Raw genomic sequence first — 144,179 nt, forward strand, 5'->3', positions numbered from 1 at the left:
GTTGGATTTTTATGATGAGGATTATATTAAATATGCATGTCTTTCCGAATTTTCTGCCCGAGAGATCTACAGTTCTACAGATGAATTCGGACAGACATACCAGAGTATGATACGTCTTTCCACATTTACATATGAATTCAGACAGACATACAACAATATGATACGTCTATCTACATTTACAGATGAATTCGGACAGACATACCAGAGTATGATAGGTCTACAGTTCTACAGCATACAAACCAGAGTATGATGTATGTCTATCCACAATTACAGATGAATTCAGACAGACACACCAGAGTATGATACGTCTACAGGGTGTGCATGTTTCACGCCGAGGTGCCTCATTGAATCGCCTTTTCGCAAGGGCATACACTTAATAGATCTTGACCATTTTTTGAATACACATAACGGACGTATTCCTTAACTTGAAAAGTGCTGCTGCTTTCTTGAAATCGATAGCATGATTTAATAAATACATAAAATACTTGGTAAAGGTCACACATATTTCAACATTAGCCAGATAACTTGAAATTTAAACTAATAAAATGCGAATTCTATTTAAAGCAGCAGTACTTTCCATAAACCACAAGTTATGTAGAAACAAACTACCGGTATTACTTTAATTTTTAATTTTAACTAGGGTATGCCCTTGCGATATTGAAATTTGTTTGTGACCTATATACAGTACACATTACATGCATTTATCACGTGACTATCAAATAACGTAATCAAACCAAATTCAGTACAGAGCGGGGTATACAATGTTATTTCAAAGAATGTTAAAGTCATAAGATAATATAGTACCTTTACAAAAATAAATTCAGTCTAAAAAGGTATGTATTTATGCACGTTTATATTCTGTTGATTTCTTTGAAGTACGCCTTAACAGTGTTGCGAACTTTGCCAAGATGAGCGCCTTACTAAACCGTTCTATAAGTATTATAATGATACTACTGTATTTAGTTTATTTATTGGTCTGATGTTAATTAGATTATATACGGTATTAAGGTCGATCTTAAACAGTTCTGTAAGTATTATAGTGATACTTCTGTATTTAGTTTATTTATTGGTCTGATGTTTTAAGATTATGTACTTGGTATCAAGGTCGATCTTAAACCGTTCTATAAGTATTATAACGATACTTCTGTATTTAGTTTATTTATTGGTCTGATGTTAATTAGATTATGTACGGTATCAAGGTCGATCTTTACTGACAATGATGAGTGAAACAAAATGGAGTAAGTTATGTACATCAAAATTCGTGAAAGCTGTCATAGAACATGATTAACTTCCTAGAAAAAAAGAATCTGATATGATAAATTAATCTGCCTTCTATAACGAAATCTCTTTATCTCTATCTTTGTTTTTTTTTTTTGTGGTTTTTGTGGTTTTTTTTTTTTTTTGGTGGGGGAGAGGGGTGTTAGTTTTTGTAAACATACCCCTAAAATCAATATTTTAGAATGTGATTTAGATATTTATAATTGTTTTTTATTTTGTAGAAGAGATTATATTAGAGATATTTCCAATATATTTTTCAGATTGAAATGCTCTTACAGGCTGTAAATGACGTCAGAAATGAAGCTATTTTTGCAATCTATTCAAAATAAGACAAAAATGTGTCTTTTTCTTGACCTTTTTCTTATGGGAAACATAGAGCGCAGCTTCGAACATGCAAGATTTTTCTGTCAGTAATTAGTCTTGGATAGATACGTCTTTGGTAAAAATATAAAGTTTGTTCAAGTCTGCTCTCAATATTTTCTGGAAGAAAAACTGCTTGAAAATAAGCAGTTTTATACAAAATATGCTAAAATGGCCCAAAAAGGCGATCTTTATGATGTCATTTTTCTAAATTAATGGTATTTTGATCAAATTAAAAATTACGAACAAAGGCCACATGTATAGCTGTGCAAAGTAAAGCTATATATAAAGTAAAATAAGAAATTTATATTAAGGGGCCATTTGAGACACTTATCATATATTGCTCTTAAGTATGTAATTTCAAGCGCTACGTTTAACATTCTACATAAATATTTCTGAACACCATTACCATTTTTTTCATGCTCATCTTCACGAAAACATTTTTTGATTTGATTTTGATTTGCAATATTTATCGGGATATACATGACTTCTTATAATCTTATAAATTAGATTACAAGTAGCTTGAATGCTAGCCTAACCATTTAATTGCCCTCTATACACGACACACTAAAGAGCTTAATTTCATGTATTTTTATGCAATTTTAGAGGCTCTAATTTGCCTTTTTGTTAAAATTGAATAAACTGATATCTACAGTTCTTGGATATTCTGAATATTTGTATATTAAACTAAAATAAAGTAATTATAAGTAAACATAATACAATCAGATATCCACAGAAAATGCTGAATGTTCTAAAATGTTCTACATATATACTTGATTGGTTCATATTCTTTAATTATTATTGAGTGATGGCTGACTGTAAACAACTGTTTATTAGGTTTAACTTTCTCATTCTATTAATCTTCTCAGGTGCAAGTAAGAGTTACCTTTCCTGCATTTGTGCTGATGGAGCACAAGGATTTCTTGATTTAACATAATTTAGCAAAGGAGAGTAACTCTCATTTGCTTCACTTATTACAAATTTTGTACTTTGCTTGCCTTCTAGATACCCTGGAGCAGAGAAAAGGCACATTTATGTATATTGTATTATACATTTACATTTATATTATTGCATTTAGTCTGTTTGCCTAATAGTCAGGGGCAGGGGAGAAGATTTTCAAAGTATTCATGTATTTTTGCTATGTGATCAATAGAACCCAACCCAAACACCACAAATCCTAGACCCAGGGGCCATGAAAATGATAATTTTGGAAGAGGCACCCTTGCTTATCATAACTATGCATTCAGTTTGTTTGCTTAATACCAAGGGGCAGAAGAGAAGATTTTCAAAGCATTAATTCATTTTCAGTACATAATCAGAAAGCCCCCTCCACCGGACCCAGGGGCCATGAAATTCACAGTTTTAGAAGAGGCACCCTTCTTCATCATCGGCTTAATACCCAAGAGCAGAGGAGAAGGATTTTCAAAGAATTAATGCATATCAACTACATTATCATTAGAGCCCCACCCTTGCACTAGAACCCCTAGCCCTGGGGTCACATCTTTGACAATTTTGGAAGAGGCACCCTTCTTCATCATAAATATGTACTCAGTTCAACGGCTCAATACCCAGGAGCAGGGGAGAAAATTTTCAAAAAATTAATACATTTTCACTTTATAATCATTAGAGTCATTCCCTATCACCAGAACCCCTGACCCAAGGGCCATGAAATTCTTAATTTTGGAAGAGGCATCCTTCTGCATCGTAACTTTGTACTTAATAATTGGCTCCAGTCTTTGGCACTTTTTTCAGCTCTTCATTTTTTTCTTAAATTATTTTGGATTTCCAACGTTTCAGAATGAGCATCACTGAAGAGACATCATTTGTCGAAATGCATATCTGATGCATCAAAATTGGTACCGTACATGATTTACATTCTTCAGCTTAATACCCAGGAAGAGAAGAGATTTTCAAGGATTTAAAGCATTTTCACTATATTATCATTAGAGTCCCTTCCTTACACCAGAACCCCTGACCCAGGGGCCATGAAATTTACAATTTTGGAAGAGGCACCCTTCCTCATCATAACTATGAACTTAGTTTATCAGCTTAATACCCAGGAGCAGAGTAGAAGCTTTTCAAAGAATTAATGCATTTTCACTTAATAATCATTAGAGCCCCTCCCCAACACCAGAACCACGAACCAAGGGCCATGAAATTCACAATTTTGGAAGAGGCACTCTTCCTAATTTTAACTATATGCATTTTTGTTTGCTTAAAACCCAGGAGCAGGGGAGAAGATTTTGGAAGAAATAATGCATTTCCACTATATATTCAACAGAGCCCCGCCTTAGCACCAGAACCTCTGGCCCTGTAACCATGAAATTCACAATTTGGGTAGAGGGCTCAATGTTTTTAACAATCATGCCAACAGTTTGACTGCTTGATGTCCAGGAGTAAAGAAGAAGAATTTTAAAGATTGCATTTTTTTGTGGTTTTAGTCCCATTCCTCAGGCCCCAGTGGGGCAAGGACCATGAAATTCACAAATTTTGTTCCCCTTCACCCATAGATGCTATGTGGCAAAATTGGTTGAAATTAATTGAGCGGTTTCAGAGAAGAGGCTGAAAATGTTCAAATGTTAACGCACATCGCACGTCGCACGACGTACGACTACGGACGAAAACAGCAATAGGTCACCTGAGTAAACCCAGGTGACCTAAAAAATACAGTTGTCAATTCAAGGCGGAGTAACCTTCAACCTGATTAAAATCTTAGCGGTTTACAGGAGCAGACCAAAGTATATGATTGGCTTGACCCTATAAGAAAGATAACTCTGAATAAGTATTTAAACAGCTCTAAGCACTAAGAATATGTGATATTTGTTCCTCTAACAATTTAGGAGATGAATTCCACTATCTTTTAGAATGTGCTTTTTTCGAAAGAGAACGAAAAAAACTTGTTCCAAATATTTTTATGCTAACCCTAATGTTATTAAATATCATGACCTGTTAAATTGTAAGGATGGTAAAATCATTTTTGGACTTGCCAAATTTTGCAAAATTTTATTGTCAGTAATAAATTGATAATAACAAAACAACTGTTTAAATTATGTTGTACTACATATAGACTAATACTAGCAGAGGCCTTCCATACTTTGATGTTTTGAACTATACATGTATATAGTAATTAACATTAGTGCCACTCATTTCATGCTTGTACGAGGGGCATTTCAAAAGTTCTGGTAACTGGTATGTTATTTTGTTGTATCATTTGTATTCATATACTCAGTACCCCAGTTGGGGTCTTTGTCTTAAATAAAACTTGAAACTTGAAAAATATTTTTTTGGACTCTGCATGAAAAAAAAAATCGGATTAAGGCGTACGGATGGAGCTTATTTAGTATAGGTTCATTTTCATTGTACAGAGTATTCACTCGATGTTTCTCCAGAGAAAATATTCAAAAACAATAAAATATTAACAAAAATCCCCGTTGTTTAAATTCCTTAGAGAATAAATTCAAATAATGTTTTACTTTAATATTTTACAAATCGCAAATCAATCTATAGCTGCATAAAATTACATGCACGCGCTATAAGAACTCTTTAGTAAACTTGTGTTTAGAACCTCCTTAAACTTGTGTTTAGAACCTCCTTAAACTGCTTATCTTTGAACAGCATGATTTTATTTAAATTTGGAATTGCAGAGTAAGCTTAAGTTTCATGATTATTTCCATATTCTTTTTTAAAAGTAGTTTTTTTTAAAAATGCATTTAATTCAGCAGAGATTTTTTCTCCCTTTATAAAGTTTATTACTTTTATACATTGTTTTGACTGATGTACATAAAAATGCAATGGTTATACACATTGAATAAAACACCGGAAGGGAAAAATGAAAGAAATGTTAAATTTTTGTAATACCCGGAATTAACCCTTCTATCATCTTTATTTTGTCTTCATACAAATTGCTAGGCCTAAAAATCTTCCTGCATGTTTCATTTCTCTATAGCCCATGTACACGGTGACAAACATATATAATAAGTTTTTTTTAATGAAAATTCAGTACTTATTCTAATTCATGCAATAAATTTAAAAATACAAAAGGTTCATCTTTATATTAAGGTTATTACTTGGGGTTATCTCCCTCTATTTTCTTAAATTTTAATTTTCCATTTGATTAAAACTCACCCCTTCTGTTAACAGTGATGAGTTACTTAATTCAATTATTAGTTCAAACATAATTTAAAATTATTATTAAAATGCCATTACATAATTTAATGTATTATGATATTTTTTTTAAATATTAGACATGCGTAGATCAAGACTCAGAAATCTTTGAAAAAGTAAAATTAAATTTAAAAAGTAATAATAATGAAAATAAAAAAAAAGGCAAACAACCTGTTTAAAGCCCATATACTTTGGTAATAAATCATTTGTATTCTAGCGTTGTATTGTATTAATGTTTTCAGGAGTCCATATTTTCTAGTAGGGGGAGGGGGGGGGGGGTCCATGGTCTTTTTTTTTGGTTACTTATTACATATTAGATTAATAAATTTGAAAATTATAGGAGGGTGAAAATTTGTCGATTTCAATTACATTTGTTGTACCCAAAACAATGAGAGTAGCGAGCCTTTTCTAAAATTACATTGTAACACCCTCAGAAAATGGTCATCCCTTAGAAATGTGCATTTTTAGAGTCAGCTTAACATGTTTATCGTGATTTGGTAAAATATGAGATCTTTTCAGATGAGGAAAAAATGAGTCCATATATTGCTGAAATTGAAAGGAAAATTAATATGCTGAATTGCAAAAATTATATTGATTATAGACATACATGATTGTTACTGAAACAGAAAAAAATATTTATTCATAATACACAATTCATATAGTGTCTGTATTGTGTTTAACAGGGCGAAAATTTTACATTTAAACGAGTTGACCTGGAGAAAAGCCAAAGTGTCCCCAATGCTGGGGGGGGGGGGTGTCCTTTGGGGAGATTCCATGATTATGTAAATGTAGACCAGTGTGCCATCTAGCGTTTATTCAGATAACGTTCATTCTTTGCACAACATCCAGCACCAATTCTGTTAATGACTGTCGGTGACCGTTCCTTTTTCATTTTATTTCTTTTGATTTTTAAAAACTATTTAAATTTTAATTTGTTTTGTACTTTAGTGCGTTTATGGAAATTTGTATTTGGTTCGGCATTAATGTTATTTTTTAACACTTTCTGTCGCTTATAAACCTGTAAATTGATAATATTTTCAATGAAACTTCGCACGAACATATGTAAGAAAAATAGGGGTATACACCCAGCGTCCAAACAGGTTCCATACACCGCGAACACAACATTGATTTTTCGTCAATATCTTTAAATACGAACTGTTTTATTTACAGACAATTTATACGTACGTTTATATAGATAATATGTATTTAACAATAATATGAAATTGGTGATAAAGCGAAGCTGATCATAAACACAATGTCGCGTCAATCTTGCTCTGATCCTCGGATTTGTGTTGAGGTGTTTGATAAAACTAGAAAGTGTACAGTGGATTCATTGCTATCCATATACTTCTTAGATAATGCTTTCTTCCGTAGGCATATGCTTTCCGGCGAAATATATCCATAAATTGAGAAATTGAACAAACGACATACATGTACCTTGACCCCCTTTCTATCGCTTCGACAGCATACACCCCATGCACAACATAGTATACTCCCCTATATATATATGAGAGAAAGAAACCGGTCTGTAGGAAACATTTTTTGTTTAAAAGGGAGTAGGGTGAAAGAATCTAACAGACAAGATTTTCCTTGTTAAGCTGAAAAAACAAACAAACGTTTTCTACTGTATAGTTATAGTATTATATTGGTAAAATTATTTACCCCACCCACCCCCATTTCAGATTCCTACAGACCTGAGAGAAGACTGTCTTAGTGTAGACTTCGGGGCATCGTTGTTTTTTTTTTCTATTAGAATATTCAATCATATAGTTATGATCGAGGATATATATGGATGATATGATTAAAAAATCATAATCAATATAAATGTAGAAAGCATCAAGTAGCTCTTCCAGCTTTAGAGACGATATTCTGTTTTATCATTTTATTATGGCCTATTTACCTGTCAGACATTAAAGCTGTCTGTCTGTTTATCTGTAATAAAAATTGTTGTCTGCGGGCGCGGATCCTAGGAATTTTTTCGGGGGGGGGGGGATCAACTCTAACACATGACAAGCAAAAGTATGAAAAAAATAATTAAAAATACTAATAATAAGATAAATAAAAAATAAATGGGTGGGGAAATGTAGATCTTCACCAATCTTCTTCAGATACATGACTCTATGACCCCTTTCTATCTGTCCATTTTATAATTCAGAGGGGTCCGTTTTTCCTATGGAGGGGGTCCAAGATTATTTTTCGGCATTTTTACTTTTTACATGGAAATTTATTAACTCTTAAATTCCAATTTAAGGGGGTCCGGGCACCCCCTGTTCCGCCGATTAGCGCATGATCCAACAAGAAGAATGAATTAAAATTATTATAGTAGAAGGGTGTGAAAGAGGTTGTGGTGGGAAAAGACCTGATATACCGTCATTTATTAGTCTTTGCAATTATTTTTAACTGTACTTTCATAGGCACTATAGTAGCAGCTAGAGTCAAATATCAATGTACTCCTTATAACATGCTAGAAATTAAATTCGTTATATTTCATGATAATTCAAAAATCTGTTGACCCCCCTCCTGGATAAATTGTCTAAACACTGCCTGTTCTCTGTGCCAAAGAGCTGAGATTGGCAAAAAACAAAATTTAATGAAACTCAAGATTTCCTCCCGCAAAATCAAATTAAATACTTTCCTAGCTCCCTCTTCTCCCCTGCCATATCATTAATTAACCATGGTGTCAGAAATTGAATTAGTCCAAAATAGCTGAAATTTTCCATTTTTTTTTTTTACATTTCAGAACGTACTATCGGACTGAAATAGAATGTGCATCATTTGACATCAAACATGCGTGGATCTAGAGGAGGGGTCGGGGGGGGGGTCAGCCCCCCCCCCCTGGAATTTGCAGAGTTATAAAAAGTATATACTGAAGCAAATAAAAAATGACTTTGGAACCCTCCCTTAGAAAACGTGGACCCCACCATCACCACCACGAAATAGGTGTTTTCACGTTTGGAAAGTGGATTTTCCCTTTTGTCAAGAATTTTTTTGGTAAGAATTTTTTTTTTTGACTGGGATGGACCCCTCTGGAAAAAATTCCTGGATCCGCGCCTGTCAAAGATTAAATTTTTTAAAACTTTTCTAACTTTTCCAATATTAATTAATTCCAATACAGCTAGAGCTTACAGCTAGCAGCCTGAAGCAGGCTCTTGTGTAATTGAGCAGTGTATGAGATAAGAAGAGTGCAGCACTCTTGGGGATCGCTGACAAGACTGGCCCAAGACAGGCCGAGGTGAAAAGACTTAAATTGTTGCTGCCCTAGACACCTGATAGCCTGATAATGATGATCAAGCAGTGTTGAGCGCATTTATTTTTAATTATCAAATTATCTGGCAAAATTAGTAAAATAATAAATTACTGGACTTAATCTTAAATTTTATCTTTTTCCAAAAAGAAAAATATGATTTTCCGTACTTGACGATAATGATATCTATTTTCTTTTTACATGTTTTTTCACAAACGAATGATTTTGTTTTCGAGTTGTCTTGACCCCGTCGAGTGCCCCAACGGAAGTTGATTTCGGAAACGAGGCTGTGTATATTGTAAATATGTATCTCGTACAAATGTAAAGTGGAATATTTATAAGAACGAATACTCTATTATTGTCTGTGGATTTACTTTTGTGGGGATTCATTTGATACTTTTTTACGTACATATTTTTTTCAGTGAATCCTAAAATGTTTAATTTTTGGTAAGTGATCAGGTTTCTGAAAGTTGTAACACCTTTGGGAGGTCTAGGGGGTAGTTTTGAATGGACAGGTGTTTTCTGTTTTCTGAATACCGGTCTCCTAAGTATAATGAAGCCATTTTTATATGACTTTACACGAGAGATGAAGTAAAAAATCCTTCAGTCTTCATTGAACAAATTCGCTGCAATTTGAGATGATGAAGTGAAAGTTCCGTCTCGATCCTTCAGTCCAGTCAGTGTTGTGTACAGTAGATCATGTAGATCAAAGATGGATTGATAAAATTTCAGTGTGCAGTAGTGTTTGCACCCGGGGGCATAAATTGTAAAAGGTTAAGAAAAGACGATTTATCATAAATGAATAAACTTAGGAAAAAAAGATGTTTTGATTGATAACATCTTTTGGACATGAAAAATAAGCATGATAATTGATATAGAATAAAGAATTTGGTACATTTATAAATAGATACCTATCCTTTTATTAAACAACCGTATTATAACTGAAGACTTAATCAGAGAAATTGTTCAAAAAATAAATATGATAAAGATATGCAAACTGTTTTTAACAATTGGCACAATTTTCATATATATGTTTTGCTTTTAAAAGTGTAAGGACCCTACGTCACTTTCATGAAAGGCTGTGCCATTGTACTTATTTATTTTTGATCACAAAATTATTGGGATTATATTTTTCTTTTAATTATTATACTAATTTTAATTGAAGTACTTGAAAAAATATTTATTTTGTTGCAGATAAGCATGAGGAGACATGTAGTGAGTGAAAATGTGAAGTCATGCCGATGAAAGTAACCGTGTGTTTTGATCGAGTTCGAGTCATTGTTCCCTGCGGAGATGGTGATCTGTTAGTGAAGGAACTCACAGAGAAGGCAATCGTACGCTACAAAAAAGCCACAGGAAAGGTAAGCTTTTGAGGCCCCCAGTACAGTTAGTTCATGTACACTTTTGATGACATGTTCATTTACAATTCAAAAAAAGGTAGTTCTCTATGTAGATCAGTTTTTAATATTTGATGATTTCACAGTTTTTTTTTTTTAAGAAATCTTCAAAAAGTTTGATTACATGAGGAAGTATTAGAAAGGAAATTCATTAATAAGAATTAATCAGACCCGTGAAACCTGAAAAAAAAATGTCTACAAATCTTTAATTTCCAAGAGATTCTGATTTATAATAGAAAGATTTAGTCAAATCTGATCTGTGAAGTACCAACCTCTGTACTCACCCTCCACACTTCCTGCACTTCAAAAAAAAAAAAAAAGAACAAATCACTAAAACGGGGTAAAAATCCTTTTTTTTTAAATAATGAAACAAAGATTTTGTCTTATCCATATATGCATTGGGTGTTACTAAGCAGAATTATTGAAGAATTAATGAAAAAAAGATAATATACTTATGTTATTTGAATATATAATCATGATAATGTTAAGGGGGATGGGGGAATCATTTTAAAATCTGCATTTTGAAAATGGTTGTCACATATTTTGCAGCTATAAGAATTTCCTGACGTTTTTCCTGACATGGAGTCATTTTGACTAACAGGTTTAATTAAAATTGGCAAAATTATGTAAATTTGAAATTATTTTTAACTTCAGGCATAGACAAGAACTTTAATATTCATACTGTGCAGAGTTGTAGCTTTATGTGCATGATCCTTTTATTTCATAAATGATAATGATAATTATCCTGTACAGTGTGTGCAGAACAAAATGATTTTGAAATGACTACAGTATTAATGCATGTGTTTGTAATTGATGAGATCAGCAGCATTTTAATGGAATGTCATAATATCCCAATCTATTATCTATGAACCTTGAAAAAAAACCTCTCAGAATATCACTGGTCATAAATGCCATATTAGATGTCTAAAGTCAAATGTTGCTATTGAGCTTATGAAATATGCAGTGCCAAAGTAGGCATTAAAGGACTTATCGCATGATCTTTCAAAAATCGTAATTTTATGAAAAATATTAGCTATAACCTTATTTATTAAAATACTGAATACAATAAACGTTGTTTAAAGCATATTTTAAGAGATAATGAGAGTTGAAATTCAAATACGGCAATATGCATATTTCAGCCGGATTTCGGCGAAATACTGCTCTGACGTCATAGGCGACAATTCGGTGATAGAGAGAAGAGAATATGCACACTATTAACGGAGTTATCAATGACAAATGCAACTAACTTACGAAAAATTCTGAAAAAAATAATTCCTTATATGCTTCTTAATTACTATAGAAACATTAATTAGTTCTAAGGTATAAGGCTTTTAAGATATTTTCGTTTTTTATTAAAAACATTTAGAACCTGTAGCTCTAATTACGGCAATGTTTCGTGATCGGGAAATTATTTTTCAAGATCGCCATCGTTTAAAAAACATATGAAGACTTGCATAAATTAATATTATATATAAAACGAAGAATAACAAAGTTATATAATCTTTAATTTGTGAATCAATTAAGTTAACACATGTGATAAGATGATAAATTAAATTGCATTGTTATGGCGAGTTTCTTCGTCTTCGCTGCGTCTCCCTTGCTATCGTCGCTGTTATTTTTATGTTAACAGATTTTTTTCTTGCTGACAATTCTAACATATAAGGTTGAATATTCAATTTTATATCGATAAAATAAGTGATCTGGTCATCCACAACGCAGAAAATTCAGGTTGTATCGCGTATATTTTAGTAAGATTAAGGCCAGGTAAAATTAATCTTTAGATTCTCATCCCCGCCCGCCCCTCTCAAAGTGCCCCGCCCCGTTGTTTTTTATTTTGTTTTTTGGATGCCAAGCGTATTATTTTCATGTATTTTTATGCAGCAAGAATCTGGGTCAAAATTTAAGAGTTATCTCCCGTCTGTATTAAAAGTCGCGTGGCGCTATTTATAGCAAAAAAAACTATGTGAAGAATGGAGAAATATCGGCAATAAAAGCAGTTTAAATACGTAAGGAAAAGATAATTTGTCAGTAAAGAGAAGGCAGAAAAGCAAAAATAACATATAAACACATCTAGATACCATCACTGGCATGGGCAAGTTTTTAAAGAGATTTTAACCAAGTAAAAACAGACGAAGAAAATACACATGGTCAAGTTTTAAATAACGATCTCCAGTTGTATGTGATTTTGCATTAAAAAAAATAATAAAACATCGTCCAAAGACTTTAGAGAATAATAGTGCTAAGGAAATGTTAAATCTTAAAACTGTTAAGGCCTAGGCTTTTCAGTAGAATATTTTACAGATTTACACAATCCTGTTTTTGTAAATATGATATATTTTAATGTCGAACATGTCAAGTCTCAAGAACGATTGAATGTATGAGGACAGTAGAAGTCTGTGATATCTGTATATCACACAGAATAGAAGGAGTTGTTGGTAAAACTATAAGGTATTTGAGGAAAGGTCGCTGAGAAAACATGCATATGCAATTTATTAGGATCAGCACCTCATTTTGTTTGGCGTGTGCCGTATCTGTGTACTTGATTATTTGTTAATAAAACTATAAATATTTTAATTTTCTATAACAAGAATCTTCTGTAGATATTTAAAAGAATATGAAAACAATAAAATTTATTCATATTGGCATTAACATAATGTAAAAATTATGTGTACGAATGTTTTGTTGATACATTCATTTATAAAAAATAAAAAATAAAACCCGCCCACCCGCCCCATTTTTTTTAGCAAATTAGGATGAGAATCTAAATTTTAAATTTATGTGGCCTAATGAAGAGATGATCAGCCATTGTCGCCTTTGACGTCACAGGGTCACGTGATCGCTATCTAATTAACTTAGATTTTTAATTCAAGGGTTAACATTTGAGTCAATAATTGGTTAATAACCGCAATTTATCCATAGTAAAAACACAGAATTTATAAATTGTGGTCATAAGGAACGTAATACGCTTTTAATTTCAAATAAATTAGAAACATGCGATAAGTCCTTTAATAAATTTTCTGGTAGTGTGTTAAGAATCCACCATTTTTGGAGGGGGTGTCAAACTTTAAAAAAATCAGCTTTCAGGCCAGTGGTTCACCTGTTAATATAGCTTTCTTGTATATAATTTTAAAAAAGTACTGAAATAGTTTTCAGATCTGGTAGAAAAATATTAAACGTACAGTTTCAGTGGGGTGATAAATAACCCTCCCCCTCTCCCAACACATACACACATACTCTGTGGTAAATACTGGGATACTAAAACTGTTTCCGAGGGATAAGTAATAATTAATCCAACACTTTAAGTACTGAGGAAAGTATTAGTAAGTAACTATAAGATGTTGCCATGCATATCAACATGATCGATGGGAGTAAATATATACAGAGTGTTTTCAAAATGTAATGTATGTCATTTACTGGATCATACAGGTAACATTAAACTGAGGGTGTCATTTTGTGTGTGGGTATAGGTGAATTGAGAAACATTCAAATGCTATACAACAAGAGATGGGATCTGCTTTCATCAATCAAGTGATTAATTCACATTCACACATGGCTATTATACATGTTGAAACTCTGGGCTGTCTTTGTGTAGTGAGGGAAATGTCATGGGAACCAAATTCCCCCAGTCTTTAATTAAACAGAAATGAGGTTTCAGGTGCATTAACTCTTTCTAAGTTTGCCTACAAGCATGAAATTAACAACGGGTCTCTCAAGCCATGTGTTTTTGGGATGGATTGCAAATTGCATAATTAGAGAAATATGAAGAAAGCTAGAGAACTGAAATCTTTTAATCTTTCAAAACAAACAGTGTTCTTATCTTGTATTTTCCCTAACAGAGTTCAGTTTAATTATACATGCTTCTTTCTTCTCCTTTTGTTAATTTTTTATGAATATTTACAAAGTTCACATTTGCTTGTGCTGTACATCACATGCAAAATCTTACATGACACATATCTGGCAAGTATAATATAAATTTCTTTGAATGTTGTGTGACTTACAATATTGTAGTGTTTTTCCCCCCTTTTTTTGGAGGGGAGGGGGAAGGGCAGTATACAAGAGAAAATATTTTTTTTGATTTTAGAGTTTAGAGGAGATGCAGGAGAATTATAAATAGTAAAAGAAGGGATGTTGAATGTTCTCTATTGAATGAAGGGGTCTAAAAGAATTACTATGCTTTGAATAATAGAATAAAGTAAGGGACTGGTAGAACTAAAAGGAAGGATACTCTGTTAGATTAAACAAGTTAAAAGAGGAGGATACTGCTGTTTGTCAACTGTGAGTGAAGCAGCCTGAATAAGAGGAACTGGAAGGGGGTCCTTTCTAATTTAGGGAAGGAGGGATGTGCTAATAGAGTTAAAAGGGGGATGAGTCCCTGAATCCCTGATAGCTTGAAGGGAGATAACTCTGACTGAGTGATGAGCTACAGTGCACACTGTTGGAAAAAAAAATGTGAATTAACATTAAAATAACAACTATTAAATGTAACTTTCAATCCTGTGTGAATTACTGGGGATCATAGATCACAAGTTGTACAGAGTATATACAGTGGCGCCGCGTTTATCCGGACGCCATTTATCCGGACGCTTCACCATCCGGACGATATTTTTGGGGAACCGATTTTTTCCACGTTATTTTGTCTCATTAATCCGGAAATTCGCATTCCGTATCCGGACGATCAATTTCTACTACAAAACATAATAGTTCATTGAAAAATGACTCGTTTATCCGGACAGTAATTTTCGAAGAAACGACATTTTCCCACTTATCTTGCATTCGTGTTAATTGTTGTAAAAACATTGGCCATGCAGTCAGTTTGAAGGCGGTTACCTGTGACCTACAAACAATAGCGTCTATAATTAGCGTGTTTACCCCAATTCAATCACACGTTTATCTTTATTATGAAGCTCAAAGAATTTAGCTGACACTGTGCATTAATTAAATAATAATCCGTTCAAAATCATATTGCTAACCGTATATACATCGGAAAATTCAGGAGAATTTTGGAGAGTTGTAAATAAAATGAACAATAAATAACGAGCAATTTCGTAATGCCCTTTATCATGTAGATTGCATTAGTTTAAAATACGATGTTCCATTTCTAAAAAACGTAAATGTATTTGAAACGCTTTTTTTTCCCACAAGACAGTATAGAAAGCTACATAATTGAAGAAATATCTCTATTTAATGTACTACCGTTTACAATCGTCCATTACATATAAAACTGGCGTTACGTACAGAAGTTGATTACGTTTTTCAAGGTATTTTTTAATGATCGAAATTCAAACTTAGCGTCAGTAGAAAAAACATAATATTGATAATCATAAAGATGGCTTGTGTTTACGAATGTTTTTAATACTTTGAGTTAGTTTGCAGTGTTCAGTTAATTTTATAGTAACCCTGTTTAATGAATATACGGGGAATATACAGGGTTAGTTTATATTTGAACATTTTCAATGATGATGCTGAACAGTTCTATCATATCATATGAGCTTCAATAGCTATAATATATGGCAAAATAAAACAACAGTAGATCAAAATTTGCTCAACTCATGAAGTCACATGCCAAAGAGAAGGCGAATTAAAAAAGGTCTCGGCATAAAATTGGTCATCCATTTTTTTTATTGTGTAAATTACATTTTAATATATTTTTTCATTAATCAATTACTGCTTTTAAAACAACCAAAATATAATTTAAAAGTTTTTTTTTCCTTTGCTGTCACATTTGAAACAATAATGTGCATATATACATGCTTAGAGAGTGCTTTTTGAGATGTACGTGATTCAACTATCCGGACGATTCATTTATCCGGACGATTTGGCTGGGGACAGAGGCGTCCGGATAAACGAGGCGCCACTGTATTTGTAATGTTTAATTTTTTATCAGCTGACTGAACAAATTTTTAATCTAAATTCATCCATGCATGCACGTATGTATCAAAGATATAGTTTATTTGCTTTATTAGTTGACTATAAAAAAAATTAACTTTTGCCTTGGTCAGTTAGGAATAGAGATGCATGTTGGATTAATGCTCACTAGCTAGTGTATTGATGTATGTCGAAACTGAAAGTTTAATTCTGTGATGGACTTGTTAATAAAATAAAGTGACACCAGGGATGAATAAGGGACTTTGATGTAGGAGGCCATTGAGAATATTGGGTTGTGTGATGATTTTGTTTGGTGTAATTAAATGGACTGCTTAATGTAATCATAGGCATACACTGTTATAGTTAAAAATGGAGAGGGGGGGGGGGTTATTTATTAAAATGTGCAGGGTTTTAAGCATAACAACATTTTTTTTCAATACATTTGCCAATGGGATTCTGATGCATTGTAGAAATATAAACATGATAAGTGTGGTTCTTTTGAATTAAGTCATTACAGTTGTAAAACCCTGGTGTTTCAAACTCGGTCATATTCACAATAAGTATTGAGTCATACTCACAATGAGTATTGAGTCATACTCACAATGAGTATTGAGATGTCAAGTTATATCAAGATTACAGAACTATAATTTCTAATGTACCCATGAGGATTTATATATATTAATATGAATTTTGATATATAGGCTTGTGTATTTAGTATAGCCTTCAGAGCACATAAGCATCCAGTTTAGATATTCTGATAAAAAAAAGTTGGTAAATCTTGAGGAGTTCCAAGTAAATCTTGAGGAGTTCCAAAGATGACTGTCATTTTAATGTACCTGGAATGAATTCTGTTATTATAATGTTGATGTTTTTACCCCTCTTTAATATTTGATTCTTGTCTCCTGTCAGAAATGTTTAAATTAAGGAGAGCCTGCTTCTGCACCGGCCCTTTCTGAAGTTTTCTTTGTTAGGACTGTGCATGTGTATTTGGACTGTAAATAAGTGACCCATTCAGAAGTGACTCCATGTTCGTATACACTTATATATACATGCTTTTTCACCTTGTTTTTAATCTTTAAGTTCATAGAAGAAACATTCCATCATTTGGTTTGACATGTTAAATAATAACAAACATTTGTTTATTATTTTGAAAAATTGAAAAGCTTGTCTGTTACTATACATGCTATATAAAGAGTTTACCATATTTTTAACATATTTTATACAATTGTATGTTTTAATGAAAAAAAAGAAGAAAAAAACCCTTCAAATTCATAAAAACTTGACTCTCTCCATCTAAACTAAGTGTAGTATGACATTGTGTAAAATCGACCAGTCCACCAATCCATGTCCACTGTCCATATTGATTTGAGAAGTTTATTCAGGACAATAAATACACTCCTTTATTGAGGTCCCATTGACCAGTTCATAAAGTAAATAGTACACCAACATTGACTCAAGGGAATATACCCTGTCAGTATGTATTTACCATCTACTGCAGTCCACTGCAGAGTAGAAGTATAGCTAGGAGATATATTGAAAAGCTAACCTGTTGAATAGGGGTAAACTGTTCTTTGTGTAGTTGACCAGTGAAACTGACCCATGCAGTTTTCATTTCAGTGAATAGCTCAGCACAGTTTCACACAAAGGGCTATAAATTTGTCTTGTTTGTGTAGAACATGTTCATTCTGATAAGTGGCCTTTTCTGTCCTGAATAAGCATTGAAGGACAAAGCTAACATGACCTTTTGACCTTTAATAGGACATGAGTGACCCCACCTTCATGCAGGTTTCACAATTTTTTTTTTTAGAGAAGCTAGGTTTTTCTTGTTTTCTTTGGTGTATTCTCAGGTTGGTAATATCTGGGAAGGGACTTGCATTAATTGTTGAAAAAAATATTATAGATTATCCGTGTACCTTGAAATTTTGTTTTCTTAATTAAGGGCATAAAATTAACTTCAACAAACTTGCCAGAGGAAGAAGAATCTGACAATTTTTAATTTGAATGGCTTATTACACATGATCACTTCACCCACATCTACAGATTGTCACAGACAGGTGTGGACAATGATTCTACTTATTTGGATAAGAACCAGCTTGATAAATTTAGTTTTCAAAGAAATATTGTAAATATACTTTTTTCCACGGGGTCATAATTTCACGGAATCACAATTTCTGCTTAATCTGCAGGTAGAAGTACACAGATTTCTTAGATTGACACTTTATATCTTAAGTGTACCAAAGTACACTGGGGAAAAATTTCTGCAGAAACTGTGACTGCGTACGTAGCATAAATTAATACATTTGGGAAAAAAGTACATGTACATATATTAAGTATGTGAAAATGAAATCTTCTCAGTGTTTCATTTTAATGTCCCTTCTCAGAAATAATATTTAAAATCTTTTTCTTTTTTCTTTCTTTTTTTTTTTTTAATTTAGATGTAAATATCAGAGTAAATTGATCTCTTCCAAAATAGAAAAGGGAGATAAAACCAGCCTTTTGGGGAGTGATTTCCCTTTGTAAATAGGATTTATGTGAGAATCAATAGGTGATTGGTTTAGTTTAAACACCAAGTAATGGGATTAGAAAGGATAATCCCATGGAAATCCACTGGGATTAATGCCCATGTATTACAATTACTTTGTCAGTTATTGGATTAAACCTATTGTTGATGTTTTGTGGTTAATAAGCAGACTGGAATTTTTTTATCTCAAAGAATGCATGATTATGTTTGACATAGATTTACCTCTGTACAAGTTAATAAAAAAAGATTTCCTGTTTATATAGTTTATGATAATAATCATGATAATGAGTGTTAAACAACAAAAAATAGGTGGGATGCCACTTCCCCCTAGAACTTGATCTCCTGAGGTTTTTGTTAGAATTTCCCAGGGCAGAGAAGTCAATTACATATAGATAACAACGACCTAGTAGATATTCATGATATTTGACATTTGATTTCTTGATAATAGGACTTTATACATGTTATAGGAGTTAACCAGAGTTAACACATTTACACCAAGTAAAAGTCCTATGTATGCTTTTGTGATCATGTTTCATTTTGTACTAATTTTCATTTTTTCATACCTTTCCAGTGAAGTTTTATATGACAGCTATTATTTGAAGCTAATGCTTATCATGTGTCCATCTTTGGATGGGCTGTATTATAATATGGTGTTTTCCATCCATTTGTCCATCTGTTTTATAGCTTTTCCATATTCCAGTCATATAATATTTTCTGATTTGAATTCATGAAAAGTTCTTTAAAATTAAAAAAAAAAATTAAAAGGAAAATAAGTAAATAATTACCAGCTGAGGACATTTCACGAGAAAGAATTTTCATAATTAAAAAAAAAATTAAGTTTGATCCATCAATCATCATTTCTGATTGTTAATTTGGGCTTGAACCATCTTTCACCCAATTAACTAATGAGATAAATAATTTTGTACAGTTATTGTTATATTAAATCAATAGAAGTTTCAATAGACACATGGTAGAATGATAATGGTTAAATTTGAAAATCCGTAAGTTAAATTTTGTTAAGGAACCTGTTTTACAAATTATTTATTGAAGATGAATGTGAAAGAGGTGTGAAGAAATCACCAACAAGATTGCCCCTCCCCCATTAATAACACACACTCAACAAAACTACAGTTTTGCATCAATATGTTTATGTAGGGGCATACAGCGTAGTCCTGTCCTGCTCACATCATTAGTTAATGCGCAATGTGTACAGTTTGTATTGATTTTGTAGATTTAGGCTTCAGATGACTATGGATTAGAATGTATACACGTTTGTCCGTCAGTCTGTTTTAGATTACAAGGCCAGAGTTACATCTATCTCCATTGATCTCTTTGTTTGACAGTTTGTATATCAAATATAGTTGATCAACTTGAGAAATGATGATTTATTATGATGGCTTTTTTACAAAAAGCTTATGCCATTTTAATTAACAGTACCGGTAAGTTAAGCTTGTTTATTGGGAACTAGAAAGAATTCTTGCTAAGAAACATATGATAAAGAGTAATTATGAATTCATCTATTTCCTAAATATATATATATATATATATATATATATATAATTATTTATATATATATATTTTTATATATATATATATATATATATATATATATATATATATATATATATATATATATATATATATATATATATATATATTATATACATGTAATGCTTCTCATAGAGGTAAATTTTTTTTAAGCTTACCTTTTATTTAGGGGAAAAAAAGCTGACATTTGCTCCAGATTGTTACCTATGTATTAGTACTATTATACAAAACAGAATTAAAGACCGTCTCATTTTTCACACTTATCTACACTTCTTCAAGCTGCTATCATTTTCCTCTGCCAGATATATTTTTCATATCTCGGTGGGTAAAAGTTTTTGTCCTATGCAGGATATTAAGTACAGTGTGTACCTTGATATGGTGTAGTCTGTAAGAACCATTCAGGGCCATTATTCTTGGGGGATGTTTGTACACAAAACCATGGCAACTGAGGTTTGTTACATTTCTAAAATATTCAAGCAGGGTTCGCATGATTTTTTTTTTTTCGTTAAGTATCAGGAAATGGAGTCAAGAATATAACATGGATAGTCACACCCTTAGTGACCCAACTTAGTGAAGTATCATTTGTAAATTCAGAGTCATGCATTCAACAGAAGGTCTACATCTGACCTGATTTGTCAGGTTATACATTAATTTATGTTGTTAAATTTTAAAGATATATCATCTCTGCTTTGGACAGGTAATTTGAGTGCAGGTATATTACAGGTGTACAGTTAACATCAGATTATAATGTACACACAGAAGTGAGGGCTATGTGTGTAGTTTTATCTATATCACACTGAATGCAATCTTTAAAAGCAAATACCAGACTCCAAGGCATTACTTATGTTTGACATTTTAGTTTTAATCAGGGGAATGTCACATGTCTTAACACTTAATGCCATCTCATTTAAAATTCATACAGGACTGTAGCATATGGAGAGTAAGAGTTTCTCCCCTTGCCTTGTGCTTGTAAAACATTTTCTTTAAAACACTTACACTAAATGACTAATGCATAAAAGGTTTGCTGGGGAAAAACTGTGCAAGAGTTGTAATTATGTAAGGAGTAATGTACTGAGTACTTCCCTATATTTGAAAAGTATTGACCCAAAAGCCCCATTGGATTAAGGGACCATTTTAAGGCACTTATTGTTGTGAAGGAATGAAGAGGTCTGAGTGCATTTTCTCTTAAATCCACCTTCAGTTTCTCATTATTTTTGTGTGGATGATGTATATTTATTTTATTAGTGTTACAGTAAATTAATGGAGAGGTGTACCTGTGATCAGTCATTTTAATTCAATGCATGTAAATTGTTACTATTTGAAGGCACAACACTATAAAACTCTTAGTCTTAAAACTAGACTGTTTTACTATATTCTACCATTCTAATACTTTTTTTTTTACAATTTGAGTTGGGATCATGAATCAGCTTCTGATGTTTACCCAATGGCATGTTAAACAAGCAATAATCTAAGAAAACAAGTATAATTCCTTCTGATGTATTTAGAATGATCAAATTTAGCATAATTCACTGAGTATATTTACTCCTTAATTCTCAACATTTTTACATAATAGGTCATGAATGCATTAAGATTCATTTTTGTCTAAGAGTGATGAACATTTAAGAATTAGTTTTTGCTGAAATGAATTCACATCTTATGAAATAGGCATCTTTCACTTTAAAATCTGAGGGAAAAAAAAAAAAAAGAGGACATCCTGTTACATATTTCAGAAAATAAATGAAACGAAACATTTCAGACATGTATGCAAACAATATGCAAAATACATGTATAAGCAATTAATATGAAGAAGTCTTTTGTGCTGTGTGCATGCCAGTGGATGTACATTTGCTGTCTGGGTTCCTTTTATGGAATTAACTCTGATCTTCAAAGGTCAAAAAAATAAATTGATGAATAAAGATGAATATTGATTTGTAAATTTTTAAAAATGACTTAATATATACTCAAGAAACAGTTTTTGAAGAACAACAGAGCACTTAAACAACAGAGTTTTATGTCAAATGGATTGTATTTTATAGTTAAAACTGGTACATTTTTTCCCATTTATTTTGGCCATATATATATTTTGAAGGAAATAAAAACAAAATTATATTTCTAAAAATGATCTAAAAAATTCCCCCAAAGTGGTATATTTTGTTGATAATTGTTCACAACAGGTTAATTTTTTAATTAGCAGAAATATTTGTAGCTTATTTATGAAAATCCATCAGGAGAAATAAATCATTAATTCTGTCAAATTTCCTAGATCAACAAAGACTGCTGGCAGTGTTGTCTTTGAATAATAAGTCCTGTTTGTATCCTTTGTAGTCTTTGGACCACTGGGTATCTGTTCACAATCTACGTACAATTAACGACGGCGGAATCTTAGACCCAGATGACCAACTGAATGATGTCGTCGATGATCGAGAACAGGTATGTTAGCAGCATGGTAAATTTATATATGCTTCATCTTTTCTGTTCATGAACTTCTACGATATATTATACAGTCTACTGGTAGGCCAAAATAGAATAATTTATTTGTTTGGAATTGCTGCCTGCCTCATTGAAATAAACCCTGCTGAATTTTTTTTTTTAAAGATTTCCGTTTTTTCACTAGGTAGATAATTGTCAATATGCTAACTTTTCTTCCTACAAGCAATGTCATGTCTAGATGTTAGTTAACTTTTCTGTCTTTGTCTTCAGTTGATAGCTGATTATGAGGAACAAGGGGGTCAAACGTACCAGCCACATAATGGGGACGGGGCAAGTCAGAGCTCAGCCGGAACAGCCAGCCCGGACATTTTCCAGGGAGGGGAGACAACTGGTCAGTTTCCATCATCCAAGACTATCTCTGTATTCCAGCCCAGCAACGAACATGATGTAGTGGTCACCTCACAGGACATAGAGACACATGGTCAGTTTTTATATTAATGTGAATAATTTTGTATCCTTGCTAAGAGAACACACTGATTCAGAAGCTATAGTCTGTCAGTTTAGGATTAAAAACAGCATCCATATTAAGCAGCTTGTTTTAAAAATTAAAGAAATGAATAAAGTTAAACCCCTCTTGATTTTCAGTTTGACTTGTGTAATTAAGTGTGTATTTTCATTTATAGGGTCATCATTGACAGTACGACATGGAAGCGAGCCGGCCCTTAATGTGCTGGATGGAGATAAACCAATTGGCTATAAAAAGGACAATAAGGCAGTAAGTTCAGGAAAAAAAGAAGCAGTTTTTAGAAAAGTGAAAGTAAAAGAAATCAAGGAAAAGTGAAAGTTAACTAATCCAAATCTGCAATCTCTACCAGAGGGTGCTATGCAAGCTTCCCTAACACCCATTGTGTTGTCTCTAAAGTAGACCCTGCAGGCTTAGAAACTATAGTTCCACACACTTTATACAGCGATTTTTTTCTACCCTTTGGGAAAGGGTCCGGTGCCGGTTCAATTGGGAAAAATAGCATTGAAGTAGAACAAAGGAGAATTTTCTGTCTTTTAAACAAATGAAACATATTTTGCGTTTATTTCAACCTCATTACCTATTACTCAATGTTTTAAAGAATAAACAAGTATTTATTATTTTTCATATCAATGTCCCTTGTTTTCACATTTTCATGCTTTCAATTTGTCAAAATGTATGACCCTACGCTGTCTACACAACAGGTCCCGCCATATTACGACTAGTCTCTACTTTCGATTTAAGCGGAAGTAAAACAATTAGTCAACTTGGACATTGTTTCATATAAAAAAAAATACGATGTCATCGTAGTCTGTTGCTTGGCAGCGGAATTGGGAATTTGTAGTCTCAAAATTGGGAAAAATTAACATTTTTTGGCATTGGGAATGGTACCGTTTATAGGTACCAGTTATATAAGGAAAAAAAATGCTGGTATACCATATAAGTGGAAATTTTAGCGAGACACAAATTTAGCCATTTATCAAAAAAAAAAAAAAAAAAAAAAAAAAAGTATATATATTTTTAGCGAGGACTAATTTTAGCGATTTAATAATCTCAAGAAAGATAGTTATAACAACCTATATGAGGTAAATTGTTAGCGATATTCAATTTTAGCAATCCCAAAACCCTTGCTAATAATGCCAAAATTGAATCCTTGCTTAAAAATTCTGCTTATACGGTATTGGTATTTTTAGTGTATATTTTGAAGATGAACAAAAGTATCAAGTTGATTAGGAAAAGAATCATTATTGTTCATTCTGGTAAATTTTTTAAAAATAAAACGTTACCATTTTCTGATTTTACAACATTTTTGTTATTAAGATGATAATAGGTGTAAGTGAAGCTTGCGTAGTGTGCCCTTTAGTGAGAGAATGCCAAATTATAGGAAAGTGAAAGTAAGATAAACCAAGTTTATAATAAGCTAATTAGTTTACAGAAAAGTGAAAGTACAAGATAAAGTTTATGTTGTGTTCAAGATTGTAGGATATAGAAAGTAATTAGGCTAACAACTGAAAGTAATGAAGACAATGATCTTGTAGATCTATGCAAGTTGGGTAGATCAGAAGTTTTTGGAAAATGAAAGTAAATGAAATTAATAAGCAGTTTTACAAAAAAATAGAATTGAAAAAAATGAATAAATAAGCAAGACAAATTTTATTTGTACTATGATAGAGAACAAAGATTATCCTCAGCAGTAAACTCGAGTCTGAGAGAAATTCTATAACCAGGGTTTACTGTAAAAGATTCAAAAACAAAATAGTTTTACTGTGAGGGTACGGCTAGCTACACTTTATAATGCTTTTCCAGCTATCCATGATGACCTTATTATCAGTGGTAATGTAGAATTTGTTTATAATGATAATTACTACACATTTTATAATCAGTCTCAGTAGGAGCATATTAAATTATAATAAAAGGCAGTATTGGTTCTATATTCTGGAAACTGGATTACTTTTCATTTCTTAACTAATTTTTATTCTTCAGTGTTTGTTTTAAACAGAATTATTTGTATTAAAAAATATATCTATCCTGGTACATGATATATATGTATATATGCAATGATATATACTTACAGAGTATGTACATGTCTAATGTATACTTCATACGGTGAAATTTTTTCTTTTTTTATTTAATTGAATGGATTAGTCAGAATTCTATCTTGTTTTAACATGACTGTGATGGATATTTATTAATATTCCTTAAGCAGAAGTTCATGTATTTTAAAAATGTAAGCCAACATCAGACTTTAAACAGTAACACCACTTGTCTGTCAGTAAAGGTCAGACTGTAAACAATATTACCACTTGTCTGTCAGTAAAGATCAGAATGTAAACAATATCACCACTTGTCTGTCAGTAAAGGTCAGACTGTAAACAATATCACCATTTGTCTGTCTGTAAAGATCAGACTGTAAACAATATCACCACTTGTCTGTCAGAGAAGGTCAGACTGTTAGTACAAACAACCTGTAAACATGCACACTTATGATTTATGGCACACTGCATCACAATGATAATTGCTTTTATTATATACCCAAGTGTGTATCACTCAATTTTACTGTAGATTTCGTACAATCACGTGACGGTGTGATCCGGCTTTCCGGATCACCACACTGTGGTTTTCTGAATCCATATCGCCCCTCTCTGGAATTGATGACGTAGTACACAGAAACATGACGTTATTTTTCATGCGCATCAAAAAGTTCCTTGACAATATGCTTTGTTCAATGGAAAAATCTTATATCATTGATCTCAAAAGTTTTTTTAAAACTATATTTTGCTAGTTGTAAGGGGGGTATATAATAAATTTATCATTATAACAGTAACTTGATCTGAAGAGCCGTATCACGTCTCGTTGACAGGCGCGGATCATCAGATTAAACTCGACGCTTCGCGTCTCGTTTGATCTGATGATCCGCGCCTGTCAACTCGACGTGATACGACTCTTCGGATCAAGTTACTGTTATAATAATGTATATTTATTTACATTTCATCCATTTATCATTTAACTTTTTTTTCAGTTTTCATTCACATGTGACATAAGTTTTTTTTCATTGAGGAATTTGTAGAAGAAAAACAAATATGGAATGTAAATAAACATACATGTACTGGTAACTCCAACAGGTAAATGTCGTAAGGTCATATGCAGGTAGAACCCAGGTAACAGGCCTTATTAATCATCATACATAGGTCAAGCATCTTTTCACAAAAAGTAGCTTTCAATACAATTTTGGCTACCCAAATTTTTTTAGTAATTCTTTGAGAAAGTGGAAACATTTATCATAGTGCAATTCTTTGCAATGTAGCATCTTTAATGAACTGCAATCAGCCTTACAGATATAGCTAACTAGCATGGAGAATTTTTGAGCTCTTCAAAATCAGGGATTATCAGAGTTTCTGGGAAATGATGCCTAGAAGTTGTGGATTGTCTTAATTTCTTTGATTGATTCTGTTAGCTTTATCTTATTAGACTGGTGCACCTGATAAACTCCTTGTTAACTGATTGAAGAAGATACATAGCTTGTTTTTAATTCCCTAATTAATGAATTTGAGGAGATGACTTTTACAAGATACACATTCATCTAGAATGATTAGAAAAAGAAGTGCAAAATTACATGTAGAGCTTTGTAAGACAGGAGAAATTTTGGGCTGATTTGATTTCACAGAGGAAAAAACTTTTGAAGTTGATTCAATTTTTTTTTTGTCCAAATTTCTTGTGTGAGATATTTTCTTTATCTTGAGAAGGAAATTGCAGTAGGCAATTGGCTGACTTATAAAACATTAACATATTTTAATTCCTCCATTATGAATGTAGTGAATTCAGTGATCAGGAACTGATTTCAGGCACTTACTATGTTTTAAATCGTCTTTTATTACCTAGTTTTGTTTTACACACTGAAGTGCACGGACATTGTATAAAACAGTGAAGTTTCAGGAACTTTGCCAGATTTTTCTATGTGTACCTCACGTCATGGTTAAAGGAAGATTGTGGACATTTAAAAATTACACCTTATTTGTAGACACAGAGTGTAATCATAATTCAGGAGAAGCGGGATTGTTTTCTTTTTTCAGATTTTTTTAAGGGCGTAGTAAGAGGACGGCTACAGAATGCGAGTAATATTTGTGAAGATTCAGCCCAGACATTTAAATATCACAACAATGAAACTGTGACATGTGGCCAATAAGACTGGGTGAATGTACACTTATTTTATGAATCCCATTCATGCAATATTTTCTTGCCTCATTAAATTTATCATTGTTTAGATTTAGACATGATGAATTTTAGACCTAAGGATGTACTTTTTTTCATGGAGTCGTAAAATTTGACTAGGTTGATCAGGTTTATCTGGTCATGATTTGTTTCAGTGGAAGCATAAAGTTCATTGAAATTTATCATGATTTTGGTTTTAAGTTGACAAGTAACTTGTCAAATGTTAGGAATGAGACTGGGAGTATTACATTGAGATAGGACCCAGCAAGAGACAATCACGGAGTATAAAAGTTACGTTCTGTGCACTTTGATACCTGCAGCCAAATCAAATGTCATTATGGATTTTGATTGGGAAAAAAAATGAAAAAAAATTGTGCATTAAAACCAGTGATGACAACCCATTCCAACCATATTGATGGCTCAATGGCTGGCAGTGATAATTGAGGATGTGGAAAAGGGGGATAAAATAAGTTAATTTTGCTGTGTTAAACTTCATTCTTTGGGATTGATTTGGATTATTGAGTGATAAAAGACAGAAAAATTAACATCTCAGATTGATCCACCACTAAGATGGAATGTGAAGGTTATTACTTGGTAGTCAAATTCCAACATGGTATGCATTCAGTTATTAGCCGGACAGCTTTCATTATTTTTTTCATTTTTCAGGTAATTACATATCTATAAATAGATTGGGTCTGCCTGTATTAAACATGAAAGATTAACTTGGTGAGATTGCTGTTTATGAGTTGGATCAATCTCAGACATTCCATACTAAGGCACTACACATTGTTCACTAGACTTCATTTCAACTGAACATACACCCCAATAGGTCTTTCTTTCTTTTTTTTGTTTTTTTGTTTTTAAGATATAATTTAATTTACTTGATAATCGGAACAACTGATACATGTATTTACTATTATAGTGCATGTAGTCGCATATTATTCTCAATTTCCCTGTTTGTGTTATTTGAAGTGTAACGTAAACAAACACTACTATATATGTAGCTATTTAGTACATTATTGCTTATCTATGACAACGTAAGTCTACCTAATGGACTTTGAATATGTTTTAAGTTTCTCATGGTGTATGAATTTTGCTAAAGATAAAAATTAATCAGCAAAGGTAGACTAACAAGAAAGAAACATCGATATAAGGTATTGAAGACTCTATTAGAAAGTTATGTTACATACTGATGTTATATATTAAGTCTTTCATATAGAGTCAAACCTCGTTATCTCAAACTTGAAGGACAGAGAAAAAATTGATATCTTCAAGAATTCAAGATATATTGAGGTTAAAATACATAAAGAACATAAAAAAAAGTGGTTGGGATCACAGCACCAAACTCGCTTGAATTTTTGCCCCCCCCCCCCTTAGTATGTAATTGAAGTGAGTTTGCTCCCTGTCATTGGGATTTCCAGCTGACTTCTATGTATCTATGGTATTCAAGACATTTAAGTACCGAGGTCCCCATTTTACAAAAGAACTTATTACCAAGACCAAAATGTACTTTAAAAATTTGTGAATAATTTGGTTTTAATGTTTTGTAATGTTACAGGTATCAGAATGTCAGAATTTTTCCTCACTCATTTTGATCCTTGTAGGCTGAGGAACCTTCTGATTTGGAGGACTTTGAGGTGGAGAAGGAAATGGCACCCTCTGGTGATAAGGGGAAATCTTCCATCAGTCGATTTTCTCGGGACAACTGGAGACAGTCGCTTGGTAACCGTCCAGACATGTACAAATGGTTAGAGGCTCAAGAGAGGCAGCAAGAGAGGCTTCACAGCCCTATACATCAGGTAAGATAATGGAGGGGTGGATCAAAACAGATAATCTTCAGATCCCCATACACCAGGTATGATAATGGAGGGGTGGATCAAAACAGGTGGTTATCTTCAGAGCCCCATACACCAGGTATGACAAGGGAGGGGTAGATCAAAGCAGTTGGTAATCTTCAGAGCCCCATACACCAGGTATGACAAGGGGGGGTAGATCAAAATGGGTGGTAACCTTCAGAGCCCCATACACTGGGTATGATAAGGGAGGGGTGGATCAAAGCAGGTGGAAACCTTCAGATCTCCACACACCAGGTATGTCAAGAAAGGGGTGATCAAAATGGGTGGTAATCTTCAGAGCCTCATACACCAGGAATGACATGGGAGGGGTGGATCAGAACAGGTGTTAACATATGACAGGAGAGTATGATCAAACAGGGTGGTGATAAACAATTATACACCAGATATTGATAGGTTTGTATGTTTGTTGTTTAAAGTCCCTCTTGAGAATTTTTCACTCATATTGAGACGCCACCACTTGCCGGTGGAGGGCTACAAATTTTGACCTATATTTGGCACTCAGGGCCATTGAGCAGTGAGGGATCTTTTTCGTGCCAGCACCTACTGTGACACGGGACCTCGATTTATACGGTCTCATCCAAAGGACCGGTGTCCACGTCCCGCAGTGGGATTCAAACCCGTGACCTAAGGATCAACTCTTTACTCCGCAACTCTAGAGCAGACGCTCTGACCACTGCACCACGCGGGCAACCGATATTGATATGAGTGGGGTGGATCAAAGGTCAAGCAGTATAAAATTACTGTAAATCATATTTTCATCCTTCATGAGCACTTTATTTTCACGTAATTACACGAGACTGTCTGCTCATGAAAATTTCATTCTCATATTCTATTATTAAAGTTTTAATGCAACAATAACTGTTACACATGAAAATTTTGTCTTGCTTATAAATACCAAACAATAAGATGTCGCAGAAATATATAGTGATCTACAGTATAGTGCAGTTCATAATGTTAAGGAGGGTTATAAATAGGAGTTGTTAACAGGGGGGCTAATAGACTTGGGATTGCTATAGGAGTGAGGTATACTGTAAACCAACTATTATTCATTTCATCTTTTGTTCACGATTCGTCAGTTTGAAATCAATCTGCGACAATTAATTTTCGTAAATTAGGAAACATTCTCTACAAATACAAAGCAAAATGAATGGTTCGCGACAATTATTCGTGAGTTAATGTAGGCGGATACTGGCGGATATTATTTGCAAGGGAATAAAAGTTGGTTTACAGTAACTTGCGGTGGTGGATGATATAGAGGTCAATATGAGTAGAACTAGAACAGATATGTGTCTCAGATTTTATACATCAGAAATAATGAGGAAAAGTAGATGTAAAGGGTAGGTTTGTTATAATCTTCCATGGAGCTACTTCAATAACTTAATATTGGTCTGATTCATTTTATGGAGATTTTAATTTGAATGAACACCATTTCATTACATTGTGCATTGAAGTACGTGAAGTAATAAGGGGAAATTCAGTCAAAGTGTAACACCTCTGTATAATATGGATATAGATAAAACAGTTTCCTTTTGTATCATTCAATGATTATTTTACTTGTCTATATGGAAGAAAAAAAGATTTTCAAATGTATTGTATGTATCAATTGTGTGAATGAAATGCTATTAACATACATGTACATTATCACTCTTGTTTGAGTTTGAGTATGATGATCATGTAAACATATTTGTACAGATGAAGTGTCACTCTTGTTTAAGTATGATGATCATGTATACAAATTAAAATTTGTTCAGATGGAGAGAAGAGAACCAGTTGGGGGAGCCAGTACAGAACCAGGGAATGACTCAAAAGTTGAAAACCACACACACAGGTTTGTATTTTTACATGTAAAAACAATGCTTCTGAAATTAAATTTAAACAAATTCTCTTTTGTAGTGGGCACAAAAATCATGAATTCTTTCTTATTCCTAAATAGGCAGATTTTTATCAGCTGGATAGTACAAGTTTAGATAAATCAGTTGTGAACCTAGGCTTAGAAAGCTTATTAAAAATGTCATTTTAGCTGCAAGGGGATCAATTTTTTTGCGTCTCCTGGCACAGGGATCATGAAACATCTTAAACTTAGGTCAAAATCTTAAGGTTGTGCTAAAATGTTGTAAGAGTCAAGCAGTCCAAAATTAAAATGTTTTTTTAAAATATTATTATGATTATGTCACAAAAGTTTTGATATCTGCAAATTTAGAGATGCAATTCAAAAATGAATTGGCAATTTACAGGTGATTGAAAATTTGACTTGGTCTAAGTCTGTTTCATGATCCTGGGGCCTGCTGTTTAACTGTGAATTTTTTCCCCATAGCTTTCTTTCTGTCATTAGCACATGGAGTTTTAAAGAAAGAATGTTTATAATAAACTAGTAGACTAATTGTTCTCGAACAATTAGAGGTCTTTCCACCTTTAAATTTCATATATTCTTCATATTTAACTCTCTACTCTTTATTTTTATACAAAAGAAACCAGAAATGGCTTGAGAGATGGAAAAAATGAAAATTTTAAAATTTTGAAATGACCTTGACCTTTGACCTTGAACAAATATTCAAGGTCAAAGGCCAAGGGTCACATTACAATTAACCCCATGCTTCTACGACTTTTAGCTTTAAAGTTATAAGGCTTACTAGTAAGCGCAAAGACATTAAAGGGCGATAACTCATATAAGGGGTCATCGGATACTTTCGCACTGAATAGATTGAAGTTGTGTCTAAAGACACTGAATACATTAGTGAAGGTTTCGTGTCTCTGCGGTTTACGGTTTCAGAGGAGTAGCGATAACAAGGTTTTTCGCACAAGGGGCAATAACTTTTAAAAGGGTTAAGCTAAGGGGACAAGATTGAAATCTTTGAAATAGTTTTAAAAGTACATATTAAAGATGCAAAGATATACTGTATATGTTGAAAGACAAAAGAGCTATAAAAAGAGCTTTATTTCTCTTATTTGGAATGACCTTGACCTTTGACCTTGACATAAACTTCAAGGTCTAGGGTTAAGGAATCTAATGCAGTTAGTTTCATGTCTCTACGACTTATCGTTTTGAAAATTTTTCATTATTTGTAAACTTCAAAAACTTTCAGGGGCAATAACTCATAAAAGGGCTCAACGAATCCTTTCGTAATGAATAGATTGAAGAGTCTCCTCAATTAGTCGAAGACATTGGTGAAGGTTTCGTACCTCTATAGTTTACGGTTTCAGAGGAGTAGCAATAACAAGGTTTCTAGCAAAAGGGGCAATAACTGCGAAAGAGGTCATAGGTTATATGCGTTGGGTCAAAGAACAAGGTACGGTTTCAATACAATTCTTGCCCTGTGTTTTTCTTAAAAATGAAAGTGATGTGAAAAATTGAAACTCGTGCTTTCTGAATCTTTGAAATTCCATGCAGAAAGATCATAGAAATCATTTTTCTCTCATGACCTTCTAAATGCTAATTGTGACGTCATAAACTTGTGCAATTTCCCGTATTTTCTTAAAAAGTTGCAGAAGACACCAATTTTCAATGGAATTTTCTTTCAGAAAATATTGTCCACAGCCATCGCCCACAAAGATTTTGAGATATGTGATTTTTTAAAGAATTTTACACAACATATCCAAAAATTAAAGTGGGCGACGGCTGTGGACACTATTTTCTTAAAGAAAATAAACCTTGAAATGAGTCATTTTGAGGCATTTTCTGTTTAAAATAGAGAAATGAATCAAATTCATGATATCGTATATCCAGAATGGTACTCCTTCATGCCATATTCTTTCCTGATTTATCACAGTCATATACTCAACTAATATTTAAGCCAGTTTCAAAACTTTTTGAAAACATTACGTTTTTAGGGCACAATAAAGCTAAAACCGTACCTTCTTCTTTGTTCATAACTTTTAATGACCTTTACGATGAACAAAAAATCTTTTCGATAAATGTCGAAACAAAAAATCAGCGGAAGAAAAATAATAATAACTAGTAGACTAATTGTTCTCGAACAATTAGAGGTCTTTCCACCTTCTTTAAATTTCATATATTTTTCATATTTTACTCTCTAAAGTTAATTTTTATACAAAAAGAATCCATAAATGGCTTGAAAGATAGAAAAAATGAAAATTTTCAAAATTTGAAATGACCTTGACCTTTGATCCTTACCACAAATTGAAGGTCAAAGGTCAAGGGTCACATTGCACTTGACCCCATGCTTCTACGACTTTTAGTTTTAAAGTTATAAGGTTTAATAGTAAGCGCAAAGATGTTAAAGGGCGATAACTCATATAAGGGGTCATCGGATACTTTTGCACCGAATAGATTGAAGTTGTATCTAAAGATCCTGAAGACATTAGTGAAGGTTTTGTGCCTCTGCAGTTTACGGTTTTGGAGGAGTAGCGATAACAAGGTTTTCAGTAAAAGGGGCAATAACTTTTAAAGGAGTAAATCTTAGGGGACAAGTATGAAATCTTTGAAATAGTTTTAAGAGGACATATTAATGATGCAAAGATGTTTAGTATATGTTGAAAGATAAAAGAGATATAAAAACAGCTTAATTTCTCATATTTTGAATGACCTTGACCTTTGACCTTTGCATATATTTTAAGGTCAAAGGTCAATGAATCTTATGCAGTTGGTCCCATGTCTCTACGACTTATCGTTTTGAAAATTTTTAATTATTCGTAAATATCAAAAACTTTCAGGGGCAATAACTCATAAAAGGGGTTGACGAATACTTTCGCAATGAAAAGATTGAAGAGTCCTCACAATTAGTCGAAGACATTTGTGAAGATTCCATACCTCTACGGTTTACGGTTTCAAAGGAGTAGCGATAACAAGCTATTCTTGCGAAAGGGGCAATAACTTTGTAAGAGGTCATAGGTCAAACATGGGGGGTCGTTTTTCAGAATAACTTTTGATATCCAGTATCATGAACTATAAAGTTTTTTGATAAGTCTTGCGGTTTCAAAAGTCCGGGAAGAAAAAGAATAATAATAATAATAATAACTAGTAGACTAATTGTTCTCGAACAATTAGAGGTCTTTCCACCTTCTTTAAATTTCATATATTCTTCACATTTAACTCTCTACTGCTTATTTTTATACAAAAGAAACCAGAAATGGCTTGAGAGATGGAAAAAATGAAAATTTTAACATTTTTTGAAATGACCTTGACCTTTGACCTTGAACAAATATTCAAGGTCAAAGGTCAAGGGTCACATTGCAATTAACCCCATGCTTCTACGACTTTAAGTTTTAAAGTTATAAGGTTTACTAGTAAGCGCAAAGACATTAAAGGGCGATAACTCATATAAGGGGTCACCGGATACTTTCGCACTGAATAGATTTAAGTATTGCCTAAAGACCCTGAATACATTAATGAAGGTTTCGTGTCTCTGCGGTTTACGGTTTCGGAGGAGTGGCGATAACAAGGTTTTTTGCACAAGGGGCAATAACTTTTAAAAGGTTTAAGCTTAGGGGACAAGATTGAAATCTTTGAAATAGTTTTAAAAGTACATATAAAAGATGCAAAGATATACTGTATATGTTGAAAGACAAAAAAGCTCTAAAAAGAGCTTTATTTCTCATATTTGGAGTGACCTTGACCTTTGACCTTGACATAATCTTCAAGGTCTAGGGTTAAAGAATCTAATGCAGTTGGTTTCATGTCTCTACGACTTATCTTTTTGAAAAATTTTCATTATTTGTAAACTTCAAAAACTTTCAGGGGCAATAACTCATAAAAGGGCTCAACAAATCCTTTTGTAATGAATAGATTGAAGAGTCTTCTCAATTAGTCGAAGACATTGGTGAAGGTTTCGTAACTCTACAGTTTACGGTTTCAGAGGAGTAGCGATAACAAGGTTTCTAGTGAAAGGGGCAATAACTGCGAAAGGGGTCATAGGTTATACGCGTTGGGTCAAATTTGTACATAACTTTTTATGACCTTTACCATGAACAAAAAGTCTTTTCGATAAATGTCGAAACAAAAAATCAGCGGAAGAAAAATAATAATAAGAAGAATAAGAAGAAGAAGAAGAATAATAATAAACAGAAGAAAATCAATAGGTCTTTCCACAGAAAGGTGGAAAGACCTAATAAACATAAGCATTTCAAGAGGTCTTTCCACAGAAAGGTGGAAAGACCTAATAATAATAAACAGAAGAAAAGCAATAGGTCTTTCCACAGAAAGGTGGAAAGACCTAATAAACAGAAGAAAATCAATAGGTCTTTCCACAGAAAGGTGGAAAGACCTAATAATAACGAGAGAGAGCTATAAATATCTCATAGTTTCAATGACATTGACCTTTGACCTTGACATAAATTTCAAGGTCAAAGGTCAAAGAATTTAATGCAGTTGGTTTCATGTCTCTACAACTTATGGTTTTGAAAATTTTTAATTTTTCATGAACATCAAAAACTTTCAGGGGCAATAACTCATTGAAGTGGTCAACAAATTCTTTTGCAATGAATAGATTGAAGAGTCCCCTCAATTAGTCAAAGACATTGGTGAAGGTTTCGTACCTCTACGGTTTACGGTTTCGAAGGAGTAGTGATAACAAGCTATTCTTGCGAAAGGGGCAATAACTTCGTAAGAGGTCAAAGTTCAAACATGGGGGGTCGTTTTTTGGAATAACTTTTAATATCCAGTATCATGAACTATAAAGTTTTTCGATAAGTCTTACGGTTTCAAAAGTCCGGGAAGAAAAATAATAATAACTAGTAGACTAATTGTTCTCGAACAATTAGAGGTCTTTCCACCTTCTTTAAATTTCATATATTCTTCACATTTAACTCTCTACTGTTTATTTTTATACAAAAGAAACCAGAAATGGATTGAGAGATGGAAAAAATGAAAGTTTTAAAAATTTTGAAATGACCTTGACCTTTGACCTTGAACAAATATTCAAGGTCAAAGGTCAAGGGTCACATTGCAATTAACCCCATGCTTCTACGACTTTTAGTTTTAAAGTTATAATGCTTACTAGTAAGCACAAAGACATTAAAGGGCAATAACTCATATAAGGGGTCACCGGATACTTTCGCACTGAATAGATTGAAGTTGTGTCTAAAGACCCTGAGTACATTAGTGAAGGTTTCGTGTCTCTGCAGTTTACGGTTTCGGAGGAGTAGCGATAACAAGGTTTTTCGCACAAGGGGCAATAACTTTTAAAAGGGTTAAGCTTAGGGGACAAGATTGAAATCTTTGAAATAGTTTTTAAAGTACATATAAAAGATGCAAAGATATACTGTATATGCTGAAAGACAAAAGAGCTATAAAAAGAGCTTTATTTCTCATATTTGGAATGACCTTGACCTTTGACCTTGACATAATCTTCAAGGTCTAGGGTTAAAGAATCTAATGCAGTTGGTTTCATGTCTCTACGACTTATCGTTTTGAAAATTTTTCATTATTTGTAAACTTCAAAAACTTTCAGGGGCAATAACTCATAAAAGGGCTCAACGAATCCTTTCGTAATGAATAGATTGAAGAGTCTTCTCAATTAATCGAAGACATTGGTGAAGGTTTCGTAACTCTACGGTTTACGGTTTCGGAGGAGTAGCGATAACAAGGTTTCAAGTGAAAGGGGCAATAACTGCGAAAGGGGTCATAGGTTATATGCATTGGGTCAAATTTGTTCATAACTTTTTATGACCTTTACGATGAACAAAAAATCTTTTCGATAAATATCGAAACAAAAAATCAGCGGAAGAAAAATAATAATAATAAGAAGAAGAATAATAATAACTAGTAAACTAATTGTTCTCGAACAATTAGAGGTCTTTCCACCTTCTTTAAATTTCATATATTTTTCACATTTTACTCTATAAAGTTAATTTTTATACCAAAAGAATCCATAAATGGCTTGAAAGATAGAAAAAATGAAAAATTTAACAAATTTGAAATGACCTTGACCTTTGACCTTGAACAAATTTTCAAGGTCAAAGGTCAAGGGTCACATTGCACTTGACCCCATGCTTCTATGCCTTTTAGTTTTGAAGTTATAAGGTTTAATAGTAAGCGCAAATACATTAAAGGGCAATAACTCATATAAGGGGTCAATGGCTACTTTCGCACTGAATAGATTGAAGTTGTGTCTAAAGACCCTGAAGACATTAGTGAAGGTTTTGTGTCTCTACGGTTTACGGTTTCGGAGGAGTAGCGATAACAAGGTTTTCAGTAAAAGGGGCAATAACTTTTAAAGGGGTAAATCTAAGGGGACAAGTACGAAATCTTTGAAATAGTTTTAAGAGGACATATTAATGATGCAAAGATATTTAGTATATGTTGAAAGACAAAAGAGATATAAAAAGAGCTTAATTTCTTATATTTTGAATGACCTTGACCTTTGACCTTTGCATATATTATATGGTCAAAGGTCATTGAATCTTATTCAGTTGGTCCCATGTCTCTTTAACTTATTGTTTTGAAAATTTTTAATTATTTGTAAACATCAAAATCTTTCAGGGGCAATAACTCATAAAAGGGGTTGACGAATACTTTCGCAATGAAAAGATTGAAGAGTCCCCTCAATTAGTCGAAGTCATTTGTGAAGGTTCCGTACCTCTACGGTTTATGGTTTCGGAGGAGTAGCGATAACAAGGTTTCTATCAAAAGGGGCAATAACTGCGAAAGGGGTCATAGGTTATACGCGTTGGGTCAAATTTGTTCCTAACTTTTTATGACCTTTACGGTCAACGAATAATCTTTTCGATAAACATCGAAACAAAAAATCAGCGGAATAATAATAATAATAATAACTAGGAGACTAATTGTTCAGAGAACAATTAGAGGCCTTTCCACCTTTTTAAGTGTTTCCGTGTCATTTGGGTTGAGAAAAAGTAGAAAAATGCAAAAAATGAAAAAAAAAAAAAAAAAAAAAAGAAAATTTGCTCCTCCAGCAGGGTTCGAACCCAAAACCCTTGGATTGAAAGGCAGGTGCGCTAACCATTCGGCCACGCATTCTGATATCCTTCGTAAGTTAATTGTTTAAGACTACAGAAGAAATGCAAGCATATTTTTAGAATCGGTAGGGGAAGAAAGAAGTTCCGTAAAAGGAAATAGTTCCTGAATTTGCAAGCAGTATATTAAATAATAAGGGACGGGATGCGTAAGAAAACATTAACACTGTTCCCTAATGAAAATGTATTAATGGACTGTAGCCCGATTCATCGATATTGTGAGCATGCTGAATTTTTTTTATAAATAGCTTTGTTGTAAGCTTAAAAGATCGGGTTCGGATTTTAACATTTCTGACTGAATATCCTGAAATAACTATGAAACATTTAAATAAGCATTTCTTTGGGTTAAATTAAATATGTGTATCACAAATTAAACTCCCAACATGCATATTTAGAAGGGAAAGACGACAATGAAAGCGAGAATTGTTTTTAATCTACCGAAAATCGCTATTTCTGGAAACTGATTAATTCTAAATAAAAATCAAATAAATTCCAAATGTAAAAGAAAGAGAGAATGCTTGGCATTAAAATGTCGTCTCATATCAGGAGAATCGAATGTTGCTAACGACATCTGAAGAAATAGCCGATAAAAGGTTTAGATCATTTCTTCGTTCACCTGCACTTTAATTACAAACACAACAGAACTTGTAATTTTTGCTGTGAAACTTCAAGACTTCTATAAACTTATAGGACTCACCGTAAAACTCTCCAGAAACTTTCTCTGAGGTCTATACTACAATTGTACCAAATATGGTGTCGATCCGAGGTCTGGTTTGAATTTGACAGAAATATTCTACGTTGTTGTTGATGTGATTTTTTTTTTTTTTTTTAGAAAGGGGGGGGGAGGTTAATTATTTATTTTATGCCTCTTTTAAACTAAGAATTGTAACTACTTCCACATCCTTAAGCCTGATTGTGACCTTGGGTCAAGGTCAAAGGTCAAGGTCATTACAAAAAAAAAAAAAAAAAAAAAAAAAAAAAAAGAAATCTTTACTTTTCTATGTTTTTACCTGATACTGGAGCTGAATGCATGTCCTTACTTTTCCATTTGACCCAAGGTCAAGGTGAAAGGTCAAGGTCAAAGTTCAAGGTCATTTGGTAAATTGCCTTATATAACACATATATAAGGAATTTCTAATGTTTTTAAATGACCTTGACCTTTGACCTTGACCTATATTTCAAGGTCAAAGGTCGAACATGCTCATGCAGTTGATCCCATGTCTCTAGGATACACCGTTTTAAAAAAAAGTTCATTAAATGTAAGCAGCGTAAACTTTCAGGGGCAGGAACTCATACAAGGGACCAAAGAATGCTTTCGCAATGATAGAATGAAGAGAGTACTAAATGAGTCGAAGACACTGATGAAGGTTTGGAATCTCTACGGTTTACGGTTTCGGAGGAGTAGCGATAACAAGGTTTTGTTGCACAAGGGGTGACGACTTTTGAATGGGTCAAGCTCGGGGGACAAGAATGAAATCTTTGAAATAGTTTTAGAAGGACATATTAAATATGCAAGATATATAGTATATGTTGAAAGACAAAAGAGCTATAAAAAGAGCTAATTTTCTCATATTGTGAATGACCTTGACCTTTGACCTTGACCTTAAGTTCAAGGTCTAAGGTCAAAGAATCTTATGCAGTTGGTCCCATGTCTTTACGACTTGTCGTTTAGAAAAGTTTTTCATTATTCGTAAACATGAGAAACGTCCAGGGGCAATAACTCATAAAAGGGGTCGACGAATTCTTTCGCAGTGAAACCTTGAAGCGAGTACTCAGTTAGTTGAAGACATTGGTTAAGGTTTCGTACCTCTGCGGTTTATGATTTCGAAGGAGTAGCGATAACAAGGTTTTTCGTTTAAAGGGCAAGAACTCCGAAAGGGGTCATAGGTCATACTCGTTGGGTAGTTTTTTGAAATAACTTTTGATGTCGAGTATCATGAACTATAAAGTTTTTCGAAAAGTCTTTCGGTTCAAAAGGCGGTAACGGAAAAATAATAATAATAATAAACATAAGCATTTCAATAGGTCTTTCCACAGAAAGGTGGAAAGACCTAATAATAATAATAATAAACAGAAGAAAATCAATAGGTCTTTCCACAGAAAGGTGGAAAGACCTAATAATAAACAGAAGAAAATCAATAGGTCTTTCCACAGAAAGGTGGAAAGACCTAATAATAATAAACATAAGCATTTCAAGAGGTCTTTCCACAGAAAGGTGGAAAGACCTAATAAGAATAATAAGAATAATAATAAACAGAAGAAAATCAATAGGTCTTTCCACAGAAAGGTGGAAAGACCTAATTAGTTGGTGTTAATCTCTAGTATAAGAATTTTTCCATGATTCTGTATGATCTAGACAGACTTCACTATATATTACAGTGGTATTCTTATACATCTACCAAATGACGGAGGTCCGCTAGGAATCCATGTTGTGCCGGATTATGATGACTCGGGGAGGTAAGTAATGATGGTTTTAAAATGTATTTCCTACTTTCTGTGTAATATTTGTGTTATAAACTGTAGAATCATTTTGATTCTTGGGTTTCATCAAAATTCCATTGCCTTTTGGAGGTGAACTTTTGGGAGTAACACATATTTACAGAAGATTCAGTGAATCAATATTAATACATTGACAAAGTTGTTTGTAGGAATGTAAATCATGGGTAAAGATGACCTACAAAAAATCCACCTTACATTGCTTCCTCACAAACAATGATGAATTCACAGTATGTTATGTAAAAGTACTTTGCCCTTTTTCATTGATGATTTTTATAAATGACACATTTTATCCTTGAAGTCCTACTGAGTCATGATGTCAAAGCTATTTTTACTGAATTGATCGTTCAGTATATGTAGATACGTTGACATGAGATGCAAATGATTTATTATAGAGAACCAGGATTGTTACTATTTGTAGTAAAGAAGGGTTGTTACAATTTATAGAGAACTAGGTTAGTTGTCACTATTTATAGAGAACTAGGGTTGTTGTTACTATTGATAGAGGACTAGGGTTGTTGTTACCATTTATAGAGGACTAGGGTTGTTACTATTGATAGAGAACTAGGGTTGTTGTTACTATTGATAGAGAACTAGGGTTGTTGTTACTATTTATAGAGGACTAGGGTTGTTACTATTGATAGAGGACTAGGGTTGTTGTTACTATTTATAGAGGACTAGGGTTGTTACTATTGATAGAGAACTAGGGTTGTTGTTACTATTGATAGAGAACTAGGGTTGTTACTATTTATCATGTTTATAGAGAACTAGGGTTGTTGTTACTATTTATTGTTATTATTTATAGAGAACTAGAGTTGTTGTAACTATTTATAATGAGGGTAGTTGTTACTTTTTATAGAGAAATAGGGTTGCTGTTACTATTTATTCTTGTTTCTATTTATAGATAACTAGAGTTGTTACTATTTATAGGTAACTAGAGTTGTTGTTACTATTTATTGTTGTAACTATTTATAGAGAACTAGGGTTGCTGTTACTATTTATTGTTGTTACTATTTATAGAGAACTATAGTTGTTGTTACTATTTTTTGCTGTAACTATTTATAGAGAACTAGGGTTGTTGGTACAAGGTGTGGAGGAAGGAGGGAGAGTGTCAAAAGACGGAAGACTCCGAGAAAATGACCGCATTATTGAGATCAATGGACAAACACTTGTAGGAGTTACATTTTCCAAGTAAGGAGTGACTTCTGTACTAGAAATGATCATATTAAAAAATTGTTTTTCCTACTTCCTGTGTAATATTTGTGTTATAAACTGTAGAATCAATTTAAGACTTGTAAACATATTGACAAGAATTGCAGTGCACATCAATTGTTAACAAAATGACAGAAGTAAATCAATATGTTTGAGTATCTGAAATAAAAGAATCACAAAGTGTTCTTGATCTTAAGACTGTAAAGTTTCATGTTTATCTCCCTTGAATTTTGTTTGATGCTTGAAATTATAATGTACACAGAAAGTTTTTGAAATTGATCATAGGTATTCAAGTAACAGATTAAGAACATTTATTAATTAGTCTGCTATTTTTAGGCCTTGAATTGCCAACAATTTGAAAAGAAAGCGAGAGAGAGCATTGTAATTAAATGGTAGAAGTAGTGATTTAGTTCACCACATTGTTTATTGTAGAGCTCAGGACATTTTTCGCTCTGCCATGAGGGATAATGACATCAGATTGCGCATCATCAAAAAACAAGTTCCTCCACCCCTCCCCAAACAACCTCCACCCCCAGTCATGCCAAAACCCAAAAACCACACCCCTGCCAAACCTTCTCCCCTAACACTGCCCCCACCCCGACTCAATGAATCGGACCTCTCCAGCCCAACAGGACCAGAGCAGACTAGCACCCCTATAGTATCTGTACAGAATAGTAGGTAGGTATAACATGATAATAGCTCAACATGGAACATCTTATACTGTAGATTCCTTATTTTACGCGAGTACTTAATATCGCGAAATGGCCCTTAGACGACAAATTGCGAGAAGTATAATTCGCGAGTGGACGCTTGATTAAGATACTTTATATGGATTTCAGTACCACAAAAATTGAAGCGAGTAATTTTATTTCACGAGTGGTTCTTCTCGCGTAATTATGTGATAATTAATTCCTCGCATATATTTAGGAATCTACAGTACATGGAGGGTCTAGATAGTGAGGAATTTTATATGCATATGGATTTAGAATTGTATGTGTAACAGAGACATTTTGTGCCTCTACTGGGGATTGAACCCGGGGCCTCTGGCTTGCCAGTTCAGTGCTCTACCAATTGAGCTAAAGGGTTAACTCACTAGCCCAAGCTAGTAGGAAGCCATGTATCTGACACTACCATATTGTCCCCCTCCAGAGAATGAGATGTCCTCATCTCTTTTGGAGTGCCAACGCCTGTGGGGCGAAGTTCTGGCAAACCAGAGGCCCTGGGTTCAATCCCCAGCAGAGGCACAAAATGTCTCTGTTACATATGCTTTGTATGTTGGGGATGTATAAAGCCTATCCTGTCTGTTTTGTCTTTCCATCCATTTCATAGTTTCAGAGAAATTGTTCAAGATTACAATGAAAGTTCTTCTTTCCTTTCTTCATAAGAACAGACCAAGGAGACAAGGTTTCAGTTCTTGTTTATCTAGCAATACAAATTTACCTTTGGACAAAGCATTCATTAAATCAATTACCATGAACATTATTTCTGTTGAGTATATTAGGCAATGGTACCATTGCTTAATAGTAGTTGAGTGACTGACAAAATGCAGATCTTTACATAAGTATTTAGCAGTGAACCATATGATTTTTGACCTGCTTTCGATATCATTATGAATGATATCTTTTTTGGGTTTTTTTAAAATCTGATTTTGATTAAGAATGATCTCTGTTTTTGACCTGATTTTGATTAAGAATAATCTCTGTTTTTTGACCTGATTTTGATTAAGAATGATCTCTGATTTTTAACCTGATTTTGATTAAGAATGATCTCTGATTTTGACCTGATTTTGATTAAGAATAATCTCTGTTTTTGACCTGATTTTGATAAAGAATGATCTCTGATTTGACCCGATTTTAATACAGAATGATCTCTGTTTTTGACCTGATTTTGATTAAGAATGATCTCTGATTTTTAGCTCTACTGGTCAGAGACCAGAAGAGCTTATGCGATAGTAAGGTGTCCGTCGTCCGTCCGTCTGTCTGTCTGTCTGTCTGTCCGTCTGTCTGTAAACAATTTTTCAAAACGCTACTCCTCCTACAGTTTTGGTCCGATTTCAATATAACTTGGCACACAAGTAGACTGCACTAAGATACATAATTTATTGCATCGGTTTTTGATTTCGATGGACGGTGTTGCCATGGTAACTAAAAATAGAAATTTCTGTGAAATTCCTTTAAAACGCTACTCCTCCTACAGTTTTGGTCTGATTTTAATATAACTTGGCACACAAGTAGACTACACTAAGATACATAATTTAGTGCATCGGTTTTTGATTTCGATGGACGGTGTTGCCATGGTTACTAAAAATAGAAATTTCTGTGAAATTCCTTTAAAACGCTACTCCTCCTACAGTTTTGGTCCGATTTCAATATATTTTGGCACACAAGTAGACTACACTAAGATACATAATTTAGTGCATCGGTTTTTGATTTCGATGGACGGTGTTGCCATGGTTACTAAAAATAGAAATTTCTGTGAAATTCCTTTAAAACACTACTCCTGCTACAGTTTTAGTCTGCTTCTAATATAATTAGGCATACAAGAAGACTATACTAAGATACATAATTTATTGCATTGGTTTTTGAATTCGATGAACAGTGTTGCCATGGTAACTAAAAATAGAAATTTCTGTGAAATTCCTTTAAAACGCTACTCCTCCTACAGTTTTGGTCTGATTTTAATATAACTTGGCACACAAGTAGACTACACTAAGATACATAATTTTGTGCATCGGTTTTTGATTTCGATGGACGGTGTTGCCATGGTTACTAAAAATAGAAATTTCTGTGAAATTCCTTTAAAACGCTACTCCTCCTACAGTTTTGGTCTGATTTTAATATAACTTGGCACACAAGTAGACTACACTAAGATACATAATTTAGTGCATCGGTTTTTGATTTCGATGGACGGTGTTGCCATGGTTACTAAAAATAGAAATTTCTGTGAAATTCCTTTAAAACACTACTCCTGCTACAGTTTTAGTCTGCTTCTAATATAATTAGGCATACAAGAAGACTATACTAAGATACATAATTTATTGCATTGGTTTTTGAATTCGATGAACAGTGTTGCCATGGTTACTTAAAATAGAAATTTCTGTGAAATTCCTTTAAAACGTTACTCCTCCTACAATTTTGGTCTGATTTCAATCTAATTTGGCACACAGTTAGAATACACTACGATACATAATATGTATTTCTGTTTTTTTTTATTTGGGTGAGTGGTGTTGTCATGGTTACTGGTACTAAAAATAGAAATATCCGTGAAATACTTTCAAAACGCTACTACTCCTAGTTTTCATTTGTCATTATGATTTCAATATAACTTGTCACAAAAGTAGACTACATTAAGATACATAATTCTATTTATTGTTGCATGTTGCAATGTTTCAAATCCAAGTGCTACTTTTCTTTTGTTATACAAACAGACCAGTAGAGCTACAGTCTCATCAGAGACTTCTGGTTAACCTGATTTTGATTAAGAATGATCTCTGTTTTTGACCTGATTTTGATAAAGAATGATCTCTGATTTGACCCAATTTTAATACAGAATGATCTCTGTTTTTGACCTGATTTTGATTAAGAATTATCTCTGTTTTTTGACCTGATTTTGATTAAGAATGATCTCTGTTTTTGACCTGATTTTGATAAAGAATGATCTCTGATTTTTGACCTGATTTTGATTAAGAATGTTCTCTGATTTTGACCTGATTTTGATTAAGAATGATCTTTGTTTTTGACCTGATTTTGATTAAGAATGATCTCTGGTTTTTGACCTGAATTTGATTAAGAATGATCTCTGTTTTTTTTCCTCCCAGTAACAGTAGTATGGAGGGGTATGCCCCCTCTCCCATTAAGCCAGCTATCCCTGCCAAACCTGTCTCCCCCACAAAGAAGGTGCCCCCCGCGGTACCCACAAGAAATCCAGGCACAACTCTGTCTACCAATGTGTCTAAGGAACGCAGCAAATTAGTGGCTCCAACAAACACCAAGAAAATAGGCAAAAAGATGGAGATTACTCTTATCAAAGGTAAAAAAAAAAATCACAAAAAAGTCACTTAAATAAACAAAAATGAAATCACAGTTTACAAAGATGAAAATTTGAATAATACTAAAGGTAAAAATATTGTGAGAAGCAAGAAACGAAAATTATATTGAAAATAAAAATTGTGAAAAGTTTGATTGTTGATTGACTTTATTGTGTATATTTCATTACTGATATTAAGGTGGCATTTGCTAAAAATATACTTTGATATTAATATGAACAGATAAGTATTTTTTAAAATTGTTTATTTAATAAGTTTTGTATTCTGCATAAATATCATTTCTAAATCATTTTAATTTTTCTTCACTGACCTTAAGGTTAACTATTGGTTACTCCTTTCTCATTTTAATATCCTATACACTACAGGTCCTGTTAGCCTCGGTTTCAGTGTGACCACCAGAGATAACCCAGCAGGAGGGGATTCCCCAATCTATATTAAGAACATCCTACCCAGAGGAGCGGCCATTACTGATGGAAGGTTAAAAGCAGGAGATAGACTGCTAGAGGTACTGATAAAGAAGGGAGATTACTCTTTCATGTAACAAACTGCGGAAAAATCACATGGAGCATTCTTTTAGCATAAAATGAGCTACCAATCACTGGATCAAACTGTGTATACAGGGTTATTTTCACCCATGTTAATTTTACTCCATCATGCAGACAATTTTGCAAATTTGCCCAGATACAGTTCTGATAAAAGAGAGATAAGTCTTTTACTATTGACAGTTGAGTGCCCCCCCCCCCCCCACCCACTTGTAAATTAGCCCATTGGTGATGAGGGCAAAAGGGGTAAAAATTCTTTTTTATGCAGTAAACAGTCAATAAGCATGGCAATAAGTAGATTTTTTAAGCCACACTTGCATTCTATTTAATCTCAAATTTGATTTAATCCTACAGAAAAAAAATGATCAAATATTTTTTCAATTTGAGGTCTTTATTTCTGTTCAGTTAATTTGATGCCCATTGCACACGATTAATGTAGGTGAATGGAGAGGACCTGACAGGAAAAACCCAGGCTGACGTAGTCTCGATGCTGCGGAATGCCCCCATGGGAAGTTCTGTACAGCTGGTAATATCACGACAGGAAGTAGTGGACGAAAAGTTTCAAGTGCCTCGAGAGCTGGTAAGTCAAAGGGAAGGGAAATGTCTGCCCGTACAGTAGACTGAATCTAATTTCATATCTAGTCTTATAGTAATGCTGAAATCTTATTAATAAGAAATGTACACACTGTCAAGTATAACGAAGTAAATTATGTTGCTTGTTTTCAAGTGTAATGGCTTTATATTATTAGATAATAAATTTTCTTAGCAGTTTATTATAGAAGAACTAAAGATAGACTTAGAAAAGATTTCAAAAGTTTCATTCATGCAACAGGCATAAAATAATGGTCTAGAGTTATATAATTAGATTTTATATTTTCAATTTAGTGTAATTAAATTAACATATAAAGATAGATGACTACAATCTCTGTTTTCTGTCAGATCTAGAGATCTAATCTAAGATTACTGTTGTAAATATTTCTACTTCCTGTTTAGCTGTAACCTTTATTCTGATTGGTCAGTTTAAGATTTTTGTGGACTGGTCCTCTTTCCTGGTCTCCCAGTGATGTGTGCTTCTGTCTGATAATATTTTACTGACTTCAGCTAGACTCATGAGTGGCTATTATCTCACTTTAAACAAGGCTTTTGATTGGCTAACATATTTTCTTAACAACCTATATTGTGTGGATTTTATTCATTATAGCCTTATCTGCAATATACTATACACATAATTAATTAATTTTATTTATCATGTGTATGGAGCTGTTAACTGACTCTAACTATTATTTATTCCATCTGAATTTATTCTTTTTTTTATAGATACATGTAGTTCTAATGAGATATGAAGATAGTTATAGTTCTTTTTTTTGGGGGGGGGGGGGGGGGGTCATTTTGTAATACTGATAGACAGTATTTTATTGCCTTGCCTTTTTACCCTGTGCTTCATATCTCATTATCAATATCTTCCTCTCACTTTTTTTTTTAATCTCCATAGAACTCTATTTCATCTCAAAGGCTGCTGAATGAAAACATACTTCTAGTGAATATACATGTATATTTCCATATAATATTGTAGTCAAAATATTCTGTGTATGTTTTGTGTTTGAATGAAAGACTGTTATTCATATATAGTATATATTGTAATGCTAGCTGTCCCAGGATTAGTAAATCGGTGTAAATATCTACCGTAGATCATGTAACTAGTTCATTTAGTTACCTAGTAGAATTTTATTTTATTATTTTAATTATTGCAAGTATAGACAAGAACCATGCATGAATAGAAATCTAATTACTGCAGTAAATGAATAAATAATGAATTATGGGACCTTTTTATCAAAGTACATTCATTTGGTGCATTTTGGGGTTGTTTGGGGTGTAAGATTGATGTGTTAATTAAGTTAAAAATATTACTGAGATGCTGTCTGAACATTTTTTGAGTTATTCAGACAATCCAGATCAGGCATGGTTCTTAAATAAATATTCAGATCAGTGTGTGCTTCCTGATGTCATAATGTAACAATGAGTTTTCAATCACAGTGTAACATTGTCCCCGGCCCCCTGCTTCCTGATTTCAAGACTAAATTTTCAATTTATTTTCACCCACTCATTAAAAAAGATGGTTTGAGGAAATAAATGTAAATGTAATGTTTTGCTTGTTCATATTAACATTTAAAGACTGAAAAGTATTCTAGAATGAAAAACACACTTCTCTGATTGAGTTGGCACATTTACTTACATATGTAATCATGTCATGTTAGAAATGGTTCCTATTGTTAATTATCCAGGATGCTATGAAACCTAGGGTTTATGATAGAAATGTCAGTATCATTTTATTATTCATTTGCCTATTGATTCAAAGTAAAAAAAAAAAAAAGAGAGAGACTTAAAAATCCATTTCATAGTCAAATAAATTCTAACATGTCTAATTTGCAACATCATTCTTGAGAGAAAAAGTATAAACCTTAAGAGTTCAATTAAGGTGGTACTTCAAAAAACTGGCATTCTGGATCTGACAATTTGAATCCATCTAGATCTTTGTTTGGCGTGTGTATTAATGTTGTGCACTCACTGGGCCCCTCCCGATTTCAGCGAGACCCTCCCGTCTCTGAACCCCCTCCTGTCTTGCAGCCACCAGAGAAATCGGGGGATACAGATGGTTCCCTAACTGCAGGACGGAACAAGGAGATTCTACGCTTGGACATTCCATTGTCGGATTCAGGGTCGGCGGGACTCGGGGTCAGTGTCAAGGGTAAAACCATGACGACGGACCGGGGCACTAGAGATCTGGGTATATTTGTTAAGTCTGTGATACATGGAGGGGCAGCATCTAAGGTACGGGAAAATTTAAGGGTTAGCTAATTAACTATATCACTGATTGAAATATCCTCAATAAGTCCTACAAATAAGACAATATTTTACGAAGAATTACTAACAACTCATGCTGTAAATGTCAGAACAGGAATTCAAAATGTCTGCAATAAGAACTGAAGTAACAAATAAGTACCACACCTCAAAATACAAATTTTTTGATGCAAATAAACTGCACTTTTAAGTCTTTGTTTAAAAATTAAGTTTTGTTTACCTGAGGTATTTTTTGCGTGAAGAGAAGAAGCAATGAACAAATTGATTGAGATAAATGTTCTTCCTATAACTATTGTACAGACCCTGAAACGTGCTACTACCCCAAAAAAGCGTGTGACTTTCGTGCGCTTTTCGTTTCGTGCAAACCGTGTAGCGTTTCGTGTAAACCGTGCAGCGTTTCGTGCAAACCGTGTAGCGTTTCGTGTAAATCGTGCAGCGTTTCGTGTAAGTTCCAAAGCGTTTCGTGCAGACCGTGTAGCGAGCGTGCGAGAAGCGTGTGAGAAACGTGCGACTTTCGTGTAAGAACCGTGTGAGAAACGTGTACGATTCATTCGGAAGTCCTTTTATTTTAAATATGGCTATCGATGGATCAACATGTCATTCTGTGTTGTTTGTAACCAATATTACCCGGATATATAATGGTGGCATTTTAAGGGTGAAAAAAAAATTCGGAAACAACAAAATAAAATTAATCGGTAATGTATATTTGTTTGATTTTCTTTCTTTTTTATTTCAATAAAGATGGACAGAAAATGTGTTAAAAGTAATTGATTATATGCACATAAATTTTAAGGTATATGATTCAATACATTTTTTAAAGGGAGCAATACTGAACATTTTTTAAAGAAAATTCATTTGGAATCCGGTCTTGTCTTTTTCATTCATTTATTTGAATCTCTTCACCATTTTACAATTATGGGATATAGAGATTACAAGAACATACCGGTGATCAATACAAAATAATAGATAGATATTGCAGGAGTGAAAAATAAAATGCAAAATTTAGTGCGTTGCTATAAATGTGAAGTATTGGAATTCTAGGCCGGGAGCACAGTTAATTGATTTTCTTTATAAACGAACATAATTTTCTTATATTACTAGATTGTGATACAAATAATTTTGAAACGATGAGTCATTTATAGTCTTTTTTATGCATAAAATTGGTTGATTTATAATAGGCATATAAATGAATTATAACTCACATGCATCGGCAAATACAGGGTTAAATATTTCCGGGAAAGGGGGGGGGGGGATCAAATGAAAACACAAATTGAGTTTCTGTTTTAAACAAGTGTTTTATTGATCATTTTCTTTTTTAAAAAAAATTATTGTTTCTTTCGGGATGCGCCCGATGCACCCCTTAAAAATATATTGGAATCTTCTTTATGCTTTCAACACTCTTCTTACGACAGTGATCAATGTCATTTACAACAGTGATCACGGACTCCGCGTGCTGGGACTTAAACTTGTTCTGCTATTATCTCTTGTCAATCATAGCTAAGATGACACCCGACAATAACGATTGATTTTTAATTCGTGAAATTGAACGTTTTACTAGTATTTAATGGGTATAAATAAATACCCGTGGATCTTATTTCTTAAATTTATCCTATTGTCTGTAAACAGTGAATTAATTTGCCAGTGTATTCGTGAATAAAATTTTAAAGAAAAAAATTCTGAATAATTATATATTAGTTGTTTTATTAATCACGCAGTTCTAGAGCATTTTTTTTTTAGTTTTTAGGACTGGACATGTATACATATATATTGAAGGTATTGTTAAGAGCCGCGACTATTGATTACATTATTACGCATATTGATTTTTTTTTTTTTTTTTTTGGTCTAGACGGGGTTTGAAATGGTGATGGGTATATTGTTTTTATTTGATAAACACAATGCCTCAACAGAGAACTAAATAATTACAAAACCTATCCCCCGGCTTTTCTACCATATAAAATTTTAATGATAAATTAAGGTTTAACTCTGTAATGAAACGATATACTTACAATTCTGAATAATGTGCATTTAATGAATTGCATGTATCGGGTCCCGCTGGATATGGATATCCTTTTATTTTCTTAGAACGGGCATTTGTTTCTATGATAATTTTTCCCCGATGGTATACTTACTGAAACAAGTGCCTGTTGTATTTAACCATGTACAGATTTGAAGATACAACAGTAAGGTCTCGGTAATCTATACCCCCCTTCCTGCACAATGTTCCTGTTTGATACAGTTTACTTATTAGCTTTGCAAATTCTAAACAGAACCTTATTTAATCAAATGAAATTATTTTTTTTTACTAAATAAAAAAAATGTATAAATCAATCAGTAATTAAAAAAAGGAAAAGAAAATAAATCCGTTTACAGAAATCATACGCAATCTAATAAAATTTTTTTTTTCAAATCAATAACTGAGTTTATTTGTCAGTAATAAAACGACATTTTAAATATCAAACTATAATTGTAAAAACAATAAATGTTGTAAAAGATTATGAATTACAAATATTATTATTTTTTTCAGTGCGTAATTTAGAGTCTAGTGAGAAAAGGTTTGTACACAGACGATGATAAGCATTTCACCGCGCGGGTTACATACATGTACTCAGTGACAACTATTAATTAATTACAACTGAACATTGAGTATTTTATCTGTAAATATAGTACTGGTGTAGCGAGTTCTAATCTAAATCTGAATGATTGCAATTCTTAACTAATCTTTGATTAATCCGTAATAATTGAAATAAAGTCCGAGAGATTCCGAATAGAATATCCAGATCGAGGCCAAAGCGTGCGAGAATCGTGTACAAAGCGTGTGAGAAACGTGTACAAAGCGTTTCGTGCAGGCTTTCGTGTAAACCGTGCAGCCTTTCGTGCAAAGCGTTTCGTGTAAACCGTGTAGCATTTTGTGCAAACCGTGTAGCGTTTCGTGTAAACCGTGCAGCGTTTCGTGCAAACCGTGTAGCGAGCGTGTACCGTTCGTGCAGCGTGCGTGTGGGGTAGTAGCACGTTTCAGGGTCTGTATTTTATGCTCTTGGCATTGCAATGTCTCTAATTCTGATCGTTAATTCTTAGGATGGCCGACTAGCAGTGAATGACCAATTAATTGAAGTAAACAATGAGAAACTAATGGGACTATCAAACACTGAGGCCATGGAAATGTTAAGGAAAGCAATGCAGATGGAGGGACCAATCCCCGGATACATTCATCTTGTTGTTGCTCATAAAATCGGAGCCCCTTCTCCCTCTCCATTCACACAGGAGGCCTCCCCAGATGCTTTCGTTTTCGGTGCTAATAATAAAATGGTCCGGGAGACAGACCATGTGGAAGACTTAAGAACAAAGGAAAACCTGTTAGATTCTTACAAACAAACAAGTGACACCCCATTGGAGCCTCACAGAGGCCTTGATTATTTAGATGGGGGAAGTAAAGCGAGGAACTTTTTAATTGAACGTCTCACCAATGGAGGACTTAGGAATGAATCCTACACGAAGGCCACCAGAGATGAAATGGACAATAGTGCTTTGTCACATGATCAGGATGAAGGATTGCGGAATCAGTCGTATAATTTTGCTTTACGAGGTAGTGGGAATATATTGTCACCTGGAACTTCTCCGTTTAAACCCATGCAGAAAAGTTCACCCTTAGTGGGCCCCAATGTCATGATAGAGAATGACGAGGAAGAGGCGGTAAGTACAACAAGCCAAATTATTTAATTTTCACTGAAAATCTATTACTGTAAATCACATTTTATTCACGAGAACATTATTTTTGCGTAGTTACACGAGAAAGTGTGCTCGTGAAAATTTAATTCTTGCATAAAATAATATTCCTTTAGATTATATAGAGCAATAACTGCAATTCATGAAAATTTTGTCTCACTAATAAAGAGTCAATGAAAGAATGGTCTGGTTTTTAATTTATTTCATTTCTGATTTACATTTCTTAGTGACCAAATGAGGATGACTTTCCCCTCCATTAAGATCAGTCACCACTCGTAACATTTATTGCTTTTTATGATTCTTTACAGGAGAACAGACAGCAGTGCAGTTGCTTCCCCAAATTCGCAACCAATTTCCATTCCCACCATTCCTATATATTTTACTGTTTAACAATCATATGATATATTTCTTCTCATAACTGTTTTCTTTCCCCCACTCCACAATCACTTTCCATTCCCACCACTCCTATAACTGTTTTACAGTTGATTGCCATGTTTTCTTTACAGGAGAACAGGCAGAGGATGCGACGACATTCTACTATTGGTTTCCTCCAACACCACTCCTATAACTGTTTTATAGTCGTTTGCCATGTTTTCTTTACAGGAGAACAGGCAGAGGATGCGACCACATTCTACTATTGGTTTCCTCCAACACCACTCCTATAACTGTTTTATAGTCGTTTGCCATGTTTTCTTTACAGAAGAACAGGCAGAGGATGCGACCACATTCTACTATTGGTTTCCTCCAACACCACTCCTATAACTGTTTTATAGTCGTTTGCCATGTTTTCTTTACAGGAGAACAGGCAGAGGATGCGACCACATTCTACTATTGGTTTCCTCCAACACCACTCCTATAACTGTTTTATAGTCGTTTGCCATGTTTTCTTTACAGGAGAACAGGCAGAGGATGCGACCACATTCTACTATTGGTTTCCTCCAACACCACTCCTATAACTGTTTTATAGTCGTTTGCCATGTTTTCTTTACAGGAGAGCAGACAGAGGATGCGACCACATTCTACTATTGGTTTCCTCCACCACCACTCCAACAGTTCTAGTTCAGAAGAACATGACCAGCAGCCTGTGTGGCTCCAGGGTGGGGACTGGGGGCCACCTGTAAGCCCCGGAGGGGAGGAGATGTAAGTAGAAGATGTAACTGTACATAAAGGATTTTGAGAAATATTGAGTTTAGGATATATGCAGTTAAACCTTGTTATCTAGAACTCAATGGGATCAAGATATCTGAGGATTTGAGCTATATGGGTTAAAATACTTAGTATTTAAGATATCAGTGTTTGAGATACTAAAGTCAGCTATAGATAAGCAATTTTGAAATACATGTTGAATTGTTCTCAGGTGCATACTTTTTTATATGATGAGAATTCAGGGAAGAAGTGGATCTTCACAAGCCGAGATTTAAATGTAGTGCTATACTCCCTACAAGCTATTGGTTGATTGTAACCTTTATTTCATTTGTTTGAATGAGCCTGTGAATCAGTGAACCAAATTCTGATTTCTCACATTGCATTATGTGAATCATGATCTCTTCAATATTCAGGTCCCCCACCAGTCCCTTGGGAGAGTTCAAACGTGAAGGTTTTGGACGACAAAGTATGTCCGAGAAACGGAAAGGTCATATTGACCCGAGTCGAAGTGAAGTTTACCAACGTGTCAAATCCAGCCGACAAAAAGGTCAGTTTTAGTGTCAACTATTGGCATATGTAAACCAGTCATTTTATGAATCTCAATTACATTCTTTTATCAGAAAACATTTTCAATAGGAAGATTTCATTTCTTCTCTTAAGGATTTGAGACTTTGAAAGGCTTATTTTTCATAGGAAAAAAATTGCTCTGCAAATTCTTTATGAAGTATCTGGTTCACTTTAAATTTTTACTTTGATTAGAACCAAACTTGATACTTGCAAAATCCAAATTAGGAGCCAAAAGGAAGTGAAAGATAAAACCAGTGTTGTTGTATGGTGTGTTCATAACAATCCTGATTGATTTACAGGTCATGATAGACGTGCTGCATCATTTCACGTCACGGGTAAAACATTCTGTCTCAAGCATAAGAATCTTGTTAATCTACTGGGATCTATGAGCATTTCCATTTTTCCACAATAATTTAGACTGAATTTTTTTTTGGTAAAATAAAGGGCCATCTTCTGCTTTCAAAACTGTTCAAATAACAAAAGGGCTATTGCATTTATTTTGCCAAGCAAAATAGATGACACTGGAAGAGACTGTAACACTCCTGAAATTTATGATTAATTTTTAACAAAAATCTTTATCCTCTTTCAAACAATTTAGAAATTTATTTTTTTAACATATCTGTCTCTGCAATTTAATGAAAGGATCATTATTAGCTCACCAAAGGCTGGAGTGAGTTTTTTGATCAACATTTTGTCCATCTGTTGTCTGTTAACTTTTCTTCACATCTGAGACATCTTGATGTCTCAAGAACCGAGGGACCAATTTCAACCAAACTTGGCACAAAGCATTAATGGGTAATGGAGATTCATTTGTTCAAGTGAAGTCAAAGACCCGTCTAAGGGAAGATTATTAGGAAATAGTGATCTTTTGAAAATCTTCAAGAAAAAAGATGCCAGAAGAGATCAAATTTACATGAAAATTTCTTAAGTTTACATAGTGTACTAGGTTCAAATTTGTTCAAATCATAGCCCTTCAGGCCTTGAATGGACTACAAAAAGGGGTCAGAAGCTTATGTATGGGAAAAATTTTTAAAGATCTTTGCCACAAGTACCACAGGACCATATATAGTCATATACTGATATGTACAATAAATATTCCTTACAAAGTAAAGATTCTGAGAAATCAGCCCCCCCCCCCTCCCTCCCCGAACTACGGTAAGGTCACAGTAGTAGGTTATAGGAAAAAAGTGAGGACCATATGTACATGTAATTAAGTAAGGAGTATTTATCCCATATTATGTAGATCTTTTTTTCAAGTAATAGGGTTAACCACAATGGAAAACAATGTTGTTCTAGATATCAAAGAGAAAATCACTGTAAGTTGTTGAAAGCATGTACTTTAAATTAATGATTGCCATAAGGGGTGTAATAGAAAAGCCTGGGTTGATGACCCTTAAGAAAAATGTGGTGGTCAGGCAGGGTTGAGGTATCTCAAACAAATGGTGCCTCAGGTGAGCATTGTGACCCATGGGCATTTTTTATAACTCATTTTTATCATCAAAATTAAACAAAATCTTAAATTCTTTTTTATCTTTAGCTTTAAATGCTACTTTTAAACATCAAGTTTCTATGATGAGCAGCAATATTAAATTAAGAACCTCTTTAAAACAAGATTCTGCTTTGAAACAGCTATTGGGCACTACAGCATACAGCACAGAATATTTTGTACGTTGGAAATCATATTTATTAGTCAAGTGCTTGGAAAAGTGGCATTTCATGTGGTGTACCTGGATTTATAATGCCCCCATTCCCCCAAGTAAAATTTGGAAGTTATACTGGTATTAATAGTATATATCTGTCTTTTTTAATTTTTTTATGCTTAGATTATCTCTAAAACCTGTCAATATTTTTTTTTCAAATTGTGTACAATCTGAACTTGTGCTCTTGGTATTTTAAGATTGTATTGTCAAAATTTTGAAAAAAGTATTGGCTTTCTTATGGTTTCAATATCCATAACTTCTGTGAAAGGAATGAGAAGAATAATGTTCTTCTCTTGAGATAATTTTGAAGCTGAGAAGCTTTGAAAGCTTATACCTGATCCAATGTTAAATTGTGACCATGTGCAGAGGTGTGTCTTTATCTCATATCAAGGTCATTTGGAAAAATTAAAGTCAAGGTCACAGAGTACAAAAACATTAAAGTATTGTAAGAACCACAACTTTAAAATGAAAAAAACTTTAGAAAATTCAATTTGAGGATGTCAAATGTTGCATGTGACCTAAGGGTATATCCTGACCTTATTTTGATAAGGAGACTCCGAGAGTGAAATAAGATAATGAACAGTAATCAAGCTCAAAAGTCCATTGGAACAATACAAATACTAATTGGGAGCAGAGAAAACAGGACCTCTAAAAACATCAGAGGTGGGATCAGGTGCCAAGGAAGAGTAAGCATCCCCTGTGTACTGGACACACCCATTGTGTGCTCCTTGTTATGATCAAACAGAAATGAGTGTGAAAATAATGGACTAAGAATGTATGGAAAAACCTAAGTCAGCATGATAATTTCATGTGTGACTTTTTGGAAAGAAAGAAAAAAAAACATCATTATCCTCATAAAGAAAGACAACTCAATGAACTCATAGAATAACAAGAATTAGAAGTAAATCAGTATTTACTTATGGATATATTTAGTACTAATATTTCACTGATTTACAAGAGGGTGGTTACACTATGTAAGCTTTTGAAACCAGGGATATTACTAACAAAGACTTTCAGGTGAACAAGCTAGGCTAAATCTGGTTTTATGTGAATTCAGAAATTCCTCATAATTGATTACATTCAGATGCACTATTCCCATGCAGTGTTGACGAGATTTTCGTTTATAAAGATATTGTATTATTAAACAAGTGATACAGCATTGCATATAATTATAATAACTTGCTGCACAGTTGATATACCAGATGCAGTTTGTAGAATACCATTTACTTACATGACATTGTATATTACAAAGTATATCAATTTAAATTATTTAATCTTGCACAAACGCACAATGGAACTTTTACTACATTCACAATTTTATAAATTTGTAAGTGAGTTTTTATTTAAGAGATAAAGAAAAAATGGTGGTTGATAAAAATGAAAGCTTATTTATAAGATAAGGTTTGTTATTCAGTTGTGTTACTGGCTTTATTTGTCTGTATGTAGCAAGTGACTGCATTCACATTCAGCATGGTCCAAGTTAATGGTTTCCTGAAATGGAACATTATCCCCCTAAAGCCCTGTAAATGTTGTCTTCCTAAAGGTCATAATTCAGCTACTTTTGGTAGGGTTCATTTTCTATATACTACACAATAAAGTGTAGCATAGAACCTAGGAAATAAAAGCTTAACAAACACCTCATTTGAATCAGATTGATCACTCAACAGTGATATAGAAGGTACAAATTGAAGGATCCTACCTGAAAAGATTTTTTTTAGGAAAAGTCTCAGACTAAAATGTGTTTGCATCCTCCAGTATAATTTAGAACTATAACTGTAGGTGGTGCATCAGGTACAGGAAGTCTGAAGCGGGTCGGGTCAGCTGAGTCTCTATTGAGCCGAAATTCCCGAAGTCGACCTCGAGCCTCACGCTTACCTCCCTTACCAAAGCATGGCCAGCGTATTAGTATGTATCCTCTCCTACTTAACAGTTATCACCAAAGAAGCTGTGTGTTATTATAGTGTCTGACATTTTAAAATATTTTGTTGAGCTTTCTCTACAGGAATTACATGCAGAATTGTTATAGGGGAACTATTTTCCAGGACTATCCATAAAATCAGCTAAAAGATTGGCATAGAAAACACTAAAAAAAATGATTTGAAATGCAGAAAAGGTCAAAATATTTAATGACATTTACCTTGAAGTGGGTTATTGAACTGAATACCATAGATATTATTCAGCCTTTGTATTTATGTCTTAATATTTCTGTCTTGATGTAAAAAAAAGAAAAAAGAAAAAAGAAGACTTTTTAGCAGGTGACTGTTCTGTTGGATCAGATATCTATTCTGCAGATTTTAGATAAAGATGCATATTATATTTATTACTATTAATAATACATTTTCCAAAAGGATTAGAAAACTTTTATAGAGGATAAAAAAACCCAAAAAACTCTGTATTACTAACAACAGACTATCAAAAAATTTTCAAAATGCTATCCCAACAGATGATTAAATATTTTTGATATATGATTAATTATTCAAAAGTATACAATTTAGGAACTTCCCCTAAGTAATATTAAACCTTCCTAAATTATGATAAAACTCAGTGGTATCTTGAACTTTTCTAAAATATAAAACTGTCCTGCAGTACTGAAACTATTCTTTAATAATAACACTGTTCTTAAGGGTTGTGAAAATGTGAGGATTTCATTAAGTTTTGACAGAATTTAGGTCACAGGTCTTTGGTGATGACTGTATACCCCCCTGTGTATTATAGTAACATACTTCTCATGTCTAATATATTATTCTGTGTGGTAAAAATGACCCCCTTAACAGTAAATGTGGTCATGTGTGACAAAATCTAAGTATCAAATACTGTAGACTTCAGTCAATAGACATGGTAAAATACATGATTGTATAAAAAAGATTGAATAAAAGATTATAATTAGTGAAATTATTTAAGAATATTTTAATAGTGTTTGAACTGAGTAATCAAGTTAATAGATTAGGCTGAGTTGAACAAATCATGTTTTTAGACATAAATGTATTTTCATAGTAATTCTTTTACTAAAATCGAAAAGTATGAGATATACTGTATGAATAAATCAATGATCAATTCATTAGAAACAAAGTACTGTATGTGTACTTAAAAAAGCGGGCTTCATAATTTAGCGGCTTTGGTGCTGATAACGATGCGCTAATTTATGAATACCACTTAGAAATTATTTATAAATACAATACATGGTGCGGACATTTGTAGCGCTAATTCATGATTACGCCAACAACTCCATACCAAGAGATTGCGTTAAATTTTGAATATGCAAATTTATGTACATGTACAGTATAAGCATGACCGTATTCAGATAGTTATACTCTGGTAATGCATTGGAAACTTAGATGAAAGCAATGTGAAAAAACATGCTAAATCTGTATGAAAAACACTTCGCTAATTAAATCTGTATGAAATAACACTGTTATTTATGTGAAATAACACTTTGCTAATCAATCAACAACTAAAGCATAAACTAACCAACTAACGAGTCTTAATTTAATTAGCATATATCTATCTGATTTGTTTGTTAGTAATGATTGTATAATAGAGTCTACTGAATAATGTAACAATCAATTACCATGATAATTGACAATTAACAGATATACTTGATGAATTTGCTCAGCGAAATCCTTTAAATTTTGGACATTGAATCTTATAGCTACATGTAATTCTCATAATTCAGTTTTAGATGAGAATAAACAGCAGGCTGCTGTCTTTTTTGGACATATTCATACAGATCTCTCACTTTCTTAATTTTCTCTCTGTGTAGATATTACTGGGGAAATAAAAATAAACAAAAATTAATTTCTATGGTGTTAATTTTAGAATAAAAAGAAAGTATACTTGAGATTTATATACACATTCTCTTACAAACATTTTGACTTACAAAAAGTTTGGTAGCAGACCTTGAAGAAATAAAATCCTCACTTTCCATTTCTTTATAATAATTATTCTGAAAGATGTATCATGCATGGAATACAATAACCTCTCAATAACAAATGAACTGCAATAATCGTCACATGACAGCACTGTGTTTTTTGATTTAAATAATTGTTTTACCCACAGTGGACAAACCCCTTGATCTGCCACATTCCAACCTTAAACGATTCAGCTCCTTGGAGAATCTGGCTCAGGTCACCACTGGGGACACGGACGAGAGTAGGGAGAGTCTAGATGCCTCCCACGAGAGTCAGGAGGATTCCCATCGTGGGGTCAAGCTTGGACGAGGGAGGGGCTGTAATCTCAGCTTCAGGGCTGCAGTCGATCGATCATACGACCCGGTCCCTCAGGAACTTAGTACCATGGATCCACGTAAGTAAAGGGAGGGTACTTTTAAAATCCATTATATATTATAGTCTATATTTAAGGGACCATCTCAGAGTTTATTTTTTCAAAATAAAAGAACTTATCTCCTTTGCTAAGTAAATCAGTTTTATGTATTTCAAATAACTATGGGATTTAAAAGTTGACTGTGACCTTTGACCTCGTAAATGGTAAAATTGGTATAAACCCCTCTATTCTGATTTCATAAAGGCTCTCTTCTTCATCTCATGGGAATCAATCTTGTTATGTGCTTAGTATATGTATTGTTGCTTGCTGTTCTTGCTTATCAGTTGCTGATTTAATTTCATCTCAAAAAATCAAAAACATATTTATAATATATATATGAATTTATATGTATAAGATTGTTTTCCCTGAAATTCATTTCAAAAATCTTCTTGTGTCATAGAAGACCACAATGAAATGCAGGATGGAAATCTGGAAACCAGTGGGGGCTTCACTGTTGGAGAACAGGGTACCAGTTTAATAATGGTCACCATGACAACCAAACCTTCAGCCAATCAGATTCTCTAACCAGCTAACCTAGCACCACCTATTTATCGCTTCTAAGAATGAAAACATGCAAATGATTTAGTAGTTATAATGATATATGCTTGAAATTGTTTAGAATTCTAATAACATTTTTTTAGTAAGTTATTTATTTAATAACATTAAGCAGGACAGATAAATGTACCATATTTATTCAGAATCTTTGGTTTGGAAAAAACAGTCTGGGAATTTCAATGCTTAAATGAAAATATCTTTTAAGTTTATTTTGAATAAAAAAAAATCATATTTACTCTGGAAATTATGTACGCTGCATTGCATAATACTTTTTAATTTTCTTTGAATTATTTTGGAATTTGAAAAATTCCTCACAGTTTATGGTTATGATAAACCAGATACAAATACAACAAACCATCAAAAGTATTGATAGATCAGGCAGTTTGACTCATTTCTGCATATCATGTTGAAAAACTAGGCACAGATTGGCATATCTCTTTATATCATGTTGATAGACCAGACACAGATCATGTTTAAGCTCAAACCAAGTGCACATATACCTTCACATACAAGTCTGACATCTAAAAGTTTGAAGTCAAAGATGGAGCAAAATAGAACATGTAGTAGCAGCTACTCTAAAGGACATTAAATTCCTCATGTGGTTATCGTGGATTTGAGCTGGATTTCCGAGGCTGTAATTGGCAGGGAGGATGTGGTAGTCATGGGCCACAGCATGGACTAAATTGATTGTTTAACTTCACTTCAGTTTATTGCATGTGAATTCTGTTGTTTTTTTTCTTCACATGGAAGGAGGCATGAAGACTTCAGATCCACTGATTATTTTCTCTAGATTATAGCACTTTTCAACACCAGTCTGCGTTCTGCTGTCTTCTATTTCTAGCTCTACTGGTTGAAGACCAATAAAGCTTATGCAATGGTAAAGTGACTGTTGTCTAACTGATACTCTTCTTACAGTTTTGATCCAGTTTCAATAAAACTTGGAAGACGGTTAGTATACACCAATCAAATGTGCAGAAAGATTTTAAAAATAGAGATTTCTGTGAAAAATCTTTGAAAACCTTATACGATCTACAGTTCTTTTCTGATTTAATTGAAACTTGGAATGCAGTTATACTACACCAATATGATATTGGGTTGTAATTTTGATAAATAATGTTTCAATGATTTCCAACAAAAAGAATAATTATGTTGAGTTCTTTCAAAATGCTACTTCTACATTTTTGGTCTGATTTCAATAAAACTTTGAATTGATGTCTACTTTGTACACCAAATGTTCACAATGTTGTGTTTGACGTTTTTTACTTTCCTTGAATAAATATTACAATGGCTACTTATTAAAAATTAAAATTATGTATAAAATTCTTTCAATATAGAACGCCTTCTACAATTTAAATTTATTTCAAGGAAACTTGGAACAGCAGAAGACTAAATCAAAACTCATAATTATATTTAAATGTGCTGCCATAACTACTAAAAAAGAGAATGTGTGAAAATGTTTCAAAATTTTGCTCTGCCAACAGTTTTGATTTGATGCCAGATAAAAAAAAATTTGAAGAATTTTAGTAAACATCATAATTCTGTAAATCTAAAACTGAAAAAATATTATTAAGAGTCCAGGTACTACCTTTATCATTTTTTTTCTTTATTTATTACAAATACAAACCAGTAGACAGGGCTCGACATTAATGCTTGTCCGCATGTCCGGTACCAGTGAAAAAAAATTATGGACAAGTGAAAATTGCTGGGCACTTGTCCGATTGCACAAGTGCATTTTAATGTAAAGGAGTCTCTAAATAATAAAAAAAAACGACTGTTGAAAGTTAATCGTTAGTTTCAAGACGGAAGCTGTACATAAAAACCGAGCTTCGATTCACATTCGATCGGGATCGAAGTTCACTAATTGCATACTACTGAAAAGGCATTTAACTTACCAACTTAACAAAATTTGGATTCTGTTTGATGTTGACAGGTTCACTTGTTGTTGTCAGATAAAATTTTGTTTTATGTGTTTGTTGTATTTATCAATAACATCACGAATAAATCAAGCACATGTCATGTGTAATGGACTTTATTTTAGTTTTCAACAGTGTTTGAAATAACCGTGGGCCCGACCGCCCGAGACGCACAAATTTTGCAGCGGGCGAACAAATTTGCATGTACTGACACCCGGATGGACGTGTTAAAATTTTCGATAATTAAAATTCATATATTTGATAAATCTTTTTCATATCAAGTAATAGTATCGGTAGCAAAGTGTAACAAGCTAGGAAGAATTCATCAATCTATAGATTCTGGTTTGAAGTTATGGTGACCTGGTTCCAGTCACATTATCGTTAAAAAAAATTTATAAAAGACAATTTTTTTCTCGGGCAAGTAGATCTTTGGAAGGGCTGACAACTTCTACTAGCAGTCAACCCTGCATGTCTGACTAATTTTACAGTGAGTTTCAAACACTGGTTTTCAAGTTGAGAGTATTAATTTAGATCTTTATTGAAAAATTTTCGGACAAGTTAAGTTGAAGTTCGGACAAGTAAATGTCTTGCATGAATTGGTCACTTGTCCGAATGGACAAGTAGGGAAAAAAGTTAATGTCGAGCCCTGGTAGAGCTACAGTCTCATCAGATACCTCTGCTTGATCACGCATGCCTTAATGTTGTTCAAGTTTTGTATACATGCTTAAATATGATTGTGCGTTTTTGGTTGTTTCTACAGTGTGCTGGTAGAAATCATTTGTCCTGACTTATATGGTCATTGTCATGTCTTTCGATGTATATCTATATACATTCTTATACATGAACATCTGTTTTCATTGTTGTTATTGTTACTTCTTTTACTTATATATCATTTGTCCTGACATATGTTGTTGTTGTCTGTTTAAGTTATACATACATGCTTTAGTGTTCTGTGTTTGTCCTGACATATGTTGTTGTTGTCTGTTTAAGTTATACATACATGCTTAAGTGTTCTGTGTTTGTCCTGACATATGTTGTTGTTGTCTGTTGAAGTTATACATACATGCTTTAGTGTTCTGTGTTTGTCCTGACATATGTTGTTGTTGTCTGTTTAAGTTATACATACATGCTTTATGTGTTCTTTGTTTGTCCTGACAAATGTTGTTGTTGTCTGTTGAAGTGTACATACATGCTTGATGTGTTCTTTGTTTGTCCTGACATATGTTGTTGTTGTCTGTTGAAGTGTACATACATGCTTGATGTGTTCTTTGTTTGTCCTGACTTATGTTGTTGTTGTCTGTTGAAGTGTACATACATGCTTGATGTGTTCTTTGTTTGTCCTGACTTATGTTGTTGTTGTCTGGTGAAGTATACATACATGCTTGATGTGTTATTTGTTTGTCCTGACATATGTTGTTGTTGTCTGTTGAAGTTATACATACATGCTTTAGTGTTCTTTGTTTGTCCTGACATATGTTGTTGTTGTCTGTTGAAGTTATACACACATGCTTTAGTGTTCTTTGTTTGTCCTGACATATGTTGTTGTTGTCTGTTGAAGTTATACATTCATGCTTTAATGTTCTTTGTTTTGTTTTCAGTTCTGTCTCAGTAACTCAATATGTTGTTGTTGTCTGTTTCATTTTCAGTTTGTTTCACTTTCAGTTTTGTTTTAGTAACTCAGTATGTTATTGTTGTCTTTCATTTTCAGTTTGTTTCACTTTCAGTTTTGTTTTAGTAACTCAGTATGTTATTGTTGTCTGTTTCATTTTCAGTTTGTTTCACTTTCAGTTTTGTTTTAGTACCTCATTTGTGCCTAGATGTCTTTTTGCTGTAGTCGATCTTGTTTTTGTTTGTGGACTTCTGTACGTTGCTGTAGAAATCGTACTGCTTTGTAACACGTGTTTGCTGTTTGGTTGTTGTCATGGTCGTTAATTTTGACATCATATTGTTACAGAATATGATACAGTACTCCTTATCAACTTCTGTGTATCCTTTGTCTGCACTGCTGTGCATGTGTCCCATAAGTGGGGTTGATCATTCTGATTTTAATCTTCTTTCTAGGTTCAGTGTCCATAATATCTTCTGTGTTTTATATTTAAATCAAGAATATAAAATATTTTTATGCATGGAACAATATTTGATTAAATAGAAATTTTTCAAAAATCTGCAAGAAAGAGGTGTAATATTCAATATGAAGCGTAAGATGTTTAGTACTTGATATTTTTTATTTGGTAAGTAGATACAGTTTGACTAGAAATTAAATGTTTTAATAGATAACTTTCCTCTAAACACATGGAGTAAATAGTGTTTTAAAGTAGATACATGTAGATCTGGCCTGGTGTTTCTTATGGCATTCCTCCCTAAGTGGAGTCTTTCATTAGAGAGCCTTTATACCTAATGAATTATTAAGATTTTCATTATACTTTAAACATACTTTTTTCCACAGGGTCATAATTCAATGGAATCACAATTTTTGTGTAATCCCCGATAGAAAATTAATTGGATTTCTTTTATTTGCCACCATATGTCTTAAATTCAATTCGAGAACACGTTGACAAATTTCCACTGAAAATCTTAGACCATGTATATAGCATAATAGATCCCGTGTGGGAAAAAAGTACATCTACAGAATTTCATGATTAAATGTGATCCTATTAAACAAAAATTGATTAGTTTTGTAATGTTAATATTAGACCAAGTGTGTGCATGTAATAAAATTTTAGGGGAGTATTATCACACTTAATTTTGCTTTTCATTTAGTAAACTTGCTTATCATGCACTATTTACAATAAGATTTTTTCAAAATAATGGCAGAATCTGTTTGATTTAGTGATTTATCTAGGTTTGTGTGATTTCAATCTTTTATTATACCCCACGCAACAAGTTGCGTGAGGTATAATGTTTTTGACCCGTCCGTCAGTCAGTCAGTCAGTCAGTGTGTCAGTCAGTCAGTCAGTGTGTCAGTCAGTCCGTCAGTCCTGTTTTTTTGTCAGCGCAACTCCTCATAAACCGCTGCACAGAATTTCGTCAAACTTTGCAGATATTTAGGACACAATGTGTAGATGTGCATATTACCAGGAAATTCCGATTCCTTTATTTTTTTCTTGGAATTTCGGCACTTTTCAACTTAGATTTTTGGCCATATATTGAATATAGAGATGAACAGTTTGTCAGCGCAACTCCTCTTAAACTGCTGCACAGAATTTGATCAAACTTTGCAGATATTTAGAACACAGTGTGTAGATGTGCATATTATCAGGAAATTCCTATTCCATAATTTTTCTGGGAATTTCGGCACTTTTCAACTTAGATTTTTGGCCATATATTGAATATAGAGATGAACAGTTTGTCAGCGCAACTCCTCTTAAACCGCTGCACAGAATTTGGTCAAACTTTGCAGATATTTAGTACACAGTGTGTAGATGTGCATATTATTAGGAAATTCCTATTCCGTAATTTTTCTGGGAATTTCGGCACTTTTCAACTTAGATTTTTGGCCATATCTTGAATATAAAGATGAACACTTTTTCAGCGCAACTCCTCTTAAACCGCTGCACAGAATTTGGTCAAACTTTGCAGATAGTTAGTACACAGTGTATAGATGTGCATATTACCAGGAAAATCCGATTCCTTTATTTTTCTGGGAATTTCGGCACTTTTCAACTTAGATTTTTGGCCATATCTTGAATATAGAGATGAACAGTTTGTCAGTGCAACTCCTCTTAAACCGCTGCACAGAATTTGGTCAAACTTTGCAGATATTTAGTACACAGTGTGTAGATGTGCATATTACCAGGAAATTCCGATTCCATTATTTTTGCCTGAAGAGTTTTAATGCCTATTATTGAAGAAACTTTCCAACTAGGTAATAAGGAAATCCACTGGAATCAGCTTTTGTAATGAAACTTTATGTGAGATATTTTATGACCTTAAAAGACCCCTATTGATTTTGAGATCAAAATATTAATGATTTAACACACACACAAAACCTCGGATAGTTCTTCCCTCCCCCCCCCCAATCAAATTGGTGCTTTGCCTTAAATAATTTCATAAGTACAGTATATGAACAAATTCATGAATTATACTGTGTATTTAAAATGCACTGTGCCATTCATTGCGTGTTGCATTGTCGAGTTTTGGGGGAGCGTGGGGTATGTGAGCTTGCTCACTTTTTCTTTCATTAAGGTTGTACCAAATTATATTTTTGACAGGCAAACCAGTTTTTTTTTTTGCAGCAAATATATCTTGTATGTTGGAATGAACGTTTTATTCATAGATAATCTAGACATTAATCTGCATGTACACAGGAAATAATCCAAACATAAATCATGATTTATGATTTATATCTTAATTTTTACTTGTACCATATTTGTTATACAAAAAAATATGTGTACATGTAATCTGCAGACCTGTTTATAAATGGAGGAATTTGTCAAAAACCCTCGTAAAATTAAAAAAAAACCAAGTATTTAATATTTGTACATACGTACATTGCAATGCACATCTCAGGAATAGGTCATTCAATTGTTAGAATTTAGATAGCATTGATTTCTTGTATGATTATGCATTGATTCGCTTAACTTGTGGTAATGTAGATTTGCCTGTTTTAAAGCTTCCATATTTATATAGTTACAATTCCGTATTTCCATGATAACCTTGATTTGTTGCTATGGTTACAGTGGAAGAGGAGAGCAGTGAGGGAGGGTCGGTCACACAGGGAGGGGTCACAACCTCGGGACATTCCTCCATGAGCAGTGAGCCAGAGGACCCCAGAAAAGCCAAGAAGAAACCCACCAAGGAAAAGAAGGGTCCAGGGGGAATATTTAAAGGTTTACTGAGGTATGGAATGGGGACCCAGGAGGAATATTTAAAGGTTTACTGAAGTATGGAATGGGGACCCAGGGGGAATATTTAAAAGTTTACTGAGGTATGGAATGGGGACCCAGGGGGATGGGGACCCAGGGGGAATATTTAAAGGTTTACTGAGGTATGGAATGGGGACCCTGGGGGAATATTTAAAAGTTTACTAAGGTATGGAATGGGGACCCAGGGGGAATATTTAAAGGTTTACTGAGGTATGGAATGGAGACCCAGGAGGATGGGAATGTAAGGGGAATATTTAATGGGTTACTGAAGTATGGAATGGGGGTCCAAGGGGAATATTTGAAGATTTACTGAGATATGGAATGGGGACTCAGGGGGAATATTTAGAGGTTTACTGAGGTATGGAATGGGGACTCAGGGGGAATATTTAGAGGTTTACTGAGGTATGGAATGGGGACTCAGGGGGAATATTTAGAGGTTTACTGAGGTATGGAATGGGGACTCAGGGGGAATATTTAGAGGTTTACTGGGGTATGGAATGGGGGTCCAGAGCATATATCATGTAGATATATAGTTAAGTTGAAAATGTTTCTTACTAGAAAATTTGATAAGATAATCAGTGAGTGGAAAAAAAATCAGAAGTAGATTTGATTTCATGTTACGTGGTTATGGATTTAAGATACAGATTGGTTTTATTGTAGGAGGAGCAACAAAAGCAAAAAGGAGGAGGCAAAAACACAGGAGGAAAGACAGACGGGGTCAGAAGAGAGATCAAAGTCAACAGACTCTAGGGAAGACAGGTAAACTAGAAATGGGTGGATTGTCAGGAGTGTTTAGGGGTAGAGTTAGAGGAATTGAATAGAGATTTAGATAAGACAGGTAAACTTTAGAAATAGGGTGGATTTTCAGGGTGTTTAAAAATAGGGTGAAGTTTAAGGACTTCAAATTGGTTTAAAATACAGATAAATGTTTTTCATAGTTATCATTTTATCCAGAATTTGATGGTTAAAAAAAATAACATTGAGGGGAAAAAAACTAGCTAAACTTGGATTCTGAAAGGTTACCGTATATACTCGCCTATAAGTCGGTTTTTTGGGAGTTAAACTTTGGTCCAAAAACCCTTGCCCGACTTATAGGCAAGTTATAAAAAATATTGGTATCATAGCAGATCAATCCATTTAATGTAAGCTTAAAAAATACAACCGACTTTTAGGCGGACCGACTTATAGGCGAGTATATACGGTACTTCAACAAAGAAAAATAATTCTGAGATAAATTAATGAAAACAAAGTGTTTATACTTTATGAAAAATTTTCATCTTGTAAAACTGATTTCAGTTTTAAGGAGTTGTTTGAGGAAACTGAATATGAAAGGTAAACATTCTCTCAGTTTTCATTTATCAGAAAGAAAAGTCATGACCCGCACTTGACAAGGAAATAGCTCTTCATAACATACACATTAATAGACACTGGAGTGAAGTGTTGGTATCTATTGAAGCATATTTCAAGTGCACTGTCTGAAATTATAAGTAACTTGAGTCAGACTTTCAAGCAAACATTCATATGAGGCCATAGTTTGCTTATACAGTTGGCTTGTCTGTATGTACGTCTGTCAAAGGCCAATGTTTTCAATTTATCAAAACCAGAAGGCTAATTTAAACCTGTTGAGTACGTAAGTAGCAATAGATTGGAGATGTGCATATTATTCAAGGGAATGATATCCTTTCCCTTTCCAAGAAAAAATTATTCTGTGTCCTTGTTTAAATGTTTTCTCAGATCACCAGAATTTATTTCAGTTGCATTAACGTTTGATATAAATTATCTCTTATTTAGAAAAAAATCTTATATCTTAATATCTTACTCTGAAGAATAACAATAGAGTTTCCTAAACATGTAAATGTAAGATAAATTTGGATTTGTTGCCTAGTTGTTCTGATGAAGTTAAGACTCAGAGTATTTCCAAAGTTTTACTTTTAAATTTCCTTTCTTAAGTTACAATGAAGATATAACCAATTTTTCATATACAGTCAAATCTTGTTATCTTGAACTTGATGGGACTTTGAAAAAATTTCAAAATATGCAAAGATTTGAGATATCAGGGTAAAATACTAAAAGAATGAGTGGTTGGGACTTCCAAAACACTTCAACATATCTATGGTATTTAATATATCAGTGTTTGCGATATCGAATTTCTATTGTGATGGGAGTTTTTGCCAAGAATCCACAGTTTAATGGTGTTGAGAATTGGTGTGAAGAACACTTTTTCCTTTTATCCAAAGTCTACATCCTCCCTAGTACCACATGTGTTCAATCTCACAGTATCCTGTCACTGGTATCCTAATCTAAAACCTCCAAATACCTATCCCTCTCTCCCCATGGCCATACTGTAAAGTATGCTGGAATGTGAAAATAGTCCCTTTAGTCTAATACATTATTGAGAAAAAAATATTCTGCCAAAGCAAATGAAAAAATTAAACAATTTTTTTACACACAAAAAAAAATTAATTTTAATATCATTTTCTCTTAACCTTTTTTTGATAGTCATAAAGTATATTTAAAAGGTATTGTATTCAGAAATAGTTTCAAAATTCAGGTTGTTTCTATGAGCTTTACTGTTCCAGTAGAAGCTATTATAAATTGATAGAGATAAATTAATAGTATTTAATGTAACTTCAATTATTTTATATTTGATTTCTCCAGAATTCAGGAACAGGTCCGACAATTACAAGATCAACAGAGCAATGCCGAATTCCTGAGACTTGAACAAAGATACTCTGACAATACACCACAGCTGTCACGGAACTCACCACAACTACAGGATAAATCATACAGACTCACTTCATCCCACATAACAGACAATTCATCAAGGTACACCAATAACTCACCCCATCCAACTGAAAACCCATCACGGTTCATTGAGAACCAGTTAACAAATGCTGGTCCTCAGTTAGCAAGGTCTGGGGAGGATCCAGAGTCCTGGTCACGGGCCCAGTGGATCCAACATTTGAGGAGAGAACACCAGCGTCGTCACCAGGAACGGGAGGGACATTACCCGCTAGATGACTCGGAGGAACGATACGAACAAGAGATACAGGAGGAGGAGACAAGGGTAGGGCTACCATGGCATGGCAATAACCAGGTTAGACAGCTTTTCTGTAACCCACCATAAAAGTCTACTTCATTCATTGACGGAGTAAAGTATAAGGGGTGACAGGAGTGTGATACAGTTTATATGTCTTGTATTTAAATTGCTATACCTTGATTTGACAATTCTGTTTAAGATTTCATAACAAGCAATTTCAATACAAGGGAAACTGTATTGATAATACTGATGTACTCTTCCAACTTTTGGAAATTGCTTAGAATAAGGTTTCTGAAGTTTTTTGGGAAAGATAAGGGAGTGGGGTCCCTTCATCAGGATAAATGAAAAGTTCTAACAAATGGCTGAAGTGGCTTCCATTAGAAAAAAGCTTGTTGCATTGATTGGGTTGGGAGAGTTTTAAGAGATCATGATGTGTAAAGAGCTACACAGTATAGGGTGTATATGTCTGACACAGTAGAAAAAAAAGCTTCAGGAGATCCCTTCTCATGCTGGGATGAACATTTTTACTCTCTGGTCAGGCCTTTGCAAACTGCACAAACTTCTGTTTTTATTAGAAATAATACGGGGGACCTTGTGACGGTACATATTGTCGTCGGCGACAATATGTACCTACCCTCACTGCACACATTGTCGTCCATCGGTACATATTGTTGTCGGCGACAATATGTACCTACCCTCACTGCACACATTGTCGTCCATCGGTACATATTGTCGCTGGCGACAATATGTACCGAGACGAGCCTTATTTTCCTCCTGCATAATGGACGACAAAATGTACAGTCAAGCATCGGCACATATTGTCGTCGGCGACAATATGTGCAGTCAAGGTCGGCATATATTGTCGTCGATATATTGTTTTGACGAATATTTTACTTGAGAAAGGAAAAAGAGATTGACAAACACACACACGCACGGAGGAGACAGACAGCATTACTAGCAATACTGTAGGAAGAAAACTTTTTGGTCAAAAAATTTTGTCCAGAATTGACGTACATCACTATGATACATGTATGTCAAGATACCGTAATTCATCAGATTTATGATAAGTCAGCCTATTCTTTTTTCTTAATATATGCATGGAGATTGAATACATGTACATGTATTAGTTTTTTGTTTTTTTTTTGTTCAGTAGTAATGATTATTTGAAAATTATTTTTTGCATTATTCTTATATATACAATCATGTGCCGATTTCATTGGTGTTAGGGTTAATTTTTAGATCACCAGAACTAGAAGTTCAAGTGAGCTCTTCTGATCACATTTTGTCTGACCGTCCGTCCATCTGTGAACGTTTCACAATTTCAGCTTCTTCTCAAAAACTACTGGGTCAATTTCAACTAAACTTGTCACAAAGCATCCTGGATAAAGGGGATTCAAGTTTGTTCAAATGAAGGGCCATGTCCTCTTTCAAGGGAAGGAGTTCAGAAAATTTAGTGACATCTTTTAAAAATCTTCACAAGAACCACTGCATGTGTCAGAAAAGTTGAAACTTATGTGAAAGGTTCATTATGAAGTGTAGATTCAGTTTAATTCAGATCATGTCCCTAGGGGGAAGGGTGTGGCTACAAAAGGTGATCAAAGTTTTTCATAGAATATTTGAAAAAAAAAATCTTTCAAAATCTTTCCAAGAACTACTGGGTCAGAAGATACTAATGTGAAAGCTTCATTACATAGCGTACTTTCAATTTTGAGGTGCTGGTACGTAAAAGATCCCTCAATGACCCTGTGTGCCAAGTATAGGTCTAAATTTGCAGCCCTCCACCGGCAAGTGGTCACGTCTCCATATGAATGAAAAATTCTCGAGAGGGACATTATACATACAAACAAAAACAAAATTAATTTTGTTCAAATCACAACCCCATGGGTAGGATAAGTCCACAATGGGCAATCAAAGTTATACATAGGAATATATACAGAATATCTTCTAAAAAAGCCAAAGACAGATGAAGCACCGGCGCAACCCCCCAACCCCCAACCCCCTTCTCAACGGCGGTTTGATTTTTTTGTGGTTTCGGTAAAAACTTGTATAATAATTATACTCTCAATTTAGTCTATAGCTAAAATTTCATAATTTATTTTACATATACAGTAACACACCTCTACATACAAATGACTTCTTTTTTGCTTTTCAAAAACAATACTGAACCGCGCACCCCCACCCCCTCCGTTCGGAAATTTCTGGATCCGCCACTGAGAAGCAGCAGTAGGCCCGTGATTAGTGATGTTTAAATGGAAGCATCTTCAGGTAGTACAGATTCAAGTATCTTCAAATCAAACCGGGCCTAGGGTACATTGGGCCACAATGGGCGATTAAAGTTTTACTTAAGGAATGGATTTAATAGCTACCTAATTTATACGGTATAAAGTGGGTTGGGGCAGTTTATGCTTTATAAACCGCGAAGCGGTTTAAATAAAAGCGTTAACTGTTCCAACCCACTTTATACCGTATAAATTGGGTAGCTATTAAATTCATTCCTAATAATTTTATTTTCATTCATTTAGTGTAAGAAAAAAGATTATTGTCCTTAAAAAATGACTTCAGGTTGTACAAAATTTAAATGTAAAGTAAGGCGGATCGATACGTTTTTGACACAAGTCATTGTGACGTAGGCAACCCAATTTATACGATATAAAGTAAATTTTTTATCCAATCAAATACCGTGTTATAACCAGAATTAAATTATATATGAATACAATCATGTATATGGAAATTATCTTCTCAAAAAGAGCAAAGCAATGATTAATGATATTTACATGGAGCATTGCCATGCATTGTCCTGCGACATGTTCTGATGGACGACAAAATGCGCAGTGAGGGTAGGTACACATTGTTGCCGGCGACAATATGAACAAGACGACAAAATGTACCGGCACAACACGCTGCGTGGAATAACATAAGAGACACATCAGTGTAATTCACACACCAATTACGTTCACAAAATTACTACATAACAACAAAAGAAATCTTTAAGCAACATTATATGTGGGGCGACAATATGTACAGTGAGGGTGAGGCACATAATGTCGCCAGCAACAATATGTACATGTGTAACTTTTCAGCCGGCGACAATATGTACCGATGGACGACAGTATGTGCAGTGAGGGTAGGTACATATTGTCGCCGACGACAATATGTACAAAACGACAATATGTACCACAGATCTTTAAACATTTTCAATTCATTCATATGATTTGTTGAACTCTATTGCACAAGATGTTTCTTGTATGCAAAAAAAAATTATATAAAGCATTCCTCAGTTTTTTAATACAAAATAAATCATTAAGGCTTTTTTTCTGTAAGGGATTTAAGGAATTTTATTAAAAATTCAAAAGCAGGATATTTAATCATCTGTCAGAAGTTTTCATAATTTTTCATTTATATCACAAGAATGAAGTGACTTTTTTCCCCCTATTCATTGCTTTTAATCCTGTGAAATACATCATAATTAACCTTCCAGACAAAAATATAAAACAGAAATAAAAAAGACATTATAGAAAGTGACAATATTATACTAAGTTTTTGATAATGACATTTTGAAGATGGGATATTTTTTCCAAGATTTAATTATTTAACAGAAGTGATCAACAACATTTTGTAAATAGTTTCTGGAATTCATTAGAATCTGTATCTTATAAGTATCATTTTATAAAACAGTGACAATTTTCATTGCAATACAGGTATTTTATATTTAAAACATGATTCAAGTAAAAACAATGTACATGTATACATTTTTATTGCTATTAATTATAACTTACAATTAATTACATATTATGTAAAATTGTGAATCTTAAAATCTACCCAAACTTTACCTAGTATACTATATACAGTGAAACCTGTCTAATCTTACATGCACTGGGAGATATGTCGGGATAGACAGGGTGTTGGATTGCACAATGTAAGGAACATGGAAACTAGAAAAATGGCCCAAAGTTCCTTTGTTATTATAGGTCTGGGAAATAAATGTAAAAAAAAAAAAAAAAAAGAAACTAGAAAAATGAAAATAATGGTCATAATTTACAGTGAAACAGATTTCATGGGTGTTTGATTAGGCAGTTTTCACGGTATAATCATGTATGCAATAGCATTAACTCTACCAAATATGCTTCCCATACAGATTATTTCTGCCCTATAAATGTATATAGTACATATATATCTCACTAAAACATACATAGCAAACTCTGTGTATTCCATGTAATCTATTTTCATAAACACATATATTACAATTTTATAACCTTATTGTAAAACAATGATATTAAAAATTATTATATCAATATAACTTTAGAAAAGATTATGTACTTATTTATTATATCTATCAAAAGTAAATTAAGCTCTGTGAAAACTTGTACTAAAAAATATAAAACCATTGCATTTGTTAATTTTTATAATTTTGTAATTGAGTGTATGATCTTTTTTCTAAATAGAAATAAAGGCATACAAGAAGGTATTTTATACAAATTTGCAAAATAAAACTAATAATTATTAGAAGAAAATGAATTTTTATTTTTCTGCCAATCTTCCTAAAGTTATAAATGTAAAATCTGCTCTTGATTTTTATTTTAGCGATATGGGAACAGTGCAATACCAGAAAACATTCTCTATTCAAGGCATCCATCAAATTCTGTTGTCACTGACAACAGTTACCATGGATACCAGGGTAACAGAACACAGAATGTAGGACCTTCCTATCCTGAGAGGTAAGAATTTATAACTTTAGCGTTTTGCATTTTTAGCTACCTTTCCAAGTTAGATTTAATAAAATTAATCTGTTGTTGAATGAATAAAAAAATTGACAATGTACAATATCATTTTTTTTTTTAACCTTTAGACCTCATAGTCGACCAGCATATCAGGAGCCCTCATCTTATCACCATAACTACAGTTACCATGACAACATCATTCATCAACGACAGCGCAGTAATGAGTACATTCCTCCTCGTCAACAAGCAATTGAACACTTCCATCAAAGACAAAATAGTGACTTGTCTGAGCAGCACACACAAGAATTTTATTCTCGCAGACTCCCTCCAGCCCGTCCTTTTACCCCGAGAGAACATTGGCAGGACACAGAAAGTGCCCCTGCCCTGCTAAGACAGTACCCCCACCCTCACCCTCCCCCAGGACCTGCCCCTCAGTACGGGGACCCTATCTTTGCCTATAGAGACCCGATTTACCCCTCCATGGCAGGGAAACGTTCAGTTCAGTCCCTGTCACAAACAGGATCAGCAAAAGTCTGATGTAAATCACTGTTTCTCTAGTTATAGAGACTTTTATCTGGGATTATTTTATATTTTAAAAGGATTGCTTCGTTGCCATATCAGACTGAGAATTCTGTGTTTTCTAAGACAAGATTGGCAAAATCCTATAATTTCTTATTTCACAATTGTTCTGTGGAAGGTGAAAAACTTTGGGAAGAAACAGAGTCTGGAAATGTACAAGGCAGTGAAAAAGTATAAGCCTGTTTTGTGTGGTATAAAAAATTATTTTTACAAAGATTGTCTACAAAGGTAGAAAATTTTAGAACAAAACATTGCATTCCATTAGATTTGGACTTGGTTTAACTGTTTCATTTTTTAAAAGGCAGATTTTTTTTTATTGAGCTTCACTCACTGGAATATTAGAAGAATGTTTTTAATATTCCAAACCCAGAACTTAATTATGCAGATATCATTCTATCATTGTTTACTTAGCATATGCAAATTTCATTCATGGCCTACTTATTTAATATGCAGATTTTTGCTACAGATATTATTCAGTCATTTTTCAGATATGCAGAATATCCATATGCCATTTAATATGCAAGATAAATAATGAGGTGTCTTGAATGTTTCTTCTTTTTATGTCACCTTATTCTATCATAGGAAGTAGTACATATTTCATGTAAGCGTGTAGACTCAGTTGCATAAAGATTTTACATTCCGTACGATGTGAGAACAGTACTGTGTAATTAATAGTCAAGGTACAAATATTGTATTTTTCTATATTTTTAAAAATATTTATTTGACATTTTTTTTTTAAAATACAAGTAAACAGCTACATTTATCAGAAATGCCTTAGTCATTTATAAAGAAGAACATGTGATATTAATCAATTTTATTCTTCAAATATATTTTAGCAACAAGTAATATTAAGTACACACTTGTCTGAATGGTAAAATTTATGTTAAATTATTATATTGTTTGGGTACTGCCAAAATCTTGGATTTTTCTTTTAACTATGAAAATGATTTCCAGTATAAAGTCAGACATTTGATTTTCCACAAGATTTTATTTTCGTGTCTGGGTACAGCAAAAATATACTCTGGTCAGCCTGGTTGTGATGTTTCATAGAGGAAATAAAATGTTGCATCATTTGAAATCTTTTTTTTTATTAAATCTGAGCAAAACCTTAGAAAAAGAAGTCCAATTATTTATGATACAAAATATAAGAAATTGATTTTTTGGTGAGAAATCTGGACTATCAATGAGATTCATATTTATACATGTCATTAGTAAATTTTATTTTCAGTGTTTTTCTAAGCCTTTCTGTATTTGGAAAAAAAGAACATGTCTGAACATGGTTTGGGTCTATTAATGTTTACACATGTATAGTCTGTCCCACGGTACCAAGGACCCCACTTTTCGCCTCATATCTCAAAATGTATAAATACCTTGGCCTTCAAACTAAGATCGATCGATAGATCATTTTTTTCCAAACTTCCTGCATTTATCCGAACCCTCGAGTTCAACCAGTGTATTGACACGGTGGCAAATTCAAAGTCTACAGGGATTTAACATTCATTTGCTAAAATGGCCGCCACTTCGGAAGGGGGTCATATATATATATATATATATATATATATATATATATATATATATATATAAAGCACTAAAAATGACCAACAACACGAACAATAAAAATTGTTCGTGTCGTTGCTCATTTTTAGTGCTTTATATAAATTTCCGTCCTTGACCTGACACTTAGGATATACAGGGTTGTTGGTTTTTTAGTGCTCTCTCTCTCTCTCTCTCTATATATATGTACGAGCCCGAAGGGTGAGGTGAATATTGTACATCGAAGGTGGCTAAATCATCATATTGACTGAAAAACAGCAGTAATTGTTTTAATATATGATTCAATGATTGTATGAAATGAACTCATTAACCAGTTCATTCCATCTTACTTGTTTACATTTGTTGAAGTCCTCAGAATGCAATGAGAGAAGCAGGGTTAAATAAACATTACCTGTTGTATTTATTGAATTTTTTTAAAATCTGCTTTAGTTGATATGAATTAACGAAAATAATGTCAGGCTCTTTTATAAGATAGATTTAGAAGGGGGGGGGGGCATTATCAGGGGAAAACGACAGCTGAAAAAAATCTTTTATTACCCCCCCCCCCCTACGAGATGAGAATTCTTTTAATTTCAAATTTTGTTTTGGGGTTGGGGTAGGGTTAGGGGTGGGGGATTAAGGTCCATTAGTTGGGGACTACACTTTCAATGAATATTTTTAGTCTAAATTAAAAGTAAAAATTTAAGTTCAGAAAAAAATTGTTTGGGAGGGTCTCCTGCACCCCCCACCCCACCATTCACTAATATTATGTTCACCTCAATAAGTGAAACAGTGGAGTGACAAGACCATCAAAATTTAAATTTTGAAATTAATGCACCACCCTACCCTACGGCTAATTTGTACTTTTTAGGAAATGTATATTATTAGGTCTTCCGTTTCCAATGGAAGACCTATAGTGATTCTACTGTTTCTTATTAAGGTCTTCCGTCTCCACGGAAGACCTTATAGTGATTCTATTGTTTCTTATTATTATTAAGGTCTTCCGTTTTAGACGGAAGACCTTATAGTGATTCTACTGTTTCTTCTTTATTATTATTTTTTTTTTTCCCCTTTTCTTTTCGGGGCGATTTCTCAGAGATGGCTGGACGGATTTTCTTGAAATTTTCAGGGATGATAGAAAATAAAAATACCCCCAGGCGTTTTTTTCATTTTTTCAAAATTCACTTCCGGTCGTCAGATATGTCCGATTTCCGTTTTTTTCAAAAAAAAATTGTCCCAGTCATATCTCAGAAACGGTAAGAGATTATAATTAAGACACCAAACTTCTAGGGTTAATAGATCTTGAGGAGTAGGCAAAACCATTTGGGTTAAGAGCGTCAGCCGTCACTTCCGGTCGTCACAGGAAGTGATCAAAGAAATCGAAATTTTCAACTTTTCTTTTTTGATTTTTTTTTCTTTCATCACATTGTTGCATCTAATTTGCAGATTCGAAATATGTTGGTCCCACCGGAAACAAAAACGTCAACTTCCGGCTATAAGCGAAAAACTGCATAATTTGAGTATTTTACTTTCCCATAAATATTTTTTATAGATAACGTATTTGAACTGATTTTTGAATATGTTATCAAGACTGCAAATGTCTAGAGTAACGTCAAATATCTTTGTAAAATTTTACTTCCGGTCGCGCGTTTAAGTGTCCGCAAAATGAGAAACTCCGAGTGAGATCTCAGAAACTGTATGAGATTTAGACACCAAACTTATAGGAGTATTAGACCTTGAAAAGTAGACAAAACTATTTGGGTTAAGAGCGTCAACCGTCACTTCCGGTCGTCACAGGAAGTGATCAAAGAAATCAAAAATTTCAATTTTTCTATTTTGGAATAAGACTTGCATCATATAATTGTATCTTTTTCACAGTTACGATATGTGTTGGTCCCACCGGAAACAAAAAATGACAACTTCCGGTTGTAAGAGAAAAACTACAAAATAGGGTTTTTTAATTTTCCCATACATATCGCTTATAGATAGAGTTCTTTAAATGTTTTTTATATATGTTATTGAGACTGCAGATGTCTAGAGTGACGTGAAATATCTTAGTAAAATTCACTTCCGGTCGCGTGTTTTCTTGTCCTCAAAATGAAAAGTTATTTCAGCGAGATCTCAGAAACGGCATGAGAGTAAGACACCAAACTTATAGGAGTAATAAACCTTGGTGAGAAGGCAAAACACATAGGGTTAAAAGCGTAGCCGTCACTTCCGGTCGTCACAGGAAGTGATCGAAGAAATCAAAAATTTCAACTCTTTTCTTTTTAAAATTAAAACTTTCACCACTTTATTGCTTATCTTTCGCTGTTTTGGAATATGTTAGATTCCACCTGAAACAAAAACTTTAAATTTCCGGTTTTAAGAGATAAACTACATTATTTCGTGGTTTAACTTTCTCATAAATATCACTTATAGATAAGTATTTGAAATGTTTTTTTTTACATATGCTGCAGATACTGCAAAAGTCAAGAGAAAATTCAGAGATTTTTATTCAGTTCACTTCCGGTCGTGTGTTTTCCCGTCCTCAAAATTAGAATTTGTTCTCACAATTGTTCGGCAACAATAATAGACTGAAGTCTAAAAATTTCAGGACTTATAGTCAGTCATCAGTTCATTTGCATCGTGTAAAAATTCTGTGTTCTCATTACTTCCGGTCGTGACAGGAAATGAAGCAAAAGAAAAGTAATTTTTTAAGTTAATTTGTTTCTACATAAGTTTAAGGCTAATACCGAAGTTGGAAAAGACATGTTCATGCAAACAGGAAGTAGTATAACGGAAGACCTTCTCATTTTTATTATTATTATTCTTATTCTTATTTTTTTGACTTTCTAATTTTGTGCACGCGATTTCTCAAAGACTATTGGATGGATTTACATGAAATTTTCAGGAAAAGTGTGCTGTAACATGAACTTGATCTATCTGAGAGATTTTTTGGAAATTCCTTTCCGGTGCCAAGTTACAGACCATTTTCTGATTTCAAAATGACATTTTGTCCGCGGATAATCTCAAGAATGACAAGAGATATCAATGTCAAACTTTCAGGAATTATAGTTCATGATAGGTACTAGCCGGGTCGGTACTTTTCGTTCGTCGTCGGCACTTCCGGTCGCTTACGGAAGTGATCAAAGAAATCTTAAAATTTCAACTTTCCTTTTTCAAATCAATACTTACATCACATTATTGGATCTCTTGTAGTTTCGAAATATGTTGGTCCCACCGGTAACAAAAACGTCAACTTCCGGTTATAAGAGAAAAACGACATAATTTGAGTATTTTTCTTTCCCATTAATATCTTTTGTAGATAAAGTATTTGAAATGAATTTTAAATATGTTATTCAGACTAAAAATATCTAGAGTAACGTCAAATATCTTTGTAAAATTCACTTCCGGTCGCGTGTTTTCCTGTCCTCAAAATGAGAAGTTGTGTGAGCAAGATCTCAGAAACGGTAAGAGATTAAGACACCAAACTTTTATGAGCAACAGACCTTAAGATGTAGGCAAAACCATTTGGGTTAAGAGCGTCAGTCGTCACTTCCGGTCGTCACAGGAAGTGATCAAAGAAAACGAAAATTTCAACTTTTCTTTTTTTAATTATAAATTGCATCACTTTATTGCATCTTTTTCGCAGATTCGAAAGATGTTCGTCCCACCGGAAACAAAAACGACAACTTCCGGTTAGAAGAGAAAAACTAAATAATTTGAGTCTTTTAATTTCCAGTAAATATTCTTTATAGATAAAGTATTTGAAATGAATTTTAAATGTGGTATTCAGAGTGCAAATGTCTAGAGTAACCTTAAATATTTTTTCGAAAATTCACTTCCGGTCGCGTGTTTTCCTGTCCTCAAAATGAGAAGTTGTCTGAGCGAGATCTCAAAAACAGGTAAAAGATTAAAACACCAAAATTTTAAGAGTAATGGACGTTGAGGGGTAGGTGAAACGCGTCAGTCGTCACTTCCGCTTGTCACAGGAAGTGATCAAAGAAATCAAAAATTTTAACTTTTCTTTTTAAAATTAAAACTTACATGACTTTATTGCATCTCTTTTGCTGTTTTGAAATACGTTAGATTCCACCGGAAACAAAAACGTCAACTTCCGGTTTTAGGAGATAAACTACGTTATTCTTATATTTAACTTTCTCATAAATACCCCTTATCAATGAAGTACCTGAAATGATTTGATGCATGTTGTAGATACTGCAAATGTCTAGAGAACAGTCAGAGATTTTTATAAAATTCACTTCCGGTTGTGTGTTTACCTGTTCTCAAAATTAGAATTTAGTCCCACAATATTGTTCGGCAACAGTAAACGACTGAGGACTAAAACTTTCAGGACTGATATTCAGTCATCAGTTTATTTGAATCGTGAGAAAATCTTGCATCGCTGTTACTTCCGGTCGTGAAAGGAAGTGATGTAAAAAAGTGAATGGTTAATGGTTGCACGTTGGATTTTCATGCTAACGATTAGGGTTAAATCTCCAGAGTGTCTGAATTTCTTTTATCACTTTTTCAGCTTGAATTTTCGGTTTTATTTTCAGAATCGGACGGAAGACCTCTCATTGCTCGCAATGAGTTTCTAGTTAAGCAATTATTTTCGTCCGGTCGTAGAAAATTCTATGGTCAAAATTTAAAATTATAGGAGGTTAAAGATCAATGATTGAAATCTGACCATAATAATGAACATATTAAAAAAGCTTAAGGAATTCATAAATTTTCTTGGAATTTGCAATAAATTTGTATGAAAAATTGATTCTTACAGTGAAAATATCGATTTCATAGAAAAAGAAGGAAAATTTGAACTATAATGTCCGTCTGTCTTGGAGTAGGTTTAATGCAGTGCTGATGTACAGGTTTTTTGTTAAACAGTAATAAGGAAATCAAAAAAGGACAATACCCCCCCCCCCCCAATGAATATCGATGATATTTTTAAAGAATCACCTTCGACCGAACGTAAACTCTTATTGGAGCGGGGGTATCATTTTGTGAGCTCAATCAAGTTTCTGTTCTGCTTTTCTAATGAAACATCCTTGTAAAGTGATGTAGTAGTGAGCAAGATAGAGAAATTACAGCTCTAACAAATACCAAATACAAATCGTCAACAATATAAAAATGCTTTCTTTGTCCCGTTTCATAGAATTGCTACTATATCACCGATACAAGTCCAAAATCTTTCTGCTCCGAAATCCTTACAACCGATTATATAACAGGCAGAATGTACGAGTTAACGCTTATTCGAAATCTCATCAGATTATCATAACCTTTCGAAACATAGACAAAAATCAGTAATATATATATATGGGTCATTCTCAAAAAATGTCCAGATTTCAGTGAAACAAGTTTTCTGGTAAATATTTTAATAAAATAAAAACTTTTTTGTGCTCATGAACTTAACAATGGTCTAAAATTGGGAGGACAAATATAAGTAGGATTAAAAATTGATATAAACACTGAAAAAAATCCTACAACATGAGTTAAATTAAAGAAAATTGCTTATGATTTCGCCGAGGGTGTATTTTCAACCCTCCTTATTGAGACAGTAAATATAATTTGGGAGTATAAAATACCTTTAATGTATTGTAAATACTTAACATTGTTTAAAAACATGCTAAAAGGTGACTGAAAAAAGTAAGTATATAATTTTTTAAACAATAAACGTTAAAAAAACTTTGTGATTTTTCGCCGTGTCCTTGGAGTAACCAAGACATAAAAGTTATCTGTAACAGTTATTTTTCCTGAAGGAACTCTTCAGCATCAGCTGCCTTCTAAACATCTTCTACCCGCCAAAATATAAAAAGACACAAAATACGTGTGTTTCACCCCGTAGACACAATATCTAGTTTCAGTTGAGTTTGGTTGAAAGAGTAATTTATTTTTAAGTCCTTGGAGTTACTTAAATAATGTGAAGATAAATTAATCTATCATGTTTGTGATGCATTGAGTGACTTTGTAGTGAAATACACATGATGTAGGAGCTGTGCTCTATCTTTTTAAGTCAGCTATAGCTTTTATACTTGTAACTTTTGATGTAGTAATTCCCTGGCGTTACTGTCCATTTTGTTACTGTAGGAAAAGTTACTCCAAGGACGTTTTTAATTACTCTATGGACAATCTATACAGAATTTAATTAAAAAGAATGCAATTTCGATTCATCTGTTTTATCTCCCTCCTATTTTTAAATACTGACTTGTAGTGTAATTGACTTAAATACCAAATTATTTCCTAAATGCTTTTTACAATTTGACAATTCGATGATTGTGCAGTCTTGGTAATGCACGGGACAAAATTGGGTAACACCAATGACTTATTTAAACTAACTTTGAAATTTACATTTTGAAAATAAAATATAATGTGTAAAGTTTATCAAAAATAATATATCAATAATATTTGTATCATCTGATCATATGTTTTACATATAATGTTTCATACATGCTACAAATTAATTCAATAATCGATACAAGTAACACAAAGGACAAATTTGGTAACTCCATGGACGTCAAAATGATGAAACATTTACATTATAAATATACTCTTGTATTTACACTTGTTTCAGCAGTAGAGTAGAGAGTCTTTATTTATTTCGAGTAAAATGAAATATCAAACTGTCTTATAAAATACATCTTTACGCCCTTTTAACCTTGTAATACTTAGCTGTGGTAACATTATAGACAAATTCAGTTACTCAAGGGACACGGCAAGCATTTAAGATAGAAAAATGAAATAAAAATATCACATATGAAGTCAAAATTGTGTTCAATGTATAAAAGAAAATAATTGTGGAGAGATGGTACAATTTAAGTTACATTAAAAATAATGAAGGCCTTAAAAATGAGATGATTAAAGTGGTAACTCCAGGGAAGGTTAGGAACACAAGGGAATGTGAAGTAAGAAACCACGATTTTATGACAGATGACATGTTTTTACTCTGAAGCCTGTTGATTCTATGTCATGTTCTCTCGATGAAAATATTGGAAGGACGAAACATTTCAAAAGTTGTAAAAAAGAGGGCCAGACAAGTGAAATCTAGATCCAAGGAACCTTCAAAGTAACGTCAGATAGAGAACATTTGACTTTTTTGGAATGTGTATGTCCGACAATGAAATAGTTTCGGATTTTTCTTCACTATATCAAAAGCGATATCAAAAGATTATCTTTCCGAGGAACAACGCATCAGTCACCAATCATGAATTTATGTTTGAATGTAGATGAAGATACTCTTCATGCAGATTTATCTAATTAATTTTCCCCATAAAGGTTGAAAATTGTTTGTAAACCTTGCACTATAGAAGTATATTAAAGCTTTTGGAAATGAAGTTAGAGCAGCTGAAGTAAGAGTGGACATTACAGTAGAGGCAGTACTTTATATGGATCTCTATCTTTTGAACCCAGCATATCTTGAAATTTATATCAAACAACAAATAGGCATTGGGCAAAGGTATATTCTTTTTATTCTGGTGAGTATACATACAGCTGATCAACACCTATAACATAAAATCAAATAATATTAATTTATGAATAGGAAAGGCAGGTAGTCAGGGTTTTAGTGGACAAAAGAGTTCATATTAAGAGAAACCAGAGCAACCAGAGTTCCAGAATTGAGAAAAATTCGAATAAAAATACTGAAAAACTGAGACCCCGGAAAAGAAACTTAGATAAAAATGCTGAAACACAGAGCCATCTGAACTTCAGAATACATACATGTGTGATCAAAGCAGTAATGAAAATAAGAAACTAGATACGACCAAAAACTGTAAAAGATGAATATTAGTACAACATAGGTGATGTTTTGGTTATAATTCGTCCTCCACATCCTGTAGGAAGAAAGTATCAAATAGATAGCCCAGTGTGGAAGGAGGCTGTATGTAAAACAACAAACAAAATGAGATGTCCTTTGTGTTATCTTTTGTCTTTGGTGTTACAACTTTTTTTGGATATACAAATACTTGTACATGTACTGATCAGTGATTCTAGGTCCTATGATAGTAATCCTTCATTATTCATGCATAAATTATTTTTATATTTTGTTGATGTTCACGTATCTTTATAATTAGACAATTATGTCTATGTTGTTACTTTTTTATCATTGGTGTTACATGTCAGACTCCAAATGTAAAAAGAAATGAAATCCCAAGAAATATTTTTCTTAAAACAATATACTTTCATTAACATCTATAAGATAATGCCATTGTTGTGCTTTTTGCGGGGGAAGGGGAACAAATTTATTATTTCTTCTTAAGGTTTGAACAAAATGTCTTTTGTGTTACTTTTATGTCCTTTGTGTTATGAAAATATCCTTGGTGTTACTAAACCATTTTTCCTAAATTTATACTCTAAATCTTTCCACAATTTTATCAAAACTTGCTACACAATCCTGTTGTCTTCTAATACAAAGTATATCCGCAAAGCCAGTAGTTCATGCTGAGGTAAAATGACATATGCTTAAGGTATATTTGTTAGAATAATCAAATTTTATAATTTTAACAACTTTCAGCTTTATGTCATCTGAAATTTCTCTCTTAAGAACCCTCAATTTGTTTTGATAGAATATTTTTTATAAGGATGTTTAGATTATGATTCTAGAAACCTTAAATTTTTGTAAATTATTATTTTATTGCGACTTCTAAGTAAGTAACACCATGGACATTTATTGTTGAATTCATGTACTTATAATAGATTTTATAATAAATGTTGATAGAATTCTTAGTGTTTCAACATTATTTACGCATCTCTGATGTTTCATTACTAACATAAAACTTTAAAATATTTAGTTCTCAGAATTTATTTTCTCTAAATTCTGTTGATGGAATCTGGACAAAATTTGAGAATGACCCATATATATATATATATATATATATATATATATATATATATATATATATATATATATATATATATATATATATATATATATATATATGTATGTATGTATGTATGTATGTATGTATGTATGTATTTTTTGCAAATTGCATGAGGGAGACGAAAAATATCAAGAGTTTTAGCACTCGGTTGGCTCTTGTTTTGTGACAACAGGTGTTACCCCTAATAGAACCCTATATGTCCAAAGGTCATATGCGCCGAGCAAACACCTGTATATTTCGAAGTATAAGAACCCTTGATAAAACTGCTTTCATATTCATAAAGTTGTTTAACGAATCTATAATTATAAACAAAACAAAAAACGTTAATTATTATGCTTTAACGTGTATGACGTCATATAGATTATTAATATGCTTCAGGAACAGAAAATGTCTTTTTAGAGTTCAATATATTCAAAATTGCTGTTTGATGTTTAAATAAACATATTACTCCAAAGCAACAAAACTCAAAATTTAGTCATATTTCGTATTTTGGGGGTTGGGGTGAAAAGGGGGTGGGTGGTTATTGTCCTTTTTTGATTTCCTATATAATTACTGTTTATACATGCACTGTCTTAATATTGCCTGATTGTACTTTATGAACAAAAAACCTGTACATCAGCACTGCATTAAACCTACTCCAAGACAATTAATTTTATGGACAGACAGACGGTCATTATAGTTCAAATTTTCCTTCTTTTTCTATGAAATCGATATTTTCACTGTAAGAATCAATTTTTCATACAAATTTATTGCAAAATCCAAGAAAATGTATGAATTCCTTAAGCTTTTTTAATATGTTCATTATTATTGTCAGATTTCAATCATTGATCTTTAACCTCCTATAATTTTAAATTTTGACCATAGAATTTTCTACGACCGGATGAAAATAATTGATTAATAATATACCTTTCCAAAAAAGTACAAATTAGCCGTAGGGTAGGGTGGTGCATTAATTTCAAAATTTTGATGGTCTTGTCACTCCACTGTTTCACTTACTAAGGTGAACATAACATTAGTGAATGGTGGGGGTGGGGTGGGGGGTGCAAGGGACCCTCCCAAACAATTTTTTTCTGAACTTAAATTTTTACTTTTAATTTAGACTAAAAATATTCATTGAAAGTCTAGTCCCCAACTAATGGACCTTAATCCCCCACCCCTAACCCTACCCCAACCTCAAAACAAAATTTTAGATTAAAAGAATCCTCATCTCGTAGGGGGGTTAGTAAAAGATTTTTTTCAGCTGCCGTTTCCCCTGCTTATGCCCCCCCCCTTTCAAAATCTATCTTATAAAAGAGCCTGACATTATTTTCTTTCATATCAACTAAAGCAGATTTTAAAAAATTCAATTAATACAACAGGTAATGTTTATTTAACCCTGCTTCTCTCATTGCATTCTGAGGACTTCAACATATGTAAACAAGTAAGATGGAATGAACTGGTTAATGAGTTCATTTCATACAATCATTGAATCATATATTAAAACAATTACTGCTGTTTTTCAGTCAATATGATGATTTAGCCACCTTCGATGTACAATATTCACCTCACCCTTCGGGCTCGTATAGAGAGAGAGAGAGAGAGAGAGAGAGAGAGAGAGAGAGAGAGAGCACTAAAAAACCAACAACCCTGTATATCCTAAGTGTCGGATCTATTAAGTAGATACAAGGTCACGGATGGAAATTTATATAAAGCACTAAAAATGAGCAACGACACGAACAATTTTTATTGTTCGTGTCGTTGGTCATTTTTAGTGCTTTATATATACATACATACATACATACATATATACAGTACAGCTCACGAGTATCTTCCGGAAAACACCGGCCACGGTGGACCCTTGGTCCACGCTTTTGCGTGGACTTTGAAAAATGTCGGTGTCTTTGATGTTTCGTTTTCAGCGCTAAGCTGGCACACGGTGCAACACGGTGTGTACACGGTGGGACACGCGTTTGCTCCGTGGAACTCCGTGCTGGTTAATCAGCGTTAAGTGGTTTGAAATTACTTTAAAATAATTCATTGGAGATTTTAGAATAAAAATCATTGAAATGCATATCATCCGCAGCGTACATTTTCCTACTTTCGATATTGTACTGACGTGTCAATGAATTTAACAAAGACGGGATTTTGCCATGCAGTCAGCAATCTTGTGTTATTTGGAAGATATCTTCTTAAAGATTATTCTGTTTGTAAAACAAAAGCTAAATCTAAATTTAAAAAAAAATAAGAAAGGAATATTCTGCATTTGTACTATGATCAGGAAATCCATGTGGAATTGTCAGTTGATTATCTTATCCGACGTACTTTTTTTTAAAATTATAAATTACTGTAGAAACTGGTGTATATGTAAATAATTACTACATCAAAATACGACACAGAAAATACATTGTTTAATTTAATTTGAATCGGATGAAAAAAAAAAAAGCTATGAAAAGATTGACTTAAATTTCCGTCCCGTAATTGAACCCATATTGAGATGAGACCCGATGTATAATGAGTAAATCTCTGCCCAGCCCATCAGAAAATATGAAATGTTGATATTCAGGTATTGAAGATGCCCCACTTTTTCATCTGTCTGTTTGTAATTGTTCAGAATTATGTGTAAAATATAAACCTTAATATTTAACTTGCATTTTGTGTACAGATCGAAGCATTATGGGCACAACATTTTTCACAAAACTTGTCGCCAAGAATAATCACAATATGTAAACGATAAGATGTAAAACGTTATAATTATGCTCAACAATTGTCAATGACGTCGATAATGGAAAAAAAATTCAATGATACTATTCAATGAAAATGATATTTCGGCAGTATGTTCTATGTTAAACAATGATGTAAAAAGCCAAACAGTTTTCTTCCGTAACGTATATGAAAAAAAAGTCTGCTATAATTGTTAATAGGTTCACTGCCTAACTAAGCATATGCATAGGAGATATGAAAAACTAGATTGAACATTTTATATTTTACTAGTACCTAGCGGAGATTTTTCAAACCATTAAATAAAAGCAAGCATACTGTATATTTGCTCTCCCTTCATGTAATAACAGTCCCCCCCTTTCCATAATGAGTTTTATGGATAATTTCTACACGGACATGTTAAAAAAAGAACAATATTTACATATGCCTATTTATTGTATTACCTGTCCTTTTTAAGGATTTATTCTAATCCTTTTCAAAAATAGCATTTTAATGATAAATAAAATCAACGAAAGAGAGACAATTTTACGACATGGAGAGTTATGATTTCTTTTTTCTTCATTTCACCAGTAAGTTATGTTACAGTATATAACGACTTCATATAATCTAGATACAGTTGAATAATATTCGAATAATATTCGTTTGTAACTGTAACTTGTTTTTTAAAAATATGTTGCTGTACTAAAAATTCTATAAACAATTAAATAAATAGTTGTTTATTTTTCAACTTCCCGACACGTGCAAGTTTCGAAGCCAGTTGAAGTGTATAGTATACACTCTAGTATACACTCTCGTCTAGAGTTTCTACATGTGAGTAATGTCCCAAGGGCCACAGCAACTGAATGTCCCAATATATTTTTCTTCTGAACAGGTGTGAAATATATTAGCCAAGGAGCGACTCCATACATACACTAGAAGTTTCTGCAATTCATCGATATCCGGTATTTGATTGACAGGTAGAACACGTGGATTCCGTGTGTGATGCGTTGAACTTGTACAATGTACCTAAATTGCACCGATTCTATTTCGTTTCGATTAATAAAAACTGGAAGTGAACTATGATTTCTAAAAAAAAAAAAATAAGAGAGATACATTATATGTATATGAGAAAAAAAAAAAAAAAAAAAACCAGAAGGATGAACCTGAAAGTAAAATCTCTCTCTCTCTCTCTCTCTCTCTCTCTCTCTCTCTCTCTCGTATCTTAACATTATAAAATATGGAATTCAAAATAATTTTTATTATTACGAAAAAAGTGAATAGTATTTAATTTGTAAAAGAATTTTTAGAATGCTGCATTGGCAGTTCAAGCGAGTTTTTTTTACTTTTCGTACTGATCGTAGAAGATTAAGTAGTAATACAAAAAATACCCAGATAGAAATAAACGTTCAAACATTGAATTTTTTACATTTATGTCTCTTAATGTCAAGTTTAATCAATGGATGGATACAACTGCCTGATTTTCATGTGAATTTGCCGACTGTACGACTACCAAACTGCGTATAAGATTTTTTTGTGAATGCTACGTGTTTTGTTTTGTTTTTCTTGCATGTACATGTACTTTTTCTTCATCTCATGTAGCAACTTAGTATCTTCATTGATAAGTGGTCTACACTTTTTATTTTATTTCTGCAAAATAAAACTTTATTCATATACCATATGAATATCATAATATACTGACTCGACATTTTTTTTTTCACTATTATTATTTACGATGTAGTGATCAGATGATGCTAAATTAATTATCTGATATCATAGGTTTTATTTGTAAATGCCTTTACTGTCAATACCTTTAATACCATATTATTTCACAGAGAAAATAACAACTAAAATTATCGATCCGTATCTATGTTTCGCATTGAATAATTATTAAGTTCAAAGACAATGTACCTATACTTGGATTTGTACCTGCGCACTTATAGCATACATGTACGTCAGAAATATATTAATTTGCACAATCAACATGTAGTTGTTTTTGTTTTCAAATGAATATGAAATATGAATTCAACAGAAATCAAAATAAATTTATTCAATTGATATATACATGTATACCGTCAACGGTGAACCAAAGTCTACACTGAACGCCGCTGTTATGTTACGACCTTACATGTATGATAGTGAGCTGTTTGAATTAAATAATATTTCATTTACTATTTCTTTCTAGCAATCAACATACCTATGATTTCAATTCTAAAATTATTTTTATAAACAAACCATTTTCTTCCGTAATTTTCTTGCACGGTGGAACACGGAGGGTCACCCGATGAAACGGTAATGTCCACGGTGTGACACGGTGCGTCTTTGGTGTAATTGCAATATACGCACACGGTGGAACTCCGTGTACACGGTGTAACACGGGGTATTTTCCACCGTGTGTTTTCCACGGAAGGGTGGAAAAAACTCGTGAGCTGTACTATATATATATATATATATATATATATATATATATATATATATATATATATATATATATATATGATTTATAAATTTTTATTGCAAAACTGTATATTTGGCTTACTTTTCTGTGCATCTTTTTAATACTTTAATGGATTACTGCACTTAACGCCGGGTTTTGGGTCTTTTTCGGTCGCTTCTGTTGCTTTTATATCATAATCTTATTTCATTTTTATATATTTATGAAAGAATCCTGTCAATTTCGAACCGAATTTAAATATTAAAATGATCTTAGACTGTGATACAATAAAATGATTCTATATGTTAATTATGTTTCAAAATGTTTCAATATGTTAATGTTTCAAAAACGAAATTAACAATATGAGCGACGTCCATGTAAGTAAAGAATCTTTTAAATCAATGCCTAACAATTTAACGTGTTCGAGCACTTTGTCTTAGTTAGCACAAAACATGCTACTTTACAAGTCACGTGACGGAATTTAGTATTCACAGAGAAATCACGTGGTGAATTATAATATTCAACATGTCACAGCCCTTGGTTACAACAGAGAGAGCGAATGTAAGAAGAAGCAGTTTTTTATCGTTTAAACCATGAGCGCGTATTTGTCTATTAATCTCCTTTTGACACAACATTGTTAATGCAAATATACAACTACTGTTAAATGGAGAACAACAGACAAACATTCGCTGACTATGTATAAAGTCAGTGAAAAAGTGGGCGTCCTCATTATCGTACGGAGATTCAAGGAATTGTGATGACCCCCGCCTTAGAAAACAACTTCGTACTTCGTAAATACGTACTTTTATTTAATGTAATTACATAAAGTTGTAGATTAGATGTTGACCATTCGTTCAATTAAAAGAAAAATGCTTGTTTTGAGAGTTCATTTTGTCGCAATTTTCGCATGTCCTTAAGTGCAGTCATCCTTTTCAGTGATCAATTGTTTTATACATGTATATTAATCCAAATAAATAAATTCATGGATATGGAAGTAGGAGATAAAGGATAGGAAAATGAATTATCATCAAATTATTTGGTATAATACCATATAGTGAATTGGTAGTGTATGACCTATCTCTAAACGAGAGACAATATGCTGGAGTAGAGGTGGGCGTTAACAGAAAATAAATAAACATCGGGATCAATATACGCTCAAGCTCCAAAGGTCAAGGCCATGATTACGCAGACGTCGAGAAGACCGATACAGTCGGAGACGAGGAAGTGAGAGTAGAAGAGTATTGAATATTGATTCACTGTAGAACTAGGGACCAGCATTATTTTGGGAGCCACACTTATGAAATGATTTGTGATCAAAATAAGACATAACCTGTGTTTTGGTTTGTTTACGATAGAGTTATAAATAACCTACGAACAAGGAAGTAAAATTATCTTGATCATGTCAAACCAGGGACCTATATAGTATATAGGTCCCTGGTCAAACTTGATTCCTGCAGTAAATTTGACATACATTGCCTAATGTTACCTTATGTTGATTCTGCCCACAGCACCTAGACATACGTCTAGTAAAATTTTATGTTGATTTAAGGAGGAATGCCACACCAAAATTTTATTTAATAGATCTTTAAGACATAACTGTTAAGTTATCGTTTCAGCATTGAAAGGCCGATATTAGCTCTTAATTATTTCATAAGAATTTTTTTCCCAAAATTTTTCATAGAAAATGAAAAAAAAAAAGTTTTATTTGTAAATTAGCTGCAGAACTGTAGCGTTATGGTTTTATATTTTAGTGTTTGACAATAGCAAGACTAAAATATAAAACCATAACGCTACAGTTCTGCAGCTATTTGCAAATAAGATGCCTTAGAGTTAAAAATTTGCTGTTAAGAAATGTATAATATGAATATCTAATAAAATATATGTAAAGAAAAGCCAGATAAATAATTTAATTTTTTTTTTTTAAAAATTATTTATGAAAATAAAACACATTATTTATGAATATTTTCAAAACCTATTGATAATATATTCAAAAAACAAGTCACAGCTACAAAGGATATGTTAGACAATCATATTTTAAAAGGAAATGAAATTGCAAAATTTTAGAGAAATTATTTTGTTTAATTTTGGCCAATCCCGATCGAAATTAAAGTTTTTAACTGATCCCAACCAGAATTTTATAATAATTGGAAATAGATAACATTTTCAGGAGAATAGTCAATATTAGTTTGTTCAGATGTTATAGTGGTTAAAAAATAATTGAACTTGAATCAAATAGATCACTGGCGGATTTAAGGGGGGGGGGGGGCGTGGGGGCCCACCCCCCCCTAAAATTTTCAAAGTATGACATGACTAATATTAATAATGCCATACTTTGGTACATAACTAACCAATAACACTATTTTTGTACCTGGTTTTACTCTTAAAATACACGAAAACCCAGGAGCTTCCGGGGGCTTTGCCCCCTGGGCCCCAACCAGGGCTTTGCCCTGGACCCACTGGGGGCCTTAAGGCGACCCCCAGACCCCCTGCCTGAACGAAGTTATCCCCCCCCCCCCAATCACAAATCCTGTATCCGCCTATGTAGATTTCTTAGTGGTGAGTACATAAAGAAGGCAATAGATTATTATTTTATTTATTTTGTGTTAATTTTGTTCGGGATCATTTTAATTTTGATCGGGATTGGTCCAAATATTAAAATAATTATTTTCCCTAAAATTTCACAATTTCATTTCAATTTTTTTTTAAAATATGATTGACTATTAGTAACATGTTCTCCCTAGTTATGACTAGTTTTATGAAGATTTTAACCATAGGTTTAAAAAAATAATCACAAATAATGTGTTTTATTTTCATAAATAATTTTTCATTTGAAAAATTAAAATGTATATCCAGCCTTTCTTTACATATTTTATTAGAGATTCATATTATGCAGTTATTAACAGAAAGTTTTAAACCATAAAGCATCTTATTTGCGAATCGAATAAAATATTTTTTTCATTTTCTCTGGAAAAATGCCAAAAAAACTGTATAAAATAATTAAGAGCTAATATCGATCTTTCCATTCTGAAACCATAGTTTGAAAGGGATGTCTTAAAGATCTATTAAATAAAATTCAGGTGTGGCATTCCTCCTTAAAACTAAAATTTTTAAAACGTTTGATTTTGCACATGCTTATAAATCTGATTTGAATAGGCCTATAACTAATACATGTAATCTTGTCATGAAATTCAGATTTTGAGGGGTATGGTGGCTTCAATAGTATCAAGTGACAGGAATTTGAAATTTTATAAATTAAAAGGTATAAAATGAAGTACTATCTATGAGGTCTATATATTCAGTATACCGATTGAAATAAATAGGAAAAATCTTTCAAAATCTTCTCAAGAACCACTGGGCCAGAAAAGGTGAAACTTACATGTATTTAGAATCTTCAGGAGGCCCTGGGGGTTGGGAAAGCCACAACAGGGAATCTAATTTTTACCTTGGTATATATTTAGGAAAAATCTTTTAAATTCTTCTTCACAAGAATCACTGGGCCAGAAAAGCTGAAACTTATGTGGAATCTTCCTGAGGTAGTGTAGATTCTAAATTGTTCAAATCATGGCCCCAGGGGGTAGGGTGGGGCCACAATGGGGAATCAAAGTTTGATATTGGAATATATATGAAGAAACATTTTAAAATCATCTCAAGCACAGGAAAGCCATGGTTAGTCATATTAATAAAGAAGCAGCTTCAGGTAATGTAGATTCAAGTTTGTTCAAATTATGACCCCCGGGGGTGGAGTGGGGCCACAGTAGGCAATCAAAGTTTTGCATAGGATTTTATAGGAAAATGTCTTTAAAACTCCTCTTCTCAACAACAGCAAAGCATGATGAATCAGTTTTAGCTCATTTGAGCTGAAAGCTCAAGTGAGCTTTGATCACGTGTTGTCTGTCATATCTGGCCATCTGTTATTCAGTCTGTAAACTTTTTACATTTTCAACTTCTTCTCAAGAACCACTGGGCCAATTTTAACCTAATTTGGTACAAAGCACTCCTGGGTAATCAGGATTCTGAATTGTTGAAATGAAGGGCCAAGCCCCCTTCAAAGGGGAGATAATCTAGAAAAGGCAAAATTGGGTGGGGTCATTAAAAAATTCTTCTCCAAAGCCACTGGGCCAGAAAAGGTAAAACTTATGTGGAATCTTTCCAAGATAGTGTAACTAGATTCTAAATTGTTCAAGTCATGGCCCCCAGGGGTTGAGTGGGGCCACAATAGAGAATCAAAATTTTACATTTCAATACATAGGAAAAATCTTTAAAAATCTTCTTCTCAAGAACAACGGGGCCAGAAAAGCTGAAACTTATGTTTAGGTAGTGTAGATTTTAATATGTTCAAATCATGGCCCATGGGGTAGGGTGGGACCACAATAGGGAATCAAGTTAAATACGTTGAAATATATAGAAAAAATCTTTAAAAATTTTCTTCTCAAGAATCACTTGGCTAGAAAAGCTGAAACGAGAGTGGAAGTTTCTTAAGGCAGTGTAGATTTTAAATTGTTTACATATTGGCTCTGGGGGTAGGGTGGGGCAATACATGAAATACTAATAGGAAATCGAGGTTAAATACATTGAAATATATAGGAAAAATCTTTAAAAAACTTCTTCTCAAGAACTGCTGGACTAGAAAAGCTGAAACTTAAGTGGAAGCTTCCTGAGATAGTGGTAATTGTTTATTGTTCAGATCATGGTCCTTGGGGGAGGGGGGGATAGAATGGGGCAACGGCAGGGATTACACAGGAAAAATCTTTAAAACTCCTCTACTCAAGAACAGCAAGGCTATGATTAATCATATTAATGTGGAAGCATCTCTGGTAGTGTAGATTGATTTTTGTTCAAATCACGGTCTTCTATATAAGGTGGGGCCACAAAAGTTGATCAAAATTTAATATAGGAATAATTGTTCATGTGAATATTGGGGAAAAAATCTGATGCAGAACAGTAAGGCCATAGTGACTCACATGAGTGTTGTGGCCCATTGGCCTATTGTTTAAATGTAGGAGCATCCTCAGATGATGTAGATTCAAGTTTGTTGAAATCTTTAACCCCAGGGGCGGGTTGGGGCCACGTACAATAGACGATAGATAAATCTGATGAAGAACAGCAGGGCCAAAGTGACTCAGGTGAGCGTTGTGGCCCATTGGCCTCTTGTCTTTGAGCTTTTCTCAGTGAAATTTAATATCACAACTCTCTATGGCCTAAAAAAGACCACTATTGATTTTTAGGTCGAAGGTCAAGGCCAGCATTTATATCCTGCATATTAAATGGTTTCATGATGATACTCTCATTCTTTTTGAGGTTTTGCAATGGAATGTTATACCTTTTGTCAATATGAATTAAGAAAAACTCTTTTTGATTTTAAGGTCAAAGATCAAGGTCAAGCTTTTGATATTGCATACATACATTTTATATGATAACTTTAAAAGTGTTCAGTATGGGTTACGGGGGGGGGGGGGGGGGGGGCAATATGGGATTAAAATTTTTCAGGAGAGAATGTATGAAGAAATCTTTGAATGATCAGATTATTATGCAATCATCCTCAGGAAGCTTTTTCTCAGGTTTTAAAGTTTTAATAGGAATATATGGGAAAAAAATCTTTTAAATTGTTTTTTCTTATGAACTGCCCATGCACGATTATTTAAATCTAAGCATCATCAGGAAGTGCAGATTCAAGATTGTTAAATTATTGCCCTGGCCGGGGGTAGGAACTGAACTATGGAAGTTTATGATACCATGACCTTGCTGATATTCACATGGGCATATTTCATGAGCCACATGTAAGCATTAATGTACCCTGTACTTGTATATGTATCAAATCATAACCTAATATTGCATTATTAATTTATATTATACATATACAATGTTTAACAAGGTCAAGGTCATATAGGTTAACATTAATGTTCTTATTTATCTTGATAGATTTCTCAGGATGAGCTGTGTAGTTGTTTAGAAGAAGAAGAAAAGAATCATCTCTTACAATACAGGTTTTCATAATCCTTTACATGCAAAAATCTATAAACTATAATTAAACAAAGTACTACATTTGTAGATGTGCATTTGCAGGAATTATTTAATATATCATTTTTAAATGATGTCTTAAAGAAACAAAAAAAAGAAGATTTGAATGACTGTATAATTTCAAAATGAAGACACAATTTTCTCTGAATTAAAATTGCCCCACCTTACCCTGAGTGATTATGAATTAATTAAAATAAGCTTAAGAATATACATGTTTTGTAAGAATAGTAAATACTAATATTCTTTTCTTTACCCAGAATTCAGAAAGAAGATGAATGAAAGCCATACAGTTTTTAACAGATACAAGAAATCCGTGTGGTATCCATTCTTTATTACTCTATATTACTGTAGTCTGTGTCAAAACAAACTGTACATCATACCTATCTATAGAATGTGTCATATCAGAAAAAATTTAAACATGTACTGTACATGTTGTGTCTTGATTACTTGTAAGATAATTAACATAATAATTAACATGATTAATGAGACTGAACGTGTATCATGTTTAAGTATGCTCTATAATTATAAAGTTTGTACATTGCACTGGAAATAATTACTTACTAGATATATTTATAATATTTCAAATGATATCATATTATACATGCAGCCTATAAGAATTTTAAAAAAGCATTTAGTTTTCAACAATATTTTAATCTATAAATATTTTATTTTAGATTTCATTGTGAAGACTTGGACCCTGCTTTTTACAGAGACTTACAGAGATAAAGAATTCAGCACTCATTGTAAAGGTATCCAGGTGTGCATTAGCCATAAACTCTATTCATTCAATTATTTAACATCTTAAAAACAGTAAAGGTACATGTATATTGTAAAAAAGAGACCTGTTACTGATATAGATGATTCTAGTACAATGTTGTGATTTTCAGAAAAGGAAATCAACACGACTCTGTTATGAAGATAAACCACAAGAAAACAACAAGAAGAAATAAATGTCTGCTGTAAATGATGTATAGATCAGTGTTACAGAAATCTGTCACAGTGCCAGGTGTTAGTGTTTGTAATCACATTACCCGTGTATCCTCAGACCGGGTCTGGATCAGTGATTATAAAGATCTCATCTTGACAAACACAGCAGGTGATAAACTACATCATCTGACAGATATAGGTAGTTATACTGGAGGACACACAGTGAACAATGACGGTGATTTAATTTATATAGACAGACAAGGTAACATCAACAAACTGTCTACAGATAACACAGTAAAGACTACATTAATAAAGTACAACACAGCACCATGGAGACCACGGTGTGTCTACAGCTCCCCCTCCACTGGAGACCTGCTGGTCGGGATGTATAATACTGATACATGGATAGGCAAGGTAGTGCGGTATAACTCCACAGGAGAACACATCCAGACCAAACAGTACAACAACAACACAGGTCAGAGACTGTATAGAGATCCTATCTACATCACAGAGAACCACAATGGAGATGTTATTGTGTCTGACTTGCACCGTGTAGTGGTGACAGATGGTGGTGGAAGTCTTCGCTTCTCCTACACAGGACCTCCATCAGGATCACGACTATATCCACGTGGAATCTGTACTGACGCGCTGTCACACATCCTGGTGTGTGATCTATACACCAAGTCAGTACAGATGTTAGACAGTGACGGTCACTTCCTGTCACAGATACTGACATCACTACACGGGATAGACAAACCACTGGGCCTGAGTTATGATGATACCACACAACTACTGTGGGTAGGGTCATACTGGGACAACACAGTCAACATATACAGAGTGGTAGATAGAGACTCTCTGACAGATGCATGTAAGTAATAGTATTACACTGTGGTATGTTTAAGTGTTTTGTATTAAAATGTATCATGAATCTACAAATATGTAGACACTACAATTATTGATGTGATTGTTGGGAACATCATTAACAAATAACTTTGACTGGAGTGTGTGTAATTACAAGTAGTTTATGAATTATCATGATTATTGTATCAATTATATTCAGGGTATAATTTTAAGTCATTAATAGAGAATTACAGTATATATAGTCCTTGTATTAAGTGTAATTACAAGTCCTTTATGAATTATTTGTTTGTTTTTAACCACACTGGCCTTTAATTTTAAGTTAAGTTTGTGTAGCCAGGAAAATATATGTTTGTTCTACATGTTCTAGCACAAGTTTGTACATGTCTGATAACTGATGTCACTGTACATTTACATATATACCTTCTTAAAAGTAGTGAATACATTTGATTATGGGGTCTTTAGTTTGCTAAGATTTTAGGGATAATGTTAATGTTTAGCATGTTCAGTAGTCCCTATGTTAGAATGGAGTGATGTTATCAAAGCTCTGTCTGTAGTAATAATCTTGTGCATTTCTATGATATATTCAGTGAATACAACATTCTACTGTACAGAACATATTTTGTACTTGCTGACAATATACAATTATGGACTGTTTAGAAGGGAGACATCATGAATTACCAGGTCTGAGTAGGGTTGTCACCCGAGGGCGCTTGCGCCGAGGGTGACAACCTTACTCAGACCTGATATTTCTTGATGTCTCCCTTCTAAACAGTCCATAATAGCTTTATTATCCTGAAGAATCTAAATTATTAATGAGACAGAGTAAAAAAGATCAGTCAAACCTCTTTGTTCTCCTACCTACTGCTCCGATTCCATACTTTCAAAATATGTCAACAGGCAACTTTGACGTCACCTTAGAATTTATTGTTTACCGATCCCGCATATATATATATCAATTATATAAAATTATAAAAACGAGTTATCTTGCCTACGATACTTATTTTCATCTAAAGGGAGACAACCTATGCAGTTTTGTCACCCAGCACGCTCGCTCGCACTTTTTCTTTGTCATCTGAAGGGAGACAACACAGTTGTCACCCTGTGTGTGAGGGAGAGACATCACGAATTGTCTCCCCACACGTGACGTGGTCTCAACCAATCAGATTGACTGTATAATTCTGAAGGAAAATAATATGTTGATACAAACAACATGATTCTTGTCTAAGGAATGTTGTATATTTCAGTAGCAGGTGTGGGGAAATCTAGAAATCTACATGCTTAACTGACTTTCATTGCACATATACTCCTACATCGTCTTTGCCCTTGTTGTATTTTTTAATAAGAAAAAATATGTAACGTCAAGTGCCTGTGGTTTAGTGCTATTTAAAGGGATAAAGATATTTGTATTGGATATCTATAGAGAAAAAAAATTACTATTTTCAAACATAATTTTAACTTTCATAAAAATACCCCCACTCCAAAGGAGAGAGGTTATACTGTTTTACCCTTGTGTGTCTGTCTGTCTGTCTGCCCGTCAGTCTAGATGTGTGTGTGTGTCTGTCTGTCCGTAACAAATTTCTGTCACAGTTTTCTCAGCAACTACTCATCACAGATACTTGAAATTTTAGCACACTCTTTATTTAGGCATATCATATGTTTGGATTCATTTTTGTACCAATCTGTACAAAATTTATACAAAACTTCCTCTGTCCATACCAAATTTCCTTCACAATTTTCTCAGAAACTACTCATTGTAGATGCTGGAAATTTTAGCACACTCTTTGGTTTGGCATGTCATATGGTGTGATTCATCTTTTTGTACAAATGCAATGTCAACTTCCTGTTTATCCATGTGTCTGTCCGTACCAATATATTCACATGAGAGTGTATATTCACATCAGAGCAGGGGTATTACTAGTGAGCATTGGCTCACAGACTTCTTGTTAATGAATGGTTATTGTAAAAGTGTTATCTTTTTTGAAGACTGAATTAATCTCACAAATTCCATACCATGCAACTGATTCAAGGTACCAATATATGTTAAAATATCTATTTTTCACAGTGGTTCCCACAGTGAGACTGCCTCCATTGCCTCCAGTCCCTCCAATGGGAAGCTCCAACCGTCTTCTCTCTCCAGGTACCCTGGGATGGCCTAGAACTGCACGTACACAAGAAAGACATCAACGGAAGTCCACCTACCCATGGACAGCACCACCAGCCCACTTTACATCTACAAGTATCCTGGAACGGCTTCGACTTCCACATACACAAGGAAGACATCAACTGGAGTCCACCTACCCATGGATACCACCAGCCTTTTTCTCATCTACAAGAAGTACCCTGGAACAACTTGGACCTCCACGTACACAAGAAAGACATCAACTGGAGTCCACCTATCCATGGACTGCAACACCAGCCCATGTCACATCTACAAGTACTCTTCAATGGCTTGAATTTGATTTAATATAAAGATTTGGATTTTTTAAATTTGAAATAAATCTGCATTATTCATAGTTATTTTATAAAGATTTGGAAACATGTTAATTTGAAATTGATATATGCACTAGGGTTATTCCAGTGAAAAAAATCTCCCTAACAACAGTCAGCATTCAGTTTTATGCAAAATAAACTTGAGTAATTTAAATGTATCCTGAATGGAATCCAAGTATTTACAATTGGTGAACGATATCAGATGGCAAAAATTGAAAATAGGCAATTTTGTTGAAATAATGCCTATGAACAAGGTCTATAATATGGATTAAAAGTTTTACTCAAGGTTTAGCAATCCTATGATAAGAGAGATAACTCGCATGGTTTAAAATAACTATTAGGCCTTTATCATATTGTAAAGTTAAAAATTTTATTTGAGATTAAGTGCTTAATACATTATCACATGAAAAGACCTTTAACTGTTGTAACCTCAGTGAATATAACAATGGTTTTATTTTACCAATTGAACATTTCACTTTCTCAAATCAGCCTTTAGTTACATGATGTATGATTATAAATGGTGTATTTATTTGATTACTTTGAACCAGTGAAATAAAATGACGCAAAACATTGTATTAGAAAACGATTTATATCAGAATACCGTATAAGCAGAAATTTTAGCGAGGATTTAATTTTGGCATTATTAGTGAGGTTGTTGAGACTGCTAAAATTTGATATCGCTTATAATTCATTCCACATCGGAGGTTATCATCTTTCTATATATATCACAAAATCGCTAAAATTACATATCACAAAAATAAAATATCAATTTTTTAGGAAAAATCACTAAATTCGAGTCTCGCTAAAAGTTCCACTTATATGGTAACTCATTGTGACTCCCACTTAATTTGTATGTAAATGGTCATTATTTGAACAAACCATATCCTGCAATTTTACTGTTGTGAAAATAAATTATTTTCTCAAGTTACAAGTTCAGGGTCATATTGATAAGCATGTTAATTCAATTTTGTTCAGACAAAGGTCCATAAACTAGGGCCATAACATGAATTCAAAGTTTTCTTCAAGGTTCACTAACCCTCTGAGATGTGAGTTAACTCTTATGGTTTAAAATAACTATTATTCCTTTATCAAATTCTCAAGTAAAAAGGCCATTTTATTCAAATTTTGCGATGTCTGTTATATATTTTGACAATAAATTAGATTTTTTTGGAAACATCTAGAATTTTTAGCAAATATTTGTTTATGAATGAACAGATTTTTGATGGATTTTGATATACATATTGGAAATGATATGATTATCATTGAATTCTGAATTCTCCAGAACAGAAGTGGCAAAATTAGTTTTACTGAAATTCAGCATCCCGTTTTGTAGATGAAAGTTTAAGATTAATCATTGGCTAACATTGGGCTACAAACGGGAGGTGGGATGGGGTTTTGTTTGAGTAGGAAAAAATATCCTAAAATTCTTCTGATGTAATACATCACAGATTTGATCCAATGCCAATAACTTTGAAGAAAACAATGTAGGAATAGGTAATATTAATTAAATAGATAATTTTTGCAGCTTAAATATATATAATATATAAATATATTGTATATGTTTTATGCATTATGTTTCAGAGCATCCTATTAAATTTGAAAGAGAATTTGATGAATTGCCAAGTTGTTCGTCACGGACTGTCTCGGTGTCTGGATATCCTCAACCCAAAAAGATACGTAGAACAGAAAGTGACCAAAAGGTACAAATAAAAGGTATGAATAATATTATCAGGTCGGGTACACTACCTTTTATGGAAGGCACTTTTCAACATGAGACGATGTTTTCGTCAAACCCATTCTCCAATTGATTGAATGAATCGCAAAGCATGACGGTCTACTACATGTTTACGATTCAACAGCGATGTGGTTTTCGTCAGTTTACTGCATAATATTTACTTGGTCACCGGAAAAACCATACAGCTTCTTTTTTTTAGCTCACCTGAGCCAAAGGCTCAAGTGAACTTTTCTGATCACATTTTGTCCATTGTCCGTCTGTCTGTCTGTAAACTTTTCACATTTTCGACTTCTTCACAAGAACCACTGGGCTAATTTCAACCAACCTACTGAACTGATTTTTGCTTTTTTCCTAGCCAATGTGCTTAGGTGAGCAATGTGGCCCATGGGCCTCTTGTTACTTTATAAGGCAGAAATTGAAAAATTATATTCCAAATACACTGTTCCATGCTCACATTTAATATTGGAGTTTTTTTAGGTGATAAATAATAGCTTCAAATACCGTACAAATGCTTTGATGTTTTCATGTACATAAAAACATTTGGGTGAATTCAAAAAAAATGACCAAACGCATATTTATCAACCCACACTAAAAACACAGGCAATGAAAATAGATTTTTATGTCTCAGCATATGTCTTTAGATAGTGTCTAAATACCTGCCAAATATCTCGTTGATATCTCAATTAACAAAAAAGTTATGCCCAAAAATGATGCTAAAATTGTCAGGAGTGCAACACCTTTTTGTGACATTTTGAAATTTCAATATTTTTTGGAGATCTGTGAAATAAAAAATAATGCTTCATGTTGAAAATAAAGACTTTCTTGACAATATTCAAAGTATTGAGCTTCAAATGTGGACTGTCATAACTTTTGTTTAATCAGGTTGTGGTCATGGCTGATGTTTAAAAAAATGTTATACCATGTCAGGAGTGCAACAGAAAAAATGTAGTGTTGCCAAAAAAACATCAATTGTAAAATTCTGATAGAAAATTAAGACAAAAAAGAATTTTGGAAGTGTAAAATAATAACTGATATACATTTTAGAACTTAAAAATGTTATATAAATCACAAGCAGCGTTAATGAGAGTCAAGTATATGTGCATACCCAAAAATGTCAGGAGTGCAACATTTGATGTTTTGCTCCCAAGCATGAAAAAACTATTATCATTATATGATTTTCTGATTTTTATTTTGGAAAAGAAAGACACAAAGAACATTTTTACCAAATAGATTTATCAATTACAGGATCTGTCTTTGCTTCAGATCCATATTTCTATGGTCAGGAGTGCAACACATTTTTTAAAGATTCAAGTTGTGTGACGAAAAGACTTCTATTCATGCTTAGAAGTATTCATTAATTAATAATGATCTTTTTGTATAATTTAATGCTAAGTTATTGACAGTTTTATTATTAAAATCCTTCCTTTTTCAATTTTATCAATTCAGATGTGTTTTTATCTTTTTTGTGATTTTTTAATGAACGTTAAAAATAAACACACTAAAACATTGTCATAAAATTCGAGTAATTCCTCCTCAACTTCACTGAAACAACAGAACAAGTTCTTATGTAATTTTCACTTCACAATTCTACTTTAAAGGCCCCAATGCTTTTGGTCAGGAGTGCAACAAATATGTTAGAATTATAAATCATCCAATAAAAATAAAAATAAAGAAAAAATGATGAGTAGAATTTTTCTGGTGAGTTACTGTGTTTGTCTTCTAAAGGAAAATATGCTTTAAAATATATTTTATCTTCTAAATATACATTTAAGCTAGTTTTTTGGCATAAAATAGGGTATAATTCCAGATAAAATGCGAATTTTAAATACTTTCATCTGTTTTAATTATGAAGTATTGGACTATAAGTATTGCACAATTTCATTACCACTTGATGTTGCCAACACTTTATGAATTTCTGTGTTCTATGGTTTTAATTTTAAACTTTACTGCAGTCAGGAGTGCAACAAAACTGCTTCATAATTACCGATGCTTTTTAACTATCTTGACTAAAAATTAAGTTGAAAAAAAAAATGCTTGGTACTATTTGATGTTCAAAACACTATGTCTATCAACAAATTACAGAAATTTTACAGTCCATTCAGGGAATAGTTTTCATCATTTCACATATATTTTAAATACAATTTATATATATTACACTTTGCAAATAATCATGTCTTAAGGTCTTCAAAATAGGAAAAAACTGCTGTAAACGATGAAAAATATCAACACGACAAATTGATTTACAAATTAAGAATGGGTTATTGTGTGTTATAATTTTTAAAACAACGTTAAATAAAATACATATCAGATGTCAGGAGTGCAACACAATAATGTAACATAGGCTCACTTCAAAATCTAGTATTCTTCGTAAGAGAACTCGTATATAACAATTCTTTTTTGGCTTAGATTTAAAGAGTTGACTTGAACGGACAAAAAAGTGAATTTTGGGGAATTTAATTGCTTCATATTTTTTTCATATTAAAACTTTTCAAACCAGAATTGAAAAAATAATGTAAAATAACAATCAAAAAGCCAATTTTTAGCTCTACTGGTCAGAGACCAGAAGAGCTTATGCGATAGTAAGGTGTCCGTCGTCCGTCCGTCTGTCTGTCTGTCTGTCTGTCTGTCTGTCCGTCTGTCTGTAAACAATTTTTCAAAACGCTACTCCTCCTACAGTTTTGGTCCGATTTCAATATAACTTGGCACACAAGTAGACTACACTAAGATACATAATTTAGTGCATCGGTTTTTGATTTCGATGGACGGTGTTGCCATGGTTACTAAAAATAGAAATTTCTGTGAAATTCCTTTAAAACGCTACTCCTCCTACAGTTTTGGTCCGATTTCAATATAACTTGGCACACAAGTAGACTACACTAAGATACATAATTTAGTGCATCGGTTTTTGATTTCGATGGACGGTGTTGCCATGGTTACTAAAAATAGAAATTTCTGTGAAATTCCTTTAAAACGCTACTCCTCCTACAGTTTTGGTCCGATTTCAATATAACTTGGCACACAAGTAGACTACACTAAGATACATAATTTAGTGCATCGGTTTTTGATTTCGATGGACGGTGTTGCCATGGTTACTAAAAATAGAAATTTCTGTGAAATTCCTTTAAAACGCTACTCCTCCTACAGTTTTGGTCTGATTTCAATATAACTTGGCACACAAGTAGACTACACTAAGATACATAATTTAGTGCATCGGTTTTTGATTTCGATGGACGGTGTTGCCATGGTTACTAAAAATAGAAATTTCTGTGAAATTCCTTTAAAACGCTACTCCTCCTACAGTTTTGGTCCGATTTCAATATAACTTGGCACACAAGTAGACTACACTAAGATACATAATTTAGTGCATCGGTTTTTGATTTCGATGGACGGTGTTGCCATGGTTACTAAAAATAGAAATTTCTGTGAAATTCCTTTAAAACGCTACTCCTCCTACAGTTTTGGTCCGATTTCAATATAACTTGGCACACAAGTAGACTACACTAAGATACATAATTTAGTGCATCGGTTTTTGATTTCGATGGACGGTGTTGCCATGGTTACTAAAAATAGAAATTTCTGTGAAATTCCTTTAAAACGCTACTCCTCCTACAGTTTTGGTCCGATTTCAATATAACTTGGCACACAAATAGACTACACTAAGATACATAATTAAGTGCATCGGTTTTTGATTTCGATGGAAGGTGTTGCCATGGTTACTAAAAATAGAAATTTCTGTGAAATTCCTTTAAAAAGCTACTCCTCCTACAGTTTTGGTCCGATTTCAATATAACTTGGCACACAAGTACACTACACTAAGATGCATAATTTATTGCATCGGTTTTTGAATTCAATGGACGGTGTTGCCATGGTTACTAAAAATAGTAATTTCTGTGAAATTCCTTTAAAACACTACTCCTGCTACAGTTTTAGTCTGCTTCTAATATAATTAGGCATACAAGAAGACTATACTAAGATACATAATTTATTGCATTGGTTTTTGAATTCGATGAACAGTGTTGCCATGGTTACTTAAAATAGAAATTTCTGTGAAATTCCTTTAAAACGTTACTCCTCCTACAATTTTGGTCTGATTTCAATCTAATTTGGCACACAGTTAGAATACACTACGATACATAATATGTATTTCTGTTTTTTTTATTTGGGTGAATGGTGTTGTCATGGTTACCGGTACTAAAAATAGAAATTTCCGTGAAATACTTTCAAAACGCTACTCCTCCTAGTTTTCATTTGATTTCAATATAACTTGTCACAAAAGTAGACTACATTAAGATACATAATTCTATTTATTGTTGCATGTTGCAATGTTTCAAATCCAAGTGCTACTTTTCTTTTGTTATACAAACAGACCAGTAGAGCTACAGTCTCATCAGAGACTTCTGGTTTGTCACATGTACAAGAGAAGATACTCATTCAAGGTCTAGATTTAATCATTTATACCCCTTTTACCATTTTGAAGCATAAAAAAATAAAATTTCTTGTGATTATGTATTTTAGAAAGTCTTTTAAGGTGTAATGATATTTTCTTTTTTCAAAAGAAATTTTACCAATAAAAATTCTGAAACTTTTTAATCCAATTGTCTATTCTATTGCCACTTCAGGATTTTAAACTAGAATGCATTTGCAATATGATGATATAAGTGAAAAATATGTTATAAATAGTTGAATTTTGCCAAAAAAATTCAGTTTGGTGGTCATTTTTTTTTAATTCACCCATTTTGATGATATTGAGGAGTTAAATAATTGTGCACCTGCTGTCTAAAACTATGTACATGTATATTACATGGAAAAAAAACACACTCAACTGTTTATCAACACATTAGCACCTACGTTTCTTCGAACAGTAGTTAATGCCGTTGTATTACAAGTTGATATAAGGCTTCATAAAGCAAATTTTGTAAATGTGAGCATAGAAATGAAAGATTATACATCATTTTCAATATTTATTTCATAAATATCAAAAAAGAAATGAAAATGAGTTTCCAAGGCACTATTAAAGTTGCTCTTATTTTCAACACAACTGAGTTCGTATTGATACTTGTAGTAGCCCATAATGCATTGCGACTCATTCAACAATGATTATCGGAAAAGTAAACAGATAGCTAATTTAACATGCAAATTTATGCTGATGTCAGAAAATCTAGTGGACTCAACCCGATAGAGAAACACTAAAAAGAGACTTGGTTTTAAAGACTACCTTTAAACCAGTTGGCTACATAGAACTGTGTTGTAAAAGCTTCCCTTAGTACAGCAAACAGGATTCTAATTAGATCATTCTACAAGTGCAAGGACATGGCTAGAGGACGACTTTAAAGTTTTTCATATAAGTGAAAAAAATCTGGATTTAAAACTACTTTTGATCAATTAATCATTCACTGAAAATATATTGGGGAAATCAATTGTAGATTCATATAAAATTTATATATTTCAAGTGTGATTGAGCTAGAAAGGGACTGGAATTATTAATGGGAATGCATAAGAATCTTTGATTGGAGAGTAGCAGGATGACACTAAATCAGAATGATTCCTTTATCTGACATGTTGATTTAAATTTGTTCAAATTATGGACTCTTTATAATAGTTGGTGTACTATTTAAGTTGGGAATCAAATTTTGACAAATCTCCAGAACTACGATATTATGTCAGTCCCATTGAAATTTTGAATCCCCGTATATTGTGGATTTAATTTGGGTTATGTCATGATCGATGGAGAGTATGTAGGCTTTGCTGACAACAAAGAAATGCGCAAGTGCTTGGATGCTATAAAACAGTTACTAAGATACTTCTGATTCCTATTATTCCACTTAAACAGTCGTTTTCGAATTATAAACGGTATTTTTTGTAGCCAAAGGCTCAAAGAGCTAATGCTACGGCCATTTGTGCGGTTTGCTGTGTGCATAAACTTTTTAGCTCACCTGAGCCGAAGGCTCAAGTGAGCTTATCTGATCGAAATTTGTCCGTTGTCTGTCGTCGTTGTAAACTTTTCACATTTTCATCTTCTTCTCTAGAACTACTGGGTCAATTTCAACCAAACTTGCCACAAAGTATCCTTGGGATAAGGGGATTCAAGTTTGTTCAAATGAAGGGCCACGCCCTCTTCCAAGGGGAGATATTTGTGAATTTGTGAAAAATTTATGGCATCTTTTAAAAATCTTCCTCTCAAGAACCACTGTGCTAGAAAATATGAAACTTAGTGGAAGCATCATCAGGTAGTGTAGATTCAAGTTTTTTTCCAATCATGACCCCTGGGGGTAGGGTGGGGCCACACTGGGTGATAAAGTTTTATAAAGGAATACATAGGGAAAATCTTAAAAAATCTTTATCTCAAAACAGCAAAGCCTTGATTGGTCATATTTATATGGAAGCATCCTCAGGTAGTGTAGATTCAAGTTTATTCAAATCATGACCCCCGGGGGTAGGATGGGGCCACAGTGGGCGATCAAAGTTTTACATAGGAATACATAGGGAAAATCTTTAAAAATCTTCTTCTCAAGAACAGCAAAGCCTTGATTGGTCATATTTATATGGAAGCATCCTCAGGTTGTGTAGATTCAAGTTTATTCAAATCTTGACCCCCGGGGGTAGGGTGGGGCCACAGTGGGCGATCAAATTGTTACATAGGAAAACATAGGGGAAATCTTTAAAAAAAATTTTCTCAAAACAACAAAGCCTTGATTGGTCATATTTATATAGAAGCATCCTCAGGTAGTGTAGATTTAAGTTTGTTCAAATCATGACCCCCGGGGGTAGGCTGGGGCAATAGTGGATAATCAAACTTTTGCATAGGATACATAGAAAAAATCTTTAAAAATCTTATTCTCAAGAACAGCAAAACTGTGAATGATCATAATAAAATAAAAGCATCCTCTGCAGGTAATGTAGACTCAAATTTGATCAAATCATGAACCCCCCCCCCCCCCCCCCCCCCCCAGGAGTATAGAGGGGCCATAACAGGGGACCATAGTTATACAAACAATATAAAGGATAAATCAATAAAAATTTCTTCTTAAGAACAGCAAAGATATTATTAGCCATGTTTGTTCAAATCATACAAGGATAAATCAATAAAAATTTCTTCTTAAGAACAGCAAAGATATTATTAGCCATGTTTGTTCAAATCATTGTTACATAGGAAAACATAGGGGAAATCTTTAAAAAAAATTTTCTCAAAACAACAAAGCCTTGATTGGTCATATTTATATAGAAGCATCCTCAGGTAGTGTAGATTTAAGTTTGTTCAAATCATGACCCCCGGGGGTAGGCTGGGGCAATAGTGGATAATCAAACTTTTGCATAGGATACATAGAAAAAATCTTTAAAAATCTTATTCTCAAGAACAGCAAAACTGTGAATGATCATAATAAAATAAAAGCATCCTCTGCAGGTAATGTAGACTCAAATTTGATCAAATCATGAACCCCCCCCCCCCAGGAGTATAGAGGGGCCATAACAGGGGACCATAGTTATACAAACAATATAAAGGATAAATCAATAAAAATTTCTTCTTAAGAACAGCAAAGATATTATTAGCCATGTTTGTTCAAATCATACAAATATAATTTAGTGCATCGGTTTTTGATTTCGATGGACGGTGTTGCCATGGTTACTAAAAAAGCAGGTCACCGTGACCTAATTTTGAATTTTTATGGCTTTATTTAAATATCTCAGGTATTTATTTGCTTAGAATCATCAACTTTGTCATTTGATGCATCTTGGGGCTGCAGAGAACGTAAACCAAAAAAGCAGGTCACCGTGACCTAATTTTGAATTTTTATGGCTTTATTTAAATATCTCAGGTATTTATTTGCTTAGAATCATCAACTTTGTCATTTGATGCATCTTGGGGCTGCAGAGAACGTAAACCAAAAAAGCAGGTCACCGTGACCTAATTTTGAATTTTTATGGCTTTATTTAAATATCTCAGGTATGAATTTGAAAAGAATCATCAAACTTTGTCGATTGATGCATCTTTGGTGTTCAGAGAATGTTAACCAAAAAGTAGGTCATAGTGACCTTCTTTAGAAATTTTATGGCTACATTTGGCTTAGAATAATGAAAATTTGTCAATTGATGCATCTTAGGTCTTTGGAAAACCTCAACCAAAAAGAAGTCATCATGACCTACTTTTGTTATTTTAAGTCTATATTTAAATATCACAGATACTTATTGGATTAGAATGATCAAACTTTGTCGATTGATGCATTTTGGGTCCTTTGAGAACATCAACTAAAAAGTATGTCACCATGACCTACTTTTGAAATATATGGCAATATTAAAATATTTCAGGTACTAATTGACTAAGAATCATCAAACTTTGTCAGTTTATACATCTTAGGTCCTCTGAGAACGTCAACTAAAATGTAGGTCACCATGACCTACTTTTGACATTCTATGGCAATATTTAAATATTTCAGATACTAAAATATTTCAGATACTAATTGGCTAAGAATCATCAAACTTTGTCAGTTGATGCATCTTGGGTCCTCAGAATGTTTCAACTAAAAAGTAGGTCACGGTGGCCTACTTTTGGAATTTCAAGGCAATATCTAAATATTTCAAATAATTAGAATCTTAAAGTCATCAAACTTTGTCAGTTGATGCATTTTGGGGTCTCAGAGTATGTTTATCAAAAAGAAGGTCAATGTGACCTACTTTTGGAATCTCATAATCTCATGGCCATATCTGAATAATTAAGATAATGAGGGGATTCAGAACAACACACTTTGTCAGTTGATTCATCCTGGGTTCTCAGAGAGTTTTAACCAAAATGTAGGTCATGATGACCTCCTTTTGGAATTTCAAGGCTTTATCTAAATATACAGGATATTTAGAGGCTTCAAATAGAAGAGATAGGTTGTACAATTTATCAGAAGAGTGATTCAAGGTGCTTGGGCCTCTTGTTTATTATTTATTTTACTTTTTAGAGAAATAAAAAGGTACCCCATTAAAAATATTTTAGTTCAGTAAAATGTATAAGTGAATTGTTTAGTGAGATGCAAATGAAGTGATTCCTCTTTTTAAAATCAAAAGATAATTTTAACAAGAAGGATTTTTAGATATTTAATATGCATAAAAGAAAATTCGTAACTCCAATGTGGAATGAACTGTTAGCCATGTTAAGTTTATCACACTAAAAGTACCAAAATTGAATTCTTTGATTAAATCTGTGTCTAAACTCTATTCCAAAAAGGATATCTCACTCCCAATTTACAGATATTAAAGCTCAAAAAATTGATTCAATTATTATTGGTAAGTATAGACTAAGAATATGAGCCACTAGTAATATATGTATATGTATGCTGAGGCTGATATTTTTTTTATGTCATTCAGTTAGAAACCAGTTCAAAATTTGTATAACAGATAATCACAATGTCACAAAAAGGTTAAGGCAATAACTTAATAGTTTCATATTAATATTTTCAGAGACTAAAAAGGAATTTAAAGTGGATGCTGATTTGCCAAGAGGTTCTACAGAGGTTGTTCCTGATGATACTTGGTTTTTTCCACCCAAAGAAATTGTTAAAACAGAAATTGATCTAAAATTTCTGCAAGAAGGTGTGTTTAACCTTTTTTTCTGTGTTTTTCATTTGTTAGATAAAGGATAAGATTAGTATTTTTACCCAGATGATGTGATGGGTTTATTTTGTGTATATAAGCTCAAGCATTATTGTTTTGCTTAGTCTTTTGTTTAGTTTTCATGGTGATAGTGATAAATGGGAGTGTATTAGCTCTGACTAGTATTATGATTTGCTTAAGAGTACTAGACTAACTATTTTGTTGATCGCTGCTCATTCTATTTCTCTTGCTTTTTGGGCAACATATCTTGATGTATCAGGTTTTTTTTTTTAATTTTATACTTCTATAGACCCATTACATTGTTATACCCAGGTGACTGTCAAGGCCCTTGGCCCTCTTGTTTTATTTTATACTTCTATAGACCCTTTACAGTCTTATACCCGAGTGACTGTCAAGGCCTTTGGCTCTCTTGTTCTAACAAAGTGCTTCTGTGTTTGTTTAGCTATACTAGAGCTTAAATGCAAAATTGTAAGGTGTTTGTTGGCTGTTCATATGTCTTATATTACTCCATAAATGATTAATGAAAACAATATTACGCCTTCAGATTTAGTCCAAGACAGTTTAACTTTTGACACTAGACTACACTAAACTGCATATTTTGTTTAGATATTGATTTTAGATTTCAAAGAACTGTGTTTCCGTAATTTTTAAAATATTTTTTATTTCCTACAGTCTTGATCTGGCAAAGAACAAAAGTCAGATAATCATGACAGATTGAGATAAAGATTATAGTTATGTGTTTCATGTTTTATCTGTTCAGAAACTATTAAAGGATATAATGAAGATGTTCTGGATTTGTCTGGTGGTTCCAAAAAGATTGTTCCTGATGAACCCATGTATTTTCCACTCCATAAATATTGGAAAACAGAAAGTGATGTAAAATTTCTGCAAGGTATATCTTATTTTTAATGTTATTAAGGACAAGTACTCTAACAAAATTTCTCCTTGTATGTTGAACTCTACTGAGTAAAGCTTATGCAATATGTTAAGGTGGCCATTTTTTGTCCTTTTGTCTATTTGTCTGTAAACAATTTTTTAAAATCATATATTTCTCCTGCAGTCAGAAAGTCATGGGTTCGCTCAACGGTAACAACAAATCTAATCTATAAAAATAAGTTGCAATGCGTTTTGGGCATAGTGCTCGAAACTTTCGATGTGTAAATTTTCAGACTTTCAGATAAGATCTTGAAAACCAAAGCCCTTTGTCGTGCAAGAAGTTGGCAAGCTAAAGACCCTCACTGGCTTTTTAGCCTTAAGTGCCGAGTAAAGGTTTTAAATTTGAAGCTCTTCACCAGCATCTGTTAATATAATTAGCTCTCCAGAATCGAAGGCACAAGTGAGCATTTCTGATCAGAATTTGTCTGCTGTCATATTTGTAAACTTTTTACAATTTCATCATCTCCACAACTAGGCCAATTTCAACCAAACTTGTCACAAAGTATCCTTGCATAAAGGGGATTCAGGTTCATTCAAATAAAGGGACAGACCTTCTTTCAAGGAGAGATAATTACGAATAAGGGAAAAAATAATGGCATCCTTTAAAAATCTTATTCTCAAGAACCACCGGTCCAGAAAAGATGAAACTTGTGTGAAAACATCCTAAGTGTAAATGCAAATTTGTTCAGATCATGACCCATAATGGGCGATCAAAATTTACAAAGAAAACCATAGTTAGAAAAAGTCTCCTTCTCAAGAACAGCAAAGCCATGATTCATCATATTTATATGGAATGATCCTCAGGTAGTTTAGATTCAATTTTGTTCAAATCTCAACCCCAGGAGGTAGGTTGGGGCCATAATAAGTGATCAAAGTTTAAATTAGGAATACAAAGGAAATATCTTTAAAAATCAAAAATAGGAAAGTCATGTTGAGTCATATTTAAACAAAAGTTTCCTGAAATAGTGAAGATTCAAGTTTGTTCTAATCATAACCCCCCCCCCCCCCCGGGATAGGGAGGGGCCACAACAGGGGAACAAACTTATACATAGGATTATGGGAAAAGATTGCTAAAATCCTCTCAAGAACATCATGATTAGTCAAATTATTAAAGATGATTATTATCCTCAGGTAGTGTAGAATCAAGATTGTTCAAGTCAATCAATGATCCTTGGAGTATGGAGAGACCACAATCTTTAAAATTCTTGTTGTTAGTCAAAGAAATGTGGAAGGATCCTCAGTTCTCAGTTAGTGTAGATTCAAAATGTACAAAGCTTTCAAGACAAAATTATTAAAATGCTTTGTGGGGGGGGGGGGGGGGGGGGGCTGGATGGGTGGAGGGTCTGTTTTAATTTAATATCATTTTGGGTAAAGTATGTTTGCAATTCAAATTTTGAACTTATGAAGATTAAATGTTGATAAATAAAATTATTTGTTGGTCGAGAGTCAAGACAACGCATTTTCCATTATAGGAAATATTATTAAGAGTATAATGGGGAATAATATTAAGAAACAAAGCGTGTCTTGACCAATGTCGATGCAAAAGAATTCGATGTGTATACATATACATATACATGCATGTCCTTTATGGGGGAAAAACAATCGAACCTAACCAAGACCAAACAGTAAAAACGACCATACCTGTATGTAACCAATTAGTCTGCCGCACAATTTTTTAATGTGATTCATAGATTAAGTGATAAAAATAAAGAAATTTGAAAGGATATTATTTTTGGTAAATACACATTTTTTGTTTTTTTTATCCTCAATCCATTGCAAATTTAATTGAACAAATATGTACACCACTACTTAACTTATAAATCTATTTTCCTGTATATCACTGTCCTCGAATTTTCCAACAATCACTATTCACGCATTTATAAAAATATTTATGTAAATAAAAACACAAATAAAAAAATGTCCTCTTCCCGAAATTATTCTCGGTCCGTCTAAATAATGTGTAAAACAATATACATGTAGTGTGATATTCTGGACTTTTTAGCTCACCTGAGCTGAAAGCTGTTGTCCGTCCGTCTGTCTAGCTGTCCATCTGTCTGTCTGTTCGTCTGTAAACTTTTCACATTTTCAACTTCTTCTCAAGACCCACTGAGCCAAACTTGGTACAAAGCATCCATGGGTAAAGGGGAGTTTAAAATGTTAAAATGAAGGGCCAAGCCCCCTTACAAGGGGAGATAATCAAGAAAAGTCAAAAAAGGGTATGGTCATTAAAAAAATCTTCTCAAGAACCACTGAGCCAAAAAGGCTGAAACTTATGTGAAAGCATCCTGGGGTAGTGTAGATTCTAAATTATTAAAATCATGACCCCAGCGGTAGAGTGGGGCCACAATAGGGAATCCAAGTTTACATTGAAATATATAAGAAAAATCTTTAAAAATCTTCTTCTAAAGAACCACTGCGCCAGAAAAGCTGAAACTTTATGGAAGCATCCTGGGGTAGTGTGGATTCTAAATGGTTCAAATCATGACCCCCGGTGGTAGGGCAGGGTCACAATAGGGAATTCAAGTTTACATTGAAATATGTAGGAAAAATCTTTTAAAATCTTCTTCTCAAGAATCACTGCGCCAAAAAAAATTTAAACTATGTGGAAGCATCCTTGGGTAGTGTAGATCCTAAATTGTTCAAATCATGACCCCCTGGGGGAGGGTGGGTCCACAATAGGAATGCAAATGTCCTCCAATTGTCGCTTGCAGGATCATACATTTACATGCATTTGATCGACACTGAACAACAGTAAACTATTTCAACTACTGTATATTTGGATTATATAAGGGGTGGAGCTAACGCACGGTGAGATAAAACGGGTGAAAGCGAACGCAGGGTTCACTTTAGTGTACCCAAAGCTGACCCCAAGCAAACGCACGGCGAACCCGAAGCGCACCCAAAGTACACCCAAGTCCTTCAATAGTGGACCCCAAATGAACGCAACGGGAACCCCGGGTCAGCTTTGGGGTTTGTTCTGGTGGTAGGTTGTGTCTGGTCGGTACTGTAATGTAAATTCAAGTATGTTTGAAACATGACCCTCTGAAGAAGGAAAGGCCTGCAAAAAGTGATCAAAGTTTATATGAAAAAATATTTCAAAATTTTCTTCTTTGAAAAAACAGCAAAGCCATGATTAGTCATTTTAATATGGAAGCATCTTCAGGTAGTATGGATTCAATTTTGTCCAAATCTTGACCCCCTTGGGTAGGGTGGGCCACAACAGGAGAACATATTTTTAAATTTAAGTGAATTGGAAAAAAATCTGTGGATGAAGAACAGCAGGGCCATAGTGACTGCAATGAGCATAATGGCCCATGGGCCTATTGTTCATTTCTATGCTGCACATTGAAAAATTATATTTCTTAATCATGGACATTTACCAGGCAAAATTTTGACTTGATTATAATGAGAAGTTTGTTGCTACTAAAATTGTGTGAAAGATTAACAGTGCAAGATAATTGCGGTAGGTGATCTGACGTTAGATTTCAAATGACTGTGAAATATGCTTATCATTCTACTTTCAATCTTGGAAAACATTAAATGCTTCTTTTATCAACAAAAAATAGAAAGGGTTCTAGAGACAAATTTTGATATTATCAATTGCATCCTCTTAAAGCGTTAGAATCCAGAGTAAGAGATTGACTTTCTGCGACTCTCAATCACATATACAGTATCTGATAGTGTGATGTGCTAACATGATACTATATGAAATATCAATAATTATGTTTTCTTGTCACAAAAATGCAGCCAGGTTGTCTTTGTTGCAATGTTTGAGGCATTTAAAAAATTTTATTATTACAGATTACAGGGCCCCCTTGAACTTACATGGAATATCAACACCTCTTAAAAAGTCAACAAGTATGAATCAAATTGATGCTTTAGAAAGTGAAATCTTCAGAAGTGAATTGGAGAGTGTACTCCGTAGAATTGAATATGTGGACTGTAATGATATTTGTGGAAGTTCTGTCAAGCATTGCTCAATAGGAAAAATAGAGACTTGCAGTGAATTTAGGACCCAGGGTATCTTTGGATGGACTAAATCTTGCAGTGAAAAGATAATAGAGGCACGGGCCCAGAAATGTAAATGTTTCATCAGTACTTTTTGTGTTCTAATTACTATTAACATAAGGGATGTACTTGCACATGTAAAAGTAAATGAACTGCAGTTTGCTGTAAAACATTTGATAGATTTTGCAATTGAAAGCAGGAACTACATACTGCTATCAGAGCTTGTGCGCTTGTATGCATTTCACTGTGACTTTCAGTTGGAAACGTTATTTACGAAGACTTCTAAAAAAATAAATGCTGTTATTGTTGACACAATTTTACAGTCAGCAAAATGCATGATTCTTAGAAAATATGCAAGTCTCCTACAAAATTCAATCCAATTGTCACTGTGCCATGACTGTGAAAAGGGAAAATGTGTTACTATTGTTTTATCGTTTAAAGGCACTATTGAAATGATTGATATAACCCAAGAAAAGGTCATGGGGAAGAAAATGTTCATTTATAATTATACAAACCCATCTCAAGAAGCATATATTGTTTTCAAGTCTTGTGCAACCTCACATTTGAAGGAAACTTTGCCCCAAATCTCAGAAAAAAAAGCAAGAGTACTATTCCAAAGACATTCCAACCTTACAATGATATCAGTTTCACCATGTAAATCAATAGGGTTTTCAAAAGGAAATCACAGGGTCGTGAAAAAGCCTTGTATTCTATTCTTATGTCTACATAAAGGATACATTCCCTATGGAGAGGAGGAGTTCCCAAGACAAATTGGAGATGTTGAAGTGGATGTTCAGGAAGGTTTTTGTAATTTTGGCAATGGGGAGTTACTAGAAATGGGAGGAGATATTCGTCGTAAAGGGAGTAAAAATGTTGGGAGTATTGGTGGGTTCGTCAGTCTACCTGGAAGTAAAATTGGCTTAATAACTTGTGCTCATGTGGTTCTATCTCTAAAAGAATTGGAGAAGAGAGAAATAGATCCTTTAAATGAGGTAGAGGCATTTATAAATAGTGCTCACTCATATAAAGTTTGTGGGAAAGTTGTTCATGCAGAGTTTCCTAAACCTGAAGTTTCTGGCGTGCATTCACCGAGAGAATCTAGTGTTGATGCTGCCCTGATTGAACTTGCATCACCATCAAGTGTAGCTGGTTATCGAACAGTGACAGGGGAACAGTTACTGTCAGCAGGTGATTTGATTTGAATTATAATTCGTGGTTTTGATGTCATATTTTTCATTGAATTTTTAAGATTTTTGTAGCTGTACATATATTCTCTTATTTTAACCTGTCACATGACGCATTTGCCGAGCTGAGCAAAGAATTGTCATTCAGAAAAGAAATAATTCTTTAATTTGATATTGTATAAATTTTCATGGAAAAAGAAATTATTTTTATTTTAAGGTATATTCCTATTGGCGTCCTTAAGCAAGCTGTAGGAGCATTGGTTTTCTCGCGAAGAAAATTATATACATTTACAAATCCATTTCAAGCGCATGATAGTACAATATGCATTATTGAATACTTAGCTATGATATCCATTGAAAGAATTATTCATTTTTCACAATATCGTGTCAATAGAACAATTGTATTTTTGTTTTGCAGGATTTCAAACGGACAAACCACCAAAGTTCCATGGGGAAATCATTCCAATGCATAACTTACCAAACTTAGTATCTGGTAGTGTTGTAAAGTATGGAGCCACTACCGGACTAACGCTAGGCTGTCTCTTCAATGAGTGCATGCATGTTCGCATCAATTATGAAGACAAATTGAAGTTATCTGATATTCTGGGATCAAGTAATTCTCCGTGTGATATTGTTGTATATAATCAAATGGAAATTGAGAGCTTACGTGGACAGTTTTTTGAATTAGGTGACTCGGGATCCTTTGTGTTTTGTATTAATCAAGATGATACAATTAGTTGTATTGGAATGGCAATAGGATACACATCACGTGGTGCGTGTCTGGTAACTCCTATAGAGAATGTCTTGAAATCTCTTAATTTACCTGTGACAAGTAATTGTATCATTCCAGTGGAAGCAAGATTATCTTCTAGTATCAAACCAAGTATGGATACAATGACAATATTAAATGCCATATCACAGATGAAATCAGACTTTGATAAACGTATGGATGATCATCAGAAAGATATCCAAAAACGTCTGCTTGAGCAGCAGACAGATATCCAAAAACGTCTGCTTGAGCAACAGAAAGATATCCAAGATATTAAGAAAAATCAAACTAAATTCAATCCTTCATAAAGTCAATCAGACACAGGATATTCATTCCAACTAATATTCATTTAAGCCTAGGACTATATACCTGGACTATGCATGTACTTAAATATTAAGTCATTTTCATTACTTACGGATACATGTAATGTACAAAATATAGTTTTGAACTTGAATTGTTTATCTCTACATGTATAATTTACGAGTTCCAATAATAAATGGACCTTTGTGCGATTTTATGATGCCTGGTAATGCTGTACACACGCCTTCTCTGAATCAAATTTTGAAGAAATAACAGCTGAAACTATATATTTTGTTAATTATTCTTTCAAAAAAGCCACAAGGATTTTCATATTTTGACATTTGTTCAAAAGCCCTGGCCTCAGGATCATGAAACATCTTAAGCTTAAGTCAAAATCCTTATGTTGTACTAAAACGTTGAAGAATTCAAGCAGACAAAAATAGAAATATTTGTCAATATTGCTTCACAAAAGTGTTGTTATCTGCTTATTTCTAGATATATTCAATAATTTAATTATTACTTTCAGGATGAGTGACCAGGTTAAAGTTTTTGTATAAGGTTTATTCTGAAGAAACTACATGTATACACACAAGTCCAATGATGAATAAACTTGCAATTTTAGCCCACCTCGACAAAGTCGAGATGAGCTTATTCTATACCCCCGGCAACGGCGGCCCGTTTAAAGTTTTAGGAGCAACTACATTTGCAATTAACTGTAAGACCTACCTGGACCAAACTTGCATGACTGATGCAAATAATGATGGACACTACCAGACTTGCTTTGGATGCTGGTCCTGACCTAGATTTTCCTCTTGAGTGATCAGGCTAAAGTGTTTGGAGCAAGTCCATTCTCAAGTAACTATAAGCCCTATATTGACCAAACTTGCATTCATGATACATCTAAGGATGAACACAACCAGGCTTACTTCGAATTCTAAATCTGAACTACATTTTCCATGCAGATGAGTAAACAGATTTAAGGTTTTTGAGCAGGTCCATTCCCAAGTTATAAGTCCTACCTGGACCAAACTTGCATGGATGATGCATCTAGAGATGGACTATACCAGGCTTGCTTTGGATGCTGTATCTGATTTTCATTTTTCAGATGAGTGACCAGGTTAAAGTTTGGTGAGCAGGTCAGTTCCCAAGTAACTATAAGCCCTATCTGGACCAAACTTGAATGGACTATGCATCTAGGGAAAGACCCTACCAGACTTCCTTTGTATGCTTGATCTCACCTTCATGCGCCCGTATTTAGACGGCGTGTATTATGTTATGGCGTTTATGTCTGTGTCCGTCTGTTAGCTTTTCTCGTGTCCGGCTCTTAACTTTAATACTATTTGGCCTAGGATTATCAAACTTTGTCAGCTGATACTTCTTGGGCAGAAGGTGTGTCGTGCACTAAAAGTAGGTCGCTCTGACCTTTAATTAAGATGCTATGGCCAAATATGGAAAAATCCTGTCCAGCTCATAACTAGAAAACTATTACACTTAGAATCATCAAACTTGGCCAATTTATGCATCTTAGGTAGAAGGTGTGTCGTGACCTATTTCAAGGTCAATGTGACCTTTAATTTAAGTGAAATTACTATTAATTACACAATCCCAAAAAATGTAAGAGTGTTGCAGTATCCTTATTAAAAAAATGTTAAATCAAGAAAATACTTATTTTTTTCATTATATACTTTACAGCAATCTATAACAAATGTAATGTTATAAGAGAAATTCCACCTCTCCCATGGGTGTAATTATCAAGCAATGGTCAAGGAGAATATTGATAACAGAAAATTGCATGTCAAATTAGAGAGAAATTATAATGAGTTTAGTGTGCGGAGCTAACTGGTAGCGCATCTCTGATCAAGCAGGTGTTATCTATATAGGTAAATATGTTGCTTGACAAAGGTAATTAATCATGTAGGTGAGGATTTGCCTGATTTGGTCATTAAATAGACGAGTCTTGGTGTTTTAAAACATGTTACAATCAAGGGCACATTTAACATGTTTAATTGCTGAGATTTAAAGGTCCCAAACTTTTGATAAATCTACTTTCACTTTGGATCGAACCGGGTTACATGTTCAACAAATCGTTACAGGTCTGAGATTTAAAGTAACTGTTTGTTTTGCTTACGATATATATTAAAATAAATAATGGCACAAAAAGAGAAAACTTGATATTGTCTTACTGTCAAAGCAAATTAACGTCCATTTCGACCATTTCTGTTCAAAACATACAACTCTCAGTAAACAAGAGTTACCTCTCTTACGTCACAACTACCATCATTTGGCGCACTTTTTAGAAACAATTTTCTCAATATTCTAGCATAAATAAATAATTCTTAACCACTTCTGTGCCACAGGGCCGATTTTGGGCCGATCACACAGTTGCGTAGAGTGCCACGGGGCCGATTTTATTGAAATGAATTGTGACTATGTATTTCTTTTACTTCTATTCACCGTAAATAATTATTGAACTTTTGCATCTTTTCATTGCATAACATTAAAGTTTTTATGGCTTATTTGTAGAATATCATGAAAATTTCAGGCAAATATATGGATAAACAAAGTGAATTTCATACCAGCGTTGACGCCATAATTTTTTCAAATAAATGAGTTGTTACTTATAATACCGGTATTATTACTATTGAATATGCTCAATGAACACGATTGCATTTCAAAAGTATATTTTCATACGATTATATTTACATTTGCAAATGTTTTCTTTTATATAACACTACTAAAAGCAACGTGTATCTATTTAAGAAATAAATAACAAGTTTAAAAACTTCAATGGGAATTGAAGTGGGTCGGTCACGTGATCAAATCCTGTGAAGGCCGAAGGCCTTCTCAGAAGATTTGATCACGTACCGACCCACTTCAATTCCCATTGAAGTTTTTAAACTTGTTATTTATTTCTTAAATATACATTTGAGACGGATAATTGAATGTAATCGAATATAAATATTGCACTAACTGTACGTCGTAGATTTTGACAAATTACGCTAGGTGTAAATCGGCTTGAAAAGCGGTTACGCTTCAAATTCATCTGGCAAATGATTCTGTTTTGAAGGGGATATTCTGTGAGAGGCTACTTGTGATCAATTATAGTGAGCATATTGGTGTCTGGGAATTTTTGTATTCATGAGAACCCATATTCGATGTTAAAAAACACAAGAAACACGTCCGATGTTTGATAATAAAAAGTTGGAGGAATTTCGGTCGGAAAGGGATGGATTGAGACACTTGTCCGGACCAGACAACTTGAAATCAAGTACAAAATTTGATCAAAAACATAAAATCTACGATTTCAGTAAGGCATATTCATTAATTTATGATGTTGATACGGAGACACTGGCGACAGCTTACATTGTTTAAAAGACAACTTCACAACGATTTCGATGATGGAGGTGTGCCTACTGAACTTCCAAAGTGCAATGTTTGTCAGCTGTTTGTGGCGTGATTGCATTACATTGATATTTTTCAACAGATTTTCAAATTTATTGTGAGTAAAGTTTAATGAAAAAAAAATTATAGCATTCAGAGGTCTGCGAGAAAAATAAGGGTAAACGTTGAGATATGCAGCTCAGACATGAAACTTATAACACGTACTTTTCTATTCTCTATATAAAATCGATCAAGAACTGTATTAAATACTCGTTTACATTATAAATAAAATGATTATTATTTTACTTGCGTATTTTGTACATTTTTATGCATGAAAAACATGCTATATTGGTAAGTGGAGTAAGTCTTTTTATGTAGATATTACTGCGCTGTGTGATTAGGTCACGTAATGACCTATGACCTTCGAAAAACTTCATACAGGTATGAAGATATTTGCTCTCTGAATGTTCATATAATAGAGAGATACCACAAATGTATATATATCCGTATAAACACGGGTTCCTCGCGTCATAAGGTTATAATCAGGCTAATATATAATATGAATAAGTCACAAATGTAAATATAAGTAATAAGGTATCATTTTAAAACATCTATCGGGATATAAATACTTAATATTTAAATATTGTCAAGTTTATTTATTTTATTTTGTTGCGTATGAAGACATTGCACATGTCATATTTTCTAAAGAACAAATTAAAATTTATTTCCTGTTTCGTTTTGTTTTCTGTGTTTGATGTATTTTTCGTAGGGATGTCAAAATATTTATTTTCCTTAGTCGATTATTCGATTGCATTATTCGAACGATTATCGAATATTCGGAACATTTTCTGAAGAAAAAAAAATTTCAAACTTCACTGCTACATGACGTATTTATAACTCAAAAACCCTTTTACTTAAATATATTTAAAAAGTACCATCAAAAGTAATACAACGTAACGCGTGGATAGCATGATTATATGAAATAAATTTAGAAACCTAATTCTCCAAAATGTATGATTTCAGCAGAAATCAGTAATCGGTCTGTACAGTCATGCAGTCAGTTTTTATTTTAGTAAGCATTAAAAAATTGACAGCCGATATTTTTTAAATCTTATTTTGAAATAAATGGGGAGGGGGGGGGGGTAACCTCACACTTTTTACACGTCAGGTGCCTATGAAATTGTTAAACAGTTAGATACTGCTTATTCAATTATTCATTGCTCTGGCTATCAAAATGTCCTTAAACAGTTTAAAATGTAAGCGAATTGTTTTGAAAATAATTGTAATAATTATCGAAGTGTCAAAACATGTCACAGCTATGGTTTGTTCCTTGCATTTGAGCACTCGAGAGCGCTAGCAACTACGTTAGTCTATATTTCTGAAATACGCATTCTCGACTTCACGTTCGGGCATTCTGGGAAAATAACAATTTCGTTTTGTCATACAAAAATAGAAATGATCCGAATTTACACTGGCCTTTCCTGTCTGATATGCGCGATATACATTTCGTAGGTTAGAGACAGTCAATACCAGTCTAGATCCGGATTCTCAATTTTTTTTTTTAATTTATTGTCTAACCTACACATAAAAGTACAAGAAAAAATTTGGCCATATAATGCCAAGATTCTAGACATCTAGCTTTCCTTACAGTTTTACCATCTTAGTGGATAATTCCGGCAAGCTCGGAAAAAACAACAACAAAAACAAAAATCTTTTTCAGAGTATGTCGGAAAGACATGGCAATTAAGTGTTTATCATCTGAAAATACATATGACCTGAAGTTTCGTGTTCTGTTGTCTAACCTGCACGTAAATGACCAAAAAGTAACAATAACTCGGGTCTTATAAAACCAAGACTGTTATTTCTAAAGTTGTAATGAATACATAGCTTTTCTAATCTACCTTCATAGATCTTTCCGGCAAGCTCGAAAAACCGCGGCAACCTCGGATAAGTTTTCCGAGCTTGCCGGAAAGGCCCGAAGGTGCTCACTGGTTCTACTGACCTTTTATTTTTCACCTCGAAATTGAAATTACAGTAAAATACAGAATGCTTAAAGCACAGTTAGGAGTTATGCCATTGCCGACGTGAAGTACTCTTAGATCCACCATTCTGAATTGTGACCCCCTCCCCCCAAACTCAATCCAGAATTTTAATGGAAAATAATGACGCAATTTTATTGAAATCTCTAATGAGTAAATATACATGTACGGCGAATGGATGCAATTCTTTGTATGACAATCTATTTTCGAAAAAGATTGTTAATTTGTTGTTTTTTTATTTTATTTTGTTATAAGGCTATTGATCTTTCTATTTTCATCGTGTAGGATATATCCTAAATATATTCCTTACACTAGTGTGTCAATTTGACCGGAAGTACAGATTATTTAGATTTTTGCAAAGGAAGTAAAAATTGCACCTCTCTCTGATGATGACTATACAAAATCAAGGCGTGTACAAATTACAAAGTGTTGCTTTATATTTTTCTGATTTTTCCCTTTGAATTAATGCTAATCATGCATCAGGTAAATGATATATTGGGGACTAGGTAAATATAAAACAATTATTTGATCTTGTCAATAAAATCGAACATATCAATATTGAGGCCGCTCGCATAGTAACCGGTTCTACGAAACTTGTAAGTCTTCATAGTCTTAATCAGGAGACTGGTTGGGAATCTTTAAAAGATAGGAGATATAAACATAAAATTATACAGTTCCACAAAATGGTCTACAGCCAAACTCCTCAATACGTTTCGGATCTAGTCCCACCACAAAATCAAGATATACACAATCATTCCACTAGACAAAAGTGTAACATCAAGCAAGTCAAATGTAGAACTGACCACTATAGTAACTCCTTCATCCCATCAACCATCAAGCTCTGGAACGAATTGCCCGATTCTATCAAACGAAACCCTTCGTTGTCAATTTTAAAACGTTATTTAAATGCCAACAATGCAAAGCGTAAACCCCCTCAATATTATTATACTGGTAAACGCAAGGAACAGATATTACACACAAGATTACGACTTGATTGTAGCTCACTAAAAAGTCATTTATTTTCTCGAAATATTGTCAGCAGCCCAAACTGTAACTGTGGCGAGATTGAAACTTCTGAACATTTCCTCCTACATTGTCCATATTTTGAAAATCTCAGATATAGATTTATATACACACTTCCTCATTACAACAACACCAATATATTATTATTTGGTGACCAAAATCTACCAATGGCAGAAAATGTTGCAATCTTTAAATCTGTCCAAAAATATATTGTAGCTACCAAGAGATTTATTTAATCAGTTTTTCCTTAGTATCTATTCACTACTCCCTCTCCCGTGGGTATGTTCTTGTGTATATTCTCTTAAGTGTGTGTAGCAAGCGTCATTTTTATTATTTTTTTTTTCTCATTGTTATTTTTTCTTCCTAATTTTGAATTAATATCTGTTACTGCTGTAAATCTCCTGCATTTGTTCTTTAATTATTTTTCCTATAAATTCAACCATAATATGTCGCTTTTTTCTCTCTCATACAGTCATATTGTACAAATTCATTAGACTTCTTCTGTATAATTAGAACGTCATTCACTTGTGTCAATCGACATGATTTCTAATTTAACATGTATGTCAATTTCAAATACTTTTTAAGCAGCTTCAAACCGTGTTATGTAGCTATCTAATAAGGGTCTGTCATCTTTATCATAATAATAAGGAAACGGATTAGTATAAGTTTTCAAACTTGTTTCCGAATCCTTTTTGATTTTTGTACTACTTATCTGTATCTTCTGCTTGTCATTTTCAAATAAAATATGGTTTAAACTAAAACAATTATTTAAAATCTATTTAAAACTGCAGTAGAAACTTGCCTAAAGAGCAGAATGGGGAAAGGGAGGGGAAGAGAAAAATGAAAAACAAGAAGCAAAAAAACAATATATTAAAGGTGATTATTTTGATAATTCTCACTATTGTTTACGGCTTCAAGAAGAAAGAAAAAACGGCAAGGGGACAGCCGTCTTTGAGTTTAAAAAATATAAACTAAATACATGTATTATATTATAGCAAATGACTATTTCTTAAAAAAAAAAAAATGGGTGAAACTCGATCCATCCCCACCCCAACCCCCATCCTTTAGAGTACGTACGTGCTACGAAATATGCGATTTTTCTAAATATCGACCTTTTCCTTACTAACTCGTGTGAGTTCCATTTACATTACATGTACATGTGTGTAGTTGTTCCTTTGAAGACATTATATATATAGACAAGTACAATTTCAGAGAGAGAGAGAATAAAAACAGTTACTAAAACAGCGATTTAGTTTGAGTCGTTTTGAATACATTATTATAATGCTTTAAACTTATTGATTGACTTTTTCAGTAATTCTCAAGTGTTGATTTTCTCAGTTAAATTAGTATAGCATAAAGTGACCGAGCATTTTTTTGGTGTGTGTGTGTGTATTTTTCTTTAATTCAGGGGGGATGTTAAATCTGAATTTATTAAATAATTAACTAGTTTTTAAATAAAAATCATGTTTTTATTTTAGCTGCAATAATGTAGCCCTCTCCGATATTTTTTATCTGATATTTTTTAGAGAGGATCCCCCCCCCCAAAAAAAGGGAGGGGGCTACATCATTGCAGCTAGTTTTATTAAACCACCAATCCTTTTTAATTATGTTACCATGAATATTTTTTAAGATACAAAATACGAAAAAAAAGTGGAATTTTGTGAAGTCTCTTTCAAATTTTACTAGGGTGAGTTTACGTACATGTATGCTTAAAATATTTATTTTAAATCATAATACGATCGGTATATTTATTTAAAATTTTGATAACGTCCGATATTCGGACACTCGGAGTGGGATTGAGCCGTGAAGAACCGGGTCTAAAAATTAATACACTGTATATTTTTTGTTTCCTATTAAAAGATCGCAAGTGGACTGGTGTAACTGAAAAATATATTAAAAGATAAATGGGCTTCGTTCAAGTATTGGAAGTTGATAATTAATCAACAGGAAGGATTAATTGCCAAAAATTAAGGCGATATATACATGTACTAGTATATGAATCTTTAACTTTAGTGATCTAATGGAGGGCGATTTTCATAATTTGTGGTTGATCTATGCTTGAGTAGACCATCCATCAAAAAATGCAGTTTTTGTTTAATCTTGTATCAAAAGAAGCATGGAATCGGATACAAAGCTTACGGACTGCAGGTAACGTGGGATGTTAAGTTTTAAAAACTATGTACGATTCATGAGGCGAGTTGGGGGGGGGGGGGGTCCTTCATTTTGAAATGTTCCATTTGAGTTATTAAATATCTACATGTATATGTAAAAGTAAAGAAAAACCAACCTTAGGAAATACAAAGCCCACTCAAAAAGTATCAGGAGAGAGTCGTGTATTTGAAAAAAAAACTTAACCAAGCCTCCTCCCTCTTTCCCCTTCATTCATATACATGTTTATATCCAATACACAAAATATATTTTTCAAGTTTGAGCTGGTTGCTTCTGACTCGTATCCCACTAAAAAAAATTTGAACTCGCCACCGATTTCTGTAAATTGTATACAAGGGCAAACCGCTTTTTGAGGCCGGAGAGGGCGTTAAATGTTTTAAAAATGAAAAAAAAAATTACGCTTTCGTACCATTATTCTTTTTTTTTTTTCAAGTTAAACGAAAGAACATCGGTCACTGCACATGTTAAATCTAGAATGTGCATCCACTTTCTATAACTATGTAATTGTTGCATAATGCTTCAATATTGGCAATTCTAGCAAAAAGCAATGTACATGTATATATTTATTTACGTTTAATATGTACTCTATACAGAATGAAAATAAAGTAACAGTACTTATAAGGGTTGAGGTAATCATTCACAATTTACTTAGCAAAAGGATAGAGGCATACAAAGTGAGGACTATTCTATTTCCGACTCTCAGTTTTCAAAGTTCGTACATGTACTAGAAAACAGTTATTTTCAAAAAATAGGTAATCAGAAATGTCTTTGACACATTTGATTTTTTATTTCATGTATTTAATGGCATAAAGGTTTGGCGTGTCAGGAAGACAAAAATATCCTAACAGTATTTGAATTCTCAAAACAACAATTAAGATATAGCAATAAAATACGCGCGATTTGTTTTAGGTTTTTAATTTCATTAGTATATAAAATATTTATCTTTGACACTTTAATATAAATTTTACTCTTAATTCACAATTAAACAGAAATAATGGATTGAAAGGATGTGTGCACTTAAGCTATGAGAGCTCGGTCCCGGTGTTTTGTGCAAAATAAAATTCCAAAGTTCATAAACTTTATGTTTTATAGGTATTAAACAATGTCTTAAGAGCAGGTTTTGGTATATTATATTACATGAAAGTATTAAATAATGCCGAGCGACACTAGCTTTTGAGACGGGGGTCTAACAGTTTTGTCACATTTCTATTGTTATTCATATGCATACCAGTTTTCAACGACATTGTTTACATCGAGCCGCAACTTGTCCATTGGTCTCATTTGCACAGAATGTGTATTTTGATTTAAACTTCAACATATCCAAAGGACAACGTTGGACAATTTGCGGCTCATATCTAATTTTTTGAAAAAGTCTCCAAACTACGGTCGAATTAGCCACTAAATTAACAGTTCACCGAGTGTCAACGATTGATTGATATTATAATCACTTTACTCACGTGACATTCCACTGTTCGATACGCTAAGGCTTTCATTGAGCATTTCATTGTGTTTGTTATTGAAAGTTTCTATTGTGAAAGTATCTATCGTACTTCCAACTTCAAACTATGGAAGATTTTTGCGCAAATTTTAATAGGGTTTGAAGATTATATGTCTCTTATTTTACTTTGTATTTTTCATTACGGGTGTTTTGAAAGAATTCTGGTATTGACAGTGTGATTAGTAAGTACATGTACAGGCTCATGTCGCCTCTGTATAATGGTCTGTAGGGCGAGACATCTTCCCCATCCCGAAACACTAGAATCATTTATTATTTGTGCACCATAAAACTACACTATCTCTCTCTTCTCCATTTAAATTCGCAGTGCGAAAAAAAATCATATATGTGCTAATGTTTACATTCCACATCCATGCGATTTAATTAAATGTCTCCGCCTATTTGCGGATACCTTAAATTCGTAAGTGGTCCCGTTCAAATTTCCGGAATTTAAGGTTTGTATATGTTCTTTTCAATGACATTGTCTGTAATTATAGAAATATGTATGACAAAAAATTCAAGGAATAAATATCAAAAGAATATGCTTGCACAATAATCATAGATTAATTAAGCGATATATTGTAATGTAAAGCTTAAAATGGGTAGCCGAAAAGGTTCCAAATGACGTACTAAAGTGCACTCATTCTTTGAGGGCGAGACAGCCCCTTGACAACGGGCTGAGACAGAGATATCTCAGCCCTGAGAGCGAGACAGCCCTAGTTCCAAGAGGCTGTCTCACCTAGTCCGAAACGCCTGTATCAGGGCTGATACACTACTAGGTATATGATATAATATTGGAATGAGCATGCCCGTTGTCCGTATGAATTGCAGCTTAAAACCAGTCTGACATTAAATCTAATAAAAAAAATCATCAAGTATTTTTTAAAAAATGTTTTAATTATAATAGATAGCCACTATAAGTCTAAGAGTCATGCAGGAACCTTATTAATAATGTTGCTTCACGATGACTCAAGTTTTTTTTTTTTTTTTTTTTTTTTTTTTTTTTTTTTTTTTTTATAAATCTTTGTAACAAATTTAAAAAAAAGATCCATTCATCCCTTGGGAGTAATGAGTGGACTTACAACCAGTTAAACATTAATTAATGAATTCAATGTAGGAAGGCTAGCTGTCTCAATAATTTCTGTTAGAGCATCTCTGATCAAGCAGCTCTTATCTGTATTCTTTGGGTATTAGACAGAAGAACTGCTGGTCAGTTTATAGCATATGTCATTTGATGGTCAGCCTTTTTATTTTTGCTTTGGATGCTGGATCTGACCTTCATTTTCCAAAGGAGTAAACAGGTTAAAGATTTTTGAGCTGTCCCTTTCAAGTAACTATAAGCCCTACCTGGACCGAACTTGAATGGATGATGCATCTAGGGATGACGACTACCAGACTTGCTTCGGATCCTGGATCTGACATTCATTTAATTTCCAGATGAGTGACCAGCTTAAAGTTCGGGGAGCTTGTCCATTCCCAAGTTATTATAAGCCATACCTGGACCAAACATGCACGGATAATGCATCTAGGTATGGACACTACCAGACTTGCTTCGGATGCTGGATCTGACCTAACTTTCCAGATAAGGGACCAAGTTAAAGTTTTTGGAATGAAATATGCAGATAACGAACAATATTCATGCTCAAATTCCATTTAAACAATACAAATCGGGATAAGAGCAAACATGGACCTCTAAAACATCAGAGTTGGGATCAGGTGTCATGGAGGAGTGCGCATTCCTTGACGACCAGTGACGCTAGCCGTGTGGGCTACTTGTCGTGATTGGAAAAAAAAATCGAAAAAATCCGTAGACAATTCAGTGTAAAAATAATGACCTAACAATTAGTATGAAAAACGTCAGTCAGTATTTGACTTGTAACAGTGGTCTGTTACATTTTACTTAAATTAACCCGGATTATCACGAGGTACTAGATCGTAAACAATAAAGAACAGCAACAATTATTCAGATACATTAAATGACTGTGATCTATTTTATAAAATGATATTAAATTAATCAACAAATAACAAAATAATTCAAGTAAACAATGAAATTCAAGGGAAATGTAGTGGATATATTTACCTATAAATAGATTCAGTTATTCAGCTTCGAAATATGGATATAATTACGACAATAAACAGTTAAATAAATAAAGAGGAGACAAACTCCTAAAAACGTCTGTATTTGAATAAAAGAAAACACGGAATGACCCAGGGAGCGGAATGGATACGCCCGGTTCTCAGACGATAGTACCGGTTGTCAATGACAACCGCGCACCTCCTCCGAGAACCAAGAGAGATAACTCTCATAAAAAATACAACTCCACTCCAGACTTAATAATATGTTGTATTTGCTGACATGGTCATTGTATCGATAATAAAACTTGCGAAATGATGACTTCAAACAAAACTATAATTGATATCCTTGTTTTATCAACTTGTTTATCAATAACTTGCCTCGATTAAGAAATCGTTCATACGTAGAGCATGCTCTTGCGTATCGAATCAACTGAGAGACATGAACCCCATATCCAGGTGATAAGGGTATATTACTACATAAGTAAGGGAAACTGACGATTGAAAAATTAAAGTCATCACGTCTATCATAACATAAAGCTTGGTAGTTAGAATACCATTAACGTCTTTTTCTAGTAAAATATCCAAATATGAAACAGATGTGTCAGAATCTGTGATATCTTTTATTTCAAGCTCAGTGGGTATATATGGAGTCGACATGTGATTATTACGTCGTCGATATATCGAAATGTCGAGTTGAAGGCCACAGCAATTGTTTTCTTCTTCTCGTGCAGAAGTTTTTAAATAAATTCTGCTTCATATGATTATACATGTGAAATAAATCTGCTAATAATGGGGCGCAATTAGTACACATGAAAATTTCAAGAGATTGTTGGAAGACCTAATCTCCAAAAACTACATAGATATTGTCAATCAGAAACTCGAGCATCTTTTTAATATCAACGTTATAGTACTTCTGTGTACAATCAGAATGCATTTTAACAAAATAATTTTGCAAATGACCAATGACAAGCTTAAGGTAAGTACATTTATGAGTTCTATTTTCTTTTAAAGCAGCTGTCTATGATGTCAAAAAGCTTGGACTTCCAAAAGATATTTCCTATATATTCCTAGGTAAAATTTTGACCCTCTGTTGTGGCCCCTTTCTACCCCGGGGGTCATGATTTGAACAAATTTGATTCTACACTACCTTGTGATACTTCTATATCAATATGACTAATAATGTCTTAGCTGTTCGTGAGAAGAAGATTTCAAAAGATAGTTCCTATATATTTCTGTGTAAAACTTTGGCCCCCTGTTGTGTCTGGGCCTGACCCCTTGTGGTCATGATTTGAACAAATTGCAAAAATTAATCTACACTACCTGAGAATACTTCTATATTAATATGGCTAATAATGGCTTAGCTGTTCTTGAGAAGAAGACTTTTACAGATATTTCCTATACATACCTATCGTAAACTTTGACCCCTATTTCGGCCCTGTTCTACCAGCTGGGGTCATGTTTAGACAAACTTGAATCTACACTACCTGAGGATACTTCTATAATAATATGAATAATCATGGCTTTGCTGTTCTCAAGAATAAGATTTTAAAGACACTTCCTATATATTTCTATGTAAAACTTTCACCCTCTCTTGTGGCCCCTAACCCGGAGGCGGGGGGCGGGGGTGTTTTAAAAATAATAACATTATAATATAAACAGACTTGAATCTAGAGTATGTAATGAAGCTTTCACATAAGTTTCATCTTTTCTTGTCCTGTGGTTCTTGAAATATGTAGATTTTTAAAAGATGCCACCAATTTTTTTTTTTACGAATTCCTAATTATCTCTCCTTGAAAAAGGGTGTGGAATTTCTTGTGTGAAAATTTAAATTCCCTTCACCCAAGAAAGCTTTGTGGCGAGTTTGGTTGTAATTGCACCAGTGGTTCTTGAAAAGAAGTCGAAAATGTGAACAGTTTACAGACGCCGGACGCCGGACACTCTTTGTTCTGAAAAGCTCACTTGAACCTTTAGTTCAGGTGAGCTAAAAACGTCACAAAGTCGCATTTCAAAGTACAAACATCAGAAAGGAAAGGGTTTGCTTTAGGTCTGTGTACAAAAACCTTTTTTGTGTTAGGTATCCTTGAATATACTTAGTGTTAACGTCATGCAGAAGGCGTGCCAACCAGTGGCATTTAATTAAAACAACAATTTTGTGCTTTTTATATTATAAAAACTCTACTTTCCATAGCTGATGATGGTAATAAAAAGAATTTCTACTGAATGTAGCAATATTTTGATAATTAATCATTTATACCAGTTGCAGCTGATAGCCAAGTAAATTTATCCTGCCTCTGATAAAAATCTTGAAATTTCATTGGTCGAAAAGAATACTGTATTAAACCATAATATGTTGACGGTGCGACCGTTAGGGCGAGCGCAGATACCTATTTAGTTTTAATTTACATCCGTCTCTTCAAACCGCATTCGTCGATTTAGGTTCTGACGTCACATGACGTCGTTATGTAAGTTGCTTTACTAAATTGAAACCTGAACAGTGCTATAGTTTTAATGAAGAATGTTAAATCTACTGTTTCTTCTGCAATATCAATTAAATCAATATGATTTTATTTTTTGTTGAACTTTTGTTGCTACCACGAGAACGTAGTTTGCGGCGAGATGCAATTCGCAGGACCACAGGTTACTGCGGAAAAAAAAAATTGTTTGGATCAATGTGCAAAGTCCAAATTTTCTCTTCGCCTAGGCGTTGCTTTAAGAGCTCGCAGTGACGAGCGGCGCTTTGCTGTTATTCTGCCTATACTTCTTCTTCCTTTAAAGTAAAGGGTCGTTGCTGCGGCATTTTCTCAAATGCGGCACACTGACGTCATATTGTTAATGTGCCCCCTCTAAGTGACCTACCCACCACACATCAAATCAATATGCCCCCTCCATATGCCACACTGTCTAGATCATATTCAAGTATCTACATAACTAATAGTCTCCTCTTTACAATGATTTATCTTGTTTCGCTATATCTTCCTCGTACTCAATTTCAGTCCTGTGCATAGATTTCTTTTTATGGGGCATATCAAAGATATGTCGTTTCTAAAATATGACTTAAATAGCCAAACTCTTGGGCCTAACTCCGAATCAGAGATGATATTTCCCAAATTTAAAAGCATATATATGACAAATTTCTTTTATATTTAGATGGTTCAACTAAAGAAAGACATTAATTGTTAGCAAAATAACACGTAATAATGACTCGATTTTCTATTGTTAACTTCTACTTATTGCTAGCACTCCCGAGCGCTAGCAACTACGCTAGTCTTTTTTACTGGAGTACGCATGCTGGACTTCACGGTCGGGCATTCTGGGAATACTACTGTAGATACACTGTGCCAGGTCAATTTCGTGTAATCATCTGAAAACACAAATGATCTGAAGTTTTGTGTTTTTTGTTGTCCAACCTGTGCATAAATGTACGAAAGGTAATAATATCTTAGGTCTTATAATGCCAAAACTACAAAGATCAGTTATTTCTAAAATTATTCTAAATACCTAGCTTTTCTTAACTAACTACTTTCCGTGCTTGGATTTCTATAAAAAAAAAAAAGTATATCTCAGACTTAGGTCTGAGTTTTTACTCAAATATAAAAGTTTTTTTTCTCAGGATTTGAGATTGAACTTGAGTAAAAACTTAATTTTTTTTTTCGAGAAACCGATATCCAAGCCTGGATTTTTCCGGCAAGCTCGGAAAAATTACCTCGGATATGTTTTCCAAAATTGCTATAAAACATTACCACACTTGAATATTTTAAACTAGGTACTCATTGGTTCTAATGATCTCTTATGTTAATAAGTTATACTGATATATTTCCATTTCTATTTGTTTTCTCTGTGATAACTCTTTGAAAGTTAGGAGAGTTGATTTCTTGATCATTCCACCGGAATGCAAATTTCGCCAAGCGAAAGGTCAGGAGCTAAGAAGGCTTAATATGCATGTAATTCTCGTGCGGCTATCTTTGTGTCTGACTCTAAGGGGGCCTAATATGCATGTAATTCTCGTGCGGCTGTCCTTGTGTTTGACGTCAGTGGGCGGGGACTATTGAAATTGACATGTGAGGCCTCGTGTAATTTAAATCTATTAGTCTACAATTTTAAAATCTAAATTTAAAATTTTATTTCACAATGAAATTGAAATATAAGGAATCACTGTCTAGTTAGTAGAGTATGCCAGGGACATCAACGATAGTTGGAAACGGGATAATTTATGCATAACGGGCTTCGCCCGTTATGCAAATCATCCCACGTTTCCAACTATCGTTGATGCCCTGACATACTCTACTAACTAGACAGTGATTCCTTAAGTGAAGCCCACTCTAGATTCTCCACTCTGAATAGAGAATATATGTTTTAATCATGCATAAAAATTATGTAGATATAATGATGACAAATTAACAACTTGTGAAGTTGTTAACTGACTTTAAAACTAGGTATGCAAACTGTTACGAGTATGATTAAAAGTAGCAAATTGATACAATTTCTACCGCCTAATAGTCCTAGAAACGGATTTTACTTGTTAATATAATAAATAAAAAAGATAATTTAGTCGGAAAATATCAATTTTTAACATTGATATTTTTTCCAATAATTCATGGCAGCCAGAGATTGCATATTACGTCTGCATCTTTTGTCTGTACTATCTCGGGGGTCTAAGACAGGATGCTGAAATTCGTTTAAGATTTAGGTTACTGCCAAAATTGTTGAACTGTAATTTTTTTTTAAATGTATCATTGACGTGGCACGGCCAGTTATGAGAAAATTCATAGTGGGAAAATATAGTAATATTAATGTAAATCAGTTTCTATTTGCCAGAACTTTATATCTGAATTGTGTTATTCATGCAGCGAGACGGTGCATTCGCAAAAATTTCATTCTTTCGTTTGTTTGTATATTTAAAAATTAATTAAACAGTAATCAGAATTTATGGGGAAAAAATGTATAATTGCTTTTTTAAAATGCAATTATATTAATAATGTTAATTTCTCGCAAAAATTAGGCGACGCAGATATTTTGTGATTTTCGATACTTTCTCAAATAGACTGATAGACACATGTGTAGAAAGACACATACTTCAATAATTTCAAAGCTTGATCCCATAAAAGTAAGAAGGACAGCTAGTACTTACAAAAAGATATTGATTTGTATATAAAATGCAGTCTTATTTCACCATGTAAAGTTACGGACCTGTGCATAGTTTGTCTGTCTTTCGAGTGCCTCAAGATAAAATGTACTTAATTTATATTTTAGGTTCACGTTATTTTTCTTACAGTATTTGACCAATATTTATAAACCTTAAAGAAAGTACAAACTGATTGCTAAAATTTATAATAAACACATCGTTTGACATTTCACTTTTTATCTGGGCTATTATTGGTTGACAACTGAAAGTTCATGTTTTCCGTAAACCCAACATTTTTTTCTACTATTCACGGAGTTTTAGGTTTAATGATCCTTTTTTTAAAATACCCACGAATAGGAGTAAAGTTTTAAAAGGTCGACTTTGTGTGAAAATCCAAAGATAGGACTTTCCTGTAAATTACACAATTTAAATGAATCACGTTTCAAAGATATTAGAAGTTTTAAAATACAAAAACCGATTTGTTTACCGACTCCGCATTTAATTAACGTAGAACCTACGTCGTATGACGTCATATCAAGTAAACCAGTTAGACCGTCTTTTTTATGCTAGATCCATTATGACGTCATAATTAATTTAATGTTACTTTTCCCCGTACTTTCTCCAAGACTGCCTCTTGTAATGAAGTTACACAACTGTGAATGGTATGCAACTATTTTGAAGGAAATCAAAAAAACCTAAGAAATTTAAATAGTACAATATCTTGATAAAAATGTCTTCGGGTCAAAGATCTGTTAAATATTGTCTGTAAATTTTGTAATGTCTATCATGGAATGACGTACATTCCCTTTCATAATTATTTGTTAATTATTCATAATGGTTGGTGTATAATAATAATGTTTCCCTAAAATATTTTTTTAAATTAAAAAAATTAGTATACATTTTTTGATAAATATTTACATTGTAAATCTGAACGCAACCGCAAAACAGTCATTTAATAAATAAATCCTGTGTTAGTGCAGAGTGCAGACAGGTCAACAAAAGAAGTATTGATAAATAGAGTGTCTCTCATTCGTTTGTGGGGAAAGGTATATATTTAAATCACTTTTTGTAATTATTTGGGTATCTTCTTCACCATATTAAAGATTGAAAACATTCTGACAAAGACTTTTGAAAAATATATACAAATTTAGGTGGTAAATTGACTCAAAAAATATTGAGCACATTTGCCTATATATTCGTTGAAATGTGGACTTAATCTTTTATGTCAATTGAATAAAAAAGAATTTATTCTTGAATAATATTGCTTAATACGGTTCAATTGATAAAGTCTATAAAAGACGATGTTTGAAGAAGTATTGTTGTGATTCTCATTATGACCAGTACCCCTAAAAATGACTGAAAATATGTAGTCGCAATGTAAAATTCTCATTCCAAGTTGCACAGGCTGTACTACATTTAATAACAAGGAAACATACCATATATTTTTTACTGATTGATAAGCGAGTGTTAATTTATCATTTTGAAAAGTTTGAAAATCTTGTGACAAAGACTTTTCCGACATAAGTTCTACCTTAACAGACACAGTTTAAAATCAATTTAACCATGGAAACATGAGGTTATTCAAGTTTAAAATCGGTAAACATTTTAATTTGAACGTAAATAAAATATATCACGTTTGATCTATGCTCAATCTCGTATTTTTATTATTATTTTTTTTTTAGCTCATATACACCATGCACATAGATAATAGCTTTAAAAATACATTGATCTTTTAAACAAAAGTTGAATAAATACCCTACCCTTGACACAAAATGCACATCTGATTTGGATTAATTTGGTACAGCTCTAGTGACCGTCAAGTGTAAGTGTTTCCGAGTACTTTCAGTACTTTGATTTTTCTTCGTTTGCGATTCGTCATCACTGGGAACTTGTTTTATACGCTGCCGCAGTAAAAACAGTGAGCTGCTCCAATCCACGTTACAAGTCGATCAACAAGATGCTAGACTTTGTGATTTTTGCAGCAACTTTTCTTATAGCCTTACTGATCGCCGTAATTTACTTGTATCCGGTAAGATTTTTTTATATTAATGACATGCCGTAAATTTTGTGAGGGTTAGGGTTAGAAATGCTGGAATACACACGTGACGTTATGTACACCGTGTAGCATCCCAGGTGTCAGAAAACTTTGAAATATGACTTTAAAAGGTGTCCTATCAGTTTTGTTATCTAGCTTGTTGTTCATTAACATAACAAAATTATTAACATGTCGTCTTGCGTCAACCAATATAAAAAACAGAAAGTATGTGAAGACTGAACATAGGAAACGTCAAGAGACGAGTCAGAACAGGGCGAAAACACGGAACTTTGGAGTAACTAGAAGAGGATTAGCTTATTTATAGGTGCCGAGATGGAATATATATATATATATATATATAGAATTCAGGAACTGCAAAGACGCAGTACGGCAGTACCCCCCTCCCCCATTAAAAAGGGATATTTTAATGCTCATGTGATAGAAGAAAGTTACAAAGCCCACTATACATGTAGTAAATTGCCCAATTGCAGTACTTTACATATTATTACATATTGTAGCTGATATAGTTCTCAAAAGAATGTATAGAGAGCACAGACGGGCATTTACAAAGCCATATCATGAGTCTGCACTACACTAGAAAAAATTGTTAACCCGCCACTCGTTACTCACATTTGTGAATTCAAAATTTACCTGATCTGTACTACAAGCATACATGTACTGATGTAAAATTATAATATGACACCTTTCTCAAATGTAGTGGGATTGACAAATGTCTTGGTGTCATGACAATACCCTTTATTAAGTGACCTTGCCCAAAAAGAATTTCCCGACATGCACTGGGCATCGTTTTTGACCAGATATGAAGTTGTTGATTACCCACGGTGGTCTGTGAGGTTGCAACAGAAGCAGTGTCCCAGTTATATAGTATACTGTGTTTGAATATCATATTGCCTAGTAGTCATCCAGTGCCTTGGTGTCTATAACCAGTCCACCCAACTTCTGGTTGCTCCAATTTTGTGGAACAGTTTTGAGATTGTTGTGCTTACTTATGTTTGTTTCTCTATTTGCTAGAGGAATGAATCTTTATTAAGGTCTTCTGTCTTCAGCGGAAGACCTTCTTGTTATTCTTAAGTTTCTTTTCCACTATTTTTATTAAGGTCTTCCGTCTTCAGCGGAAGACCTTCTTGTTATTCTTCGGTTTCTTTTCCACTGTTTTTCTTATTATTTTTTTTCTTACCGATTTTGTGCACGCGATTTCTCGAAAACGATTCGCTCGATTTTCATGAAACTTCCAGGTCTGATAGAACATAAAAAAATCTTGATACATATTTTTTTATTTTGATGACGTCACTTCCGGTCCGAAGATTTTTGCGATTTAGTGATTTTTGGAGGGTCAGTTTGTCCGCAGGTTTTCTAAGAAACCACTCATCACAGGAACGTGAAACTTTTAGCGAAGACAGAGCAACATATGTAGATCTGTAATACGTAGTTAACTTTCACCGTAAGTGCCACGCGTCGACGCTCGCTATGGCCTGAAAAAAGTCGTATCGAGAGTTTCAAATTTTCGAACACTTTCTGTACGATATCTTTTTACTTGGAAATATTTTGTTAAAACATATATAACAAAATTTGTGCAGAATTACAAGATCTTTTAAATGATTTCTCGAAAAAAGGGTGGCCCCTAAAATAAGGAATCTAAAGGGGCCAAAATATTTTTCCTGATATCTCAAAAAGTATTGAGAATTTGTAATACTTCAAAGAAGCAAAGTTGTTCAACATGACAAGTAGCAGCTTGTGAGATCATCAAAATGCGTCGAATGACGTCACTTCCGGCCAAACAGGAAGTAGTAGAAAATTACTTATTTTCACAGATATTGGTACAGTGCTGCTATCCCACAAGTTGACATGGGATGGGATTGGATAGATAGGTTTCAGGATTGAGGATTCACGATAGAAACATATAGAAGTTAATCCAATCCTATCCTATACTATCCTGTATCCTACAGCCAATCAGATTCGAGTAAAGGTTAATTCATATGTCAGAATAAATTACAGAAATGCAAAAGGATATAGAACGTGTACAAAAGAATCATTTATAAAATCACAAAAGAAAATAGACGTGTTTTCTTTCTTAACACACATTTCTACTATTACCTTCGAGTAATATGGCGTACGATCTAACCGTGAACGATCACCGGAAGAAGTTTCGCATGTAAACAAAGAAGAGATCGGACATCAAAAGATCGTATTTCTTCAGCATGTTTGGATGATTAACTCGATTCCTACTTGTGTTACAGTTCAATAACATGTTTCTCTGTTAAATGTGCTCTGTTTATCTGGATAATTCCACTTGAACCGTCAGCGGCGGACTATAACAGATCATAATCACAGTTGTTTGGTGCAAGACCTTGTAAGTATACTACACACTGTAAATTTGTGCATGTTTATATGTATCTCTCCCTTTAAGCAATGTTTTAATGACTTGAACTATTAAAATTTTGTTCTATTGTAATATACACAGAAATCGGATGTGGAAAAAAGAGGTTGTGTAGAAAGAGGAGGGGTAGGGGGGTTAAATATTTACAAATACTTTGTCACATGATCAGATGTATTATACCTTTTTCAGTTTGTTATTGCTATATACTCATTTCCCTACTGTGGTTAAAAAACATTTTTTTCTTATCTGATTGCAATTTAAAATAATTAAATGCAGAATCATCATGATCATTTCTTATGCTACTGTGTATAATAAGCCCACTCAGCACTTGCATGTACATTGTATGTATGATACAATGATAATGACCTATTGTGAGTTAAACATAAAACATGTAACATAAATTAATCATTTATTATCTTCTTCATTTCAGAGAATGGTACCCAATTTTGCCTGCCCTCATTAGTCATCACAATATAAAGGATTTTACATTTAGAAGTAGGTGTGATTAGATTATTTATTTTGTGTTTATGCATGTTTCATTAAAATACATAAAAAATCATTATCCAAATTGAGATGAAGTGTCTGCAGATTTTATGAATGAGTGATTTTCTTCTTTTTAAAATGTTGAGAGTAAAACTGAAATTCATGTATAATTGTTCTGGTCATCATTGTCATGTTATATTTATTTTCATTTTTTTTAATATTCAAATTTCAAGCAACAAATAAAAAGAAATTAACAAACAACATATTAAATAGCTTAATCCAAGCAGAAAATTGAGAGAAAAAAACATCCAAACATGTACTCATACTAGTTAGCAAGACGGCGAGATGAAATGAATTATAATCTACAAGTAAATTATGAAAATTATGATTGTTTAATTAAGATATGAGTTCTGACTATGAAGTTGCAATATAAGATTTGATTTTGCTTGATTTGTTTAAAATTAATGCATTACTCTGGGAGAGAAAAAGGTTAAATTCAGACAATTGTACATGAAATGAGAAAGATAATCACAATCAAATACAGTTTTAATGCATAATGCATATGACACAATTTACAATCTACATGCACATAATGGTGTGTGTTTTTTTCTTCAGGACAATCCTGCAAATTTGCAGCTGTACAAATTTTCTTCATCTCATCTGCTGCTGGAATAAATAATGAAAGATTTTCAAACCAGTGTCCAAGAGCCCTCTAGAGTCTGGAATGATGGTGTTCTTTATTAAGGAGATCAGTGTTTGATGTATTTGTTTTCTGTGCATTGATGACATTTGTGAAACTGTTCGGTTACTTTATGACCATCTCTCTGACAACTACTTTGACATTTGAAATTCAATTTGAGCGACGGACAAGCAGGCCAAATAATATGCATGTAAAACATACAACTGTAATAAGACATTGATAAACTTCAATTTAAACAAACCACATGTACATGTATCTTTGAGCTTGGCATTGAAATACATGTATAATTTTAATGGACTCTTTTAATGAATTTGTCTCATGATAATGGAACA

The 144,179-nt window shown here is 33.4% G+C and overlaps 3 protein-coding genes across 8 annotated transcripts in view; all 3 read left to right on the top strand.

Moving 5' to 3' along the window:
- The first annotated feature begins 9,307 nt into the window (after positions 1 to 9,307).
- On the top strand, positions 9,308 to 77,684 carry LOC133202177 (partitioning defective 3 homolog). Of its 6 annotated transcripts, none has more exons than XM_061337947.1 (25): positions 9,308 to 9,493; positions 10,241 to 10,407; positions 22,703 to 22,807; positions 23,078 to 23,288; positions 23,491 to 23,582; positions 29,144 to 29,338; positions 31,147 to 31,223; positions 40,706 to 40,783; positions 41,888 to 42,013; positions 42,467 to 42,712; positions 45,852 to 46,063; positions 46,445 to 46,584; positions 47,061 to 47,201; positions 49,208 to 49,450; positions 52,556 to 53,170; positions 54,195 to 54,343; positions 54,763 to 54,896; positions 58,396 to 58,521; positions 60,673 to 60,918; positions 61,337 to 61,402; positions 68,084 to 68,243; positions 68,930 to 69,028; positions 70,928 to 71,366; positions 75,891 to 76,024; positions 76,156 to 77,684. In XM_061337947.1, exons 2-25 carry the CDS (start codon positions 10,282 to 10,284, stop codon positions 76,562 to 76,564), a joined length of 4,569 nt encoding a protein of 1,522 aa, XP_061193931.1. In that variant the 5' UTR covers positions 9,308 to 9,493; positions 10,241 to 10,281; the 3' UTR covers positions 76,565 to 77,684. The 6 variants fall into 6 exon arrangements, with proteins under 6 accessions (XP_061193931.1, XP_061193932.1, XP_061193933.1 ...); XM_061337948.1 differs by having other exon boundaries at positions 70,928 to 71,336; XM_061337949.1 differs by having other exon boundaries at positions 49,247 to 49,450.
- Positions 77,685 to 99,080: 21,396 nt separating this feature from the next.
- LOC133201963 (uncharacterized) lies at positions 99,081 to 121,100 on the top strand. Its single transcript, XM_061337750.1, has 7 exons — positions 99,081 to 99,917; positions 101,973 to 102,344; positions 103,982 to 104,113; positions 113,577 to 113,708; positions 114,490 to 114,621; positions 118,467 to 119,861; positions 120,276 to 121,100. The coding sequence occupies exons 1-7, from the start codon at positions 99,086 to 99,088 to the stop codon at positions 120,932 to 120,934; spliced, it is 3,654 nt and encodes a 1,217-aa protein (XP_061193734.1). The 5' UTR covers positions 99,081 to 99,085; the 3' UTR covers positions 120,935 to 121,100.
- Positions 121,101 to 140,099: 18,999 nt separating this feature from the next.
- The window catches only part of LOC133202184 (cytochrome P450 20A1-like), a 28,049-nt gene continuing 23,969 nt past the window's right edge, over positions 140,100 to 144,179 (top strand). Inside the window, exon 1 of the mRNA XM_061337960.1 lies at positions 140,100 to 140,260. Within this exon, the coding sequence (XP_061193944.1) occupies positions 140,189 to 140,260 (72 nt within the window). The 5' untranslated portion in view covers positions 140,100 to 140,188. The remainder of the gene's footprint in view (positions 140,261 to 144,179) is intronic.

Source organism: Saccostrea echinata, unplaced genomic scaffold (genome assembly GCF_033153115.1).
Source record: "Saccostrea echinata isolate AGI-Se365-2 ecotype Australia unplaced genomic scaffold, CSIRO_AGI_Sech_v1 ptg000046l, whole genome shotgun sequence".
NCBI lineage: Eukaryota > Metazoa > Mollusca > Bivalvia > Ostreida > Ostreidae > Saccostrea > Saccostrea echinata.

Coding starts and splice junctions, on each gene's coding strand:
- LOC133202177 (XM_061337947.1), top strand. CDS start 10,282: ATGCCGATGAAAGTAACCGTGTGTTTTGATCGAGTTCGAGTCATTGTT. Junction 10,408..22,702: donor ACAAAAAAGCCACAGGAAAG/GTAAGCTTTTGA, acceptor TATCCTTTGTAG/TCTTTGGACCACTGGGTATC. Junction 47,202..49,207: donor TTCAAGTGCCTCGAGAGCTG/GTAAGTCAAAGG, acceptor TCCCGATTTCAG/CGAGACCCTCCCGTCTCTGA.
- LOC133201963 (XM_061337750.1), top strand. CDS start 99,086: ATGATGTATAGATCAGTGTTACAGAAATCTGTCACAGTGCCAGGTGTT. Junction 99,918..101,972: donor AGACTCTCTGACAGATGCAT/GTAAGTAATAGT, acceptor TATTTTTCACAG/TGGTTCCCACAGTGAGACTG. Junction 104,114..113,576: donor CCAAAAGGTACAAATAAAAG/GTATGAATAATA, acceptor TAATATTTTCAG/AGACTAAAAAGGAATTTAAA.